This window comes from Botryllus schlosseri, chromosome 14 (assembly GCF_051294905.1).
Source record: "Botryllus schlosseri isolate E-star chromosome 14, Bs_hap1, whole genome shotgun sequence".
In the NCBI taxonomy this organism is placed as follows: Eukaryota; Metazoa; Chordata; class Ascidiacea; order Stolidobranchia; family Styelidae; genus Botryllus; species Botryllus schlosseri.
In genome coordinates, this window is record NC_137249.1 from 12,371,250 (window position 1) to 12,489,628 (window position 118,379).

Consider the following 118,379-nt stretch of genomic DNA (forward strand, 5'->3'; position numbering starts at 1 on the left):
TTATCAAAATACACCAACCAAAACTCTCTCAACAAAAGGAGTTCGTGTACCACCTAAAAATAGTACATTGAACGCTCTCTCATTCGAAATTTCATGCTGGTGACGTAAAATTTTGTGATACGATTGTTGATATACAATGTTCTTTCCAATTCTCTACTAGTTGCTGACGATTACCCCTGACGAGTGTCAGCCGAAAGTATTTGGGTTCATTTCATTATGAATATACTATTTAATTGTACATTCTATGTATGCAGAAATTGGGTTGACTTTTATTATTTCGCAAAGCTAATTATTTAACTGCATTTTTTGAAATACGTAGTCGTATCTTTAAAATCTGCGCCTTCGATTTCATATCAAAGAGTGCTGAAAATCCATTTAGACGAAGAAAGGTGGTGGCGAATGTAATAATAGCGCATAAAGCTTCCGACGACACATTTGGGTATGATCGCAACAATGATGACACCAAAATTGACAAACAATTTTTTTATTGAACATACAAAGTCAAGCCTGTTAATTCATATCTAGCAGCTCACCTTGGAGTTATTAGGGAAAATGGTTATGTAGGCCTATGTCACAGGAGAAAACGGATTTTTGCGAACATTTCGAAGTCTTGGTGGTTGACTTAACTAATCCAACCATTTAGTTTTTACACAAACACAATGCCCATCAAAACACGTCTATACAGCCAAATATTTGTATCAGTGGGCTATTGGCAATTTAGCAACTAAAATGAGTCCACACAGCAGGGTATTCCATCTCAGATGGCCATCCTGTTGATGTGAGTTCTACTGTAATGAAGCAAAACTGCAGCCTCGTGATTTTCCTAATTTGAAAAATATAAATTAGGTTATCAACTATTTTGTAAATTTAGAGGCTTCGCGGACCCCCTAAAAATGCGGACCCCATTGTAGAACCACTGAACCAGAGTTTCTAGAAGTGATTGGTGTTGCTACTCAAGTAGCACAAGTAACGCCCTATATTTTCTACTCAATTAACAGTATAAGTAGTGATTTTTAAGACTATCTCAAGTGGCAGAAATATCTAAGTATATTTGGGCAGGGGGGGGGAGGGTGGTCGCATACTTTCGACAGTTAGTCGGAGGTGGCTACATACGAAATCGCAACATGTATCTTCTCGGCTAACGCAAAATGGTTATAATGACACAATACCATGCATTGGTAGAATATTCGAAAATATATTCAGTTACCGTGCTTTAGGGATGTTAAGGCTACTACATTTAAGAAATCATATGCAGTCAATATCGTCGCGGAGCGGAGCTTTGTTTGGAATACATTCGTGTTAAAATTAATAACTGGGTGCAGTACCAAATTCAATGTGGGCAGATATCCCCATGACATTCCCAGTTGATTTACTATAGTCACACAAAGCACTAAAACAAAACCCAATACATTTAATTTCCCATATTGCCAATCGCAGATGGGAATTCGGATTGCGTACATCTGATTCGAAGCACATGGTATCAGCCCGACCCCGATGGCTGTTATAACAACCTTGATTTGACCCCGAATATACCTCATGCACATAATATATATATATGCGATTGAAGCGTAAAATATTTCTAATAGTAAAATCTCAACCAGAAAACAGCGACCGGACTTTGACCTCTTACCAGGACCGGAACTGCCGCACCCCAAACCGTCCAATTGGGGGTCCCGAGATCGAAGGGGGCCCGAAATTATGTCGGTGAATGAACATGAATTATTTATAGGGCCTACATCACTTATTGGCAATTTATGCAACTCTTTTCAATTTTTTTCGCGCTGGACTCGATTTCATGTTGCCAAATTTTTAATTATTGAGTACCCTTCCCCCACGAAAAAAGAATGATTTATAGAAAATAAAAATACGCATTTCAACGTCGACCATTACCACGCTGCGATGCACGAAAACATACGAAGTATTTGCCAATATAGTAATCCGAAAAGTGTGCCAATAGATTGCCTGCGAGAAAACCTTAGCCGAAAAGGATTGCCCTTATGTTGACCGTGAACTTCGAAATAAATATAAGCCTATCTAATTGTCCATAGCTGCCTAAATGGCTTGTGTCTAATTATTCTATTGTGGCAATCTGAACCCCACAGGTCAAATAACATTTCTCAGAGAAAAATTATTTGCAAGTGAAGAAATACCAATTTTCGATAAATCACCACAAACGTTTCTTGGATCTCGCATGGTTTCCCAATAAATTACGGCATGATATGTGGATGTACGTATTATGGCCATTTTCTTAATTTTTCTGAAACGTTGCGATCAGCGTTTCACAATCCAGTTTCAAAGAATAACTAATTATAGTGTCCTAAGTAGGGTTGCATTTAAAAGAAACTCTGTTTTGAAACAATTTGTTTAAAAAATATTTTGAAACAAAAGCCTTCTTAAAAAACAAAATTGTATTTTTCAAAGTTATAAAATTATGCCATAATTGTGTGAATACTTTCCAAAAACATGTTGTATGAGCACACGGACAATTACCACACAATTTAGCCAACGTATATCGTTATTGGATGGTTGGAAGTTGGAACTCTCAATAGTCGGTTCAACAGTTGTAGTACAGATATTTCGTCAAAGAGGCTATATTTACCCTATATTTTCAATGGTCAATTTCAATCCATGACGTCACAATTGAATATTCGTGACGTCATGGTTTAAAATAAAAAAACATGTTTCAAATTAGGGCCTTGTTTTAAACATGTTTGTTTTTAATTGATTCTTGTTTTAAATGCAACCATAGTCTAAAGGGTGTGTGGTAATATCACTCTCGCAGAAATGAGCTCCAACGTGACACAGTGAATCTCCAGTCCGATAGCATTTTCTACACTTAACACAAATCGCTGTTTCTTTTTGACTAAGCACTATTTAAAAAAACACGCAAGGTAAATGAGATGGACCATAGTAAGTAAACAATAACAGAATGAAGTTATAACGAACAACGGCAGCTCTACTTGCGCCCCCCCACTTCCCCTGTCTTGCTCACTCTTACTCCCTGAAACAGATATATAATTATATTTTTGTTTTCATTTACTCCTTTTGCATCTATATCCTGCTTTTCTGTTGGTAATTCATTAGTTTCTAGCCTTTTTTTTATATTTTTATGTCAATTTTTTCCCTAATTTCAATTTTTACCCCTTGTCACGTTTTTGGTCATAACTTTTTTCCCTCAGGTAAAAAAAGTGACGAAACCTATCGTTGAAAAGCTGGTAAAATTATCTTTCCAACGGTATGTAATACGTCTTTATAAGAATTTTTTCTGGTTGACCCATTGTTAGACCAAATTCTACAGGACTATTACACGAGATCCTCGTCAAAGGGAAATATCTACTTACCCCCACCCAATAGCAACCTAACTAAGAGATCTATCGACTACTTGGGACCTGTCATCTGGAATGCATTACCACCACATATCCGTGAATTGCCTTATAATAGATTCAAAAAAGACCTACTTGATCACCTCCTGTCGTTATACTACTCACATTGTTGCCCTACCACACGCAGACATTGCTTCATTGATCATTTGCTACCATCGTTTAATTTCATTCTATTTTCCTTTTTTACCTAATCATTTTTTACAGCCAGACTGTTCAGAGTCAAGTGTACCTGTTTGATGCTGGTGTGATCAGACTAGATGACCTTCACGGTCTTATCGATCATTCCTATCTAATACCGAATACTGTGCATGCATATTTTCTGTACCACCATCACTGCCGTTTGTTATGTATTTTGGTTGGATGAAAATAATGACTCTCTCTCTCTCTCTCTCTCTCAACGACGATGCCTCGCCTAAAAGTCTTGTTAAGTATTATAAGCTGAACTCAAAATGCGAAAAAACGACCTTTGTGCATTTTTAAGCGTTCTTGGAGGGACCGTTAACTTTTCTTGAGACTAATTCTCCTAAAAGAGTAGCCTAAATATGATAGACCTACTATATGCATCATGCTATATTAAATTTGTACTTTTTACGGCCAATTGAATATATCTGTGGTACATTATTTCAATCTGCATAAGATTCCTACTTTTTTAATCTGCTGTTGTCATTCTTTTGCTTATAGGTTTATGCGGTAAATTATGCGTGTATATGAAGATGAAACTGTACCTGTAGGTTTCCTCCAAAGAATCCGAATTGGTTCACCAATAGGTAAAGGGTCATCCTGTGTGTATTATGGGACATATAACAACATCCGGGTTGCTGTAAAAAGCGTGCTTTGCGATGAGGAACCTACAGAGATTCATATTCTGGAAAAATTGAAGCATCACAATATTGTAGAAATCATTTTTAAGGATTGGAATGAAACAACTTTCTTCATTGCGATGGAGCTTTGTCAGTATAACCTGAGGCAATATGTGGATGAAGCGGATATCTACAGGGAAATAGGTTTGACAAGGGTGCAAGTTCTCGAACAAATAACTGAAGGAATAAATTATCTTCATACCGGTAAAACTTCCTATACCGTTCATCAAGATTTAAAACCTAGTAATGTACTGTTCAAATACGTCAACCGAGATCAAAAATGGATGGTAAAGATATCAAACTTTGGAATTAGCAAAGAGATTAATCATGGAACTACTTACACAAATGTTGGTATGCAGGGGTCACCAGGATTTATAGCCCCCGAATTGATACCACTGGCTGATGGATCACCCAAACCGAGAAAAGTCCGAAAGGAGGCTGACATATTTTCTCTTGGAGTCATTTTCTACATTGTGTTGAGCAACGATGGATCTCACCCGTTTAGTGATGATTCGAGTGAAGTTAACAAAGCAGTGCGTGACTGTGATCCTGACTTATCTGGTCTTCGAGATGAATTTGCCGCAGCTGAGCAGCTCATTTTGTCAATGCTGAAGAAATGCTACGCAGAAAGGGTAAACAGTTATGAAGTGAAAAGACACTTTCTATTCTGGGATGATGAAAAAAAACTCAATTTTTTATGTTATGTGTCTAATTTGTTGGAAGGCAGACAAAAACTTAAATCGCAGTTGAATAAACGGGACGATTACAAGACTGAAGTTTTTTGCAATAATTGGAAGGACGCAATAATAGAAGGTAAACCGGCATTGAAGAATACTCTCGAAAAAAGAGGTGAAATGAATTACGAGTCATTAAAGAATCTGCTATATACAATCAGAAATTGGAAAGAACATTATGAAGGTGGCACACCAAAATTTCGTCTTGAAGTAGGGACCATGCCTTCGCAATTTCTTGCATTTTTCACTGACCGCTTTCCCAAACTTATCTCGTATATGTACGAATTTATGCGAAATGTTGAAGATGAAACTTTGCGAGAGCTATACTATGGATACTGTGGAAATGACGATAGTAAGGAATTACCAGTACCGAAAGGAAATTTTTCTGGCAGAAATGCCATACACAAGATACACTTTCCTATCAATTCGGAAGTCGAGAAAGATCTGGCACAACAAGCAGCCAATGGTAGGAACTCGCTAATTATTACTACCTCAGACTCGGACAAGGCGGATTTGTGTTGGGAGATAATGAAAAGTCATGTACAACAGTCGAAATCCAGATCAATTATATCATTGGTGCTTCATAATGCAACAGCTCGACAGCAATCGCAATATTTGCAGCAAAAGCTGTGTAACTTGAGAAGGCCTATTTATGGTATAATATCATTGACAAATCATTCTGTTCTTCATTTGCCAATCGGTCTTGCCATAAAGAGGACGAAGGTTGTTGTACTAACTCCTGAAATACTTGAACATGCATTGACCAAGGAGAGCTCATATTTGTCTTTCCATGATATATCAATGATGATTTTTGATGAATGCCATAATGCAATGGATGAAATTATTCAGCATTCATATAAATCCATACTGAACGCAATGCTCAGATTTTTTATCACAAATCCGCAATCCCAGTCAACCCAGCTTGTAGGAATTACGAGTTGTTGTGATTTAGGTAGTGGCACGGATACGGATGAGATGGCTAATTTGTTGACTCTCATGGCAACCCTTAATGCCACCTCGGTTTCTACTCATCCAAGCCTGTCATTAACTGATAAAAATTTCAAAGTGACTGTAGTTGACAGTGTCACAGATGAACTAACCACTAAATTACTTGACACCATACATAGGTTGGAGATGAAATTGAAAGGAAGAGATATCTTCGGTCGAAGTAATTCACCGGTTCGAACACCTCCTGATCAGAAGGTGTTGGTAAAATATAAAGGATGGATAGATGACGTAGCCAGGTATGGGGCCACAAGCGGGTCTGTGAGTCATGAGATCACCACAATTGTAGATTTATTGAAAATTTCTTACGACTTGCTCAACTTGAAAAACATAATCCCCATACCATTGGAAGCCTTCAAAAAAATGAATGAATTTGCACCTGATGTGTATGGGGCTTTGAAGCAAATTTCAAGCGCAGAAGTTGCATTGATGAAGAAACTCTATGAAATCTTGGACGCGCAATTCACTAATGATAATTCTAGGCAACGGCGCTGCATTATTATAGTTGAGAATAGTTTGATACTTCAGGCAATGTACGATGAATTACAGAAAAACTGGGCACGATCGGAGTCCAACCGACATGTTGCGAGACTTCAGCGACAGAACACTAATTCATCATATTTTTTAAATGCTGACGATGACGAACACAAGATTAAGTTTTGGATTTGCATTGCGGCCAATCCGGCAGATAACTTTGTGCATCATTGCGATCTTATCATACTGTACGAATTTACCGGGGCAATCGGCGGTGTAACTGGACGACAAATTGAATGTCTTCTTTCAGTTGAACAGAATTTGAAAGCAAGACATACATGTGAATTCTCGGCGAAATTATCAATCCACAACTTGACTTGTCTTTCAACGCAATCACGCATCTCAAGCATAGAATATGTCCGCAACAAACAACGCAATGCAATGATGGATCAAATCAGCAAAGAAATGTCCGACCAAAAGAAGGCATCAGGATGGAAGATTTTGTGTCTCGCATGCAATGGATACCTTACACGAGCATGCAAGATTCAACGTATACGTAATGACGGACATGTGGTCGATGAGAATTTTGAGAACATTGTACTTTGCGTTGAAAGCCCAGCCAATCCTGTTGAAAGAGAACTTATCTGCAATGGTGGCTGTCGTAAGCGCATTGGGTTCAAGAAAACAATCGAAGATAACTTCTACTTCATTCTTGATCTCCATGCAGTCATTTTTCAAAATGATGAAGGCGAAACGCTGAGCTTCCATCAATGGGATGACTGTCCATTTCCTGGAAGTCGCGGAAATATTTCTGATCAAATGCAAATTGATGTTAGCAATGAAGAGCAACTAGATGAACTCTTGACATCATTTAGGCTTTCACAGGAGAAAATGATCGATCCCACCCCGGCGTCAGAGGTTTTATCAGATATTCTCATACAATTAGCCGATCAAGCATCAATGTACCAGAATTATCGACACATCTACAATGCTGTGCTTGCTGGTGTTAGAGCGCTTGCGATACATTTATTTGAATTTCTGTAGCTGGATTAATCCGTTTTTTACTATGCCGGTACCAACACTAAAGTTAATTTGATACTTAAAAGTCGTTCACCATTAGGAAACATCCAAACTGGTGGAGTGCCAAGTCAATTTCTCGTCGCTGGACACCATCCGAAATTTCTCGATACATGTTGCTGTCTATTATATGTGTATCGAAGAATGCGAATTCGATTACAACGACGGAGAGGCATGACTGATTCGTTTGCTCAAAACTACACGCTCTTGTCGAGGATAAAGAATTTTAAACGATGCTAGCTATTTCATGAATGCTCATTGTCCTTCACAGATTGAGCAGTGCCAAATTTCGTAATTTTTGTCTGCTTATGACCGCACTTGATTGTGTTCATTGGACTGTTCAATAAATCTAATGATTCGCAACTCCTGAATCGCGGGTACGTCTTGTATACGTCGGTGAAATTGGTATCTCCCCTGTTATCTGGATGCTGCGGAATGACCACTAAGACAGTTACTTTTCGTTGGCACGAGGTATATGTGCAGAAGAAATTAATGGAACGAGTTCCGGCACCACGAATAAGCCCACTGGGCACTGGGCAGTAGCCTAACAAATACTCTGATTTCGTTTTGGATAAGAACAGTGAACAGCAATGTTGGTTCCGGTGACCAACTAAATGATTTGCTGTGCTTCCATCTTTTTAATTACTCTTTTATATTCGGACGACGAAAACTCGCCCGTTATAGTTAAGACCGAACCATGCTGCAATAAAGTAGATTTGAGGAATTGCCAATTAATACGTCAATTTTACGATTCCTCTAACTTCTTCAGTATCGTACCTGTGTCGCCAGCTGGATTGTGTTTGAATTGTTTTACAGATGTGTTTTTCACCTGGTTTTGCTTATGGGCATACTTTATCAATTTCTCGCGTATTTTTCATTGCTTGCTGTTCCTATTTTTTCATATAACTGAATTGAATAGTAATCACCGAGCATGGGTGGAAGTACTAATCAGTACTATGACAATACAATCATCGACATTGCTTTCCTGTAACTTGATACTTCGGATGTATTAGAAGTATTGTTTTATTTGAATTTAAGCCTTTTTCATATGAACTTTACTATCGTTTGTATTTCCGTTCTATGTACTGCATATCACATTTATTTTCTATCTAAAATTATTGTCGTGTGGTCAATTTCATTCGCACCTTGCTAATTACCACATCTTAGCGTAGTGCTTTTTAACCTTTTTAAGCCGCGGAACATATGAATTGAAATCATTTGCTGAGCTCCAGGCTTTTATAATTTATAATTTTATAATGCCAAAATATATATTTTTCATGCATGCAGGCTCAGTTTTCTCTTAATGCGAGATCTTATCCTATGACGAGATGCACAAATTTGATATTCGGGCTTGTTCCAACGCTATCCAGTAATTTAGGACACGTAAGTTCATCGGCAAGAACATTATTTTGACTCTGACGTTGGGTATGGATAAGAATTCCAGCCTTACTGTTACTGGGATATTGGGGGTTAAGATTAGGCTAACATATATATAATATATATCGACTTTTCAATTGCATAAAAAGGGCAAATGACAACAGGGAGCAGCGTAGGCGGTCGTGGGTGTCTTCAAGCGACAGCCCGCGTTGTGCTAAATCAGTCTCCATTGCCGAGCGCCATGTTCGATTCCAGCCACCTCAGCTCCGTGGGCATGTGGTTGATGATGGCGGCGGCTGGTTGCTCGACTTTGTGTGAATATCTCTTGCTGCTATCACTCTCTCTCTAATAGTTTCCTTAAATGCATGAGCGATCTCGTCTTCTTGTTGTTGTGATTGCGCGACGTGTGTGCAATTGTGCATGTATGTATTAGCACCCACGTCTTGTGAGTTATTGGAGTAATAGGTATTAGGCTAGTCGATGCAACTGTTCTTTTGTATTTCAGTTTGATCATTTATTACGGTATTTAACCTATGAATAAATGCAAAGTTGCACAGACTTGATGCCGCATTAGATGACCGATTAGGCCAGTGGTTCTCAACCTGGGGGGCGCGAAGAAGCAGTCAGCTGAAAAATTTATTCGCGCTCTGCGCGGTTTACCTCCAATTCACGCTTGTTTCTCACTATATAGACCGAATTTCATATTTTTCAATTCTCTCGTCAACAGTCATAACCTTCTACGCCAGTAGTTCTCAACCTTTTTGGCTTCGCGGACCCCTTTTGACCGTCACGGACCCTCGCGGACCCCCTCAAGTTTCAGTTCGATTTTAGCTCTATTACGGTGCAACCTTCATCTGTCTTGTGCAAATATGAACTGTAGGCTTGTGATAAACAGCAAAATCATGATTTTTCTTGAATATAACATCATACTATGTAGAAATTGGTAGACTTATATTATTTCAAAGCTAATTTTGCCGCTGTATTTCTTGAAGTACGTGGTCGTGTCTTGAAAATCTGCATCTTCGTTTTGATATGAACGAGGAGTGCCGAAAACCATTTCCGCAAGATAGATGGAGACTATAATGCAGTATTAACGCATAACGCTTCCGACGATACTTTTGGTGTGATCGCAACATTTATGGCACCAAAATGAAGAAACAGATATTTTATGAACATATTACGTCCAGCATCTAGCGCAGGGACGGGAAACATACGGACCGCGGGCCGTATTCGGCCCGCGACAGCATTTTGATCGGCCCGCAGAGAGTTTCTACCGTCAAAGTGAAATCCTAATATAATAGTATAGACAAATTTTATGCGACAAATAATGGAACTAAGTTTTACAACCTGAGGAAGACTGTCATTAAACGACTTGTTCTGTTCGGGTTTACAGTTACGACCAAACATTTTCGACCATGAACAATTGAACATTAACAAGACAAGGCTGCATATCAATATAACTGGTGATATAAAGTTCAGGGTTGGAGCGTAATGCTTTGATAGCAACGAAACACTCCTTGTTCATCAAAAAATCAGCTTTGTCGATAGGGCATCCACCATTAGAATGCGCCAAATCTGATAGCCGAGCTTTAGAGAGCAGGTATATCATCGTCCGATTTATGACGAGCGTCAGCCGAAAATATTCGGGTTCATTTCAATATGAATATACTATTCAATTGTATATTGAAGTTCTGTACCTCCAAGAAGCTGTTCAAATAGTGGTTATGTATATCACAGGATAAAATGGATTTCGTGGCGAGGTTTCAATCCCTGCATTGCAGAGATGAGCGGATTTGAAATTTCTATGTCCTAATCCAATCCAAATCCGAACCTTCAAATCCATATCCAAATCCTAATCCATAACTTTTTCATAGTCAAGTCCATGTCCAATCCTAATCCGATTCCAACTGGAAATTCAGAAAAAATACTAATTTATGCAATGGAGGGATTCGAAAATTTTCTTTCACAACCAACGATTCACTTGATTCAAGATAACTTAGTAACCATAAGTACATTGATAACTGATCTGAATAAAGTTTGTCGCCATTCGCCACACGACATTTCAATCTCCCAGAAAATAGGTAAATCCAAATCCTAATCCGTTCTGAGAAAAATGTCTAATCCAAATCCGACAAAATTTCACAAATCCTGTTGTTTCAAAACCTAATCCTAATCCATGCTCATCTCTGCTGCATTGGGACAAATTAGGGAAATACTTCGGAAATTTTTATTTCAAACGGCTGTTCACTAATTTGATGAGACTGACAACTTCAAATCGAGAAGACATTACGAAGTCACCGTGATTGACGTTACCATCTCCATATTTTTATTTTGTCAACAAACCCCATCAAAACGTCTCTAAACAGCAATATATTTGTATCAGCAGGTTATTGGAAAATTGGCAATGAAAATGAATTTCCACACTACGATAGTTCATGTCAGACGATTATTGTGATGATATGAGTCATGAGGTTTTAGCAGTTGTGGTGCGAAACTGCCTCATGCTTTCTCAAATTAAAAAATAAAATAAAAATTACGTTATCAACCATTTTAAAAATTTAGAGGTCTCGCGGACCCACTGAAATTGCTTCGCGGACCCCCGGTTGAGAACCGATGTTCTATGCCATCAAAAAATCTGTTAGGTTGCAGGCGTCCAGGTTGGATTTTGTGATATGACGATAGCTGATGGGGTGAGGCATCTGAATGGCTCTGCAGGCTATGGAGCCGTCTTGCCGCGCCTCGCCATGACCTCAGCGCTTTTCCAAAGTCCGCGACGTCAATACCGAGATAGGGTAGAGTGGGGCAGCGCGCCTACCCTAAGCGGGAAACGTCATAATATCCACCAAACTGGTCGAAACGGGTTGAATTTCGGAATTTGCGCGCGAGATATCGTCCCCACTCTGCCACGATCGTATGGAAAGTCCAAGTATCAATCATCATATGCAAAATTATCATTCATCTATGTCCACCAATTTGACGTTTTGTTTCAGGGGTGGGGCAAAACGCCTCCAACGGCTTTTACCCATTTATACCCTATTAAATATAGCATACCACTCGGTAACCGATAAATATTTAATCCCTATACATACTTCTCCGCCTCATCATGGCGTATCGGATATTTTAAAAACAAATTTCACCCAGAAATGCCAACTGATTATGATAGTCAAAAACAAGTCGGAAGTTATTGAGACATATCTTGTTTAGTCGGAGGAATAGCCTATATTCCACAGCTGAATAGCAATTTTGATGGGAGTGACGTTCTCCGAGAAAGCATTCTTGATGAACCCATAAACGACTACTAAGTCCACATTTACTGGACTTGAGGGGTGGGGCGTTTTACCCCACAGATGGGGTAGGCGTTTTAGCCTCAAGGTCGCCATTGTTTGTGGATAAGCTACCAGGTGGTTTTTCTGTAAATTCACCTTCGGACTGGGGCTTAAATCCAACTACACGTAGTGATAGCATAAATTGAACCGGAAAAGTCTCTGTAATATCCGTTAAATATGACATTTCACTTGATTGTAAAAGGCTATCTTTTGGTAAGAATATGTGTAAAAGTCATAAAATCTCATAAAACATTACAAATCTTCATCCAGGTGGGGAAATCAAAGTGACAGTTTCGTCTGACCATTAGGCGATATTTGCGATAATGTGACGCATTCAATGCTTGTTTTGTTCTGTGATATTGATGGTGGGCGTCTTACCTCGCCTGGGCGTTTTACCCCACTCTACCCTATGTAAAACTCGTTACATTGTTGAGCCCGATTTCTCCCAGTTGAATTGGTGTTGCGTTCCCCGGTAGAGCTGGTATGGCCAGAACCTCAGTCTTCTTGGCATTGATCTGGAGGCCAATAAGAGCGGGAGCGGCTTCTATCTGGTTGATGAGGCGTTCCTTGCCGTGGCCACCATTCTGAGAAGTCCGTGTTATCCGTTCGTAGCACGAAATCAAAAAAAAGGTCGATCATTTCTCCGACTTGACTCCAATATAGCCGTTTTAACGCTTCATCGCCCCCCTATCGCCCCCTTCGCTATTTTCGCCCCCCGTCGCCCCTTTGTCCATTTTCGCCCCCCTATCGCCCCCTTCGTCATTTTCGTCCCCATAGACCGCCAAATCGCCCCCTGGGGGGTGATATTATCACCCACGTTGGGAACCACTGATGTAGTACCTGCTGACAATGTTATTTACGGAATGATTTATTCTTATTCATGACTTCATACATTAGGAGCGAAAACGATGTATCTTTTAAAACCTTATAATTTCACCAGATCACTACACCATAAGATTGAGATACAATGGATGAGGAAGATGTCGAAACGACTTGGAGTAGTCTTCAAAATCAGACGTCCAACTTGGGCATGAGGGATATAAATAAAAGGCATATGCTCGGCAAGTCGGTCAAAAATGGCCGTAAAGTTGCCTTTGGTCAAATGGAAAGTATGACGTAATCCAAATGCAGTGAGCCGTTCACTCTCGCTGTGTCCACACCACATATGACACTATGATGATACCAACTACGGCATAACAATCAATATTTTCGTTTCACTGGCGCACAAACCTGTAACAACCTGCTGTGATCCGAATCTCAAACCATCAGTATAATATTTTTTAGAGCCACTAAAGAAACTATGGTACGATAATGAATCCCGTCGCTTAACTGGTATGGATATGTCTAATAACTAGGGTTACCATACGTCCTCCTTTAGGAGAATTTGTCCTCCTTTTTCAGGTTTTTGAAAATGTCCTCCGAGGACGCCTAAATGTCCTCCTTTTTGAGATTTTGTCCTATTTTTTAAAAATTTTGGTCAAATTTATAGCAAAATTCGACTGAGATGCCGTAAATCAGCACCGACGTGACGCTCCGGCGGGTATTTCGGGAGCTGAGCGTGTACGACGTACGTAGTTATCCGATGGAACATCAGTCATCGCTTCATTGCCTTCCCTTAGCTCTGCAAGAAATGTCGCGGCGGTGCGGCAATCAATGAGCCATACGGAATCGAATCCGAGTATTCAAATTATGTTATAGTGGTTGTTGTCTGACCATTTGGACGGAATTACCGAGTGTTTGATTTCAGAGATCTGATGCTCCAGTCCTAATAGCTCGTCATTGTGTAATTAATTTTATGAACAAGAGTAGGCTACCACCCACAAAAATGCGAGCTCTAAAGCCAGTCAGCCATTGAATTTTTTATGTAAAGAAAGGAGGTCAGGGTAGTCTTTTGATCAGACACCCACCTTGGCCTAGAAAAAAACATGCAAAAATTCGTGGCATTTACACTAAATGAAAAATACATGACGAGTAATAGTTATAGCTAATCCTTTCGTTCTGCAAGCCTGCTGCATACACCGTCAGTCCGTCACATTTCTGATCAACATCGTATGTGACATAAGAACTGCCCAGTTGTTATAACCTAGTCCACAAGAAGTACCGACTCTTCAGTAAATCAGGGTCTGCATCACCCAGTTTTCACTGCATTTTCACTCATGAAAGTGATGGAAATATATCGGCATAATTGTTTCTACTTGACAAAATAAGAGACGCAAATTGAATGCAGTTTGGCTGGAAATCTGTTGAAGTCATTTAAAATTGTAACCACTTCAGAAACAGAGAAAATCCTCCCGAGTTCTTCGAAGAAGTAAAAGTACTTCTTGCTTATGTTTCAACCTCGAGATTCTGTAATATTCTTTGGGGAATCAATTCAACCTACTTCCCACGATTAATAGAGCCGGGCACAATGATGCGAGTGTACGCGATGCCGCATTCGAGCCGAACGACGAGTGAGTGACTAGTATAGTACACAGGACCGTAACTGCCGCACCCCAAACCCCCCAATTGGGGAGGGGACGAGCTCGAAGGGGTCCAGAAATTATTTCGTGAATTAGCATAAATTATAGGCCCTAGAGTATTTTTTGAAAATTTATGCGACTTTTTCAACTTTTTTCGCGTTTTGCGGGATTCCAAGTTGCGAAATATCTTGATTTTTGGTTATAATCTTCCCCCAAGAATAAATACGCAAGATTTACAGAATTGGGCATAGGATATCGGCGTTGGCCATTACCGCACCACGACGCACCAAAGACATATAACGAAGTTTTAGGCCATGTAACAAGCGACTCCAAGAAGTGTACCAGAACGATCGGCAGCGAGAAAACCTTTGCCGAAAAGGACTGCCCTTATGCTGACCGAAAACTTCATTATATATACAAAATACTGTCTTAGCAATCTGAACAAATACCATCCCGCAGGTAAAATTATATGCCAGTGAAGAAATACCAATTTTAAAAGGTGTGCGTCATCTTTTAGTTTAGTAGCCTACGTTTGGGCGATTGTATAAGTTTTGATATAGCAGACAGGAGTTCACGAAATAACATCATGTTGCGGAGTCATACCAATGGGCCATACAGTTTACAAGACACCTCACTCAGCTCTACCGGTAATTATCTGATTACGTGAGCAGGGAGGACAAGAAATTGATAGCAATATATATGCAATTCCCGAAGTTGTTGACCGATTTTATCATGAATTATCGAAAATTTTCGCGCTTCACGCTGGCTCGTGAAACAGTTCAGCTAATTTCGTGGCAAAAGGGAACGAGGTGATGGGGGTAGGTTTATCACTCTATAGGAGCCCGCGAGACCCATTTTGTTTGGGGGGGCTGAAGAAGTGCTGTTTTGTTCCTGGGTATACACGCCCGAATATGTTTAATTATGATAGAGGGTCCTACCTTTTCCAACACACCTCACCCAGCTCTACCTGTAAATCTGATTACGTGAGCAGAGAGAGGACAAAAATTGATAGCAATATATATGCAATTCCCGATGATATTGACCTATTCGCGATCGCATCGCAGCATATGAAACAGAGCCACGCAAGTCAGTGGAAATGACATATCCGAGTAGCCATCAACTCACAAAATCGTGAAATGAAATGTATCAGTTCCATTGCGCTCATTGCCCAGAAAATTTCTATAATTTCTTTACCTCGGAATCGAGAGCGTATAAGTAAACCCACGCGTGTCTTCGTCGTCCGGCTATATATGGTCGACAGGAAATATCATCGCTCTTTTTAAAATGCGCCGGGCATGAGTTGTGGAATAGTGTCTCGCCCGCTACACGACAGTCGTTAAGAGTTATAGGCCTATTACGAAAGCAAGCCCTTCGATGTCACCCAACAGTTTCAGAGAAGTGAATCGAACCCGTCTCAATCTCCATAATCTACAGTGAACTCTCGTGACTGGAGTCAAAACTATAAATGTCAAATCGACTGGTAACTTATTGGTTATAACCCTGCAAATCGGTCAGGATTTTTTCCCAGCCATGACCACGATTGAGAGACATTCTTTTTCGCCTGCACCATCGAGATGCTTTGACGACGGAGTTGCGATACAGCCGTGAGGTCATCTAGTCTGCGCCCCTGTTTTTTTCTCCTCCATGCTATCCGTGATTGCTGAGCGCCTAGCAGGATGGCTGGGGATACCGATTTTAGAGTCTTTGGTATGACCCGGCCGATGATCGAACCCACGACCTACCGACCGAGAAGCCGGACGCATAGCCATTACACTATCTCGCTCGCTTCTGGTTAGGTGAGTTTGCTCTAATACCAACACTACTAAAGCTTCACAATACTACCGGTAGTGCCGATTTTACCCAACGATTTCATCGCAAGTGCACCTGGATGAACAACCCTCTGTATTCGCAAGCTAATATCTATCCTAGGATTCCATCAGGACCTGGGTCTGACTCCACTTGATATTCCCCTCCAGACGCGATCGCAGATAACATGCCGAGAAATGGAAAGGTTAAATCACGTGTACTCAGTACTTGGTGAGAAAGGCGAGCATTGCATCACAGAAAGAGGGTAAAGGTTCAATTATACCGACAACACGACTTCCTGAACGTATCACCAATCATTCCGTTCGTAACGCAACCACATGACCAATGATCTCGTCCAAAGTATTAGCTTCAAACTTTTCAGAAATTACACTTATGATTTGATACTTTAACACGGCATAGGAAAGAGGCATCAATTCTTCCGGTACTGTCACTATAGGAAGGATGACTTTTATCGGCTGGAAATTCTGCCACAGCAACCATATCCTACGTTGTTATCCCGAATTCGCGTGTCAAGCCACCCAATATTTCGATGCCCAGATTTTATGACAGCTCACTCTAATTTCATCGGCTATAGCTATACCCCTTCAAAGAACATGTGTCGGTGATCGATAAGAGCAACGCGCACGCCGGCAGTGTAGACAGAGCACAAGCCATGCGTCACTATCAAAATTATTTACAAAAACATCGATCCAGCTCTGCGCGCAACAGCACCCGTTACATGCAAAAATTGCGTGGCATCAGGAAAAACGTATCTGCCGACGTAGCGTCACGTTCACAAATCGCCAGCGTTTGAAATTGGAAAAGTAGCAGGACAAGGCGACTAAATCCGTTCGCGTCACATCGAGATTTCACACGGTATCAGAATCGACATCGTCGGAAAAGCGGTTACCGGACAAACAAGAAAACAATGATACTAGAAAAGCGGGGGGGAAAGAAAGTATCAACCTAATAAAGAATATTATTGGACTGTCTGCGCGGATGGTCCGCCTTTTCAGGCGACGTAGTGGTACACTTTACGGTCGGTTTGCGACCGCGCCAAGTATTCCCGTTCGATCAGACCCTCGATGCGTTTCTTCGTCACAACCGGGCTCGGCATAAAGCGGTGCTTGAGTTGATTGGTCACCTGAATACGGTGAAATAACATGAAGCTAATGAGATATCCCGCACAATTGAATCAGTTCAAGTCCTTTCGGTGCAACTCGCAGAGGTGACCAAAGCAGTCAGCATAGTGATTTCCAAAATATGCCTAATCTGCTAGTAAATAAGGAGTAATCACAAAAGTAGCCTACTCAAGAGAACAGTTTCTAGAAGTGTATCCAGCCGAGGCGACGCATACTTTTAGTAGTCAGAGGTGGCTGTTTTTAATTTGTAAAACCTGGCATCGCGTTTAACGTAAAATGACCGATGGCAATGCTAGGTGCACTTTTCGAAGTTGTTCAGTTCTAATGTTTCAGGAGCTATTTCAGTCGGTGGGGATGACTGATGACTAGGGCGATTATTTTTTGACATGTCAAAATTTGTAAATCTGTATTTCGTTTGTATTCTAGATTTTGCACTGTTGGTGAGCTTATCATTTGATATTTTACAGCTTGTAGCCTACTTTATAGGCCTACCGTTGTAAACGGCCAATTGTCTGTTCATTGTGAATCAGAAACGGTGAAATAAAACAAATAGGTAGACATGGTGTTATGGTCAATGTACCGCAATATTCCCGCTGAAGATAGACTTTTTGGGCATTGCATCATTCTTATATTAAGAAGCGCATGATGAGAAATTGGGATGTACCAGCATTTTCAGAATGAAGCAACACGGTGTGTCGTCAGCAAACAACTGCTGCTGTTGAACGTTCTTTCTCTATTCTTGGTAAGCTTCTTAGTAAGGACATACACTTTCTACCCAAGAATGTAGGAAAGTATCTCTCGTTGTACTACAACAAATTTCAATCATTTCTACCATAATGCGTATTGTAACTACTGGAATTCTTCATAGGGTCAGATTTCGTGAAAACAGTACTTTTTTTCATGTAAAAATCCGTGTTTCACATCCCAAAACGTTTTTTTCAGGCCAAACTACTTCGTTAGGACAGCCACTTTCAACCAGAAATGAAGATAAGTGGTACAATGTCAACATTATGGTGGAAAACACTTAATTTGCATTTATTAGGTCAAAATTTGGTCAAAATTCAGTTTGCGTAGGTCAGAAAAAGTCAAAATTTTCATTTTTAGGTCAAAATTTTCTTTTTTTAGGCAAAAAACATCGTCCTACTGATGACAATTCTGCTCGGAAGAGACACAAACCTACTCAAAATCTACTTTATATCCGCCCAATTCGAGAGGCATTTGACAGATTATTACAATCCCCCAAAACAGCGATTTTCAAAGTGGACGACATCGCCCCCTGGGGATGTTTTGAGAGATAGTGGTGCGATTGGGAGCTAGGGTGCGATTGGGGGCGAACATGAACGAACGGTGGTGATTGGCGGACATAAAACTTTCAGTCACCGATATTCAATCAACTGTTCAATTTACTATCGATGTTGGTAGAAAAGTGTTTCAATGAATAGTGAAAAATATCAAATCTGGAAAATTTTCTTCACACCACATTACATCAAATGAACTTGCTTATGAATTGAAGTGCATCCAAAAACTAATTTTCACTCCACTACATCACATGTGCAGAAAATAGTTCTTCAGCATGAAAATACTGCAGAAGTAGAAGTACTTCGCTACTTTTAGGGGGTGGCGGAGATAAAGGTACGTTGAGCTTGATAACAGGGCATTGAGGTAAAAAAGTTTGCAAGTGCTGCTCTAAGACAAACGCATGCGGGAATTAAGATTTGGCCTCACCTCCGCAACCAACAGATTGTGCTGCATTTCCTTTCTCGACTTCATAATACGAACGATGGCGGCCTCAATTTCGTGCCGTCTGTCTTCGTCCACTTTTGTTCGCGTCTCTCGTCTTTCAGGTTCCGACTCGCCCTGTCTCGCCGCCACTAGAAGCAAAACATTGAGTCAATCGATGGACAGATATCACGCAGTGGCGAAGGGCAGCGATGTTGTAGAAATATTGTGGACAGGTCATACATTTTATCGTTCATGGTATGAACATATTATTAAAATGTATAATAAAATCTAAACGACTAGCTGATATTTACGCCAGCAAGTGTCTTTTATTCTTGGCTCAACCAAGGAGCATTGCATCATGTTGGGTCAATACTATCACCGATTGGCATTCATATTTCATCATGCGCATGCAAGCAGGAAAACAAATCAAAATTCAATTGGCACGTTCAGTATGTACTGCCATGTATCGTAACTACTAGCGATGGTGTGAGCCTCTGAAAGGTTCAGGTTCGTGTGAACGCGAACCTTTTTGAAAGGTTCTGTGTGAACGCGAACGTGAACCTCATAACGTCACGTGACGTCATATTGCCAATTACAACCCTACATTTCAGTGAATTGATAGCATATATTAATGTACACGATACCTATCGACGACTCGGGACACGTAATGCCACAATGCTGAAGTACATACTGACTTTTTAAACGTCGCCAAATGTATCAACTGGAGCAATCAAATGATATAATAATCCTATAAAATCAATATCTTCTGTCGCTTTGTCAACAATTTCGACGATGACTTGCAAGGGAGTATAAGCTTACGCCGCAACGGTCTAGGTCAGGCCGGACAATGTATTCGGTGTCTGGGTATTGCTACGTTGATGTTGAGCAGAGTGTAAGACGTGTTTTACCCCATTAATAAGCTATACAACAGTAGCCAACACCCCAATCGCATTTGGATTTTATGATACAACAAACATATGAAATCGAGATGGTCCCGTAACCCTACGCTTTTCGATATTTTACATCAGACAACGATATCAATTTCATTGATTGGTTGAATAAGCGTCATTCGCTGACTACCTACATCAGGGGTCGGCAACCTTTTGCTGGTCGCGGGCCAAATATCAAATGCACGACTCATAGGCGGGCCGGACTTCTCATACTACAATTCATACTCGCTTCGGTATATTACGCTACATTGCTCAATCTTAATCATACCAATTACAAAAATAGCAAATGTATATTCACACTTCAACAACACAGCATTAATGTGAAACTTGATGCTGCTTGCTTTTTGAAAGTTTTTTAAACATCTGGTACCAAGTCAGATGATGCAAGAACCAAAACATTTTCTAAATGGGCGTTGGAAATGCGTGATCTTAGTTTGCTCTTTCTATTGCATGGCTGGGCAAGCTGGGATAAAGACCACTTTCAAGGAGGTACTTTTTGTAAAAGTCAAGCAGCGATATGCTCTTTGTACGTAGTTTTCCCTTCAATTCGTCACTGAATTGCATTTCAATAAGATCATTTCGAAATTATGTGGGTATGTCATTAACTTTTACAGCAAACGGAATACTGAAAAGCCTGATTTATTTCGTAGAGAACGAATTTCGGAAAGTATTAGAAAAATTCAGTAATTAAATTAGTAGGCCGTGCTACAAGTCGGCATATCTACAAAATCAAAATAAGGAATATCAGCCTGGTGTAAATGACATTGCAGTCGGAGAACACCACAAATACTACAAACAAGTGGAGCCATTAATGACATGCCCAATAGTATGTAATTTACAAGCTGCGTAGTGCGTACACTTGAGAGCATTATACCGTATTCTACATCCAGTCGACCTCTTCTAAAATATCAGCCTGCAGCAAATTCATTGTTGTGATAACTATAGTCATCGGCCGAATGAAATTCGATATCTGGTACAACCCATCAGAGTGCCACATGATACACCCTTTAAAACAGTGGTTCTCAACCTTTTTTTAGACACGCCCCTCTTTTTGATAGTGAAAAATTTCGCGCCCCCCTTATCGTCATATCACAAAATCTATCTGGGATGCCAGCAACCCCAACAGATTGTTTGGTGGTATGGACGGCTATGGATTTTGATGAGAGAATAAAAACATATGAAATTGGGTCTATATAGAGAGAAAAACACGTGCATTGGAGGTAAATCGCGCGTAGCGCGAAAAATTTTTCCAGGTGACCGCTTCTTCGCGGCCCCCTTCAGATGTTTCACGCCCTCCCAAGGTAGGCGCGCCCCCCAGGTTGAGAACCCCTGCTTTAAAATATATGGTACACTATTGGGTGTACGCACTCGGTTGAAGAGCACTGTTCTTGGCAACTATCGTTAACTCTGTAGACAATATTGCACTGCGCTTAGTACGATATAATACCAGTATTCCGCCTACGCATCAGTTTTATGTCGTAACAATAGAGTAGTACAACGTACTTAAATTAGGGCTGGGCACAATGATTCGAGTACTCGATTCTGAATCGAGTAATTATTTTAATGATTCGAGTCGAGTAGCAGAATACGATTTTTTCGAGTACTGAAAGTACATGTTCCTCGCTATACTGAAAGTTGTTTTATCAACAAGAATTATTCTTTCGATACCATTTTCCACTGCGGAAGCCTTGAAACCTCATTGGCCGTATCGCAGCATACGATACACATAGTACTAAGCTACGACCGTAATTGGAAAAACATTTCCCAAGTCATGATCCTCCCACAACATTGTATATAACAAAGTAAAATGAAATCGGTAGGGTCGAAGAAATACCAATGTATCTTTAATGTGATGGATAACAGGCATTATGTATTCTTTATGGTGGCACAAAAGGTAAATATTCAAACTTCGGCACCTTACAATTTATTGTGACGTCATGATGTGTGATACTCGAATACTCGACTCGGAGCATTATACGTGATTCAAAATCGAATCACTCAGGTACTCGATTTCGTCCAGCCCTAGTACTTATATCTTAGCAATGCCACAATTTTTCTAAACAGGACACTATGCTGGCACTGAAGTTTGAAACTCAACAAGAAACGACGGGCCGTATTCTTGTGACAACTAATTATGATGCCGCGGGCCGGACGATTTCGCGTGGCGGGCCGGATCCGGCCCGCGGGCCGTAGGTTGCCGATCCTTGACCTACATGTAGCTATGTAGTATATTTCGCTCTTGATGTTGTGCGATTGCGGGTCAAGCATTTAGTGTTGATTTTTTATGCTGCCGGCGCTATGCATAGAGTGGCCCGCAGTTGAAAATGAAATAAATTTCAACCAAAGATGTTATAATGACGTGAAAATTGTAATATATGGAAAAGATTCACAGTGCAGAACCTACCAAGGTTCGTTTGTGAACGTGAACCTCTAAATTTCCAAGGTTCACACACAGAACGGGAACGTGAACCACACGTTCACACCATCCCTAGTAACCACATCCCAAACTAGTCGTGCAACTTACCCATTTGTATTTTGACTCTGTGCAATTTCGACGAGAACTCGTCGTTAACACTGAACGTATGACTCTTCTCAATGTCTTTGCCTCTCGGCTCCTTGGCCAGGACACGCTGGTTCGGCTTGCCGCAGGCCAGCGACTGTAATGCCCGTGTCAATTCTCGCAATGGTATGTCCGTCTCTTGCTGTAACTCCTGCAAAGCGAGGTGCTGAGAGTGGAGTCATGTCCAATAAAACGGCTCGTTCGGATATATTATTAACGCATACCACTGAGCTTACTTGGCCCGTCAACACGGGCAAGGGAATGTGACTTCACAAGACAGGGGGTTCAAACAAAACAAGGGCATGAGATACAGAGCTGAAAAGGGATCGTCACAAAATATCAATGACGTCGTGTTTCGAATAAACTTGAACGCTTAATTGCTAGGCAGACCTTTTAAAAGTTTGGTGAGCGGTATTTGGAAATGGAGGGGTCAATTGCACCCTCATCTAGTCAAATCCAAACCCGGATTATGCTCAGGCACAACGAGAAAAGCATTTTTTACAATCTTACATCTGGCGCTGGTAATTATTCCAATCGGTGTTGAATGTCATAATTCAAACAAATGTAAGTTGTTAGAATTATGACACGAATTCTGAATGTATGATGGAGTTTGTGCCAGGGCTTTGGAGCCGGAGCCCCGGAGCCGTGCATTTTCACGGGAGCTGGAGCCGGAGCTCTACCTAAAATTCAGCCGGAGCTGGAGCCCGTTATTTGAGGAGTAGCTCCGGCTCCGACCTATTTCATAAGATGCTATTATATATGCGACAACCACATCTGCTGATTTATCATAATTGAACAGCAGGCCTGAATTTTAATGCTGTGCACAGCAATGGCATAGACTGCAGCGGTCGGGAACCTATGGCTCGCGAGCCATATATTGCTCTTTTGGGTATAAGATATGGCTCTTTGCCAAATATTTATTATTGTACTGTATTAATCAATATTGCAGCGACTTGTTGGTAAATTTTCATCGCAGCCAGAATAATTATTCTTGTGGCAGTATAAACATGTATTTGAGAGGTAAAGACAATGTCGTCTTCAGGTTTAGGCTCGGTCCCCTCTTTTCAAAATCATCAAATTTATGTTACTGTCACGCCGGCGGCCAACATCACTCGCGAATTCTATGTACCCGGCTCGAAATCTTCAATTGTGCGATACGTTGATTAATCAAAGAGCATAGCAGACATGGCGACGTCCATGTCTGAACGCAGTTTTCAAATACGCATTGTCTTCCTGATCTACGGCACGAAATGAACTGTTGTGGATGTGAGTATTACAAACTCGAATTATATACAATGTCATAGCTATCCACGTTCTTGATTGGTAAGTATAGCCTGCGATAAAAGGTAGGCGTGTACCGCAACATTATGTTACGGCCGAATACTTTGAGAACTGAGAAGTCGATATATTTAGATTTTCGGAATCAGTGTGACAGTCCCATTCGATTAATATGAGTTATAATAAATTCCAAGCTAGTTACGATAATTGCGTTATCAATGGTGAGGCTTGGCCCGTCTGTGCCTTATCTCTCGTTTCGAGCTTTATTTTCGAACAGTAAATACCAGTTTTTACAGAGAAAATATGGCGCACACGAGGAATCCCATGTAGTGGGTTCGAATTAGTGCTACCATGACGTCACAAATTTTCAATTGTGACTTAACAGTGGATTGGCGTGTATGGCTCTTTGGGAGTTGAGATGGAAAAAATAGGGCCAATATGGCTCTTCGGACAAAAAAGGTTCCCGACCACAGGCATAGAGTAAAGAACGTTCTAGTGCAACTGTGATGTTATCAACGATTGACAAGTATTCATTATGACGTCACAAGCCGGCATGGCGGCCCTATGTCTTCGTTGATACATCGGATGTTACTGACGGCTGACACACTCCGGATTACTATAGACAACTAACCTATGGGTAGATTAGTAATCTATATAGACCAGGAATGGCCAAACTTTGCGGCTAAAGGGGCACATGCAATTGACGAACGAGTGCGCGGTCCACTAGCCGCGTCATGCGGGTAAAATTTTCAAAGTTTATAAATAAACTAGGTCAATAATATTATTACTTGAGTAGGCCTATATTTCGGGTCTACTGTATACCGCCCACTAGGCTCAGTTTGCACGGACAAGGACACGACTATTCGGCGTCTGGCCACATCGATATCGAAGGTCTCCGATAACATGCGACAATCAGTTTGTGCCTACATTTCACCGTCGACGATCTTTATGCGGGGGGTAAATTAGGGTAAATTAGTTTTTTTTTCATTTTCAGTAGGGGGTAGGCGAACAAGCAAGGAATCATGTGACAATTAAACACGCGAGGCGTGAAGAAAAATTTCACTACTATTTTAGTTTATTGTAATGTACGACGATTTACTGAAAATGTGACTGGACCCTGGGTCTGCCAATGCATCGGAACTGATATTTTAGTCATCAACATCCCAAGTGTCGCAGCCAGACTTGTAATTTTTGGTTGGAATTGCAAGTTCACAATCTGAGCAATTCATTTTCGATAATGTAATAGGAAATTACCTCGCGGGCCACGCAAAACTCTCTCCACATTTGGCCCGCGGGTTGGCTACCCCTGATATAGACAGGCCCATTCGATAATTTCAGAGCCGGAGCTGCAGCCGGAGCAGTGGTAATAATGCGGCGCTGGAGCCGGAGCTAATGTATGATAGAAGAAAGCTCCGGAGCCGGAGCTGGAGCAGTTTAAAATTACGGCTGCTCCAAAGCCCTGGTTTGTGCGTACTCGCAAGTCTGATGTGTGCATGATCCGATACTCGATATCAAGTTATAGGCTATATGGCCCTGGAGCATACCTTACATAATTCAAAACCAGAAGAGGTCAGCACCGCTACTAAAGTAGAAGAAATATCGTAAATTTCTACCCTATTACAAATACACGGAGCAATTTTCAATACCCTCACCTACAGCTCGAAGTGAAAGAACACAATGAAAGGAGTGGAAATTACTCATGTAACATCAAGAAGTAGATTCAGTCAAGGTGTCAGAAGTAAAACCTCTACTACACAAAACCCATGATGTAAAAAGCAAGTAATATTGCTTCAACATGGGAAAGAGGTCAAAACCATAGTCCCTTGAGGTGCTACAATTAGCCAAAACCGACTCGAGTCGGCTGCTTTGAAAAGCAGTAATGCTCCGTTGAAAACTATTCACCTACTCGCTGTGCGCAATATTTCCTTGCACCATGCAAAACGTACCTCAAAGTTCCACTTCTCTCGGTTGTTAAAGAGAAGCAAGATGACCATTTGCGACGTAGTCACTTGCAGGATATGTCTGCGCGGCTGCGGGGCACGAGACGTCGTCGGTTCCCCGCCGTTACCGTCCACAGACGAAGTGCTGGCGGACGCCTTCACTTTGGGCGCTGAGTAGAAGGTCGCGTTCAAGTCCGCGTTGCCCATTTGCGGCTGAAGGGTGAGCTGCCGGCCGCTGTGCTTGCCCAGGTAGAACCTGATTGTCAAAAAGGGTAAGCAGGAGTCATCAACTCAAGTGAGAGAATATAGAGGGTTAGATCGCCATAGATCAAAAACAAAAGGACAAAAAGGACATTAGCGTAGTGGTATGTTCCACAGCTGCAACACCAATGGGTTGCGAGTTCGAGTCCGACCGAGGTCGACTTCAGAATTCCTACCTAAGTGTGTGAGGTTTATCTAGGCTCTTCCTCGCCATCTCATCCGTATAAGCGGTGTCTTAAAAAAGCCTAGAAGTGGGCCCTGCTACAAGTCACTAAATACGGAATCGTAATAAAAAACATCAACCTGGCGTAAAATGACCAATGTAGTCGAAGCATCACAAATATCAAAACAGCAATAGCCTAATGATGCCAAAAAATGACCACATTGCCAAAAATAAGGACCGACTTGAGAAATCAGGAGATCGGGACAACGTAGTTTTATCAAACATTGTCCTTCAAAATAAGGACAAATCTGAAAAATAGGGGCGATGTGGCGACCCTGCTATTCTTCAAATAAGGAAAACAAATTCAGGCGCATTTCCAGAACTTCAAAGCAATTATTTGAAGAGCTGGACAAGAAATAACCGATAAAGGATGCATGTGCAGTGCACAACTGTATGCTATGTGAAATATATCGATATTCCAAGTCAAGCGGTCGCAGATTATACTTTTCTGACTCCCGATATTTTTTTTTACCTCTAAAGACCGGTACCAATATTTCATTCAAAGTGTGATGTCGACTCGATATTATCAATAAAGCGATAATCGGTCGGGTTCTAGTCGTAACAGTAACAATGACTATAAAGTTAAAATAAAAATCTTGTTAAGCGTCCACATTCGCATGCTTTTGCAATATGTTTTTCAATGTTGAGATACAACTAGCCGAGGTTTTGATGCTCCAATGGCAGCAAAACTTACTCGAGTACAACGAAAACTGATCAGTAACCACCTCTGTATACAATTCCCTATTTTAGTCAAAACTCAACAGGAATGTTTCCAAATCTAAAATCTCTCACGGACGATAGACATAATACGTATTCACTATCAAGTCCTCAAAAGAGAGCGTATATTTTTTGAGAATACCTTCTGAAAACGTCGAACGCATGCCTGGGGGCAGGCGGTATATTGCAGTTGGGGTTGGAAGTCTGCGTCGGCCAGCAACCTGTCGTGAGCACTCGCACGTTGAGATCGACGCCTTTCAACGAGGTCTGCGCAAAAAGAATGTCTTGTCACCGGGGATTTCATTACCAACCATGAGATGAAGGCATCAACCCAATGAATTTTGTAGCTATCCACACGAAGAAAATGGTGTCTGATAGACTCTTTCGTGCAATTTATGGAAATCAAGTTTCGACATGCGGTCAAACTCTGATCAAATACTGTTCCACCCATTCCAATATTCATTATCGTAAAACGAGCTAAGTCCTGTTTCAAGCAAATGAGACGCGCTTTCCACATATTCTGATCACTCCTTTGAGTTCTGACAGCAAATCATTTTATGATAACCCATAGAGCACACGCGGAAAAGAAATTGCTGCATCATGGTGATAGTTCCATTAATTACAGTGTGACAGTGTGAGATTCGTAGCAACGTAGCTAAGTAGAAGCAGTATCATTGTTTGGCAAAGATTTATGGAAAGCAGAAAAACCACATACCCCAGTGTCTTGGATGTGTTGCTTGAACTCTGTGTTGGTAGAAGTGGAAACCTGCATATCCTTGAACATCCCTTCCAGTTTCGACGTGAATTGGCATCCGCATTCGTTCTAAGATGAGGACGCAAATTTCTCACAAGAATTAGGTTTAAATAGTAGGATTAGTATCCTGTAAAATACATATGTGATGATGCCACCGTTATAACTGTTATTTACAATCAGGTGAATCTGGCACATGGACAATTTCGACATAGCCAGGTTGTATATTTTTGGGAATATTTGAGGCTTTGTGGCTGTATGCAACCCTGTTTCCAAAACCCAGTTCAAAGACAGTGTGCAAATTATATCAAGATTCCGAAATTATCGCTCATTGTTGGAATGTTGGTGCCAGTGAATGGTGCTTCTTTTGCAACACAGCATATAGCCCATGATAGATACCAGCATGTGTGACATGTGCGCTCAGCCAGTTTTACAAGACCGATATGTATTGAATAAATATGCATGCTGACTGTAATGATATTACAATGCCAGCCGAAATCATTATGACGGCAGCCAAGCTGTTGTATTTACGATCTCGCTGCTGCCGGAATTATCACCATAATCATTGAAAACGTAAATGGGTGCCAGCAGACAAAGGGTTGGTGTTGATATTAAATATTCTAATACACAATGTAACAAATTCAATAAATATTAAAATAATATAATAAGAATGATTAAAACAACTGGAAACAAGTGACAGACTAATGTCAATATCAAAAGCGACGTTATGAAATGCAAAATTACAGAAAAGAAAACATGATACACCACTTGTTGGTATTGTAAAGCTTATCAACTCGAATTGCACTCGGAACAAACAGTTGAATAGAAGCTCCCCACCTTGAGTTTGGTTATCATGTTCTTCTCGGAATCGTCGGAGATACTTTTGTTCCCCAGCAACCTCCTCGCCAGATGCTGTTTGTAATACCGTTCGAAAACATCCTTCTCTTGCAGAAACCGGAAGAGGACCATTGTCTTATCCAGAACCACTTCCACCTCCTGCTCTGACATCTATCAAAACACAAGAACACGACATTACACGTCGTCGGTAGCTAGGATTTCACAACGTTTGCGAGTACAGATGTTCAACAGGTGCTTCGGTCCAAAATGACTAAATTTAAGCTCAGGCTGCATCTTATCTCAATTGTTGTACATTGTACATTAGGGCTCTTCAAAAATGACTTTTTTTCTCAAATCGTACTGGCTACTTGATAAAATTGTTAGGTTACATAATTTAAGCCTACACACAAAATTTGGTTCAATTCCAGCCAGTAACCGCTTTGCTACAGGAGAAGAAAGTTTCCATTTTCTAAATAAAAATAAATGATAAAAAAATTTGAAAATTTTCTGTTCACCCCATGAAAGTGTTAAGCTGTCTATAGAAACGATGTACACCAAATTTGATTCAATTCCAACCAGTGGAAGCGGAGTTATTGCCGTCGAAAAATTTTGATTTGAATAAAATAGTATAGTGAGCACAACTATAATAAATAAACAAAGAATCAGTCACCGTAAATACTATTTTATTCAAATCCAAATTTTTCGACGGCAATAACTCTGCTTCCACTGGTTGGAATTGAACCAAATTTTGTGTGTAGGCTTAAATTAGGTAACCTAACAATTTTATCAAGTAGCCCGTAGGATTTGAGAAAAAAAGTCATTTTTGAAGAGCCCTATTGTACATTCACTTTCACTGCCTTGGCTTGTATTCAAAAATTTGATACTTTTGGTCAGCGTATTCGTTGATCGAATGAACACAACTATTAACTTATCAAATATCACTTCAAATAAATCAGAGTTTTAACAAGTGGAAATGTTAGAGGCGTATAGCTGCACAGTAGATCGACTTCCTGCACGGGCAGACCGAAACAAAAAAATTTGTAGCTAACAATCTTGTAATATTTATCGTTGCATGTTACTACTCAGTTACATGTTGATCCAGATAGATGAAGCCAAGACTCGATCTACGGCTTATCATTGTGCCATATGTCCAGTGATAGACAGCAATAGCAGGATAAAAAATTATTGGGTGATAAGTGCGATACAATGGACATCAAACGATAAAGTAATGTCTTATCAAACATTAGCTGAGAATAGTAAACAAACCTTTGCAAATCAATGCTTTATAAAATACGATAGTGTGATTTGTCGTGATTGCATTTGTGTCAAGTCTAGTAATTACCGTCAAGTAATTACCACAAAAATAATTATCATTGAAATGGTTTGTTAAAATTGAGTTTAAGCTTCCACAAGTTATTTATAAACACCAGCGAAAGCAGATGCACACAATAGCAATTGGAAACAACACCAGTCAACATCAGTCATCAAAAATAGTCTCATTATTGTCATCGAATAGCCTATACAGTCGAGCTGTCATGCGTCAGCTCATTGCCTATGGTGGATACATTTCAAAACAACCTAAATCGAAGTTGATAGAAAAGCCCACAGAGACCGAGCCCATACACTTTCGCCTATGTAACATGATAGTTTGATTCAATCATCATATGGTCTTTTGTGTTTATATTATGAGAGCATGGCGTCATATGCCAGATATATGACTCAGTATTTTTATAGGTGAAATGTTGTGGTATCAAATGTAAACAGAATCTTTGTGCATTGGTATCCACATCAAAATCAGTGACCAAGCCCAGCCGAACCCTAGCAACCCTATACGCCAATTCTGGGTTGGCCTAGATATTACCACCGAAATTAGAACATGAACAAACATCAGGGCCAAGAGCAGCATTACCAAATTCAAGCAGCCGTTAAGACATATTCCTGATTGATTTGACCCATATGACTATGTACTGTATGTAGTCATCGTCTGTTCAGAGAAAAGACGGATACATTGGGTTATAGTGATAGCTTTACCTTTCTGTGTTAGGAAGGCACCATCCATAATTTGCCCGAAGCAATTTCTCGACAACTGCATTTCAAGTTTTACCCAAGTCAAGTTACATCGACTACGAATTTTTTATCCCAAAAATTGCCAACGACTTACGATTATTACATCGTAGCCTAATTCTGAATTGTGTTTTGGCACTTTTCATAGCTGATTGCCATGGTGATGAAAAACAGGATCACAAATTTCAAAATTTAACCACTCTGATGACAGCGTCACAACATTCCAGTAACCGAGTAGAAATCGTCAAGCGTCCTACCCCTTTGAGTCCCTTTTTGAGCTTGTCGTCGACGAACAGCGAAAGATATTCGGGAGACTTTGGATTCTGATTGATAAACCATTCGAAATCGGAGCAGATCATTTTCTTGAAAAGTGGCGAAGTCTTGAACGATTCTTGGTGGAACATGTCGAAGCGGTCTTTCAGGTCGAGGAGGTTCTGGAAAATCGTGTGCCGTCAATGTCTGGCGGATTCTCGGGCACAGGATATAAAAATTTTGGGGGTGCAGATGAAAAATGTTTATTGGCACGGAAAACCACTGAAAATAAGAAAAAACTTCCGGACACAGCAAACAATTTTTTTTGTCATAGAAAACCGAATTTTTTGGGAGACACAGGCACAGATAGCATCACATCGCATCACAGAAAACAATGTTCTTCCAGTTACAGAAGCAAATTTATTATGGCATTAGAAAAAATATTTCGAGGGCAGAGAAAACAATTTTTCGCCATAGAACACTGAATTTTTCGGAGGGCACAAAAAACAATTTTTCAACCGATACAGCCCTGACAAGAAATTTACCTGAATAAATTCCACGGCAGACTTTCCCTCTTCGTCGGATATCATGCCTTTACCCTGCTCCCGCAGATACTTGCTGACGCAGTCCCTCAGCGTCTCCGGGCCCATTTTTACGCGCTCAAACAGTTGAAACATGCATTGTAAATCTGCGAACATAACATCGGACGTCAACGAATGCCACATAGCAGACCTCGGTTTGACTTAGTAATGGAAAGCTATTCACCCTCTTTCTTTTCCTGCATGAGCATTTGTACGACGCCGGAATTCTCCATGTCGACGATCGTCTTCATGTGCTTCTCTATGAGTTCGGTTTGGAGCACTGCAAAAGATCACCAACACTGGTAATGCGCAGACAATATCAAAGTAATTAACGTTGCTTCTCAAAGTAGAATCAATGCCGTAAACTTCTCAATAACAAATAGATGTAGCAATTTCAAAGACCACTTCAAACGGGAGTAAAAATAAAATAAGACTAAGGGACTCCTGTTGTTGTGGTATTCATGGTGTTTGTCGAGTACTAAGGTCATTTACACCAAACCAATTTTCTTCATTTTGATTCCATAGCTGGCGACTTGTAGCACGGCCCACTTATAGGCTTTTATAAGACACCGCTCACACAGATGAGATGGAGAGGAGGAGCCTACTACTACTACTTGAGTAGTTTCAAAAAAATTGATTTGGCCGAGAGCAGGGTTGCAACCAAGTCACAAGTCAATCTCTCTTTTATAGTTTTGACTCGAATCAAGTCGAGTCATTTTTAGTTCATCACCAAGTCAAGTCCGAGTCCAAGTCAGTGAGCAGAGGGTCGAGACCGAGTCATGGTATTACGAGTCGAGTCCAAGTCATTGCGTTGACTGCTCAGTTTCGAGTTCAGTCTTGTTAAAAACACCTGTGAACCTTAACATTCTGTTTGGTGATATCGAATGGTTTACATTTAAAATATACTAATTTTCCTCGCTCTCAACAGTTTCTGGTTGAATTTTCAAGTACCAGTACCAATAGGCGAAATACCAACATTGTAGATCCTTTACTATTCTTCGAAATTACAATGAAATGTCGTCTTGGGAGTCTGAACTCGAGTCATGAGACTTCGTCCTCGTAGTCGAGTCTCTATTCTATATTATGATAATCTCACACACAAAATTGATGCAAATTATCCCAAATTGACTTCCAACTTACAAAATCTTAAAGGCAAAAAGTAAGTAGTTTTGACTAGAACTCTGATAAAGTAGTAAAATCAACCAGTTAAGTACTGAAAGTAGGCAAAACCAACTGGAGTACTCCAAAATATCAGTACTTCATTGCTAACCACCTCTGGACTAGTGATAGCATAGATTACAAGCCAAAACGATACAAGCATCGGTAGCTTATGGTAGCTTTTAAAACCCTAATTCAATCAAGACGAAACCCGCATATCTCGAGCACAACCGGCCGGTAACACTAATCCGTCAATTTTCAAATTCCACATCGATAGGAATATTTTTCAAGTTTTGCACCGTCATGCATCACACAATATATTACGGCAGATATTTTATGTCGATTTGAGAATCGCGTTGTCGTAACAGCAAATAAGGAAATTATGGAGCACGTGGTCACGCCTCTGACTTCCAACAAACCGGCATTGATTAACGCCTGGTTTATTACAAATATACAACTGCCGGCTTCGTTTCAGACCTGGTATCCTTTCAAATCATTTCTAAAGTCATAGTCAGTGCAAATTCCAAAAGGAACCTTCGATTATTTAATGGCAAAGTTGCTTAATTCGCACTCATTCATGGCTGCAATCGCCACAATATTGTCATTCAATGGCAGAGCTGCTTAATTTTGACAGAGTTCCAAGCCAGTATCAAAGCTGACTATGATACTTTCAAAATCCCTAAGTAAGCAACTTCTGTACCATACCGGTTGAATGAAATTCAGAGGTGTGGCCATGTGTGCCACGATTACCTTGATTGCATGACCAGATGAATAATAAACAAAATCGATGTTAGAGGGCAAAATCTACACATACAAGGATATGCAACAAAGAAATCATATTTTATGCTTCAGTAAAACATTAAAATCTGTTCAAACACGTAATCATACATAGGGTTAGCGATTTCACGGCCAAATTGTTACTATCTAGCCATATTTTCGGATGGTTGGCTGCGAAAAATGCCAAATTATATTTTGATGTGAAAATGGAGATTTTATGGCAAAATAATATAGAGCTCACACACCGAATGGCACCTAACTACTTTCCAACTGTTACTTCGAATGCAGTCATGATTCATTATAGTCAACGAAGTCTATATGAATGCACCAATGCTTAATTCACCATCCCATGACATTCAAAGTTTAAAATTACTACTTCTAAAAATACCTAAGGTTAATCGAGAGATAAGACAATGAAAGCACAATTTCCCTCGTGATATCACTGAAAGGCTACAATTTGGTTATAGAAATTGGCATGACTGGCCGCCAATTCGCTTCTATACCTTTGACAATTTCCTCCTCGGTCGACGGATCGAAATAATGCCTCGCTCGTTCGCCCTCTTCGTGGATGCGCGCCTCCACTTTTTTTATGTACACCGACGCGCTATTTTCCGCCAGAAAATTTTGGCTCTCCATCTAGGATAGAAGAGACAGCTCACAACCCAAAAGGCAACGGGAAAGAGAGTTTACTACTGAAGAGAGCCAGAGGTGGTGACTGCATGTGTGGCTAGCAACTTCAGTAGAAGTAGAAGTAACATCATGAATTGATACTAAATACAATTAGAAGTGGTGATTTCCAAGAAAGTATAAAAACAAGTATTCTAGGCCTGCGTTTGCCTAAAAAAACTTGAAATTGTCTAGTAGAAGTGAAGTACCGGTAGTCTAAAAACAACCAATAGAGTGAGTAGTAGAAGGCAAAACCTACTCAAATACTCAAAAACGTGGTAGCAGGGTATTGGTTACTGGCCAACTCTTTGAGGCGAGCACCGTCCTCTCATTCAGCAAAATGGAATTGTCACACTGTGTTCAAAAAATCACCTGATAAAATTCCGCCGACTTCTTTAAAAAGTCTTTTTCAAATTCCTCGACGTACACCTCCCTGCCCAAAGTCACCAGCATCATACAGGCGTTCCGAACGGCACCCCTACAATAAAAGGCGTTGCGTTTTCGTTCACACCGACCGATATTCGGCCTCTCAACCACCTACCTATCGACAACTTCGCCTCGTCTTTCGCGCGCGACCTTATCGAGTAAAACTTCCTTCAAGTGTTCGCGAATGGAAGACTCCCGAACCACTTTGTCGCGGAATATGTTCAGACCAAGGGTGTAGACGCTGTCGACGTTGTTTTGCGAGACGTAGACACGGTCCTAGCAACCAGAAAAAAAGATTGACACAAGTACTCAAATGAAAGAAAGAGATTGCCGCTTACCATATACATCAAAATGTCTCTTATCATAACCATGGACGTCTGATGATCGTTCCACGCCGTGTTTAGAGTCGGTAGAAAATAATTATTCAACGAATCCAAGACATCTTGGCGTACCTTGAAGGGGCAGATAAATTATTAAAGGCAGCGCGAAAGCTTCCGAGTCAAGTACCATAATTCGAAAATAACATGTATCAAGCTTGCATATATTTGAAACTGCCCAGCACGACTGCTACAGAGTCTTTTGATTTGAAAAAACAATACATCAGGGACTGTACTATTTTAACCTCCATCTAATTTCGTAACTTGGTTTTACTATACTCCCAAGCGAGCAATGGTTTAATAGTATTGGATTTAAAGAATATTTACAGAGTTGAACAGAGATTGAATGTGTCTTCTCAGTTACAAAAATATTACTCCCCTTAAGAAATGGCAGTAAAGTGATATGGAAGCTATGTCCTGTGGTAGAATGAATTTTACAGTTATATACATCCTGGTGGAGGGGTGGATATCTATCATGTCCCTTCAAACTTTTCGTTACCGCCTGGCAGTTATGCAGCGTGTTATTAAATAATCATATATTCAGTTAGAAGTTGATTTGGGGAGGGAGGCAATTTGGACTGGTTGTGAAGCACTGCATACTAGTCAATCACTCACAGAATTGGTGATATGTGCAGTTCAATCATGGCAGTTGAGGAAATAATAGAATTTATCCTTTGTAACCAGTCCCAAGATGCTATAAAATTGCTGTAAGGTGTCATTCAAAATGATATGTCATATCTCTTTGTTGATGTTCTATTTCGGGAGAATTCAGGGGATTTTTGATAATTTTCCAGTGAAAATTCTGAACCCTTAAAAAACATATATAATAGCTCCGCCGATGGACACAGCTGCATATTTCAGCAACATGAGATGTTAAATCCATTTCATCTGGAAACCACTCTCCACTTGAAAATTTTCGGATAATCAGCACGTGCTAAAACTGATGTAAGCAAAACAGAATCCACGCAAGTACGAACGTGGTAATCTTCTATCTCTCACATCATAGTAATCGATACTCACTTTGTTGACAAGATGCTCCGTAACTACATCTCTAAGTCCGTTGTACAATTTTTCGCCGTGCTTATGCAAGACCATGGTGTAGGCGTTGCGATACAACTCTTCAAAGCTGAGGCCACTGTTGTTCTTCTTCTGGATTTCTTGGATGGCATTCTTCAGAAGATCCCAAATTGTGGTCACGTACTTCTCATCCATTGTCATCTGTCGAAATATTAGACGTTGTATTACAGAATGTATCAAGGTAGGAATCATAAAAACAATCTCACTGCTTCAACCTTAGAATGGCTCGCTGAGTTGCAAATCCATAAAGAAATCATTCTTAATAACAATGATCAGACACAAAAATAAGTGTAACAAGTCACAAATCCTGGTGCTATCGATGTCAATTTTGAAATTCTAGTATGAATTAGGTATCTGGACACAAAATTTCGAATTTGTTTTTCATAGTAGGCTACCGGTATTTGATTGAACTAATTGAGAACGTGGTAATGTTTTGGGAAAAGCAATCATGTAGCACACTGAATTCCATGCATTATGGGTTGTATTTTACAGATGAGCTAGTCGAAAAACATGGGACAATCGCAATAAAATGTAGTCGACCAATTGAAGTCGGTGGCGCCTTGCATTACTGATATGACTGTAAACCGTAGGCCTACTACATGGCGATTTGGACTACATGCAGTATCTGTAATATACAGACCCCACCTTTGGTAAAGTAGTTTTGTTTATATAGCCTACTTATTTTACTCCAAGTTTTGATTTAATTTTTGTTGAGAGGAAAGTAGTTTTGCGATGCATTTCAATCACTTTTACGAGAGCACAAACTAGCTGACGCCAGATGAGCCTATGGATACAGACAGACTAGTTCAAATCTCTCGCTATGAAGAACAAGGTGAATAGTCATTAAAGACAATCGCTCTAGCATCAATGTCCATCGATTAAATATTCAACATTGCAAGGAGTTGAAAATATTAGTTTAATGACTCGACATTATTCATCATCATCATCATCATCATTGGTTTATTTGCAATTTTATCAGTTCAATACACCACAAAAATGCGATACAATGAAAAGACAGGAAGATGTCGAAGCGACAAGGAGTAGTCTATGGAATCTGACACCCACCTTGGCCTAGGCGATGTAAAGAGGAGGCATGCACACTGAATGAAAGTAAGGAAGATAGTATAGAAGAAGAATGCGACAAGAAATAGGGCGGCATGTCATGGGAAGCGAATTTCCCTCATATATTTATTCACAACTTTATTATCATATTATATTATTATTACCTGTTTTAGTGATGAAACAGAGAACCACTGCTCTAGACACAATGTTATATTAAGCCTTACCTGGAAGTTGAAGTTGATAGTGAATGTTGAGGACATTTTGCCTATTGGTATTCAATATCATGTAAAAACTCAAATACTTCAGATTGGGGGTGTTTTTCATAAACTACATCTTGGTGGGAATATGCTATCAACTTGAAAAAAGCTTCAAGAAGTAACCCAATAAATTTAAATTGCGTTCGTCATGATAGTGCAACAGGTAGTGTGACATCACACAGGGTTCAATGGCAACAACAATTCCTCATTGTAGGCAAGCGACATAACTGGAGTAAGAAGTCATAACAGCACTCACGGGGAAAGCACGGATCCTCATCTTGGAATCTTTTTTGGTTTGCAGGCGGGAATTCATAGTGGATGTCCAAAGCAGCAGGCGGCAAACTTTTCAGAGAAATTGGGCGAGGGAACGTGACAAAGGCGAACAGTCGCCTGAAGCGGAAGTTAACAATCCTCGCCGATGACAGCCTACTTCGCCTTTAACACCACGTTTATAATGCGACGTCTTCGAATTCGCAAGCGGTGACACTAGTTCGTTACTGTATGCTGAAATTGTATCAAAAGTCTCTATGACGGCGTAACAATTGATCAAGAACTGGAAAGACAAGCAGCCAGTGTCGTCATCACAGCCTTAGAAAACAGCTTGACAAAAGTGCCAATCCGGAGATGGAGTTATAACATCCGGATATACCGGTAGATTCATAATGCATACTAAGATCACGAAACAGTGCCAAGGACGTGTAACAAGTAACAACTGCCAATAGACAATAACATAAATTCATTCCTTACAGGGCATCAATAGCTACTGACATCGATCATGAATCAAAAATAGAAACGATATGTTCGTGCTGTGATATATTAGGCTTACCATACGTCCTCTTTTTTGAGATTTTGTCCTCTTTTTTTAAAATTTAGGTCAGAGTCAGAGCAAATTGCGAGTGATATGCAGAAGTGAAGCTCCGGCGGGTATTTCGGAGTGAAAAACGGTGATTTTAGCACTGAGCGAAAAGATGATCTTTTTTTTAGTCAACCGATCACTAAGTGGGGAAAATTCACCGGTTTTTGAGAATTCTTCTCCGGTTTTGCAAGTCTGAAATTTCTGGAAAACTTTCCTCTTTTTAGATTTCCAAAATATGGTAAGCCTATGATATATATACCATGACAATATCATTGGCTCGAGGGAGGAGCATGATTTTTGGTCCTACCTAAACAACAAACGTATCCAAAAGTGCATCAGTTGTTTCGTGTCATAGCCATTTTATTCGCTACAATAAACACGAGCGTAGTACCAAAATCAACTCATGATACTTCATGTCGACTACTCGTTTATACCCATGATGAATGGACACTGGACAGCTCTCATATTCCAAAGCAGGAGAGTTCTTTTCAATACTGATGCGGAATAAACTCACTCTCACTCACGCCCTCTCGAACTCTCGCCATTCCACTTCATCAGTTAGGGCGATTTCAGAAGGTCCACAAGCTCAGTCGGTTGGCAGCTTATTTTTAGTTTGTTTGCTATATTGGCAACATTTCGAAGTCTGTGAGCAAATTTTAGGCGATGCTGGCAAGATAAAGGGCATGCTTGATGTTCACTTTACATGCGAACAACAATACTACCATAAATCATTTAGTTATAATGGGTGAATAATCATGTATACTCTCAGTAATTGCAATAACTCCATTTGACTCTATAGCTTTTTGATCATCACAATCGTGTGGTGTTTAGATCTGATAAAAGTTTCAATTGAATGAGCATGAACATGTCGAATCCATTGAACTGTGATCTGTATAAACACTGATATAAACCACTGAACTATACACAGCAATGATGTATATACATTACATTATACATACATTATTGTATACATATCATTGATAAACAGTAAACTCACAAGCACAACACTCATGAGCCATAGCATTATATCTTGCCCGCTAAGAACAGCAGAGAGCCATCCTTTGTAACCTGGGACGCTTGATTCTGCGTTCATGTGAAGGATGCGAATGCGATACGTGCGGTAACCTGCAAAGTGCAAGACAAAGGACGAGTTATAAACCTGATGAAGCGTTGACGTTAGGGAGGTATGGGCAAGAAAGGAAAGGTAAAAGGCAAGAAGAAAAAGTAACTACAATAGTTTGTATTTTTGTGGACGTAAATAAATGATAAAAATTTCATCAGGAAAACAAAAGTTGATACAGCAGTCAGCGATGCTCCTGCAGGAACCGCCGATGAACTGAATATAGATGGAGATGGAGCCCAGCTGGGAATAGGCAAGAAGAAGAAACCAAAGAAGAAAAAATTAACGAAGGAAGAAAAGCAAGCAGTATGTTTACTTTAATTCTTTATCTCAATCACCGTTTGACCTGCAAAATGATTGATTCTACGCTTACGCTTAGGTGGGTGTCTCCACTGGCGTAGCCAGAGAGGGGCGAAAGGGGCGATCGCTCCCCCCAAATTTTTGGAAACTTTTCGTAAAATCAATAAATATAACAGTATTTTGAGGTAGATGAATGCAACCTAATAAATTTCTTCGCGCTTTGCGCGATTTAGTGTCCATACACGTCTTGATTTTGTTATCGGTATCCCGAAAAAAATGTTCCTCAAATACCCATAATTGAATTTAGCTGCATTCTCATGAGACTACGACAGTACCAGTAGATACACGAGAGTAGCCCGAGGTCGTTGGGTTGATTGGGTCTAGGGGTGGTGTCAGTTCAGTAAGGGGGTTGGGGACCGTTAGTTCCGGCAATTTCCGTACCGGGACACATGAAGACATTTACAGTAGGCTACATGAGACTCCGCAAAGTCCGTTCTCAAAATGATTGACAACGATAAAACCGACGCATGTATTCCGAAGCCTTCAATATAGATTTTCGGGTGCTTAAATGGCTGGTGCCTAATGATCCTGCCCCTGCAATCAGACCCCTCCGACATTAATTCGACTGGCACACCTCCCGTTAAAAAGTGCTAATTTGGAATCGCACGAGTCTGATCAAAGGAGTTTTTTTAGTTTGGTCTGTATGTAGGCTATCAGCAATTCCAATCTTTAAAGTATAGCATCTTCACGCCCGAGTTTTCTACAATCATTATATTATCACATCACTTTATGTATGAGTGGAATATTTGCCCCGGATGTTGTGTTAATCATCCAATAAGGGACCAAGACCATCGTTTTAACCTATTTTTTCCTTATCTTTAAGGGGGATGGGCTCATTTACGTCATCGAATTTTTCGCCACCCCCAAATATTTTTTCTGGCTACGCCCTTGGGTGTCTCCCAGGGTTTTAACCAAGTCACAAGGTTCTGAGTCACAAGTCAATCTCAGTTTTATAGTTGAGTAATTTTCAATCCCTCACCGAGTCAAGTCAAAGTCGGCGAGCAGAGGGTCGAGTTATTGTGTGCACTGTTCAGTCTCGAGTTACCGTAAGTCTTGCTAAACCCACTTTTTACAACTCTGCTTTGCGATATTTACTGCTTCGCATTCATATTTAAATTTTTCTCACTTTTTACAGTTTCTGGTCGCATTTTCAAGTACCGGTACCTATTACTATTTGACGAAATACCGATAGTGCGTAACTTTACTACTTTTCGAAATCACAATGAAATATCGGTCTTGGCTGTCCAAGTCTGAAGTCATATGACTTGTTCCTACGCAATGACTCGAGTACAAATTGAGGTTAGTGCACAGATTGATTCAAGTCGAGTCGAGTCATTTATTGTATTTGGAGAAAATGACTCGAGTCATTACAAGCCTGGTGTCTCCTACTCCAACACATGTATATATACTTAGTTCTAGATGTGTAACCTTAACAAGAATGCTATCATGTATATTTTTTCCTGCATTTACTATCATAATTACAGGAGAAACTCGCCAAAAAGTTGTCGAGCTTTCAACAGGATGAGATGAAGTACAACGTATTTTGGCACAAAATGGACAAATGGATGAAAGACAACGCTGAAAGAGTGGAAGAAATATTCAAGCATCAAGAGCACGAAGATGAAGGCTGGGTGCCTCACAATTATTTTAAAGCAGGTCATTTTTTTTCGTCACAGGGATTTGGTGATTGTCATGGGTCGAGATAAGATCTTGCGTATATCAAAGCAATACCATATCATGCGCCAGGGGTATGTAACCTTTTTGGAAAGCAGTCCAGATATAGAAAACGTGGCCAAACTGTGGGTCACACGTAAGCCTTCCAGTTGTGATGTCTAATCTTATCAATTAAATTCGGTATCACACTACAGACACCGATTGTGAAGAGCTGAAGAGAAATCAAGCATATGCATGATTTGTGTTTTTGTTTTGGCCCTCTGGTAGCTCACCTCATCTTAGCTCAAACGCATTGGACCTATCTAGAGTGCCTATAGTCCTCAGAGCATTTCAGTCACTAATGTTCGTGTGCATTGAATTTTACTCCCAAGTCCAATGTCAATGTCATGTAGTATGTTCTAGAATCTAGATGGAGTATACCTACATAAACAACCCATGGCTTGTATCGTCTTGATAAGTTTGAAACGGCATGACACCAAGTCTGACATGGTCCAGCGTTAGCCTATACACATCTGCATCTGCGCATTGACTCAAACAACTTGAACTACATAAATTTGTTGCATTGAAATTGTCAAAACCGGAAAATTATAGATGACTTGATTTCACTCGAGTCAAAATTTGTAATGACTCAAAATAAGGTAGTGACATGATGTAGTGACTTGATCCCAACTCTGCTTAGAATAAGAAAAAATAAATCCACTAATCAGAAATAAGGTCAATGTACTTTTAAGAAGAAAAATGATATAAATAATGTCGGAATGACAAGCCTACCTATAGGTCACACTTGTTAGAAAAGCTTGGAATATGCTTTATAAATATTTAAGGTCGCGTTGCTCTTCCCAATATCGACATTCCAACTCTATTTGTCAGGAATCATAGACTTGGAATGTCCAGTGACTAATTTGGAGCTGTTCTGCCTCACAAAAATATTGGATCCTGAAGATACCGGATTTGTGCGCTACACCAATTTCCGAGGTGGATTCTTTCATTTCTATTGGCTGTCAATAATTCTGCGTACATTTTCGCGAAAATAATTAGTTCAATAGAGTTTATTGTCAATAATTTTATTCTTTCAAATACCCCACAAGATTGCTATACATTAAAAAAATGGGAAGGTGTCGAAACGACTTGGAGCAGTCTTTGAAATCAGACACCCACATTGGCATAGGCGATGTGAAGAGGTATGCACATTGAATGAAGAGTAATAGAAGATAACGGGAAAAGAACAAGCGAGAGAAATGAGTGTCCGTTTAAATAGCTGCATGTCATCTTCATTATCCTAGTTTTATTGGAATTTTCATCAGATCAAAACACCACAAGATTTCGATATATTTAGCATCCGAGATCTCACGTAAAACCACTACAATGATTGGCTTGGCTTGGCATCATTACGGAAATATGTGCGTATAATCAATGGGTGGAGTCGGAGAGTCCCAAAGCTTACATTCTCCAAATTACTATTTCTTGGAAATAGATTCCAAAACGGCAGTGTCCCTTTTCATGTGCTTTGGAAATTGGTTCAAATATAATTCCAGAGGTAGTCAGTAACGCAGTACTTCTAATTTTATAGAGTACTAAAGAACGTTTTGGCTACTTGCATTATTTGCGTAAGTGGTTATGTTCTTACACTATTTCCGCTTCTACTTAACAGTTTTTAAGGCAAAGCCACTTACATTTTACATTTTGGATTTGCCAAACTGGAAAGTGGTCACGTAAATGTACCCTGCATATTCGGAAGTAACCACCGCCAACTAGGTTCTAGAAGTACGCGACTCCTTGGCCAAATCTTCTTTTCGAAACTGCTTGAGTTCTTTTGCGGCCTTTATTTCCAGTTTCACTTGAAATGGTTTTGACAGCTCTTGGAAATCACTATACTTGTACTTGTAATGAGTAGAAATTTTCTTCTACTTCTACCCAAGTAACAACACCGACTACTTTAACCAACTCTGTATAGGTCACCCTACAAGTGACTTCCCGAACGAAAAAATGTTAAATTGTGTATTTAAAACAGCGATCTTGGTAACGTTGTAAATAACACATATTCTGACAATTCTTTATATAGGCAGGCAAATTGAAGCAATACATATTGGGTGATCTAATCGATATGCACGGGATTTGTAATTTGTTTAGCTGGTATGAGGCAGCCCATTCCACCTGATTCTGACGAGGAAGAAGATTTGCGCCCGGACGATCACAAACCCGGTATCATTTCAGGCAGAGAAAAACTGCCTTTCCATTACATAGGAGACCCCTACCTGGCGAAATATCCGAGGTAAATTAAGTAATGTTGCGTTGCGTAATTTGCTTATTTTCGCGATGCTATCAGTTTATGATGTTTCTTTCCAGATTAGTCCACCTATCAACAAAAATTATATCTGATATTCGGTAATAACCGAATGTCATCAGCCGAGGGGAATTTAGTCACGAGTCTCGCAACGCGCGTGACATAGTTTCGACTAAATGCCATCACTCAGTGCTGTAAATCACAAAGTTGTTGATTGTTTTTTTGTATGACGAATGTAGGCTTCAAGATTGCCTGGAAGTGATATTACGTTCCTGGTATAGGCCCATTTTGTTGAGTGTTAGCGACATATTTATACCATACAGCGCAACAAAATGCCGACGCTTTCGTCACAATGACGAGCTATTATCGGCCTACACTGTGTTTACAAATTTTGAAGATGTTTCACAAAATCGAAATCATGCGTACTAACCTTGAACGATTCTAGATATTTGCCCACTTGACAAATGTCGTCACGAAAAGGAACATTCATTCGCTCGTTTCTTTATCAATATTTCAATTGTCATCAATTTAATACGCCGCGATACTACAGTAGAGTAAAAACATTCGAAACGACATGGTTAAGTATATGGGTTATTAACTCATTAATGTCACTTAAGAAACAGAGTTTAGGCTGTATTAGCGCTGTATCGTTATCTGTTTCGAAATTGCATACATATTCTTCATCCGTTGTCAGGTACGTGTCTCTCAACATGATACTAAAAGACTTCAAAGTCCTGCAAAAGCACCCGGGCCATTTTCAGCTGATCGTGCCCAGCCACTTGTCGGTGCGCGGCTTGATCAACAAGATAGGCGAGCTCTCGGAAATCACCAGCGGCCAACTGCGTGTGTACGCCAGTCCAGAGTGCACGCAAGAGAACTGCCTCCATCCGCGGCTGTCGCTGGAAGACTGCGGCTTTGAAGGCGGGCCGCAGTGGGCCCCGCAGCACGGGGAATTGTTTTACGACTACTTCGTGGAATACGACGACTGCCCGCTGCTGAACTGCGATTTCTACTTCGGGCAAAGTAAGAAACCGGCCAATCCGGTGTTGAAAGGCGCTTACCCGGACTATGAACAACGCCTAGCCAAGAACAGACGAAAGTCACGTGACAGCGAGGCGGATTTTTAAAAGGCTGGCCGTAATTGTGACACTTCTGTGTATCCGTGTATATCTCGTAAAGACTTTGTTATTAAACAGCCTAATCTACAGACGCAGTGTTTCCGAGCCAGCCTAGCGCTTCTGTAGAGGTGTGCCGTGAATGATAGCGCTTCTCTGCCTTCATTCCTACCTTGTTTTATTCTTTGTGTAAATTATCGCTCACAGTATTATTATTACAAGGATTTCATCGCGTGGTCTGCTCTTTTCTTTGATACGTGTACTGCACAATTGCGGGAATATAAGGGAATATAAGCTTACGCCATAACGGTCTAGGCCAGGCCGGACAATGTATTCGGCGGCTGAGTGTTGCTACGTTGATATTGAGCAGAGCGTAAAACGGGTTTTACCACATTAACAGGTTATACAGCGGTAGGACTATAGCCCACACTTCAATCGCGCGTATTTGGTTTCTATGGCAATATACATATGAAGTCGAGATCACTGAGCTATATAAACACTGGAGTGCGTTACTCGCGATATTTGCGTGATCGATTGGCCGCCATCTTTGGGTTAAGTTGATAGTTGCGCGTTAAGCTGGTAGTCAAGGCAGAAGTGGTTGGTTGATGTGACTGTTTAGATTACTCTTTGGCCTGGGCATATCGATTTCGATGGTTCGGACAAGATATGGTTATATATGTGTCACCGTATGTATTCATTTGCAAATATCTTCCTGACGTAGATTGCTTAACTCGTTGTATCCAGGTAAATAAACATATGCTTCTACTCAAAAACTCCTGCTGGCCTTGAGTGCTGTTTTCACAATTACTGGGATAAGTCAATTGTCATGGCATTGATAATTCGATTTGAATATGATACCGGTAATCCTAAGGGAGCGTGGTAATGTTGTCTTCTCTATCCCTACAGCTTCAGTTTCAGGTACTGTGTATGGCAATTTGATTTGGATATGATGCCATTAATCCTAAGGGAGCTTGGTAATGCAGTCTTCTCTATACCTACAGCTTCAGTTTCAGGTACTGTGTATGGCAATTTCATTTGGATATGATGCCATTAATCCGGAGGGAGCTTGCTGATGTTGTCTTTTTACTCATTATAGCTTCAGTTTCATGTACTGCGTCCTCGAATTATTGTTGTTGCAAGCACACACTGTAATTTACTATTCTTACAAATCTTGAAAACCAGCGAACAGGCACATCTCAAGTATAAATAATTACCAAGCTATATCAAATGATTGCAATGGATAATGTCAGTTTTGTTGTTATTTCCCAGGTACAGTATCTATAGGTAGTAAAAGCATCTACGGCTATGACCACCAGCTTCAAGTTATTACCGGAGACTGCCTCAGAATCACCCTGGCCTCGACTCGAAATCTTCTCACTACAATGGCGCTGATGTCAATGCTGTCGCTGCCAGCTACGTGGAGGCTATGAATACCACCGGCGGAGGAAAATTCAGCATCATGTGACATGATGAAGGCACAGCTACAATCAAACTTACACCATCTAATTGTTATTCTACTTATTCATTGTGTCAAAGTAGTCGAAATAAATCGTAGAAAGTGAGGATATGTGAGTTATGTGTAGCAATATGGGTTACTGGGTTAGCGATTTCTGCAGAGGTGATCAAATGAGAGAAATAATATATTTATATCATTAAATGAGAGAAACAAGATGAATGTAGGAGTCCTTATTTAGATCGGGGTAAAATTGCCTAGTGCTCACTGAAATTGACGCTATGTTGGTTAGAGCAATCTGCGCTCGGAGTTTATTATCGTTATTGATTTGATTGGATCAATCATCGATGAAAAGATGGCAAGGTAAAGCAACGACCTGAGGAAATCTACACCCACCCACCTTTCCTTGCCTGCTAGATGAAGCATTCCTACTTGGTGCGTTACCAACCATTTTTTCTGGGATCACGCAGTTGCTGCCTACCTTCCTTCCCTACAAGACGATGCATTACAACCTGGCTTTCGATCAACTATTTCTGGGATCACATGAAATACCACGCTGTACTGTCTCGTACCCAAACTTTCGTTTTCAGAAACACTAGCTTCAGTCACGACAAACGCAAGGTTTTGAATGATTTTTCTTTTAAAATAAGTAACATAAAAAAATAAAAACAGAAATTAATTAATTGTTATTGACTTGACGTCACCCTCGACGTAATTGAGGGTGATCTGAAAGTAAAATGTGGGATAAGTAAGGGCTTAATATCTGCAAACGAGGTACAGTAAACGAACCAATTCTGATCGTCATTGCAATTTAATAGACCAAATTTGCTGACCACGCCCATCCAGCAAAGTACCCATTCTGCTAGGCAGTTTCTGATGAGTTTGAGCATTTGACAAGTATCTAAAATTACTTGGATTTGATGATTGGGTAAATATGGACCAGGAAAACTAGACTCAATGTTCCTGGACGATATGTTTGCCCGCAATGAGGAAAGCATAGCGGAGTGGCAGGAAAGCCCGTCGCATGTCAATGAAGCAACAGTTGCACCAGTTTCGCTAACCTTGTTCATCCAAATTTGCTAGTTCCGATCCTGTCAAACCATTAATGAAAAAGTATCCAAGCGGAATCTTCCAGGATGAATTGACGCAAACAGCCATACAAAACTTATACATCTTTTGTCAGTCGGATGGGGAAGAGCGAGTTGAAAATTTTGACGCACAAAATTGTATGCCTTAGCAGAATAATACTGCAGCGCCATTGCAAAAATATTGCAGTTCTTTAGAGTATTTGACTCCTCTTCCACCAACTTGTAGCTTCATGCGCTGTAACAGCTCACTTGGTAGACGTCTGAATTTGTGTGACATCACTTTTCCACACAAATCGCTGATCAAATTATTTTTTTTCAGAGATGCAATGACCTCGTCCAGAGTTTTCACTTTTTTCCTCAGGCGGCATGTCCTCATTTTGGCAGCATGCAGCCCCTTTTTACTTTGTACCACTCTACGGCGTTGCGGTTGAACGAGTTTTTGAGGAGAGGTACGTGCACAGTAACTGTGGTCGTGGAGAACTGCTTCACCGGTTTGTGCTTTACAATAACGTTTCTTATCTTAAAGTGTTGCTGGTCTCGCTGGCCGTTTGTTGGAAGCCTGAAATTCACGAATTTCACATCAACAGAGGCTAGGGTAAGGGTATACTAATATAAACTTAACTTTAGAAGTAAATTTATAAATGTCTACTGTTCCTTTGACCTCATATATTTCGGGAAGTTCAGAAATCTCGTTGGCACCGCATTCTCTCTCAAACGTATCAACTGGCCCACATGGTAAATGGCACTCTCCGGAAAATGATCGGAGCAGATAACTGACGATCTTGATGGAACCCAGTTTTTTCTAACATCTTCCTTTCAGCGATTCATTAGTAGGAAACCTGCATTATACGGAGCATTGTATGAAGCAAATCACACTAAATAGTCAATTTTTTGTTATGAGGTACGATAAAAGCAGAAGGGACATAAAATAACTTGTCTGATAAAAGTATACATCTGCCACTTTTCACTCCATAGGCTATTGTATTCAAGATTGACGCAGCCTTCTAAAGCTAAAGCAGTTCAAAGGTAAACCTTGAAAAATATTTTTGAATAAATAAATTGACAGTTTAGCACAAAGCTATAAGGACTATATTGATGAACTCGACTATGGAATTTGCAAATTCCACAGTATTTGTTTAGCATCTGAAAAAAAAATCCTGTTTTAACTATGCTGATGAAAACCCATAGGCCATAAATTGAATCTTTTCCTTGTATTCCTACTCTTGCCTACATAGCATAAGCAAGAATTGAATACTAAACTGATTATTGGCCGAACTGCTTGTACTCGATCATGGACAAAATACGAACAGTGAGATGGACATTATTACAGATATTGATGATGAACATTACATAGAAGATATGGTGACACGGATTTCTGCTTGTAGTCTGGTCTGGTCATTTCATCCATATAGCTGCAACGAAATGTTCTGCTATCACTTTACCATGACCTGTTCATTACAACTGTGACTGATCTGGGCATGTCTGGCTGCTATGCTTTATTCTGTTATTCACTTACCGGTGAAAATTTCTGGGGTATCGACGCTTTACTATCGACTCTTCAGCACTACTGCCGTTACTATTACTTCTTGCATACGACTCACTGGATATCTTCTTCCGCCTTTTACTACACCCATATATGCACAGCAAAGGCTACCACTACCACCTGATAAACGTACTATCTTCGACATGTCGAATTACACAGAATATCAATATACTGACACGAGATATTGGGCTGAAACAAATCCTGAATGTTGGAATAATTAGTCATTCAAAGCTCTATACGCATACAATACTACAGAACCAACACGAATCAAATATATTCAAACACTGACCGCTTTTCCATAAGCCCCCATACTAAATCGATTAACCGAGTACCCACAATGCATCTGCGCATGGGGATCACGCAAATTTGCTTAGCCGGAGATAGCAGTAGTTCGGGGCTTGGTCGAGATGGACCCCGTACGTATGCTACATTTTTTACATCTAACAAACAACGATATCAATTTTATTGATTGGTTGAATAAGCATCAATCGCTGACTACATGAAGCGTATTTCGCTCTTGATGTGTGATTGCGGGTCAAGCTCACAGCAGCGAGTCACTAAATATTCACAAACAGAGCGCTGGATATTTGGAACAAACTTTTGTAACAAAGCAGGCAAAATGTTCGAGATTGTCAAGGTGCTGCTGGTTTAGTGTTGATTTTTGATATGCTGTCAGCGCCATGCATAGAGTGGCCCGCAGTTAAAATGCAATTAATTTCAACCAAAGATGTTATAATGACGTGAAAATTGTTATATATGAAAAAGGTTCACACTGCAGAACCTACCAAGGTTCGCTTGTGAACGTGAACCTCTAAATTTCCGAGGTTCACACACAGAACGCGAACGTGAACCTCACGTTCACACCATCCCTATCCTGTACCCACTTAAGTTCCGATGTCAGAACATTCAATCCGGTGATACAGTCAATTCATGTGACTCGTACATTGTGTAGAACAATGTGACTCCATACTTGCCACCACGTCTCAGGTCTCATCAGATTCAGACGAAAAGTTTAATGTAGCCTACGTATCGAATATATTCGACAATATGAATATCTTTTCGAGCGTATAACATAGGGTTACCATGCGTCCTCTTTTAAGAGGATTTGTCCTCTTTTTTGACTTTTTTGAAAGTGTCCTCGGAGGACGCCCTTTTGTCCTCATTTTTGAGATTTTGTTCGATTTGGAGGAAATTGCGAGTGATATGCCGTAAATTAGCACAGAAGTGACACTCCGGCGGGTATTTCAGAGTGAAAAACGGTGAATTTAGCTCTGAGCGAAAAGATGACCTTTTTTTTTTTAGTCATCCACCTAGCAATGTGTAGAGAAAATCGATATTTTGAGCTCCGAGCGGACCGGTTTTGCAAGTCTCAAATTTAACCGAACTTCCAATAATTCTGGGGCCCACCTCAAATGCTCCTATGGCCCACTGTTTGAGAGCCCCTGCTCTTAGCTTTACAACTGACTGGCTTCACTGACTCAACAGCCGCTCGGACACTTTACTACAAACACTGGATTCTGTTTCGAATCACTACTGTTTTCGATTTTGTCATTCTCTTTTGAAAACCTCCCAAACCCCCTGCACAAAAGTCAAGACAAGCGATCGACGATTCAAAAAACAACTTTTCGTATTTATTCGCAGTTAATGTTGGGGGAAAGGCACAGTCTTGCAACAATAGCGAGTAACAACAACAAAGAATCACCGGGGCCCCCAGCCGCAGCCCCACCGGACGACAGGCCGGTCTCGCGTCCGTGCGAGTAGCAGAAACGACAAAAGCAAGGTAGCCACAGAAAGAAAAACAAGCGTACGCGAAAGGCGCGTTCAGACCTACGCCAAAGCAAAACTCACATCGCATGATTGCTATAATACACGTCCACACGACGCGACACAACGCAACGAAACGCGAAGCTACACGACGCGATGTCGCAACCCTCTGCTTGTAAAACATCTGGCGGTTTTCCAGAGCCCGATTTCGGAAACAACCGCCCCAATAACCTCGACCAAACTTCCAATTATCCGGCTCGCGGGCGCGGGACCCGCGCGCCGTTTCCTCGCCCCGCGCGGAGACATCTCCAGTTTTGACGCGACTGCCTTTCGTGTCACGTGGCGCGCTTTCCTTCCTCGCACGCGCCGTCGGTGGACAGGCGTGCTTTGGCGGGGTCTTCGCCATCCGCGTTTCGCGCCCCGTGTGGAGAGTCCCGCACGCGCTGGGGCGCAGCTTCGTTAGGAGGGTGCGGGTAAGGGTACTGGTGACCTTGCGGGACAGCGGGAGGGGAGGACGTGGACGGGCTTTTGTTCGCGTTGGACAGCACGCTGTCCGCGCGAGGCGCGCTTTTTCCGCCGTCAGAGTTCGCACGCGCGCTTCCAGCCTCAGGTATAAAAGCAGACTTGGCTTTTACCTTCTGTCTGGGCGGGGCCGGGCCGGCCGGGTAGATTACAGTGGTGCCGGGCGGCGATTTTTCGGGTTTCCTGCTTTGATGCGGCGAGGCCCCTTGCAGATAGTACCGGTCTCGCGCCAGAAACGGCTGCTCGTAAAACCGGGTCGGTGGCTCCTTCGCGTCCGGGTGTGCGGAATAGAGTCTGCCCGCCGATGCCGCGGCTACAGCCACCGAGTACGGCGGCAGCAAGTGGGCCGGGGCTGGGTCGCGGGCCTCGCCTTTGCCGGCGTGCACTTGCTCGTACATGGGACCCAGCGCTTTTTTGAAGTGCTCGTCCACGGAGCCGGAAATGTTGACCTTGTTCGAGGCCTCCTTGTAGTCTTTGCCGAGTGACCGCCGGAAATGCTCCTCCGGATCGTTCTCTGTAGCGGAGACGAATCGTGATTAGCAACGTCGTGAATCTCTACCCAAGGACATGTGGAAAGTATGTATTCTAGGCAACGTGTTGAATAAGAAATGAAAACTATGACACAGAAGCAGAGTTAGTGGTGCGAGCAGGCAAACCCAATTTGAGTACTCCGAAAAATTAAGTACTTCGTTGCTGACCAAGCCTGGTCCTTACCGACATACCGACAATGTTGTTTGTGGTATTCATGGTGTTTGTCGACTACTATGGTCATTTACACCAAGTCGATATTCCATATCTTTGATTACACATCTGCCCATTTCTGGGCTTTTTGTAAGACACCGCTTACGCGGATGAGACGGCAAGGAGGAGCTTAGATAAATCTCCAACACTTAGGTAGGAATTGTGGAGTCGACCTCGGTATGACTCGAACCCACAACGGCCACAACCGATTTGTGTTGTAGCGGTGGATTCTTCCCACTACGTTATCTCGCCACACACACCGACAATAATCGGAATTGAACAACGTTTATTGGACACCGGCGGAGCATGAACTGCCCGCAAATATCCGGCTCTAATTAGGCCTTCATTTATCCTCAAATCCAACACCGCGAGATTAAAAAGCGAGACTCAAAAACGTGTCGAAAACAGGTGCGGACGTACAGCGAGTCAGCGACAGATACCTAATTAGGATTTCTACTTCGCACACCAAAAGAGGGCTGTGATTGTTCAAAACAATATTCCGCTCGTATTGCGTTACACAGGGACAGCATGGACAGGCAGGTTCGAATCACATTCCTACCACAATATCGCTTACGCTAAACACAGAAAAAATATTACATCCGTCAAGACTAAGCAAACTGCCTGTTCCACCACAGACCATCAGCAACCGCAATCATTCAAATTTCGGATAGAGATCGATTCCCGACAACGCGTAATAGCGCCATAATTGACGACAAGGCACTGCGAGTATTTTCCCGCTTCGGGCTAAGAAGCGCTACTTCCTTTAGTAACTTATTCGACTCCGAAGACAGGCGCCGATTCTTCGAAAGACAAGCAACCGCCCTTGTACCGGGCCGAGACGCGCGCCGTACTTGTAAGGAACCCCTTTTAAGTATGCGACCGTACCGACTCCGACAGTCAACAGAGCGAATTTATGACACGGCAACAATTTCGTCATTGTTTAAATCGCGAAAAATCAAAAAGACTTTGGAAATCTGCTCGCCTTTGCCGTGCGCTACGTCACGCGAGAAATAGGTTAGTAACTACCGCGCGAGTCTGCGAGATTACACAGTACGATCTCGGAAAAGGGATAGTTATCGAATCAAGCGCTGGTAATTGTAGCTATTCTTGACCGCGCTTCTAAAAAAAGACCTCATGAAGTCTCTTTTATAAGCTCCATTCCAGTAAGAGTTAAATTATCATCAATGGGAACCACAGTTCTATACAATTTTCCTATTGTGAAAGCCTTCAATCCGCGATTGGTGGTATCACCTCATACGGAAGTGTAGCAGAAACGTGTAGGCACTATAGAGATGTACGGACCATGGTTTTTCAGGATCCGGACCCTGTTTCCGTCTCAAATGTCGAAATCCGGATCCAAAAATACCCTGTACAAGGTTGAGCATCTGTTTGTCCCTATAGTCGAAATCTTTCCAATTACACTTCGGCAATGCATTTGAAGCTTGTAGATGAGGATTTTTTCGAAATAGTGATGCAATGCTGCAGCCGGCCGAGTCCAAGTTGAAAAAAATGGCGCAGTGAACAACAGGAAGTCACTTTCGTGCACTAGAAATTTAGAATCTTTCCCAGGGCTGTCACATAGTGCAATAGCCATTAGGTATGGTCGAAGACATACCAAACTATCTTCAATGTCATGGAAACTGGCATAATTTCCTTTGTGATCGCAGAAAACAGTACACATTTGACCTTTCCACGCTACCCATACTCTCGTAACCTAATAACCGAATGATCGATTCGGAGTCGAAGCACTCAGATAATGCATTTTGACCAGCCCTCTACACGTACTGTCAAGGTCACTGCTCACTGTCACGTGAGCTTCAAGTTACTGATGAAGATTCCCCATCCGCGACAAGTGAACACTATCAACGGTAACAGCAACAAAGCCGGCAGGATGTTCGCCGCGGCTTACACAAAACACCCGCAAAACGTGACGCCGCGTCCGATGTAAGCCGCGTAAACCGCATGCTTTTCGAGAAGGTTTTAACGCTGCGAACGCGGAGGGATGGGCCCGATTTCGAAACGACTTCAAAAGGCAGCGCGATGCCGGCGGAGGGCTCGCGCGTGTTTACGAGAATTACAGGGCTACGTTCGGGCGGCAGGTGACAGGTGTTGGGCGATGCAGACTCGCCTCACGAGTACGAAATACTCTCCTACATGCCACGCGCAACTGACAAAATCGTTTGGGAGTCGCGTAGCTGTGTTTAGATCTCGTTTCGGACGGGGAAAACCTGCGGTTGAGTACGCGCCTCGCCTTAGAAACGAGAAATCAGTTCAGTAAAGGGCATGGATTGGTATCTGGACATGGGTGGGATTCGAAACACGGACGTCGTCAGTACAGAAGTACTTCTACTTCACGGTATACTAAAGCAGGATTTGGCTATTTGCACTGCAGCACATACTCCCAAGTGCTCATGATTTCAGAATATTTATATTTCACAGTTTTCAGTTTGTCTGTCAAAACTAGGCTTCGAAATCATACTTTTTTCAAGTTACTTGAGTAGAAATTTAAGTCCCTTCTACTTGAGCAGCAACGACGGCAACGTTTAGGACCCGCAGACATCCCGTAACGTGCAGTGATTCAGATCTGGACTTCGAAGGTAATTATGCGAAATATAATCTCAGAGATTTCATCGCACTCTCGAGATAACGTGAGAGTTACGACCCGCCGCGGCTTTTCCAGACAACAAATCCACCGCAAAAATCGCCGCAAAAATCGCAAACGCGAGACAGCTTGCACACGCAATCAAACCTTCTATCGACTTGATTTTCCGTGTTAGCCAGCGAAATCACCCATATAATCGCAGCACACACACACCTATACCCTGTGGGTGCATTTTTGCCTACATTTGTATTGAACAGCTTAGACTGGCGATACAAATCAGCACAACGCATTTCGTCACCTACAAATCGCGCAAAGCGCTATACTCGCCCAACAACCTACAACACCATCCCGGCTGGCGTACGACCGATCGCTATCGCCCGCAACAGCAATAATCCCCACTTTGTTCAAATTCACGGTACAGGGCGGCGGCGCAAAAGACCACCCATTCACATTACCAAAAGCTCTCAAAACAATGACACCACGCTTTTCGAGGCGCACAAATTGCGGGGCGTTTTCGGGGCGGAGGGCAAAACGGACCGATTTAGCGAGGGTTCGCCGGGTCTCGCGCCTCACGAACAACGGAAACGACAACCGCGTCATTTTCGCGCAATAAACGCCTTGATAATGACGCGCTGGAATTAGGCTTTATCCGTGCCCTTTTGTAAAGTCTGCGACGGGTCAGGCACAAGTTTACACAGTCGACACGAACGCATCCTGCTCGCGGATTTAGAACCGCTACTCAAACGATGTCGTGACGTCAATGTCAGTACGGATAATCGACACAACAACATCGAACCTAATATTTCCGAAGGCTTATTAATCTAGCAACAGACAATACATTCACATTGTCGAGTATATCCCAGTCGACGCATCTCCACTAACTCTCATCAGGAGCTATATCGCTGAGATATTGAAGTTCTGTCTTAATGAGTTCCTAGAGCGAAATGTCAGTAATCTAATTCTTATCTGATTTTTGGTTTTTATAAAAGGCTACACGAGAACTGCGGTATAGCACGAAAAGATTCTCTGATTTCATATGAACTGTTGTATTTCTATCGAATTAGGAGTGTTATTCAATTCGCAAGTTTGTGTGAATTCGGTTACTCTAATTATAATTTAATTAGGAAAAGCTAATTATTTTGTAGTTGGCATACTCTGCTGGACGGGGCCCTCTTCAGCTTTGACAGTGAAAGCGGTTAAACAGCAGACGTGGAAATGATAGAGTCGCAGGGTTCACCGATTGCTATTTAGTGTTGCCGTGTCAATCGTTTTGTGACACATGAATCAGGGCCAGCGCGCATGCGCGAATAGCAAATTCCCGCCCAGTCACACTGTGAATTGCGGCCACCGCTTGGCATCCGTCAATACGCGACAGACAGCGCCAATCACACAAATCTGCGGACGCGCACCGCCACGCTCTCGTGTTTGCATATCGCTGGATTACAGCCATGACATTCTCCGGGTGTCAGCATCGAAAATCAGCTTTCAAAAGATTACAAGAGATAACAGATATTTGCGCGTTGCGCAACGGACGCGACTGGCATATATACGGATAGGAATGGAATGCGACATCAAATACCGACAATGGAATCCGTCTGTTATGGTTATTCGGATTCGCTCCGGGCATCGATACAAGAGCTCAAGACGGAATGCAAGACAAAGATAACGAATGGAGGCGATCGAAATATCAACTAACACAATTAGTCAACCAGCCCTATAGCTGTGTTGTAAATAATCGGCGACACTAATTCCACAGCCACCAAGCGAAATGTAGGGGCTTTTTCGTGCTGATTTTCAGCTCCACAACCTGTTTTTCACACGTACTACTTCAAGTTGCGAGTGCGGATATCAGGTCAGAAAAACAGAAACGAAAAACCACAAATCAAAGTCGATAAAGGGCGCGATTTCCAGCTGCTTTTCTCGCGTGCGAATCGGAATTTACAATATTGGGCCTGTCCGGCACAGACAGACGCGTGGGCTCAAGTATCGTATCTGTCTCGAACGTCAAGCCTTTCCAAATAGGTGCATTACAAGAATTTCATCGTGATTGATGATATCTCAAGGTGTTCACATAATACTGAGCATTGGACCCCAAAAGCGACTCATCCCAGAGAGTTGATTAGTAACAACGTTTTCAGAGTGATCAAGTGGATTTCAGACAAAACTAGGCATAGAATACTTGATCCTTGGCTTCGGATACTTCTACTAGTAACAGAGTGAAATTTTACGTCCATGCCCAATGACATATGGCACGAAAACTAGCAAAAAACACCTTTCTTTATCCGACCGGGAAGATTTTAGAAAACAGTCACATACTTCTCGCAACATGCCCAGTAATTTAGCTGCTATCAGATTTGGATTACACCCAAACGCGCCGCCTCGACCACATCGTGTAGGCGTTATCGCTGCATCTCAAAATAGCAAAAATACGCCATGACGTAAAGTCGCGTTTCCACTCGTAGCCCGCGGTGTATACGGCGACTTTTCCAGAACGCCTCTATTCCTTTCCGAAAACTGCCGAATCGCAAAGATGCGATCGCGATGTAATGCCGACCGTGACCTAGCCACGACAATTGCTTTGCAAGAATCGCATTGCATTAGTACTTACGAATTTGGGTATTTACGGGCAAAGCCAACAGCATGCGTTGAAATTGCAATTGTACACACTGATGGTCTGAGTTTGTTCGCTGAGTGCCGCTTAACAACTACGACGGGTGTTTTACTTGAAACCGCGTCGAACAGCGAATACAGAATCAAAAGATACTTAGACGGAGTAGTTCGGTTATGTTAGGGCCCCGAAATTCACCAGTCTTCAGAGTTTAGAGGTACTAAACGACAAAATATCAATTTGCCATTAGTGACATCTGACTTGTTCCATTTGAAAGGCGTCCAAGTCGCTACTAACATTTGTCGACCGAAGACCTAGCCAGACTTGGACAACTAGATAATTCTAGTTGTCTAATTTCACTAAATTAGAGCGAAATGCCAGTAATCTAATTCTAATCTAATTTGTGAAATGCTTCCATGCTCTAATTCTAATTCTAATCTAATTTGTGAAATGTTCGTATGCTCTAATTCTAATTCTAATCTAATTTGTGAAATGTCCGTATTCTCTAATTCTATTTCTAATCTAATTATTGTTTTCCTGAAAATGCCTCTTTGTCCGAGGCATATATTGCACTATTGCAGTGAGTTAAAAAGAATATCCCGCTTTCGCAGGGAAATCCAGTGCCAAGCCGCCATCGCATTACTTCTTACACCGTGCAGTCATAGTAGATATTATGACGAATATAGCCTGCTAGAGTAGCTTGTAGTCTGCGAACAGCATTCTAGTTTCTAAAACTTTACGTTAGTACGTTGCCATTCTGACTAACATGGGCGATGCCCATGGATACCATAAAAGAAGTAATATTTTATTAAAGTATAGTAAAAATCGAGCCAAGCTTGGTGTACAGAAGTTAACCATTCTCATGTTTATGGGAATGCACTATTGTTGTTGTTTATTAAACAAAAATATGTGGCACCTATCGCCTCACGGCCTTTTGCACCACGCACTGTGATTTGATGTGAACTGCATTTTGCTGTATTCATTTCCCATATACAATTTCATTCCATTTCCAAGTTTTTGCGAACTAAGTATAGCTCTAATTCTAATTCTAATCTAATCTGGAAAAGGCTTAGTAGCTCTAATTCTAATTCTAATCTAATTTGAAAAAGCTGTGTAGCTCTAATTCTAATTCTAATCTAATTTGGAAAAACTGTGCAGCTCTAATTCTAATTCTAATCTAGTTTGAAAAAAACTGTGGAGCTCTAATTCTAATTCTAATCTAATTCAGAAAAGCTGAAAATTTTCTAGTTGTCCAAGTCTGCACAACACGGCGGCCCTAAACCTCGCGTCCTTACGTCAGCCGCTACTGTAATTACGACGGGAATTTACATTCTCAATAACACTTGAAATCAACACGATGTGTTCCGAGCGCAAGATGCAAAACCCGCGACTAGTCACGGCCGAAAAAAACTCATTCAAAGATGCAAAGGTGTGAAATTCCTAGAATCGTACCGGAACGCAATCCCGTTTGAATGACGCGAACGCATCTCGCATTCCGCGACAAGACACCGCGATACGCACCTACTTGCACTTTATTAATAACAGACGACTGCCATAACAAGGCTAATTATGTCGTCATAACAGCCGACCCGCGGTTTGGTCCGCACAATGGTTTCAAAGCAGCGATTAAACGTGGTAAGCGAAAATAGCGCACGAGACAGTTAGCGGACTTTCAATTCGTGCAGTTAGCGCAACGCCGACGGCCTAATTTTAAACGGTTTGCTCGCGCGCGTAATCGGATTCGCGACAACACTGGTGCAACACGGAATTGTCGCGGATTTATCGATGCCTTGGCGGGCTTACTACGCGACTAAAACGAGCGGGTCAGAGACGGGTTCAACTAATCGCGGCAGCGTGTGGAAAACATTCATCATCATCGACTCGTCGTAACAAAACATCAGAGATTAGCACGTATTTATAAAGTGAAATTGGATATTGAATATCTAACAAATAACAATTTTCATGCGTCTTTTGTATACATTCCAGTTCCAGACATTACCGGATTTTCACTTGGATTTGGACAGTGGACACGACATGAAATCATTCTGAGTTTGATTTAAAAATGGATTGTATGTCAAATCCCATTTAAAAACATGAAATCAGCCAATCATGTTTGCAAAATATCGATTGCCGTAAAAACCAGGGAGGCGTTATCGGGGTGATTCCGCCGACGAGTGCGTAATATCAAGATTATCTTCAACTACACGCTATACTGCGAGATAAAGCATCCGCTAAAGCTAAAAGGCCTTTCAATACCAACTGTCCTACCATTCCATACATTGCCATTAACCTATACACGAAGACCAGCATTTATTCTCGATAAAGGCCACGAAATAAGGACTACCTCCAACCATTAACGACTTGTACGCTTGCATATATCTGTACTGTTTTCAAAGTCTTATCCGAATCACATCCGCTTGATTAAACCCGAACGGAAATCAATTACGCGCTTAGTTAGTTGGCAAACAGGTCATTCTAACAGTCGCAAATGCACATAAACACATATAATTTACTACCGTGTCATGTTAGGAGAAACAAAAGCAAATGGGCCTGTGTAATTAGGGCATTAGGCAGTTCCCGTAAATCAACTCTGCATTGAAACTTCCATGCAGCAACCGCACAGTCGCACACGCATCGATTTGACGCGAAGTCGAAAATTGCGGGCGATACGTAAACGCGCGAAAGATACGCGTGCTCAGAGTGCCTTCGTTGAAAAACTAAGGCGGGCACACATCTGTAATGAAGTGGGGATAGCTTTTCAGCAGATCGAGTGCCATTACATCATCGATTACTCATAGCTAGCCAAACAAAGAGCGGGTTGGAAAATCCGACTGCAAAACGTTATCCTAAATAACGGATCGCGGTAAGCTTTCAATGGTAGGCCGTGTGTGCTTTCAGAAAGCCATGAAACGTGACGTGGAAATCTTCGTTTTACTACACGCAATAATGGCAGAGGCGATACATACAAGACGTGCGAATGAAGAAAAGTGGGGCCGGTCTAGTTGCGACATAAAAGCTCCGTCGAAGCATCAAAGAAGCCCCAACCGATTCGATTCAACTTGTCATGGTATATATGTAATAAAACGGAAGCGGGAACAGTCAAGCTTGGCTCTGATTTTATCAAAGACAAACACCGCAGCGATAAATATGAACGATTGTGAATCTGGACAGCGCATGCGAAAAATAGCCGTTAAACACCAACGCAAATAACCACATCTTGTATGTCCTCATTGGTAATTAGTAGGGCTGGGCAAAATCGAGTACCTGAGTGATTCGATTCTGAATCACGTATTATGCTTCGAGTCGAGTCGAGTATTCGAGTATCACTCATTATGACGTCACAGTAAAATGTAGTATGTCAAAGTTCAAATATGCACCTTTTATGCCACCGCAAAGAATATAATGTAGATTATCCATCACATTGAAGATACTTCGGTATTTCTCCGACCCTATCGCTTTCATTGCACTTTGTGACAATGTCGTGGGAGGATCATGACTTCGGAAATATTTTTTTTTCAGTAACCTTAGTAGCTTTGTACTATATGTTTCGTATGCTGCAATATGGCAAATCAAGGTTTCAAGGCTTCCGCAGTGGAAAATAGTATCAAAACCATAATTCTCGTTGATAGAATAACTTTCAGTAGCGAGGAGCGTATAATTTCAGTACTCGAAAAAATCGTCTTTTGCTACTCGACTCGAATCATGAAAATACTTACTCGATTCAGATTCGAGTACTCGAATCATTGTGCCCAGCCCTAGTAATTAGCTTGATGTTGCGCGGACTGACATGCACAATTGCACACACACACATAGTGACATCTACACCATACTCTAACAGACTAACTCGATTAGGGGCGTGGATACCGCACCCTGATTCGAATCGCATGTATTTCGACTTTGCCCATCCACGGTGACCAGAATAGCAGCTTGGGGGGGGGGTAGAATTGCCCCGCTGATTTCACATATCCATTATTTGCCGTATGGTAACTTTTAATACTATTAATGACTGATCCCCCGTTATCGTCCTATTAACACTGTTGCCTTATTTGGCCAGGGATTACTACCAACTTTTGAAACTATCAAGTAGAATTGAAAAGTGTGATCATACTAAAATAATCCCGAACATTTTAGGCTGACACTCGTCAGGAGTAATCGTCAGCTATAACAGTGAATTTGAAAGAACATTGTGTATATTCTTAAGTAGTCTTAAATTATAATAGAACGTTGTATATTTTTGTCCTTTTTTTTGGCATATACAACACCGACTCGTGATATACAAACACACGATCTGTGTATATGCCTCTGGACAGAGAAAGTGCAGATATAGCCTTGTACGGCTTTTCAAGTCTTGCACCATCCTGCACGCTATCCTGCTAATGCTGAGCGCCAAGAGGGGAACCCATGGATACAAGTGTTACTAATCAGTTTTTGGTGTGACCCGGCCGGGGATTGAACCACGACCTACCGATCAAGAAGCCGGACGCTCCACCATTACGCTATCTTCTCGGTATATCTTGTTTAATAACCGCTTCAGCGAGTGGTGCGATTAAGCATAGTACTTGGGTACTCCATTACTGACCGCCTCTGGTTCGATTGGACGACCCTCTCGCACGCACACAATCCAAACCGCACATCCGTCGCGCAAATCTCATTCCGCACCGCCGCACTTTCAGACGATCATATCACATCCTCCAAGCGTTATGTCTTACACGCCTGGGCCGCACCAAGTTTATTTTGCGGCCGCGAGCTATTTTTCGATCCCGCCAGAGATTACACCGGGCAAGAGACGACACCGTCTAACAAAACTATGCAGCGATCCGAAAGCCGATTACAATCGCGATTCGATTGTGTACCGTACGCGGATTAAAGTCGGCTTGGCATCATGTTTAGACCGGCGCAGCGCTGAAGACTGTAAAAACCGCCTTTCTGCTTAGCGTGGGTCTTCGCGTATACGTGTTGGTCGGGCGAAATAATCCAAGATGTAGCGGAAGACTTTGTTTCAAACAGAAGATCTCCGAGTACGGACACGGACACGTCATCTTCGAGTCGGTATTGAAGGCATGCGTACAATAACATATCGCTAACAACGTGCATCACAGTACGTTTCCCTATTGCTACTAAAACAAGGACTGGCGAAAGCGAACCGCAACATGAAATCCGTACCCGAGTAGAATCGGATCGGGTCACACAAATCAGACATGAAATATTGTGTGTATGTGTATTGTGTATGCTAGCGTGCGTCATCGCTCCAAGTTTCAATGGGCAAGTACCCAAATGTGAAACTAGTAATAATTCTAATGATTAGAGAGATTATTATTTCGAGTAAGCTACTGAAATTACGCGCTCCATACCACTTAGTTGATTTATAAACGAAAATTGTAGTTTCAATACTATTTTCCACTGGGGAAGTCTTGGAAACCTCGATCGGTAGTATCACACCACACGAAACAGGTAGTACAAAGCTAGGCACGTTAGCGGAAATGACATATCCGTGAAGTCGCTGCAATGCCAAAAAGTGCGATGAAATGGTCATGGTCGAACTGGCTCTACATTCTTTCGGGTCACATAAGAGGTACATATATGAACTGTCTCACTACACGATCGCGCCCAGCCCTGCTCGTAACATGGTTTTCGCAGTTGAATCTCTACGAATCGTGTGATTCCAGAAACAGCGATTTGTATCGCCCATCCCTAACGAGGCGCCGTGTAACGACAATAATAATCCAGCGTGATACCGCAAGAGAAATGGCCCGATGATTGTCATCAACACATTCGCACAGCAACAATACACGAACCGCACGCGTGTCACCTATCACTTTTTCGACACGTAAGCAAAAACACCCGGCTTAGAGCTCAATTACGTCACGCGTCGTCAATAGAAGTAACTCTCCCCCAACCACCGAAAACCGGGCGGTTACATTCCCTCACCTCAAATGAATTCGGTCGCTTCAGAAGCACTAATTGCGCGGGAGATTTATTACCGCTATATTCGGCGGGCCTAATTCAATTCGACTCTATGTGCGCTCTAAATCTGATTTCAGGCAGATTTTAAATATCGATTGCGAGTTACCGGCTACCATCAACGGTAGCTCGCAGTTGTTTTCCGAAGAATGATATGTACCGACTAATTACTATTATCACTGATGACGTCATAGCAGTACCCAGTACGGATGATTTGGAAAGTTCATGTATGCGTCTCTTACGCAACCGCAATTAACGCCGGTCACACACCACATTAAAGGTAATTTGGTGTCATTTCGACGATACTAATTTCGTAACGCTTCGAGACAATGCCGCGGGTTGATAGTTAGGCCTACTTCACAGAAATGGCTGTCACTAACCAAGGCTGTCACGGTGCGAAGAAAGTATCGAAACTAGGATTTTCGTAGTCGAAAATTTCGCCTCCGAGGTAACAAAATTGATACTCGATACTGATGGAAATGTCCTGTTATCAAAGGACACGCGTCTACTATTATAACCACTACCGTAGTATGCGATAATCCTATGAGCGGCCTTTAGGTGCTTTTAATTACAGCGTTCCAACGGACGACAATCCCATCGGTTGGAATAAGTAAGCGTTTTCCTCCTAAGTTTACGACCGCAGTGGTGACGAACCTCAAACGCGTCTCACAGCAAAACGAAATTGATAAGGTCGAAAATACCAAATCATATTCAACTAGGTGTATAACTTGCGTTATAATGTGGTCGCACATATGAAACTCACATATTTGTACTTATCAACTGACTACTCGAACCGCGACCAGGGCCTGTTCGATTGTCTGTATCAGTCGCCAAAGCATGATTACGAGTTACAGACCGCGCTTACATCCAACGTCGACAAAGCCAAAACAAGATAATCGCCGAGCACGAGAAGAGGGTTTCTGACTCACGCACTTGGACGCGATCGCGCCGTACGCCGCAAAGCCGCAGCCCGAGTGGATCTCCATTACGTGAAACACGACCGCAGATAAGTCGCGGAAAAACCTCACGCTGCAATACCAGCAACGAGCGGAGGAAAGCCCTTTTCTGTAGCAGCGCACATGAAACGCGGCGTAATTGTTTTCGCGACCCGCAACGTGTAATGAGATGTCGTTACGGCCGCCTTCTCGAAATCGGGACCGGATTAACGCGACCTCGCGGCAATTACGCCTAGACAGTATAATGAATCACATTCCTACATTTGTAAATTCGGAGCTTATATTACCGTACGCGCGTAATAATACAAATAATACATATGCCGTTACTGGGAGCTAGCATTGGATACGCGCGATTCGACAGACAAGCGAAAAGCGAAGTATCGCTACAATGTCAGTGGGACAGGCTCAGATGGTCGAAGTCCTACGTGGCCCAAACATCGTTGGTACTCAAGTATCAATACCCTCGTAAATTTCTACTGAAGTATACAAGTCAGGTCTATAGTTTGACGTGAAAAAACGGATAACTTCAAGGGTAAGTAGTGCAATTGGGCGAAACCTACGAAAAATGAGGTGTAGTTCGTTACTAATCCCTTATATATATAAATCTGGTTCTTCAGGGGCGGTATGGGCACACAACGTACCAAAATCGATAACGACAATTACGTTAGTAATAGAATGACTGCATCTATTGCAGTACCAACAACTTTTAATAGCTCTGCGATGTTCAATTTAACCGTGGCGCTGCGATCGCATATAACACCTCAAATACGCCACACGCCCACTCACCGGAAATAAGCTGCTTCACCCTCTTCGGGTCCTTCCTGTCGTCTTTCGCGTGGTGATAATCTCTCTCGCCCTTGAATTTCTCACGCACAAACGCGCCGCCCTCCTCGCGCATCGCCATCTCTTCCTCCATCAGCTTACGCTTGCGGTTGCGCTCCAGGTCGGGCGCGTGCTGTCGCAGCATTGGGTTGGGCCGGTACGGTTTCGAGGAAGCCTGCTGCTGCTTGGGGGAGGCGTCCCGCGCGGGCCGGTCCGCTGCCGAAGGAGATTGGCGGTAGTGGCGATGATCAGCCGATGGTATGCCACTGCCGCTGGGCGGCGAGTGCGGTTCTGAACATAAAGGGTGGGGCGTGATGCAGGGTTTGAAACGTTTCAGCCGGATCCAAATGGGCTGAGCAGGGGTACGTTAACATAATCCTGATTTGAAGTGTATACCACAAAAAGCAAAATACGGCTACAAATTGTTAATAATCTTCATTTTCCCCCATTGTCACTCAAACTCGTTTCGTTGACGGTGCAAGGTCCGATCTAGGTTTCCCTATTTTAACAATCCAAAATATGGATAGGTTACTATCACCGTTACCTTGCATTTGTGGCGCTAACAATATAAATTCCACCAAAAATAGCCACCCGATGCTGATTAATCCAGCTTCGATAAATTGACTGTTCGCGACGATTCGAATTCGCAATCACAATCGTGGACTCTAGGTAGATCCATCAACGCAGTACGGCGGCTTTAACGAACGACGAAATCATCACTACCTTGCTATTGTGACGTCGAGAAAGAAAATCCCTAATTCCCACTGTTAGTAACGATTAGAAGTTTCAAGTGTTTAATCCAATCGCCGACTCTAATTCCTGCGACGCAGTACGGATTTAAATAACGTTAAAAAAGTAACCAATCCGCCTTCATTTCGAAGACGGTAGCGTCTTTTCAAAACAGCAGGCAAACCGTCAACGGCCCCTCATCTCTCTTAAGAGCATGCGTGCCGAATCTCCAAATTACCGGCTAAATATAGCCAAATCCAACTAGAGCAACCTCAATTCCCCTGCCGCCTTAAAACACACAATCCCAACGCACACCTAACCGCCGCGCATACCTTGTCTCTGATGCTGCTGCTGCTGCGCTGGCTTGCCCATCTGCGGGCTTTCGTTCGCCTTCGCGCCCGATTTCGCCGGGGAATTGCTCTTCGGCCGCGCCTGCGTTTGCATGGGCGGCCTGTCGCGCGCCGCGGCCGGGCTCGACTTGCCGCCGTCCTTGCCTTGCGGCGAGAAATAGGCGGCGTTCTTGAGCGCGGCGGCCGGGTAGTCCTGCGGGACATGTGAAATAGAGGGCGTAAATGAGCGGGAAACGCAGTCACGTGACGGGCGGCGTACCTGAGGAAGGCGCGCGCCGGCCAGTAGCTGCTGCTGCTGTTGGTACTGTAGCTGCAGTTGGAGGTTCACGAATCGGGCATATTCCGAATTTTGTTGCTGAAAGATGCATGTATTTTATAGGCAACACATGTAGGATGGTGCTCAAGCTGAAGTAGCCATGTTCAAGACAGTAAAAAGGCAAGTATTCTATACATTTTTTCCAACTGCGTGGTTTTAGGCTCAAAGCAGGGATATTCATCGAGTATTATTTAGAGAGCGTTCGCAATTCACAACGTCTATCGGTCTTCACACGTTTTCTCAATACCTCTGTCACACCACACCAAATGCGTTTCATTGATATACACAGTATCATGTTATGTTATTATTAGGATTATCATACATCAATTTGATTACAGACCCTCTGCCGAACAAGTTCGAAAAATACAGTAACGTCCAGAACGTTTGGAAAGGCTGGTATTCTTAGTTATCCACTAGGTTACTTGAAACTTCACGTTGAAGTTAGCGTTATTTGGAATTAACAACTGCATCCATTACTTACTAATTAAGATGGACGACATTTAACGTTGTTGTCAGAGTTTGTTTGGTGGCCTATACAGGTATGGGAACAACAACAACTGTTTACTTTAATTTTCAATGACGTAGTAAACGGTTGAGAAAGATAATACGATACACAGTAGACAGTGCACACCTGCATCGTTGCCTTGCAAAAACGAGATACAGAGGTGTACGCAAGTTAACGTAGGGGCCTACTAATTTACAGAACGAAAAGAAGCCAGCCATGCTTGAGTTCTACACATCCAAAAACTATCATCTCACCTCTCCGGCTTTGTAAACGGACGCCAGGTCTCCTCCTTTAGCCGCCATCGCTTGCGCGAGCTGCCCGCTCAGCATATAATGCGCCCCCGGATGGCCGGCCAGCGCCGGCATCAGCTGCGGGTTCAAGAACGGCGGCATCCCCGCAACCAGGTACGGGTTCAGCGGCGGCGTCTCGTTCCTCTGCTCCCGCGCGTCTCCGCCCCCGAAAGCCGCCTGGTTCGGCGAGCGCGAGTGCCCGGCCGCCATCAACAGGTGTTTCGGCAGCTCCGTAGACACCGTCGCCGCTTCCGCGGTACCGTTCGGGATTTTAGCGCGGCTGGTTTGCGCCAGACCGTTTGATAAAGGTGACGCCGGGCGACTGTTATGTCTGTCGTGTGCGATCGGGCTGCCTCTGGCGAGGTGATGATGGTGGTGGTTCTCCAGAGACCTGCGTTTGGCGTCCAGGCCGTTTGGCGAGCGGTCCCGGACGGGCCGATGGTAGGGCCCGCGTTCGTCGCGCGCGCGAGGCGACGGCGAACGATCACGGGGAGCATGGTGTGCCGTTAACCCGCTCGAATGTGGAATGTAAAAGGCCCTGAAAAAATATATACTTCAACATGTCTATTAGAGTATTGGAGAGATAAATGGTACGGGCAGTTGGACGAGACAACGCGAAAGTCAACGCTCTTAAACACAGAGGTAATTGGGAACGAAGTGCTACTGCATCTCCAGAGTACTCCTGTAGGGTGTAGGATTATTACGTACTCACAGCACAAGGCAATGGGGCGTAATCACAAGAAAACAGTTTCGAGTGATGATGGAGGAGACAGACGAGAAACGCTGTACTGCGTTTTGCGTCCATGATAAAACAAGTTCAAGTTCACTTTAAGCGCCAATTAGGACGGGTTGTTTACGGGTTTGTAGCGGGTTGTGCGAGTTTGGTGATTTTCCGGCGGTGTGCCAGCGCGCGTAATTGCTACACGGATAACGGATTCCAGAGAGGCGGTGATTATTTCCGACAACAAGTCACGAATGGGCCAGACCGCATCAAGAACGATTCGCTACCTGGCCGCTTGCGATCACTGTTGATTGTACAGTACATGTACAGTACACTGTATTAGCAACAAGGGGTAAGGTATATTTATTCGTTTGAGAAGGCTGGATGTTCGTATAGCTCTAGCAGTATTGGTCATCAAAGCAGTCAGTCAAGTTACTCTAGCGGACGAAGTGACGCCGTAATGTGCTACTCATTTACAAGTAACGGTACCAATCTCAAACACGTCAAAACTAAGTAGAAGATGTAGGTCTATTCAGCTACCGCGATATCGCCAGTTGCTACGAGTTCTACTAGCATATCCTAAAATTACTTTCTTCTTTACAAAACCAGAAGCATCAAGTATATAGTTTTGTCAAACAAAACTCATGTAGAAGTGAAAGCAGTCTAAAAATAGAACCAAGTAGCACAAGCATGCAAATCCAGCTTTAGTACTCGAAAAACGTAGAGTACTTAGTTACTGACCACCTCTCTAATTTGAGTAAATAAATAGTGTATACAAGCGACAAGTCACTGCAAGCGTGGCCCCGCAAAATTACACTTTCCCTTCAAGACGGTAGGCTGCGCTGAGACTATGCGGCAACATCGATGAGATTATGTCCAACTATAGTTCGTATACGAACCAGCACATATATTAATTGCGGGCTTGCGGCATTGCGCGTAGCGGATTGCGGAAAACGTGACATGTTAAAAGCTGTAATTCGCTCTGGTTTTTCGGATAACGAATCATGAATCGTAAGCGGGCGCGCCTTGTAATTATACTACAATAGAATTTCGATGCGGAATTCGGAATGCGCCGCGTCGTCAAGGGTGCCCGCTGCCAGACTGCGCCGGGAGCGCGAACTCCGGCGCGTGGATAATCTCTTAAACACGGAAGCGCATTGATGGATATCCAAAATTACGCGCGGTCGCCGCAACAGTTCATCGGCTGGTACCAGATACAAAAATCCAAACTATTTGTCAGCGATTCGGTATCTCCGCGACGCATCTACCAAGCGAATCGATCACCGGCGAAGACGCGCAGTCATTCGAAAAATGCGCACACGGTCGCGTTCATAAAAACACCGAATTACAAATTTCATTCGGTGCACAATCGATTATATTTGGCTGGCGTGTGAAATTGATGGCAAATTAAGCACCAGTGAGACAAGATCACCACAATTTTCATTTTACGGTCATTCATTTTGTCAGCTTGACCTGCAATGCACATTTCCGCTGCTGCATCTATTGATATCTATTGATACAGCAAACTAAGCGTAATGGCACTTAATCCAAACACAACCAGGCGCTGCAGCGCTAAGCGATGAAGCGGGTCGATGTGAGCGATTTCAATTCAGTCCTTCCCGACATACAAACTGATCCCCGGCGTATATCCCTCTCCTAAACAAGCGGGGACATTCAAATTCTACATGCTGGCCGTGTTTTCAATCGTGCAACAAACCGGACGCCTACATGATCACAAGCAGTGATGTTGGCTCTGACAAGGCGACTTTCGGTTTATACCAAGCCAGCAACGGATTATGACTGTTGGAGCGGGTGGAGCAACAGTTACAACTAACCAGCGCATGTTTAAGGTACAAATCTGTGTGGTGATAGGATAGCCGTGAATGAGCTTAAAGGTCCCGCAGTGTAAGGCCTGACCCGGACACGGGCATCTAGATAACTCTAATTTGACTAATCCGAGCGAATTAACGGTAATCTGACATCTGGTTTTCCTGAAAATGCCACAGTATAACTGTATGCTGCAAAACGAGACATGCTTGGTGTACTGTACTGTACGTACATATCTTCGTAAGATTCATGATAATGAACTCTGATTCAATATGAGGTGAGCTTGATTTTTGATCTTTCTCATTCATTCATTTGAATGCTTAATATGATTCCCAAAGTGCAGACAAGGGGCCTTCTACAACGGTAGGCCTATAAAGTAGGCTACAAGCTGCAAAACCCAAATGATAAGTTCACCGAAAGTGCAAAATCTACGATACAAACGAAATGCAGGTTGTAAAAAAGTTTCAACTTCGTAAACAATTTTGACATCTTTTGACCTAACGCTACAATTTTGACCTACTTTTGACATGTCAAAAAAAATCGCCCTAGAGATCACAGTTGGCGTTGTTCAAGTTGGGTTAATAATGCGACAGTAACAACATCACTCTATATCCCACAATTACCAACTTTCAATTAGCGCAAATTGCGTGAGGGCCCACTATCCGACAGACGTTCAAGTAGGCACTGCCGACGATGAATAACGCACGCCATTAACCGAGGTCACCGCTTAGCCTTTTCGAGGGCGTATGTCACACAACTGGAGTTGACAGGGGATCGCGTTTCAATGAGCGATACGCGGGCACCGCGCCAGCGCGCTACGCGTCGCTTGCTTTCACACGGCCCGGCCGTACGAGAGCGCCGGGCTAAAAGCGGCTCTCTTCAGACGCTGTGGCCGTTTCGGTCGCAGTGATTTTCAGTAACAACGCGACCGCGACATATCGCACTATTCTCCATAGCGAGCGCGCCTTTGAAGACGGGTAGAATAACTTGTCCCGATAGCGATCGGGTGAATATTTGCGGCGGGCGGAGGTGAAATTGGATGCCGGCTTCACAAAACATGACGTTGAGAGACGGGTCAACGGCGATATGCTGGGTGTCAAAGAACGGGCGAATTACGCCGTTTTGGGATCTAATGCTGCAACCACAGAAATTCTACCCGAGTGCGTTTTGCGAAAAATCAGCAGAGATGGTCCATACCGAAATACTTCTACATCTACTTGAACAGTTTTTTGGCAGAATCGCCCACTTGTTACACTTTGGATTTTATGAAGAAGTAAGTAGTTTAGCGACACGCTTGCTAAACCTTTACGAGTGAAAGCGGCCTGCCAACTGGGAAAATGATCCCCTGTGTCGTGTAAGTAATAGAACACATATCGGAAAATCGCACCTATTTGTAGCGTCACCGGTTATTTTGCGTCAGTCGCGAATACGCACGCTTCAATGTCGAGGTGTCCCCTCCGACTAACTGCTAAAATCGTGCGACCCGTCGATCAAATGTACTTTTTGAAACTACTTGGAGTACTTATCAGCCCCTATTACTTTTACTTGTGCAACATTTGAAAAATCTTTAAATTGCTAGTCCTGCTCGTAATTGACTGGCGATTGACGTCTCTTCTACGGCATAGGAAAAGTAAAGAATTCGAGTTTAGCATCAAAAATCCGAAAGTACGCAGTCAGCATTTTCCAGTAATATCGTGACCTAACGCCAACCCGTCCTAAAGAGACATTTACAGCACCGTAGACTTCATGTAACGAACGCTCGAAGACGGGAGATATATTGCCAATAAACCGCGTAAGCTGCATCGGTATGCGGAATGTGCCTTACTGCGGACGAAACCCGCCTCGTGCAGCGCAAGTCAAATATTTGCCCCGTACATTTCACGCCGCGTCTAGCCAATATTTGCTTTTCGGATCGCGGCCCGCGATATGTGCTAAGGCGCGATTTTGCCGGGCGAGAGGTCACATTTCAAAGAAACAAACGAATGGCGACCTGGCGCGTTATTTGATTTACGCGCAGCGTTTCCGGCTAATATACAACATATCGCGAGTTCACACAGTCGCAAAACGCGATACATTTTGAATAGCACTCAACGCTGGGCGCGCACCATAACATTCAAATCCGACTTCAAAATTTTGAAGCTGTTATTGTGGAAGTACAGTATATACTGCATAGGTCCATTGTTCATTGTCCTATTTTAACCTAAATATGCTTACATATGATTAGCTATCTATGAACTTAATAAAGTTTATATAACTATAGACATCAGCGCATTAGTTTCGCACGTCTGCATTGAAGCGGGTCGGAATCTCAGGAATGCAACGCGTATTTTCCGGACAACCGCCAACCACAATGCACAATCGAGAATAAACAGACTTGTTCTCGCCGAAATTGAAGCGCTCATTCACAAGATCTTCTTTCCGATCGCATCTTATGTCTAAATTTAAAGAATTCCGCAGGAATGCGCTTCTCGGAACTGCGCTACGCGGCCGCGCGTACGCGAGTAAATCCGCGAGTTTAAGCCTCGTCTGTATCGCATTTCAACAGATCACGATCGCGTCTCACACGCGACCCGGTCCGATACCGCATAATCTGCACCGCAAGCACAAAAAACACTAATCGAACACACCCGAGTCAATTAGCCGGGGCGCGCAATCAAAGGCCCCGTTGCCGCTAAAAAAGCGCGGAATCATGGCACGTCTCAAGCTCGCAAACACACCACGCTTACCTGCAAAGCAATGTTTACAGGAGCTGGCAGCACTTGTTGAACACAATTTCAAAGTGAGAACCCTTAACACCAAGGCTAGCACCGCAAATAGCAACATGTTTGCACAAGCGCCAGACATCAAAGTATCCAATCAGAACTACGTGGCCAGCGCGTAAGCTACAAAATCTACAACCTGACAAAAGGCAGACCCGTGACCTCTGACCTGGTTTCAAATTCGAGCAAACGCCAGCATTCCAGAAAGGGTTTCCGGGCTTTATTCCAATTGCGTTGGATCAAGACGAACGGGGAACGCATATTTCCATATTTCCTTCCCGGCAATTGCCAACCGAGTGCGCGATAAGCACGTAATACTGTTTGGTTCGTAAACTAGTAATAACAGTGACCCTGCTTAGATTCCCGACGCTAGGCATTCACGGGAATTTACGCAGTGGACGTTTAGTAGATCGCCTATAAATCAACGCGTTTTATATTATTTGATACTCGGAACGGAGCGGATTTCCTAGTCCCCCGTATCGTTTTACAGCCGGTAAACCCGGCACGAGTTTACATAAATACGGGCCGCTGTATTTGAATGATGAAAATACCGATTCTAGATAACCGATATAAATAAATGGCGAACGCAACCAAAACTACATCACGACAACTAACCGACACCAAGACAACGCAACCGAGACTTATCAAACGTCATCACTAAAAACGAAAATTGGTACAGATAAAATTTGGCCGCGCTAGTTTAAACCAGTGAACGTTGCTATAGTTGCTAATTATGAAGGGCTAATTATGAAGGTTGTAAAGTACAAGAAACATCGCTAATTATTACTCAATGCAAAAATTTCAAAGATACGTCAGTAATCCAAAATCATATCCACTTGATGGGTAAGCATTGAGCAGCGTAATTTAGCAGAGCCTACTCGCCAACTAGAGTTCTTCCAAAAGTAGAATTACTTCGTTGATAAGATGTGTTCAATGTAGCTACTGTTCTTACTCAACTAGAAGTAATGTCGTATATCTTTAAATACAAGCATCGATACGTATATCCCAGCACTAGTTTTGCCGAAAAAACGAAGCTGTCACACAAAATCGAAAGTAGTTAAAAATCATAGCAACTTGAGTAATCAGCTAAAGACGCAAAATCTATTCGAGCACCTGTGGCGTAGGCGTATACACGCCTAAAAGCAATCGGACAAAAACGCGACGCGGATTAATGTGGTCTCGAATCGCCCCGCGCTATCTAGTTCAAGTACTTCACACGCGGAGCCACCAACAAGCAAGCACAAAAGATGCAGGAAATACTCACGGGACTGGAATCTTCCGTCCGTTCTCGTCCGTGACCGAATACGGCGGCACCTGCTCGCCGCTGACGGTCCTACCGCGCGGCTGCTTCGCATCGCGATCCATCTCGCGCGGCCTGTAACCGGACCTATCCGGATCCGGTTTTCGTACACTTTCACCCGCCGGAGACCGCGACCCCTGACCCGCCTGCGAGGAGAACATCGCCGCAGGCGATCGCGACATGATCAAACCCGCGGTCGAACTGTTGATTTGAGACTGTACCAGGGAGGGATGATGGAATGGATAAGAGGGCGCCGTGGATTTACTCCCGTTGGCGAGATTCGGGGATTCGGTCCGGCGCTTCGGCGGAAACGGAGATCCGGATCCGGGCGAAACCCCGGCAGGGGGCCGTAACATCCCCATCGCGGCAGGCCAGTGTTCTGGGTACCGCAGTAATAACTCAGGCTGCCCTGCCAGAGAAAGCCCCGGCTGCAGTCTACCCGCCATGGCGCTAAGCGCCAGCGCGTCTTTCGACATGTCCAGCCCTTGCTGTGTGGCCACCAGCGTTTTCAAATACTGATCGGTAAGCTGCGGGTTGAGTCCGGGGTAAGAAAACTGCATACCTTCCATCATACGCTTGTACTGCTCTAAAGCCACGGCTGGATAAGGGTTAGCCGCTAACATGGGCGATATCTCAGCCCCAGGGGGCCGGGCAGGCATCAACAACGTGGGATGGTTTGGTAAGGGGTACATTAAGCCTGGTATGTGTAACCCAGCGGCCGCGCTTACTGCAGTTAACCCATCATTAGGGGATCTATTCGGAGATGACACCAGCCCTTCTGGTTCTTTGAGAACACCTGGCGCTCTACTCAGCATAGACTCCAGCCCTGGCGCTGACTGGTACAGCAGTGGGTACATGTTCCACGGGTGCTGCATTCCGGGAAGTGGTATCCCGGGGTTGGTGATCCTTGCCGGGTGGGCTGGCCCGGCCGAAGATAGAGTCGTGGCTGCCGGCTGTTGCAGCAGTACCATTGGCTTGGTCGTGGCGTGCTGTTCGCCGCCTCTGTCCGAGGCCGGCGAGGTGTTTCGGCGCGGAATAATAGCTGAGAGTCGTTCCGGAGATTTGCTGCGCGCGGCGTCTTCCGGAGTCTTCGGGTAGACGTGCTCGTGTCTCTGTATATTTCCGTTCCGGCGTTCCGGATATGCGGCGTTCTGTGGGTAGTTGTAATATCTCTGCGGATCTTGGCGTGGACTGTTGTCTACGATTGCCGCCCGTTCTGTGCTATTCCCGCTTAATCGGCGATTGCTATCTCCTGCAAAAGCGAACGCACGATTTAGGGCCGACGCCAGCTTTCGAGAGGCTGAATCATCGTGGCATAGTATCGTATCCAAGACTGTTTGTGACCATAAAAGGGACTTTTGCACGAGTTTGGGAGAATCGCAGTTTGGGAGGGTTATAATCATACAACGAAACACAAATGCGTATCGCCAAACAGTTTCGAATCTCCTGCCTCACTACGTGTACGCCGCTTCATATTTACCAATGATATCTAAAACCCTACATATCGCTGGGTATTTACGCGGAAAGCGTTGTTGGTATTATGGTAAGCACTTATCAGCCATATAGACACCGCTACTTCAACAAGTTACATCCATATCGCACGGTAGTCAGCAGTCAGGAGTCTTTGTTATGTACAAGGAAATTAAAAGAGATGATATTACTAGGATCCTGATCAAAGGGTGTGTCATGAGCTCTTGACTAAACTTGACAAAACGGATCGGAAGATGGAAAATAAGGAATCATGCTGACGCATAGTATATCAAAATTCACACGCTTTCGTTGAATATATGAGTTAAATGAGTTATACTACAGGACAGTGACAAACGCGAGAGTCGAACTAAATGCACATACGATGGGACATAAAATCATTCCGCGGTAAGCAAGTAACAATAGAGCTACGCCTCATAGTAAACATATCGGTCGCCAACGGATAACACACAGTGACAAAGAAGCTGGCAAAAAATTCAACACCTCCACGACAAAGACGCGAATTGTGTGTTTACCGCAGATATTTTTACTAATCCAGTTTCAAGATGGATCCAACCGTGCACGACCGCCGTGGCGTATCGGGTGAACCGGAATTAGATCCGCGATTTCGGCGAAAAGCAATAACAACGCAAAAACCGCGCTCGTATCGCAAAAACTCGAAAATGTAGCGAAAAACCATGACACGCGGCACACAGAAAAAAAACACGAAACAAACTACCCCGGGGGTACGGACGTTACACGCACGATGAGAGGCTTACAATTTCGATCGAGTAGACGCGAAGCCATTGTCCTTTTATGAATGAGCCCGCTGTTTCTACGCTATCAGATGTGGCGTGCGCTGTAAGCCGATAGTCCGCCTCGCGTTTAACCATGCAAGACCGTGTGGGCGGTTAAGGCAATTTTTCCGGATTTTGTTACCGTCGTTAGGCCCGATTTAACCAGGCGACACAAGACGCGTCGCAGATGAGTTCCAGACAAGGAACAGAAATAAGGAAGAAGCTACAAACGAACAACACCGTGAGTCACTGGATGCGGTGTCGCGTGTCTAAATAGTCAAGATTTACAGCCGTACAAGGCAAACTCCAAAACGACACAAATTAGGACCAATCACGGAACCGCGTCATGAACATTGAACAAATGCATTCCGCTGCGAGGCTCGGTGATGCGTACAACTTGTACTGAATCAGCACGCGTATCCTACCGACCGCTAACATAACTTTGTTTTAACAACGTCGTAATTCAATTCCGAATATTCGCAGTACATATACACTTACGACATCGGGCAGAATAAACGCAGGGTCACGATCTTGGATTACGGTCAGCGGACACTGATGAATGCTACCAAAGTGAAAATTTAGTGTTCGCTGCCCGATATCAAATGTCAAAATCACAATACGGGCGCGCGCGTTTCCCACGACTCAAGTCGGATGCGTCATCTTTCCGGATACGTCATCAGAAACCGCTCATTCACCAGGGAGATGGAATTATGATAAGTTTCTGCAACAACCATTATTTATTCCAACTATTTCGTTGAGACAGCGGCGGCAATCGAGTTATTGATACACGCACGGGTGTGCTCAGCAAAATTTATAGTGCGGAAGAGTCTCTCTTTTACGAATAGCGAACCTATACGAGAGCTCAGTTAGATATCTGGTTGCAATAAGGTAGCCAATCCGAATCGCGGTTGTCAATTGTTATGACGTCACAATTAGAATACCGCTTTTTAGCGAGTTCACAGTCAACAGTCCTCCGCTCATTTCAGTTATTGCACTCAATCGACCGGGTCAATCCATTTAAAAGAAATACAGGAAAAGCCATTGACTGCAACAGCCGCGCGCTACTCCGCGTTGCGCAGCTTGCTCGATTCGCAAACTCATTCAATCACGGCAAACCGGATGTTATTTTGTCTGCATGAATCGCGATTGAGCGCAATCCGGCGATCTCTGTGACGGCGTACGCCGAGCATTAGAATCGGAGTGTAAGGTCCACCGGGTTCAAATTTCAAATTTACACAACCACGAACCAACCATAGTTTATCGCTAATCGGAAATAAATTGATAATACCAGCGGGCAAGGCAACCAATATTCATGAATGAACAAGAACAATGAACATCAAGTTCATCGTGTGTACTATCTTCAAATTATTGAACTGCCACACAAATCAAAACAAGTCGGGCTATGACTTCGAAATACCGCGCCGGAAAAAAATCACAGGTAACAGAATAGCATACGCAAGCAAACCGCGATATCCTACTCAATTTCACTTCACCGCAAGCTGGTGGGCGGTTGATATTACGCGCCGTATCTACGCCATCGCAGTCACGAGCTCGAGCATAGTTACCGAAGCCCGCAACGCCGGCAATAGCTTCGCGCAATCGAGTCATCAATTGATCGCAGTACTTAGCACACGAACACACAATAACTCCGGTGTTGAATGGGCCCGCCGATAAAATAACACCGGACTAATTCAGAGCAAGCGCCGTTGATAGAAAGACCGTTTCTCCCAACTCTAGCCTGTCACGATTCAACACAACTGTGTGTCCCTGCGCGTGCGATGGAGATCAATATAGACAAAAAATTCCCGGACTATCGTTACCGCCTCCCATCGAATACCGACATCCAAAAATGAGCCGACACACTACGCTGTTTTAATAAACGAGTTCTTTTTACGGAGCAATTCCGTCACGATTCCTAAAACTGGCAAACCGTCACAAATTCAAAACGATGCTATCACCATTATCGCATACATCATCTCGCGTGAACGCATAGTAATCAAAAAACTGTGCAGAATCGATCCATCACGCCGACGCAACAGCGAAGCATAACTCCCAGACAATTTCTGTAATGCGACCGCGTACCTTATGCGCAAACATGCGGTTTCGTAATTTCCATCGACGCCAGGAAAATCGCTACAAGTTGATACGCGCAGCAATGCGTAGGAACCAAAATCGCCACCAGATAAGGCGGCGCTAAATCGATCATTGAAATGCCACCCACTGTGTAACGAATCTCCGGTCACCGGTAAATCAACGCAGTGGATGTTCGAGATGCCTAGCATTTTGAAAACTTGATATATATATACCGTACACGGCGTTCAGTGTCAATTGTACTGGGCACATTTCAAACACACCTTCTTACTTACCATTTTGATCAAACCGAACTATAAAATATGCACACATTCCCGTGTCGCCGTATGTATCAGAACGGATGCGACTGCGACCACAGCATAATTATAGCAACCCTCAGAAGAATAACATATTGATACACGGATACATCATTTTATCCAGTTAATCTATTCAGTAACGTAGGTTTCTAGTAAGATATTCGATGCCGAAAACACGCATCGACACATAATTGCGGTGTTTACCGAAAATCCGCGCCGAAAATCCGGCAGAAATCCACATTCCTCGCCGATTTGCATCACACGGGACGGCCTAAATCTGCAGAGTGCAGACAGACAATATTCCCGCTTTCCACTAGCACACAAGTCGGTGAAATTACGGTCTTTAATGCCTTAAAGGATATTCAGCAATTTCGCGAGGTCTCGACGGAGATGAATACAAGAAGACTAACGAAAGAAGTAAGAACACACGCAATTGCATGCACCCGTCGAGTTCAACGAAATTACGGCAATAACGACCACGTAGGCACTACCACCGTAAATCGTTTACAACATTACTTCGTTTTAACAGCGTAATCACTATCTAAAGCAGCAAGATCACCAATTATCCGCAAAGTGAACGAATTTTATAAAGCTTTCCAAAATAACTCTTCGAGAATTGCCCAAATATTCAAAGCACTATCACGGGTGCTGCCGAGTTCGCCATTACCTCTACGGCGGATTGTCATACCGGTGGTAAACTACGCACAAGACATATTAGACATGAATTTTCCTCCCTATCATCAGCATGATCTCTCGGGAATATGTTCCAAAAACGCGCGCGGACAGACAAGCAACACTGATTCAAATTGAATCACTGAATTGGAATCTTTGCCCATCGCCAACCCCGGACCGCTTTCTAACCGCAAAAACGTGAGGTTTTACAATAGTACTTGGCCGACATACCAGAGCAAATCTCCGGCAAAAGTGTCAACCAACTATCGATCTCGAATAACACAGCTGCACTCAATTACGTGGTAGGCAGCGATATCGATTCTTATATTATTTATAGCCAAGAGCACAGGCTGCTCGTAGATTAAGCAGGAATGCACATTGGCGCGTCGTCTCCCTAGGGCCTTTTCGACCCTAAAACATAATTTTCGTATTTTACCGCACATTAGTAACTTGAAGCACAGCTGTCTCATTACAAGCTACGCCCGGCGCATTCCACGATCGATAGCTTAATCGGACCGTAGGTGTCAAAATTTCAACAGCGGGACACGTCAGCAAACAACCGCTAAGATTAAAGTTCACTTTTCCGAAAGAAAAATACATTTCGCTAATCTAATATTAAGCTAAGCCACAGAAAACAAACGGCGTGCCCGACCTTGCCTAAGCCACTTCCAAACGAAAACAGAGCAACGCACAGTCTCGCACTACTAGATTAAGAACGATATCGTAACACATATTGACGACGGCCTCTAAAATTTCCAATTTCGCATTCCGCAACCGCGAAATCCTCACTGCATTACCCGAAACCTTATCCAGTAACTCAAACGATCGACCAGACCTATGTAAACAAGATTTAGCCGTACACAAAGATGTCGAGCGACTCAAATTATAGCGATTAGATCTTAATTACTGGAGATAAAAGCTACAATCACGTGGCGACACTCGAACGAGATGCGGGAAACACGTTTTAAAACGCCCGGCGCAAACAGCCTCATATAAAATTTCAACTCTCCGACTGCCGTCAATAACAGAATTCAAACCGCAGACCTAGATATCCAAAGAGTTCAAACGCGTCGGTTACTCAACCTCAACTGCTTGGTACACTGAACGCAACCTAATTTCACTACGCAACGCCGTTGAAGCAGCATCAGTTCGCGCATCGCGTGGCAAAAAACTTAACCTCCGCCGAGCTAGCCTGGCCTCACTCGCAATGTGGAAACGGTACGTTTCTTTTGCGAGCGACTCGTCACGGGCGCGAGTGCGTGTGCGCGCGCGTGAAATACAATTTTTCTCTCGCGAGTGACTTGGCGTAAAAAAGGCGCGCCCTCGTTAAAGGCGTCGGAAGGAACGCAACGATACCGGGCGGAAATTAACGCGGGCTTCGGATTCCAGACGCTGTACCGCGGCTGTCTCTAGTATCCGGCGTGCGCGAGTAAATAACCTAAGCGAGATCGGGGCTGATATGTTTTCCTGATTAAAAACAACTTACTGCTGGTGCTGCTGTCCACGGAATTGGTGAGCAACAGAGTACGAAAAATGGCGGCTGCACTTGAGCGGGATATCTGAGTGCTGTAGCAAAATCGCAGGAATTCTATAGTGTCGTCGATTAGTACATTTTTGGAGGATAATTTCCGAATTTTGACACTCTTTCAAGTTGTTTGGCACTAGGGTTCGGCGCAATTTTTGCTCGTATCACAGCATCCAAAATACGCAGCACAAAGCAGCGCAGTACACACGTTAGTGGAAATAATATTACTGTGAATTTGTGATCAACCCAATGTGATTGAAGTAGTTCCATTTCGGTTGATACCCGTGCAGTGACGGAGAAAGGCGGTCTCTGGCTGCTTCATATCAACTACCCTACGATGAAAAGAGATTGAATTCCCCCCAGACCTCCCGCCAAGATGTTTCTGCCACCGAAAGAACTCATTCTTCACATATAGGGAGATATTGAATGTTAACAGTAATCAGTCGGTCAATTTGGCACTAAACACGAAAGATTCAGAATCTTTCAGTGGTCGGAAATCGCAATCCTGTTCAGACATTCAGAAGCACCGGCAAACCTACTACAGCTATACCCTCGCTGAGAGTCAGATACGTGTGAATAAGACGCTCAGTTATGCATACCGAAACAGCCAAGGAGCGGTATGCAGTCGGCTTTCATTATCGCTCGCCCGGATTAGGAAGTTGCGGAGCAAGATAAGATATGAGGGTTGCACCCGCACATTGCGCACAATCATAGCCTGCAAAATGCAGATAACGCTCGCCGCCGAACACAGTTCAAAGCCAGGCACGCATGCATACCCGAAACTCAGAGTAAACGCTTTCCGTAATTCCATTTCCACCCACTTGAGATACGGAAGGATAAGTAGTCCGAAAATACAGCGCGTAGCTGTGAAGTCGCGCTATTTTAGCGAGCGCAACAGGCGATACCTAACACGCGTTAAGCGAGTACGATACAGCCTCGGTGCGATAACGGATGGCTGCTCAAGTAGACGATAGCTTCGTACATCGACGTGACGTAAGCAACTACTTGAAATGATGGAAATGTGGCAGCTGATACACAAAACGCGTGACTCGAACGGAAAACGCGCCGAAACGCTACGTTGCTCCGGCGACCGGGTGATATACTGCTTTGCTACGTGACGAATAGGGAGGAATTTCCGCGGATGAAATAACTCAACGTGACACTCAACAGTATATATACGGGGCATAGCATTTTGGATGGTCAAAATCGAGTATGAAGAAGCCTCGGGCAGAGTCAAGTATTCGAATATACATCACTGATTATGACGTCAGAACAGCATCGCTTATGAGGGAAGTTCAAATATGTACCTTTCATGCGACCACATTGATAATAATAATAACAGTGCTACATCACATTAAACATTACTTGTTATATTTTGATCAATTGATCATACCCATTTCTTCACACTTTGTGACTACGCTGTTGGTTGATCACAACTCCACAGATATGTCCTATCCACTAACAAGCGTAGGCACTACATATATAATGTGTCTTATGTTGGGTCTATTTCCTTCATGACGCCATCGATATCGTGACGCTAGATTCAATGTGGGTTTTCCAGACCCTGCCGCCAGGCGCCATTGTTTCTGATCGCCCATTCGTGTAAATTGAAAGCGATCCTACGCGTTGAAAAGTTTTCGCTGCCAAAAGAAGTGTATGCGAGTCTCACGTCCGCGCTTGGCAACGTAAAGGTCAGCTAGGTCTTGTCGTATTTTTTCAAGGCGGACACCGCGTAATAACAACGCCTATAACATCAACAATGCAAGGAGTGTTGTTGATGCTGTCCAAGCTCCTCCGTGGTCGTTGGCTATTGCAAATGCAGGGCGCTTAATTTGCGGGAGAGGATAATGTTGTTTGGTGATAAGATCGAAACAATCTAATTTTCCACAAGAGGATGATGCATTTTCACACAACTGATCAAATGCTAAAAGTTTGCGACGCATCAATTAAATCTACTTTCCAGCACTTTTAAGATCTTGCAATTGAGTAGACATTTATACGGCCTCACCTATATATCTATACTTGGGTAGCAACGCGTACTTTGACAACCTATGCTTTCTACTGCCTATGCGCGTCGTTTTTCTACAACGTAGACAGCAGTGACTAGTTTTTCGAAAAAATTCCGGCTATAATATAGAATCCTTGGATTTCCAATCGGAATTAACCTGAGGCAAGCATATCCCCGCTAGACAGAGTACACTTCGTAACTGAAGCGGCGGAAAAATGTCCCTTACATGTTCCGCATGGTTAACCCTTTCGACAGCTACCGAAAACGTGCATCCGCTATCGCCGGTAACGAGAAGCCGAAAAGGCGTTTTCAATTCCCGCGGGTAATCGCGCCGCGAACAACATAATCGATAACAGCCGCGCTGCGCATGCGCGATAAAATTGCCGGCGTTCGAATGCAAGGGCTGCATACTTCCGTCAGCATGGAGTTCACAGAGGTTTCCAATGACGTCAGAAGCTCAGATAAGGTTGCGGTAAACATTTATCATGAATAAAACTCACAGTCAACGCATTGCTTAGGGAAAACCACCAGATAATCAAAAACAATAATAACATCATGGAGCGGTGGTTATTGAAAGGGCGGATGATATTACGGGTTATTAGCGGTCGTTGGACGGTTACTACTGGATTGAACAGCGCAATGCTGACTTTCCGTCCGACGAGCATACGCTAGGACTGATCATATCATGGTATATCTGCTGCCTTTTTTTGATATTAAGCGCGTCAAACGCAGTCCCGTTGTTCGTAGTGTATACATATACATTACATACACGAAGAAGTCCTGTTTCAAAAGCCACCAACTTGATTTCGATTATTCGATTTCTGCTGCCACTATGCTGTTTGTTAGCCTCTAACAGCAATCAATGTTGTTACACCGTACCGCCGGAAAAAATAATTCTATATCACGACAACTTCAAAATTATTTTGAGATTTGACCTTTCACATCACCAATCCATGCAAAAGATTTTAACTTCTTGCGATAAAAATCGCAATATATCTGGCGGACCTGCGGGGAATTTGACGCGAACAACCGCTTTAAAGCGATCGTAATATTCACCGTTTTCTACAGTCAATACCTAATATAACACATGGGTATACATGTCAGTCTCAACACGGTTTAACGCAGCACAGCGATAACTGCGAATCCATCTTTCATGCACTGTCAACATCACATCATCATCCTTATGACGTCGACAAAAGTAACGGAATTTTCACTCGCTACAAAATTTTTGTTCTGGACACGTTGCGATTTACGCGGTCAGCACCTTCCTTACTTCAAACACTGCGAGAACAAACAATGTTATTTTCCTCAATCTCACGCTGCTGACGTAGCGCCTACGATAGGATACGCCACATATTTCCCGCAACGCATCACCGAGACACGTAATCTCCACCTCCGTTGTGCGGCCTTGCGCTGTGAAGCACAAAAAACTAACTAGAGGTGGCCCGGTGGCCAGTAACAAAGTACGGTACTTCGTATTTTCCGTAACTAAATTCACAACAAACTCAAGTGCGTGTGTTTTTTAATACTTCTACTTGAACAATTTTACAGGTAAAACTACTTGCTTTTCATACTTTGGCTTTTGAAATGCAGAAAGCAGGTTTGGGCTAAGTTCGGATCGTTTTTACGTGGGAAATCGTCATCAGAACTAAGTGAAATAGCGACCGCAGTTACAGTCGAATATATATTCGAACAAGATTGCTCATAAAAATTGCGTGAAATGAACCTCTATCAACGTAACTGAATATATATTCGAAGATTGTGCTTATTTGTAGCGTCATCAATTGGCGCTATTCGTGAAGATGCATCTCGCAATTCGAAAGTCGCCGAACAACACCACCACGTCTCGGAATCGCCGTTTCTACTTGGAATTGAGTAGAAGTATACGGAGTTTTCTCTAGTTCTATCGAGTAGCAGCGATGTTTACTTTGACCACTTTTGAAACTAACCAGGTAGGTTAGATATCTATAGTCACAGCGCCAGCAAAGATGCAGTGAGGACGCTTTAACCCCATGTTATGCTTGGCACTGAAGGACACGCCCCCGGGTTGTGGCGCCTAGGAGACTTCCGTTGTCGAGTTTCATCGGGCGGTTTTTGCGTGGAAGTATGTAGCGGGGCGTAATTTCTCTCTTCGGGAATTATCTTGGCGGGCTCAACAGACAAAACAAACTCGACAGGATAAACAATCAGCGCGGCGGTGAGCTACGCGTGACTTGCGGATAATTGCGAGGAATGCGCCATAACACGGCTAGCAACGGAGTATGCGAGTGCGCGATCGAGGAATTTTTGCAACGTTTCATCCTGAAACTTGTCATGACAAGGTTGATATTTCGCACTTTTGACCAAAGGCGGTCAGTAACTACTTCTGCTTCACAGTTTTCAGTAAAAAAGGTGTCCTACAACCAATGCACTGCAACAACCATGGAGTGATACCGTATTAATGCGCAACGCTACTGACAACACAAATAACCCCTCTGAAATGTAACCGGTCGACCAGGGGAAAATACCACAGAAAAGGAACCAATGCGAACACAAGCGGCGATTTAAATGGTGTCCGGTCAATACCGAGAAAACCATTACCGAGAATGGACACCACCGAGAATGGACATTACCGAGAATGGACACCGCAGAGAATGGACATTACCGAGAATGGACACCACCAAGAATGGACATTACCGAGAATGCAATTTATGCAATGCAGGCATGTTATGCATATACACAGGTCGTGTGTGTGCATCACGGCGTCGCCACGTTCGGTATCGATGCTCAGGTATAAATTTCTCGACAACGTAAGTGACAGTAAGCTATATTCTTGACATTGGCCATTCTCGGTAATGTCCATTCTCGGTGGTGTCCATTCTCGGATATGACCAGTCTCGGTAATGTCCATTCTCGGTACTGGCATTCTCGGTAATGGTATAGAACCGATTTAAATGCGACATCACAATGTCTACCAAGTTATAAGTAGGGCTGGGCAAAATCGAGTACCTGAGTGATTCGATTCTGAATCACATATTATGCTTCGAGTCGAGTCGAGTATTCGAGTATCACTCATTATGACGTCACAACAACATGTACTATGTAAAAGTTCAAATATGTACCTTTTATGCCACTACAAAGAACATAACGCATGTTATCCATCACATTAAAGATACTTTGTTATTTTTTCAACCATAACGATTTCATTGCACTTCTGGACAATGTTGCAGGTTGATCATGACTTCGGAAATGTGTTATTTCCAGTAACGTTCGTAGCTTTGTGCTATGTCTCGTATGCTGCGACACGGCCAATCAAGGTTTCTGGCTTCCTCAGTGGAAAATAGTGTCAAAACTATAATTCCCGTTAGTAAATTAACTTTCAGTTTCGAGGAGTGTATAATTTCAGTACTCGAAAAAATCGTGTTTTACTACTCGACTCGAATCATCCAAATTAATACTCGATTCAGATTCGAGTACTCGAATCATTATGCCCAGCCCTAGTTATAAGAAATCAGACCTGGGTGGGCAAAGAAATGCAAATCCACGCGCCACAATTACCCAATCGCCAGGCGTCGCATCACAACACGGGATACGCGTTAGACGAGACGTTGCTCTTCGAAATGCCCCGCAATAAATCAGGCACGCGCAGCCGAACAATATACTCCCAGGAAAGGACACAGCCGGCCTGGAACACGCGCGTCTACCGCAGCACCGCCGGCTTTTCTACCGAAAGCGAAAGGATGCTGGATCCATGTTGACAGTTTGATACTCGGGGCAACAATGGCGCGGCTTTGCGCTAACGGAAATTGCGTCGCAGAAATTCGATATCGGGCGACCTTTCTAAAGTAACCCGGCGAATTTGCGAAGCCTAGGATTGGAGAAAAAATTCGCGGTTTGGCTGAGCATTGTTCGAGCTGTGAAAAACGACCTCTCCCGCCCCGAGTTCGAGAATCATAACTGCGAACGGGAGTCAATAGCGACGTATTGCAACTTTATGTGGGATCGATGCAATTCACTCAATACCCTCACGAAAAATCAGTGGATGTACTTTGCTCAGTTATAACTCTCACTTTAGTCACTTTACATTGGACGAAACCAGGATTAAGTTTAGAGAGTGGAAATGACGTCAAAAATCCACCGCGATCACAGCGTAACAATGACATGACATCAAAATACCCAAATTCGAAATTGGAGGGGCAAGAGAGCTTTCTGCTGTCTCTACTAGTTGCTGACGATTACCCCTGACGAGTGTCAGCCGAACATCTTCGGGTTCATTTCAACATGAATATACTGTTCAATTCCAAAACGTAAGAAGTTGGTTGAGTGGCCATTAATTTAAGCAATAAAACACAAAATTTCAACGTATTTAAAAGTTTGGAACATATTTTATATGGTGTCGCAATTGAGAGTTCACATAGTCTACTTTGTGAGCGTGCGTCACAATGGCAAAAGTGCTAGAAGAAATTGTCTAGAAGTAGCCTGCAAGTCGTTTCGGACAAGTTATATGCGAAAGCTACGTAGACTTTCAAAGAAACTTCGTTAACTTCCGACAGTGCAATTGAACGACACTTGACAGTGTAAGTGTAATAGAGGCTATAGTAAATAGCTAACTCGCGTTTATTTCGAATATGCCGAACAATCACAATCAGGTTAGTGGTCTTTAACATGGCTTCGCGAGGAGAAAATTCAATAGAACCACATCTAAATATCTAGTATCTAAAAGACACCATTAAGGGAAGTTTCCAATATTACATTCAGTTGCGTGCATTTGCCGTGAACAAATTTAGAATGAATTTTGATTTTTAAAAGTTTGCCGGTCCGCAACGTTTGTTTTAAAGTTTTACGGGTCCGCGAGGGTCAAGAACCACTGTTTTGGAATGCTTCCACATCTTATACGTGAACAGTTATTTAGGCATAACTTTGGATATAAAGAAGTAGAAAGCAGTTTTGTGATGACTTAGCATTGCTGTAATATGTGAAATCGTCAAAGGAGCCGCGTGAAGTAACCATCGCCGTGACTGCTGAATATATTTTCGAAGATTGTATCTATTTGTAGCTGCGTCAGTCATTTTGGGTCAGGCGAGAAGATGCATCATTCAATTTAAAAAGTAGCCAACTGCCAAACGCATGCGAACCGTCAACCAAATCTACATCTCGAAAAATCTTACTTTTAGTATTTTCACACCTTCTGTTTTGCACCTCCACTTCAAGCAGTTTGAAAATCCATACATTTACTTGTGATTGAGTACTGAGTAGCAACGATCACAACTTGACCACATCTGTTGAATGCTAGACTTTACAGCTGCCACTCTATCGGCGACGCCGCACTAGATTTTGTCCCGCTTAATACAGTACGTCTATAATTCTCTTGATTGAATGTAAAACATCGATTTACGTTCAAAATACTCGTGACTACGCATACGCATCAAATGGACTGGCAACCGTGCTACAGGTCCGTTGCAGTTACGTTGCGCTGTTAATGAATCAGCGTGTCACAGAAGTCGGTCTTATAAAGGATACCAAAAATACATCAATCTACGTTTGCGTACGCAATTATGATTTCACGCAGTTAATGTCGGTGACAGGACAAAACGTGATTGTGATTTCAAAAAATTCACAAATTCTAGTAACAAGTCACAGCACCTAAATCCCAACGATTATTAACACTCTCTGCTGCCATTACATGGACAACTCCTGGTTGATCGTCTCACTGTCGAGCGGCGCCAGCGAGTAATAACACAGCCGTATAACATGACGTGTGGAATGTATGTAATGAAATGGCAGACATTATTTATTTAAGATAATATAAAGGATTTTTGTGAAACAGCGATTGATTGGTCGCAAAATAACATGAGTTCAATAATCTAGTGACGTGGTTGTCTGTGCCAACCTTTTTCATCTAGCGGAAGGCAAAGTTTCAAAACGAATCCTGTGAATCTGTGTATTTTCATAAATCAAAATCAAACCAGAATGTCATTACGAATAAAAGTATGCATCTGAAAACAGAGAATCGAAACTTTAATTCAATGAGGAATTTGCCGTTGCCTTTTTGATATTACGCCCGCTACGCGTGGTTCTATATAAGTTTCTGCAAGACAACGTCCTGTTGAAACCACCAACTCGATTTTGAGTGGCCGGTTTCTTTTAACAGAGATGAGACTTCACACCTTTGCTAAACTCTATCATACTGTTAAATTCGGTTTAAAAATTATTCCGAGCCCTCACTTATTAATAATAGTCTTACACGAGGTATAAGGAATTTTCAAACAGTTTGGTAAACATCATTGTGACGTAGGATCAGTCGAATCTTGACCTTGATCTCTATATCAAGACAGAAGGCGTTCTGAATTACGTTCTAAATTTCAAATTCGGCGGAAAATATGGTGTATTTTATTTCATTGATTTTATTGGAGAGTTTCCATTTCGCGGTTGAAAACCAGTGATCTATAAAATAGACATCAACATCAACATCAAGGAAATGCCCGAGTGTCAACTCTATTATAGGCTACTAGTTATTCGTAAATCATCCGTTTATTGTCCATCGTGCGAAGTAAGACAATGCTATTCATTTTCCGTAAAAACTATAGGGAAAATGTGTCAATACATACGTGTTGTTCATGATATCATATATTCCACACATCTACAGTGTAAATCCGCTGTACTTTACTCTACGAACACGCGAGATCATAACGGACCTTGTACGTTGCAGCGGGTTAGCAATCCAGCTCAAAACGACAGCACCAGCCTACAATTTCAAGCCAACCGACTACTTATCACGCGTCCAGGATATGATTAATATACAACGCCAGCGCTTCGCCGGCTGTAAGTAGAGCACAGCGGGAGACTGCACGCTTCGGCGCACAAAGTGTTTAAGACCGCAAAGCGATTGAGCAATGTTTGTTTTGGCCATACGAGTTCGAGCCGGGCTGTCACGCTCGCGCTAGACGGGCGAGCCGGACTGGAATTATTATCATCATACGCAAAAGACCGCGTGACTTATGTAAGGCGTAATGAAGATGTCGTAAATCCAACAATGCGAGATGACTAGGCAAACTGCCCCAAATGGTGTTCGCGCGCGTGACAGTGTGCGTAATAGATTCGGTCAGTAGGTTAACCACAGGTACGGTCAGCAACAGATTACTTCTATACTTCTTCGGAGTACTCAAAACAAGTGTTTAGGATTGCATACTACGTCTACTTCTACTTCAGAGTTTTCGTTTTTAGGCACAACTAGGCGCATATACAATACTCGAAATCGCTGCTTCTACTTGGAGTAAAAATTCACGGCGTTACACTTTGGACCAACACTGGTAGAACAGTGGTTGTCAGTCAAGCAAATACGGCTTATCGTGACTATTAACTCACTTAACTGCATCGTCAATGATGTTTGTATAGTCATGCTGTATAGAGCATATATTAGCAAGACGCGGACATTGATATAATATTAGCACCTGTTTTGACCTTTAATTGATTCCTGTATTCATTTTCGACATAACGTGTCCCGTCACTGCTCAATGAACTAATCCTGTACAATTTGAAACGGAAGTTACGAATTTCACGGAAAATTATGCCTCGCAACGATTCCCTTGCAAGGATGCCACTAATCGGACCAGGGTAGTAGTGATTCTAAGCAAATTTAAACAAATTGACACTTTCCTGGGTGGTACATAACGGCGCTAAAGGTTGCCAGGTGGTACGCAATCTATAGGTTGAGAGTCACTGAATTAGAGTAGCACGATAACACGATTGAAATAGTGGCAGGACTGTCCAATGTCGATACTTATGCAGGGCAGGTTCTATTATTTTAGAACGCAATATTTGCAATCATGATAGACGAAAACGTCCTGAATCAAGCAATCTAGTATATTCATATTGAGGAAGCTGTATGGTTGGGCTATCCGTTTATCTATTCTTTAGATAAGATAATGTGACATGATGTTCTCGCTAGTCCGCTGAAGTCATTGCGTACCAACCGCGGGTGAGCAAAGGCCAGTCGAAATGGATCTACTTGGGAGGCAAATACACTGCACTATCGGTACGTTTTCCTATCAACCCGTGACGTGATAAAGCTGAACCCTGTGAAATGATGAAGCTAACGCTGTTCACTAACGTTAGCACAATATTGACATTGGCATGAGGACAGCACACATTTTACACTCTGTTGTATAATCTCATAAAATCCAGCCACAGCTTGAAATCAATTGAACGAAACCCACAGCTCCCACCAAGACAGACTACAATGTCACACTGTTTCGCACACACACAACAAATCATGCAGAATATCCAGGGCAATGCAGTACATGTTGACAGGGGTACCAATTTAGGCCAGTCGAATTTCGCTGAGTCAGCTGCAGCCGATTAGCCGCCCATATACAGTACCAAACCAACCAGAGCAAATAATCAGAATAGTACAATCATAAAACCAAAAAAAGGTTGCTTGTTATGAACATCGCGAGTGCTGCATATCAGACAGGTTCGTGTTACCGAAAAAAAATCACGCCACACCGTCGGACGTCGCCACGATTGGTCAAATATAGGCGGTGTGATGCTTTTCTGCGTATCGTTGTCAACACATTCATAACATTCCCGATGCCGCTGGCGAACGTTATCGGCCGGTGTCAGAGGGATCAAAAGGCCGGTCTCTGTTGCTGAATTTAAGCGTTGCTGCGATTGTTCACGCCGCCGTGAATACTGCAACTGGGGTCATTTCGTGCCAATCAGTGTCTCCGTATATTGCCCGCAATGCATTGTTTGAAGTCAAACCATGATGAATTGTCCAATAATTCAGCGTGTTTCATTTCACTGTTCAAACCCGGTAAACACCAAATCACTTTTACTTAAAATGCAGAGCGATTACAATTCAATCTGGGGATTTTGACTTTGGACCACACTTCTAAAGCTTGTCGTAGTACTAACTTCCACAGGTTAATATCAATCAATTTAATTTGTACGGCTATACATTCATCGCTACCTCAGTAACAGCAGTAAGTAATTTCTGCGCTCTGCCCAGGAGTGGAAATGAATATGGATAGATAAAACCAGCTTCAACGAAAACGCATTCCAATTTTCTCAAGTCTTAGCGTTTCAAACGATAAAACAGCACCGTCTAACAACGGAACCTTGTTTTCTCACGAAACACCGCGACGCGCTCCATTCAACTAATCCAATAACAGTCGCGGGGTAGTAAATTAATCACATTACGGAGCCGCCAATTCCCGCTGAACTCCTCGACCCGTGAGAGCCTTTTGTGAGGAGTCCAAATGGACACAGTCGGGAGATTGCCAGCAGCCGAACAAACGCGCACTCGAGACGACACGACGTGGGTTAGCAACGCTAGAATACAGCCGCGACTGCCGGCCTCCACATTTTATTAGGACGAGGACGAGGCATTACATAAAAACGCGGAATAGGTACTGTACGGTGACTCGATACTGATCACGCCCCACTCATAGAAATCCCTTAGCTGAATATTACTCACAGAAACTATGACTCTGCGTTAGAAAGCGGATAACGGCAGAAAAGAAAATATCTCAGAAACTGGACAAGTGGACAGGCGCCATAACAAGAAGCGGATTGCCGAAATCATCGTAAAGTTAGCACGTAACACGCACACACACCGATACGCAAGACGGTAACAACTCTAATTAGCACCGGAATGTCATTCAATCGCAATCAATTAGTCAGCAGCTGGATTGATTTCGCATACACGCCTCGGTTCACAACCTGTATGACGTCACAATTACATCGCTCAGAACCGGAAATATAATCGTACGAAACCGCTTGCCACGTATTTTCACGGCCGAGCAGAAGTCGAGGCGATTTTATGGGCTTGCCAAGGGCTTGGCGATTCTTCAAGTACCTCGATTTAATGGCTCATGCTGCTCGTGAATCACTGCGCGTCTCGTGCCGAAAACAGGGTTATTCTGATACGAATCAGACCGGAATTTAAACTACCTGTTGACCTTGGCATGGTCGGGTTTATATCTGTGAGCAACTGCAGTTAAAAGCGGATTCGCCTACCTCCTACATCAGAGGTCTCAAACACGCGGCCCGCGAGAACATTTTGTGCGGCCTGCGACGGCATTTTGGATTTTTAAGTATTCGACACTTTATTCAACATCCACACATCTTTGATGGATTTGGGAACTTAGAGTTCACTCTGATACTACTGCAAAAACCGGAAATCTCATCAGACCTCACTGTCACATCACTCTCAAAAGCTATTATCTGGTGGAAGATCTGCTATTAGGTCACATTTTTAGTCCATGACGATAAAACACGACCTGATGATGATTCGTGACTGAAAATTGTGATTGGGACTTGAGGCCAACATTTCGTAAAATGACTCGAGTTCGGACTGACTGGATTTTATAATATAAATGACTCGAGTTTAGTTAAACGTTAAAATCACAGAAGGACTTATGTGACTAATTGGTACGACCAGTTATGCAACAAACTATCAAACTATCATGGGAAATAGTGGACTAATATATCAAAATGTCGTTACTTGCGTTACGTAGCGTGTATAGCTATCTAATCAAGTCAACATGGAATCCATTGGCATTCAGTCACCCCCGTTATGTATAGTTAGTTATACAACCTGGATGATCTTTGGTCTCTGCATCCATATTATTATTGGCGGTGGCGAGTAAGGTAGTGGTACGCTCCAAAGCTGTAACACCAATGGAGCTAATCCCAAATGGTCTAGGGGTCAGGATTCCTGGCTCTCACCCAGGCGGCCCGGGTTCGATTCCCGGTCCGGGAAAAGCCACTTTCCGTTGTCTGGCGAGATAGCGCAGTGGTATAATCCGCAGCTACAACACCAATGGGTGCGGGATCGAGTCCGACCGAGGTCGACTTCGGAATTCCGATACCTAAGTGTTGGAGGTTTACCTAGGCTCCTCCTCGCCATCTCATCCGCGTCAGCGGTGTCTTACAAAAAGCCTAGAGGTGGGCCGTGCTATAAGTCGGCAATTACGGAGAATAAAAAGAATATCGGCCTGGTGTAAATGACCTAGTAGTCGACAAACACCATGAATATCCCAAAACAAACAAACAAACTAAACCAATGGATTATTCGGTGATTGGATGTTTCTATTCTAGGGGTCCTTAATCAAGGGTCTGTGGATCCCTTCGGGGTACGAAGCACCACATCAGGTGATGCGAGAAGCATTATGGAATTAAAGGCCTATGCCATCTAGAACTTGATATATTGTTGCAAACCAACCAAAAGTGGAATCTTTTCTGGGCTAATTTATTCAACTGGTACGTATTCTTTGCACTATCCACAATTTTACGAGAATAGGCTTTTTGATCCCGTCCCGTCAAACAAAGCCTACTTGGTGATTATACATTGAATACCCCTATTATTGAAGGTGCGGCCCGCGGCGTAACCAAAACTAGGAAATTGGCCCGCGAAGACATTTGAGTTTGAGACCTCTGTCCTACATAGTTTGTATTTCTTGCCACGTCGAGTACGAATGCATAGAGACGCACTGCCCAATATTGCGTAGGAGTTGTATAGCATCGTTAGAACAGCGGTTCTTAACCTTACTGATCGCTCAAACCCAAGCTTTGGGCGAACCCTAAATTTTAGTTCAATCACAAAACACAAATCTACCACACAACTAGTATATCACTATAGAATACTTGTGCAGGTGCACAAAATGAACTGTGGAGTGCATCAACAACAGTGTTAAAAGAACAAAACCATTAAAACAGGATTGCCACACAAAACAAATATACATGGTAAAGATTTACTGCAAATTAGTGTTACTTATGGTAATTAATCAATCGGGTGCGAGTCTGGACATCCGCCGAACCCCGGGGACTGGCTCAGCAAACAATCGGGGGCTCGTTTGAACCGTGGTTGATAACCACTTCATTAGAATCCATCAAGGAACACACTGCATCTAACACAAATCAGCATATTTCTTATTCCATCGCAAAAAATACCAGGTCAGGCCTACGTCGTATCAAAATTTGTCGCCATGACAACGAAATCGGGTCGACTCGTACTCAATTTCCAGCGCGCCGCATGCACCCAGACAGCGCACGGAAGGAAAACCGCGCCGCGGCGGTGTTTAAATGGAACGCAGTGGCCATCAAAGAGCCGATTGTGGCAACCGAAACGCACAGGCGATTACTCAACAAATCGCCACACGGAGATAGACGGAGAGGCGGACAGTTAGTTGCAGGTCGACTAAAACTTTCAGGAATTTGACCAACGCGACGCAACCGCGTACCGGGAGAGATTGTGACATCATTTTCGAAATTTCAGTGTATGTTACATCAATCACCGGTTTTAGGTCGAGCGTAATTTAAGCGCGCATATTTGATTGGCAGCAGGGCTGAGCAAAATCGAGTGTCTGTATATCGCTCATTATGATGCTATAAGATAACAGTCCGGATTGCGCGGGAAGTTCAAAATTAAAAAATATGATTAAAAAAATCAATGGTTTCCTATTATCTTTGTCAATCCTTGAAAAAAGTGAGAAACATAATATCCATAGAAAAACCGGTCTGTACACTTGTGCAGTTATAATGGAGTAGATCCGAGATGATATATTTAAAATTTTATGGATTTTTTAATTTTGCACGGCAGCATGGACCCCATGTCGGAAACCCCGACTTTTACGCGACCAAAAAGAAAATAATGCCGGTTAAAAAAAATGAAAGCCAATTTGGCATCTTTCTGAACGCGCCTATTTCCTAGCCCTTTGTGACAACGCTGCTGGTCGATCACGATTTCGCAGAAATGTCATTCCCACTTATTTGAGTAGCTTTGCGCTGTGTTTCAGATGTTGTGATACGACTGACCGGGGCTTCAAGGTTCCCACGGCGGGAAGAAAATATCCAAACAACATACCTGTTATTGGAAACAGACGTATAATTTTAGTACTTGAAAAATCGTCTTCCACTCCTCAACTGGAATCATTACACATTATGCTCAGACGAACTTAACAGCAAAAAGTCGCGCCATGAACATCGACTGTGCTGAAAATCCGCACAAATACCGGCAACATTGGCACACTAGGCAATTCGCCGACGGGCCCTTGAAATATTACAGCAGGCGGCATGCGCAATTGCGCATGCTGCAACGTGGAACATGACGCAGTACGCCACAGACAAAAAGACGGCGATAAAATCCTAATGTCAGCAAAGCCGAGTGACGTTAGCAAAGATATCTCATAATTGTTTCCTCGAGCTATAGGACGTCCTTGTTTTGAATAGCAAGCGAGACGCTAATTGTACCTTCCTAACGCTGGACGCGGTACTCTGTTACTGTTCGGCAAATACCGCGGGCGCTTGTTAAACATGTGACTGTGAAATTACCCGGCGCTGTAACAGAGTTATCTTACGACAAGTAGCCGAACTGTTCTTTGGCCCGGTCTAGTGATTTGGAATTCAAATCATCATGATGCACCCTTTTCAAGCTGCTAATTCATTTTGCTGCGAGTCTGCCACCAAGCGAACTGCTTTCAAACCACTTCACGACTAAAGATAGAACGCAGCAATTCTGACTTTTCCCGTGATCTTATACAACGGTATCAAGTTCTAATGGATATGTTCTGCATGTTTTATCCTCACCTAACACCTTTTACAAAGAATTTATACAGACCAAATAACAGGCCGTACTTCATCACCAATTTGATAGACTAACTTTCGAAAATTTTTGACAAGGTTAATCGCACACGGCTTAATACGTCACGACCCATCCGCACGACATCAAAAATAGGACAAGCTATTCGAGCACTTATCTCGCTGATGCGTATTGACCGTCTAGGTGTGGGTTAAAGTCGATGAAAAGCGCACGTCAAATTACCATGTCAAATTCGTCACAAGGCTTGACGTATCGTGATCGTGTAGAGTTGACTTATTAACCACGTGACGCTGGCCTGGCGTGGATTGATGATGTATAATAATCAGTGACGTTGGTGTGTCGCAAAGCTATTTCTAGTGGGTCGCAGAGTACTTCTTATTGGTACAGTTTTCTTTACAATATCTTTGTCATAGAGGGCTACAATTGGTTGTTTTGTGGAAAACCAGCCATCTTTTAATTTATATGATAGCTACTGTGTAGGTTTAAATAACAAACCTTGGAATACTGAGATCATGCATATGTGAGATGTGACAGTTGGTGGAAAATAGGTGTACCCCAATCTTAGATATTTCTGGATATGTTCCTAGCAGGAAAATGAAGTCAGTAAAGCCTAGACTTGACTTGATTATATCTAATAAATAATATACAAGCTCATTGACGGTGAATTACATGTGTATACACGGTTTCTTTTCTCATTGATTAGTTTTTTATTCGTGCGGTTATACATCATTGCGGGTTGTATGAAAAGTGGAACTTGCATGGAAAGCGGTTCGCGAAGTAAAAAGGTTTAGAAGCACTGGTACGTATGATATATATTGAACGAGATTACAGTGTAATAAATATGCAACGCGCAATAAGGATTTCTTTCTGATAATCAATTTGTTCTCACAGCAGGAGCCACTGGTAAACACGAGAATCGGTACACAACGACACTGTGTAGCAACGCGGATGCCTCAGTGTCGTTTACAACGGATGCGGATATTATAGCTCCGATGATTCTTGTGGCGTGATATAACGACGCGGGAAAAGAATGACCTAATCGCTGCGAGCTCAGGGAATTCTGCTACAGCACGGAGTAAACACGCCGGTTTTTCCCCGTTCGATATATGCCAGCCCGTCGCATAGCTCGCGGGCTATTCTGCTGAACATGCGATGCGTTCCGTTTTTAGCTCTTATAAATACCGGAACGCTATCCTACTCGATACTATACTTTTGTCACATGTGACTGCGACGCTGTGAGACTTCGTAAACACGACCGTCGCCAGCGACATATACGGCTCACAGTGACGACGCAACTATTTCACAGTCAAATTATGATACGTCACCAATCAGTATCACCCATCGAATATTGTGTGTAGGGAAACTTAGACATACTAAACACATAAATAGCGACAAGAGTACCAGTTTTGCTGAGCTAAAACGGGTTCTCTGGGAGTTGAAGTGTATATATATCAGAATCGGGATGCTTTGAAGTGTAACTACTATCTATCCAATAAACAGACTGCATCACACGATTAGTGAAAGCTGACTTACACCCCAACTGCAAATTGCAAACGCAATGCAAACACAGGTACGATCACATGGAGTTTCAGTCGCGGAAAGCGTTGCCACTCTCTTGAAGGCTAAATCAGACCAATGAGGGGGTAGGAAAAGAAATAACTGGGACAACTTAGACCTACACAGCTTCCCAAATTAGATTATAATTAGAATCATAGCTACACAGTTCTTTCCAAATTAGATTAGAATTACTGAATTTGCGAAAACTTGAATATGGTATTGTATTCAGTTCAGTTCATATCAAACCAGAGTTCAGTCTTATAATCATGAGAATAGCAAACGTATGTACAACAAGCTTGGCTCATTTCGCACTATACAGTAGGGCTCTTCAAAAATGACTTTTTTTCTCAAATCGTACTGGCTACTTGATAAAATTGTTAGGTTACCTAATTTAAGCCTACACACAAAATTTGGTTCAATTCTAGCCACTAACCGCTTTGCTACAGGAGATGAAAGTTTCTATTTATTATATAAAAATAAATAATAAAAAATTTGAAAATTTTCTGTTCACCCCATGAAAGTGTTAGGCTGTCTATAGAAACTATGCTCACCAAATTTGGTTCAATTCCAACCAGTGGAAGCGGAGTTATTGCCGTCGAAAAATTTGGATTTGAATAAAATAGTATTTACGGTGAGCAGAACTATAATAAATAAACAAAGAATCGGTCACCGTAAATACTATTTTATTCAGATCCAAATTTTTCGACGGCAATAACTCCGCTTCCACTGGCTAGAATTGAACCAAATATTGTGTGTAGGCTTAAATTAGGTAACCTAACAATTTTATCAAGTAGCCAGTACGATTTGAGAAAAAAAAGTCATTTTTGAAGTGCCCTACAATACAGTTCTCCTGCAGCAATTACAGGAAAACCAGAGATTAGATTAGGACTTAAATTAGAGAATAGAAACATTTAACGAATTGCATTGGAATTAGAGCACCAAACAAGATAATTAGATTACCGGCATTTCGCTATAATTAGTCTATCAACTAGAATTATCTAGGTGTCGACTGTCGAAGTCTGCTAAAATGTCGTGATTAGGCCTTGATTGTTGATCGCGTCTAAACACAATGTCAGCCAGACTTTACAAACTATCAAATAGTTGGCTGACGGTTTTTGAAAAGTGACTAGTACCAGTCGCGCACTTTAAAATGAATTTAGTTGTAAAACAACTAGAACACACGAGTCGTCGTTTGGTTTGAATCGTGATATCAGTGTTTTGTTGTGTGATGTTCTAGCAGCCATTGCTACCTGAGAGTACTCACTACTAACAGTGGCGCAGCAAGGGGCGGCGTTTGGGGATTAGAATCCACCCATTTCAAATTCGAAAATACATCGTTTAGAAACATCGATTCCGTCTCCAACATTTCTTGGATCATTTGCAATGCAGCAATTCGTATCATCCGTTATTGGTTAGTTGTGTTTTAGTTAGTTAGTTCTGGATATTTAAAGGTCATTAGTTGTAATTCTAGTCCTAATGGCGAGATTTGAGAGTGAGTAGTTCTCTTTCTAGTTCTTTTTGCACATAAGTCTAATACCAGCTGTTTTCAACTGTTAACAATTCCTAATTGCAATGACATTGCCCCCTATTGAGAAAGAAACATACGGAAACGCTATTGCCTGCTACAACTATCACTACCGCAAACGTCCGCCCTAGCTGAAGTACGAATATTCAATTCGGGCAAAAAAGTTGCATAACAATTTTAAGAATTCTGCAGACCAACGCCGCAACATACGTCTGCAGCACCACACCAGTGCAATTAACCACGCAATACCTCTGCTTCCTTTGTCGTTGTGGTTGCTGTTTAAGGAAGGCAGCGCGTCTGCGTTCGTCTTGTAGGGGTAAACGTGATTTCCATTCTGCGTCGGGTTGTCACTGGACTCCGAACCTAAACAATAATATAGAGGAACGGTTAAAGCCAATTTAGTTGTTCACGGTCGGTTAATTACAGTTTTTTAGCAGTTCTAGTTCTAGCTGTGTGTACATTTGACAAGTTCGTGTCTGGTTTCCACAAACCCGTAATACCGCGTGGAAGCTGTGACGTCAAAATGTGCTACGCGGCCGCATTAAACACACGTGGCGCAATATTTTCAGCATATTCAAATCTTTGATCCATTACTGTCTTGTGCAAACATGACGGACTATCAAGTCATGCAGTCAAACCAGTGCCGGCTTGTTTACTGAGCTAGCCGCTAGTATAACCAAATGTATCTTACTGCAAATAAGGATCCCACTGAATCCCGGATAGTAAGCAACAGTGTACACTTCACACGTTGCCTACAAAATAGGGCTAAGTATGTGGCGGTTTAAGCAACAAGTGACTGTTAACGGTTAAGTCGGGTCTATCAGGCCATATATCGTTGGTATTGGTGGTTTGGGTACGCAAACAGCTCCATCCTATACTTTAAGCTACAATAGGGCTGTAACTGACATAATGATTGCGACACAAGATCGCAATACTCTTTCCCACAACTGCAAAGGTCTATGCGTTATATGCATCATTGAAACCAGCAATGGCCATCAATCCCCACCTGTGTGTAGCAAAGAAACGCTGGATAGCTATCTTACAAGACTTCGGACTGATCCGACCAACGATTGGAACAAGATCTTGGGGACCTTGAAAACGAACACCGCATACAGCTACTATACGATTGGTTTCGATATCAATGATCGCGTTGGTGGTATTGGGATTCACACGGTTTCCCGTGTTAAAACTGACCGCTGCAAGTATCAGTGTCGGCTTCGATATACGATCGATAAAGTATATTTACAGCGTTGAAATTTAGACAGCGCAAATACCGAACATATTTTACGGCCCTCGTTTGGACTCAGCAAACATCTCGTCTGACCAAGTTGAAAAACATGTCGGCTGGAACCGAATTTCGAACGCCCGCCGCAAGTTCATTTGATTTCTAGGAACAGAATTTCACAAGCAATACATCAGGTTGTAACGCCTGAACTCGTCAATTGCTGCAACATTACGACGCTTTGTTCGTAACAACAGCCGCCAAGAGCAAGCGTAATGACTCGATTTTGCAACGAAATTTAACCTCAAATGTAACCCGCAATGCATGAATACGAAACAATTACGTTCGATAACGACCACATATTGCACTTCTGTATTTCATCACACGCGCTTGCCGTATGACAATTATACGTGCGTCATTGTGTAGAGAAGCGAAGGTTTACAATCCAGTAGCACGTTAGGAGAAAACGTAGAAAAATTGAAGGAACACGGACCTATACCAACAGGTTCTTGATTTATATATATGACCAATATTTATAAGGGTCCTCGACAAATTACATTCGGCACAACGAACGAACTGGGGCAAATTGTAATGTAACGCAATTGAATTCGCAGACACAAGAAAGGTGATGGAGCTGATAAATGGTTGTGAAGGTCCAGAAGCAATGATTTCCCAGAATATGATCGTTACAGCTTACTACCAAATATTTACCGTATAAAAATTGACTACCAGTACAACTGAACATAGCTTGTTACTGCTGATATTCCGAAAAACACAATTAACAACCCGTTGGCAAGCAAAATCGTATCTAATACACTGAGCTGCTTGCTTTGCCTCCGCTTCATAAAACTGTGGTTCCGGGGCCTACGATATTCGAATATCGTACGCCCCGGTGGTTCTTAAAATTTTTAGACCGCACTTTATCCACCCGTATAGTTGGCCAAACTTCATGTCTTCATGTGTCCCGGCGCGTGAAGGGGTTGCTCTCAAAATGCTGGTGTCCCGCACCCGCTAGTAGCACACACCCATCCTAAAGCATCCGACAGTGGGTTCAAGATAAACCGGGGTCGGAAAGATCATATCGTGATAGTGATTTCAAACCAATTGGTGGAATTACTGTAATACAAAGGTCGGCACATTTTCGTGATCAAGCGACATTGTAGTAACGACTCATTTGCGTGTCTCGCTTATTGGCTATACTCCACAAAACAGTGACCTCGGATATGGACGAACTATCCACAGAAAATCGCACAAAGCGCGAATAATTTCAACAAATATTACATATATATTTTACGACAGCTTTGGTGCCGAGGCGACCCAAAATTAGAACCCTCGCGACCCATACTTCAAGAACCCACGTCATAAAATGTCACTATTAGAAAAATGGATGGCTCTCTGATGACCGGTGCATACAGTCGCGCCCCAGCCAACCGAACGAAAACAATCACAGTCATGAATCTAGATTCTCGCTGAATGTACAATAACACTGTACACTGTACAGTGTACAGTGATTTGGTAAATTCAAGTAAATGAAATAGTCACACCAAAGCTTTCGGTATAACAATGCGCAGTGCTCACAACAAATAACTAAAGCTGACGCCGTAATGGGACCGGACACGGAACCGTGTCGAATAGCTGAGACTGAGTCGTAATGTGACGATTGAACACATGGTCCAATTTTGACCGTTTTCCCGACTATCCACGCGCAATATGCTCAAGCGTCAAATGAATATCGAAAAGTCCGACTCAACCATAACCGCCGTTACTACGATCCCAAACCGGGCCAAACGCGACGGGACCTTACAGCGAGATTAAAATCGATCGCGATATTATCATAAAGAAATAAAGCCCAGCCGCTGCAATTGAGAATGCAATAATGTAATACACAGTAGGTATATGGTACGTAAACTTGGCCAGTTCTCATATTATTACCATGCGTCTGCATCACAATATGGAACGTTCGTTTGCTGCCGTGGCCCTTGCGGCCCCATGGGGACAAGAACTCAATAAATCGAATGAGAGTAGAGCTTTATCTATGACGTGACACTGATTTTTACGAGATTGCAGGAATTCCCGACCTCTTTATAAGATTTTCGGAACGATGGCTCTGGCTGTTCACTGGCTGCCGGATATCGGCCAAGCGGTAAGGGTGGCAGTTATCCAGAACGACTAACTAACGCTTCAAGAACGGAGCACAACTGGAAGATTTAACAAGAAGATTGTGCACCAGCAGCTGCTGTATGGTTGTCAATATACTGACACATTCAGAATGCTCAGCGAAGAAGCCGAATGACTTGCCAATTGACTCGAAAAATTGAATCCTAGTTACGAGTCATTTCATTTTCTCATAAGTGGAGTCCGATTAAGTCAGGTCATGATAGGGTATTGACCTGGACCAAGCAAAGTCATGACCCGAGTCACCACGACCCTGCTTACAAGACTGTTTTTAATGCATGTATTCAACGCGTCAGTTATAAATACACTGGGTTTAAATCCTATTACTAAAATACCATTTATTTCCGCCAGCCACAGTAGACAGGGAGTAGGAGAAAATTTCATGGAATCACAAAGGGTACGAGCGCTAAAAAAGTTAAGAAACACTGAGTTATAGACCGTTACCAATACCAAGAACAGGGCCGGCCAACCCGTGGCCCGCGGGCCACATGTGGCCCGCGAGAAGATTTTGAGTGGCCCGCGAGGTAATTTCCGAAATTTCTAATATCATCAAAAATGGATTGCACAGATTGTGAACTTGCAAGGCGAACCAAAAATTTGATTAGTCTGGCCGCAACACTTGAGATGTGATGACTAAAATATCAGTTCCGACGCATTGACAGATTCATCAGCCATTCACATATTGGTATATCTTCGTACACTACAATAAAACAGAATAATTTGCGATAGATTTATCAAAGGTAAAAAATTTCCACAAGCTTGGTGCAACATGTTGTCACTCGATTTCTTGTTTTTGTTATTGTTGGCCTTTTGTGAAAATGGAAGAATACCTAATGTATCAGATTGAGTCTAACTATACTCACGATTACGAGACAAAGTGTCTCGCGACATTGCGTTTGCGCTCGCAGTAAGACCGAAGACCTAGGCACTAAATGATTGACGCATGTTGGTCGCCGCTTTCGATATCGATATGTCCAGGCGCCGAATAGCCCAGTCCTCGCAAACTTAGCCCAGCGATATACAACAGGCCCGCAATATAGTCAAGTGACAATATTATTGACCTATGAACTTCAAAAAATTTTCGCGCTTCGCGCGGCTAGTGGCCCGCGCAATAGTTCGTCAATCGAATGTGGCCCTTTGGCTGAAAAGGTTGGCCAGCCCTGACCAAGAAGATACCGGCGCGAACAACTGAACATTTGGTTGATGGGCGTAGGGCTAAACGGCGTGTCCTTAAATCAACAAATAACATCCACCCGAAGCGTCTACGCAAACAACGTGGCTAAGGACAAGGCCCTGAAGTGAAAGGGATAGCGTGTGACGAAGTCGATAGACAAATAAATGCAGGTCCAACACCGTAATCTAAAAACGACACTCATCAACACATAAGAATATTTTAATATTCATTGAAACGTTCCATGTCGTGATGACGTTCCCAGCACAAGTATTAACTTTGAAATCAAGATCACGGTGACAATTGTCACACAGACGCTTCCTACTTCTAAACAGGCGCTTATCGTCAGACCAGCGAGTTCAATTCGAGACACCGTCGCACTACGGAACAACCACATCCAATGTCACGTCAATTATGTTGACAGCTACAACTTGTACCCAACCTTCGGGCGTTTGCTTTGTTATTTTTCGTGATGTCGGTAGTTAAGCGCACAGCGGCGCGCAGAGCGATTTCCATCGAACACCGTTAATTTGTGTAGCCGCCGCTACACAAATTCAGGAATTTTCCATCGGTAATTCTGTTCGAAACGGGACTACCGTAAATGGTAAATTAGCGCTTACGCTGCGAGAATTTTGAAAATTTCAGAAACGTCAAGCGATAATAAACGCTGCCGGGTATGAAGCTTCGTGCCGGGTTATTTGAATTACATGGAACGCAATATCTGACTATCCAGTTATTTAGCATGTTGGGGATAGAGCGATATAGCTTGGGGAGGCTGTAATTCAAACCACACGAATTGGATGCCGTGTATAAGGAAATACCAATTAAAACACTAATAAATATTTGTCCCGGATAGTCAACCCACATTGGTGCAACACATGTGCTCGGTATAGAGGCCCAGCAAAAAACAAGCCCACCTGAAGTACAAATACTTCTCACGGCGTGTTGCTATCTCTGAACTTTCACCAGAAGCAGTTAATATTTTACTACCAAGTACCAACCCAATCTAAAGTATATCATATGGGAATAGTGGAAGTAACGGCAGACACGAGTCGCAACATAGTAACAGAGTTTATGAGAACGTTAGGGCTTTTTGTGTACAACGTGCTACGTGCATGTACATGTGCACGTTTATTCCTATATATTAGGGATACTCAACAGGCGTAGCCCGGTCGTATTTCGGACCTTTTCAGTGTTGATTCCAGACCTCATCTGTGTCAGTAAACATCATTTTTCACAAATGCAAAATATATTATCGTTATTCTTTATTATTATGATTAATCTTTCTGTTCATCTCTGCTGTACGCGTTTTTAAACATGAACTTTATAAAGAATATATTCTGCATCTGTATGAATAGTGAAAACCTTCACCACTGCGCCTTAAGACTTATTATCGCCAGTTTAGAACCAGGATTTAAAGCAGTGGTTTCAAACTTTTTGTCTTCATTCCACACTAGCGAAAACTTCTATACCGGTATGCCCTTTAAAAATGCCACTCCATAACATATGCACGGACGTTTAGCAGGAACTTGATATTGGAAAATCACACCATTAAGTAAGACAATTGCCCATAACTGCAACATAAAACGTATTGGTAACCGATGCCAGTAACCCTAAAAATTTATCGAAAGCGTTATTTCACGTCATACTGGTCGTGCTGAATACATTTGTGACACCATCATTGGTTATTAAGAGTTGAAAAATGAGTTTTTGTGAACAACATGCAATATACTTTTCCATACATAGTTTCCAGTGCAGTTAACTGGCAAAGGCAATCGCGCATGTGTCTCCATAAATATGTAGACTATCCTGTATAAAATATATCACAAATGCGTCTATTCCCCACCAGAAACCATTGAATTCCCCGCCGGTTGGTAACCACTGATTTAAAGGAACTAACAAGAAATAAAAATAGCCAAGTCTTTCACTAGCTGTGACCGCGCCTGTGACAGAACCATTAATATACTTCGCTTATTGATTTTGCTAATACCGCTTTACCGTATTTGTATAGAGTTATAGCATTTCCATCACTGTAAAATTATCTCATGACAGTTACTACGGATCCAAGCAAATTATAAACCTTTGTAACTGGGCCGTTACATGAAATAGTTGAGTATTTGTTGATGTATATAGGACCGTCTCAGATACTATGGGCACACGATCGATCGATTCTTATCATGCTAGTATTTAGAAACCAGGAATGAGCATCCCAAAATGTCTTTCGAAAAAATCCTACACCTTCGCGAACACGGGAGGCCTGAATAAAAATATGCAATTACAAATTTTCTAGTCCCGGCACTCGGGGCATTGACAAGTCGCTTGATCGCTGTGTGCAAATATACTTTCTGGAACATTATTCTGATGGATTGGCCACTGACGTGACTTTTATATGCATTTCACTAGTAAATTGGTAGCGTTCGTAATACCAATCTTGAATACAATACTGCGCAGTACGCATCAAGAAGGAGCATCAATTTTTCATGAGAAAATGAAGATGCATCAGCCACAGGAAACACTACTACAACAATAGTGTAGCAATAAATCGCAAGTATACCAATAGACAAAGTTGGCCAAGTACACATATAATAATATACCACTGGACATTATGGTATATGCGTTGTTATCAAATAGGATATGGAGTACGAGTATAGGACCTTGGAGTGAAGAGTTGCCAGACCTATACTGTATACTCTGTTACGCAGATTCGTGTGTTTCCAAAGCGGTCAAACAAACGGGCTGGGTGACACGGCTTTGAGGGCATTGATAACGGACAATAATTTCCCCGGGGTCTATATTGGCAAGCTAGAAGACTGGCGGTATAAACGTCACAAAAGTACCGGTTACTGTGACTGTGTTACAGGAAACGAGAATGGCGCTATTTTAACCGGTACACGCGAATGGAGAGCAGAATGAGTGAAACTAAATCACGCATCTTAGCAACGCAAATATGTAGTGCAAGTAGAAGGAATGTACTTATGAGCAACATTCGGTATAGGCATGTAAGCCACCGCGCTATAGTAGTGCTGACCTGCTCGATGTTGATGTTATCTCCGAAATACGAGCCACGTACGAATGCCGCGAATTCAGTACGCGTAATGTGTAACATTAGTCAGATTCAACCGGGTGCAAAATCATTTCGCCGATGACTCATTCAAACTACGATATTAAACGACAAATAGCAGGCCGACAACGTCGCCAATCCGGTACGCAACGAAACACTGATTATACTCCGGCTTACTTTTACGCGTTGCAACTTCCGAGATACCGCTGGGGCCAGACAGACACAAACCTACTTGTACCGTATAAACTACCTCTCTCGTTTGTTGACGGTCAAATAATTACTGATTTGAGTAGTTGTAGTTCTAGTTGCTGATATTGAAAACTGATTCGTTCCAGTTGCAGTTGTGCATTGGTTGTTAAACAACTAGAAAGCACGTGTCGTCGTTTGGCGTGAACCGTGTTCTGTTGTGTGATGTTCTTGCACCCATTGTTAACCCAGAGTCATCACTATTAACAGTGGCGTGGCCATGAGGTGTTTTTGGGGTCGGAACCCGTACCATTTGAAACCCCTTCCCTTTTAAATGCAGATCTTATTGTTAATATTTCTTAGTTCATTTGTAATACAGCAATTCCTAACGAGTTGCTTCAGAATTTAATCTAGTTGGATTTGAAAGGTTGTAAGTTGTAGTTCCAGTTGCTAGTTCAGAAAAGTGGGTAGTTCTAGTTGTAGTTGCACATGTACAAGTCACAAGACATAAGATATAAGACCTTAACGCGCATTGCGTCTCGTGGCAACGAACTTTCGTAGGCATGCAAAACTTTAATTCACGCACCATCGAGCACCTTGGCACGCAAGTCTGCAATGTCGATATTTCGATGTAAGCCCGGCATTCCGGCAAACTCGCAGTCACTTACTCAGTTCACGACAGTGGCGATATTATCTCAACACAAACACAACCAGCACAATAGAGGTATTTGGCGAATGAACTTTGCGATTTGTCGCAATATTTTGCGTGTCTGGATGAAACAGATGGCTGATCGCGAATTCTCGTGCTGTGTGGGTGATAAATTAATCGCCGCACCCGAGTTCTAGAGTTTCGCGAAATAGCGAACCGCTGCTTTGAAATATTCATGTAACAACACGATTACGAATCCCTCTTGCTGACGCTGCCAACATCAGAATAGTATGATCAATCCACAGAAAGAGTTGGCTAAGCAAAATTGAATACTACACACATCCCAGTCAGCACATCGCTGGGAAAGTAGCTGTTGTAATCGGACTGTTACCACCGGCATTGTCCAACGCGAAATTCGAAACTAATATAGTACCCCGAGGAAAGTTATAGCCAGAGTTACCATACCGTCCTTATTTCCAAGATTTGTCCTTATTATGAAGGGACATGTCTTAGAAACCCAACTGTCCTTATTTCCAAGAAATGTCCTTGTTTACGACTTGCGTCCTTTCAACAACTACAGAACTTCCATCATTTCCCTCTGGTATCAGTGTTGCATAATATTATAAATTATGCTTTTGCGCCGAGATTTGATGACATCATAAATGAAAGGAACTCCCGTGGCGTACACACCACAGGATTTGACATCCGACTGGTGGGATAGGTAGAGCAATGAGTGATCGTTGCACGACACATGTCACCTTTTTTGTCACCTGTCCTTTTATATCATCTTCTTTTTATTTTTCACTCAGTGTGCATGTCTCCTATTCTACAACGCCTAGGCCTTGGGGTGTCTGATTTCAAAGACTACTCCAAGTCGTTTCGACACCTTCCTATCGTTCATTCTATCGCAGTCTTGTGGTGTATTGAAATAATGAAATTTTTAGCAATAAATTGAATTGAAATCTCAGCTACAATTAAAGGTAAACCTAAACATGAGCTGTCGTGAGATCCATGACGCACTTTCTAATAACGAGGACTTGCTGGAGCAGATTATTTCTGGCACAAAGTATGAAATGTGATATGGCACGGCTCGTACAAATACAAAGTATGTACAAAAACACATTTTTAAATGCCAATATAATTTTTCGACTGTCCTCATTTTTGGGTCTACGTCGATGACAACCCCCGGTTATAACATTGCCGACAATAGCTTGAGTGCGTACATCTGGTCTAATGCCGAGGGATGAGCAAATGTGAAAGTGAGCTGCAAAATCATATTGCTGATATGAAGTATTTGGCAAAATCATATTGACAATATGAAGAATTTGACAGATCGGGAAAAGTAATCTCAATGTAGAAGGATGCCGCACACATCGCGTATTTTCTAGTAATGAAAAAGAACTTGCAGTGCAGGGAATTCTCTATGAAACGTTCAACAGATAAACCGCACTATTTATATGCAATTCTTTCAATAAGAAACATAAGTTTCGGGTTTGTGATTAGCAGCATTATTTCAAGTTCCTACTGATACACAACTATATTGCTAACTTCTAAGACATTGCTCAGACTTTCAAACCCGTGTGTACATCAGTAGGTCCACTCTCGCAATGACGATAGTCCTTAGCTCACCATTTACTCCGTTCGCATGGTTCGTGCCCTTGCCATTAACTTCGATTTCTTCATATGTTTTCGATTCCACCAGGTCCGCTGCTTCGGTTAACATTACCAGTTTGGACATGCTGGCAAGTGGCGATCTTGCACGAATGAGCGTCTGTTCTCCGACAAGCTATTCCATATGTAAGATGTCCTTTCGCGTAGTCCGATTAGGTTTGTAGTAGCTGATCACTTCAGCTCGTTAAAAATATACCGATACATAGAAAAGGTTCGTGTCGTACGAACTGCAGTAGTTGATAACCTATGTGGAATTTGCAAAATCATGTTACACCTTACTCTGTGCCCTCGCAATGGAAACTAATCACGTGCGAAATGCATTATGACGCCATAGGCTTGATATGAAAAAACGACTGTGTGCACTATGCAAGCATATCGCATTCACGAGACCGGAAATCCGATGCGTTTCTATCTTGTGAATTGAAATTTCATTGATACCGCCTATATTGAACTATGGGCATAAGACTTTGGTGAGTTGACTGGACTACGAACGCCACAGCAATTTTTCGAATGAGCAGTGCCCAGAATTTCATATAAAATCATTCCGGCAAAAAGAAGCTTGTGATCTCGTTTCGAATACTCCAAGTAACACATAAGGTGATTAATGCGCTAATTGTGCATTTGTACAAACAATTACGGTTCAAAACAACACATCGAACATGCAGTAACAAAAGCGTGGCCGTGAACTTTGCCACCCGCTTATAACCCATATTGCTGACATACGCTTGATGTTAGCTCCAATTTGCCATGCGTGGATCGGGAAGATACAGCTTATTTCGTCAATTCACACCTGCACTGCAGCTGCAGCCTAATAATGAAATCCAGATGAACGACGATGTACGTATGTATTTACAAATGTACAATGTACAATGTACATATTGTAAAATACAATCTGCGCATAGGCGCGCAAGATATGGCGTGCAAATGCTACAGGTTTCTCTTTTTCACGTCATGATCACCAGCTATCTGTAGTCACCTTGGATGATCAATAACTCTGGAATCTGACGGACGACTTATAAATTATTGACGCGCTGCTACCAATTACCAGGAGTCACAGGGCGTACCAATTGAACCAGCGAATGTTTGGTTCGGTGTGTGTACTGTGTAGGTAGGACTATAGGCAGATAATGTCTCCAACGAAACGAAGGAATCGGTTTTACATGATAAACACTACAATGGCCTAGTTTTAAATTATATGGCTGATGCTGCTACCAACTGGCTACTATACATCACAGGTTTCTAATCAATACGGCTGCGGTTATAGAGGTAAGGTTGTCACGACACTATGTAGCAGCATATGATGTTAAATACCTATACAACGCCAGACTGCCTCATAACAAAATATCCCTCATAGACATGTCACACAAAGCCGCGCCTAACCATTTCCAATATTATACCTCCAAACTGCCAGTTAAGCAAATAGTACAGGACGACAATATTTACCAGAAGCATGGAGAAATTCTCTGTATTATACATATACACTGCTACTCACTTTATGTGAAGACCGGTAGAACTATTTCATCCTTGACAAAATATGACAAGCCAAGCTGCAGCCGGCATAAATAGACTTGCTATTATTTCCCTCTGCCAAGCTTCAAGATTGCCTGTAATGATATGCTGGTACAACGTATGGTACGCCATAAGCGATGTCTAGAACCGCGTGGAATTTCACGATATGTTGCACCATCATAACAAAGCTACAAAACAACGCGGCACCACTCCAAGAGCAATGACGTAAGGCGATCTGATCCGGCTTACAGATTAAATAACTGCTATCCGCCAACCAGTTTATCAAATACCACTGGTACGCAAGTCAGCTTTGCTTCTTATAGCGTACGGGTATGCGTTTAAATTCGTGTTTGCCAATTAGTAATACAGTCAAACAATGTATATTGGGCTAGATTTATTGATCTTTGTACCATAAACAAGTGTAACGTAAAACCCTGAATCCTTTGTGCATTCAACCAGGATGAAATGTCTCTCAACATCTTGTGATCTTGTGTATGGCTTGGTCATCTCCATTGATTTGCCGTATTTCAAAGTACTGTTGTTGTGCGTATTTCCTTATGCCCTCATTGGCACAGTTGTAACTACAACCTTCTATCGACCATCTTACTAATCGATCTTTAAATTTAAGGGCAACATCTATCTGTCTCTTCTGCACTATGGTACGACCGTACTTTCGAAATTTCTAGCACAGAACCATTCCAAATCCGGCTACTAGATCAATGGACACTCTAAAAGAGCACACCAACACAAAGACGTATTTATAGGCATACAGTTAAACAAGCGCTATGAAATACAATACAGCATTTCGCTACACAGCTCGGTCTTCCTTCCATTGTTTATGAAACGACTAACGACGTGACGTCAGCTGGAGTGGAGGTTATAGTACTGCCCGCTTCATTCTCGCGCTCATTGCTCTCATATTAAATGCGGTAAAGACGGTGGAATGAAAAATTTCCTTCATGATTCATACCACGCGTCAGGCCTTTTACGAGAAGAGAAATTGCTCGGACGGTATAACACAAAAATACCCTCGAAACGATGTGACGAAGAAGTCGCAATCACCGAGGTAGATGTCACAAAAGTCTGGTAAATCAGGATTATTACAGCTATGTACGGCAAAAGTAATGAGCAACTCTACAACTCTGCACGCCTCGTTTAATAAAAGGAATGTTCTATATAGAAATCTTTGTATACAGAGTTATAACCGCGCCCGGCTAGAACTACAGTGACACAGAACACATGGTCTAAATCTAGAAATACCACCGTCTACAAGACACGCCGTTTGGATGGCACTTCCACACACCAGCTGAGCCGACGAAGGCCACTTCAACGGAAAACATACTTTGAAAGTGTTGAGATAGACAGGCGGACTCTGGCGACACAGATGACTGACTAACCGAGTGTATTGGGAGAAAGAGCTACACCAAATAGTTCGAATATCGTAGAGTATGTACAAAACATGTAACTACAGTCCAGCAAAAATAATGGTCAAATTCTACAAAAGGCGCAACATCGCTTGGATTTATGCAGTTCAGTGATCTCACGAATACTGTCCCACTACACCTTGCAATATTAATATCTCAACCGCCAGTACGGCGATACCTGACACTGTATGTTTGTCCTGCACCTAATCTTTGGTAACTTTATCTAGATACAGACAGCGAGAGCAGATGTGATATCTTTGCACAATCTAATTTCGGTTACAACAGCTCCAGAACACACATACCATCCTGAAATGATTGGCTGTCTCAACTTTACCTACCTGAAACCGCCAGCACATCGAAAATTTCCCTAACGGACCGCGCGCGAACAACGGCCTATTCCAGCGGGACCTTGCTAAGCACCAGAGGGAGAGCGACGGTGTGATAGCCTTCTTCTGTTTACTCAATTTCTCGAAAGAAAAGACCCCAAGCAAATATTTCATTGTTAGACAGAGAAGAATCTCCTTTCGTACCCAGCCAGGCGTAAACATGACGTTGGGCAATGTCTGGCATTATATTTCAAGAAACAAAGCAAATTACGCTCGCGATATGTAGTTATATCGGGGCTAAGAACTTTGCAGCACTTGAATATCAGCCTATTCCAGTATGATGTAGGACTGAAATTGGGAAGGACAGCGCTCGACAAGAACAAAATAGCGTAAACCGACCGCAAGCACGCCTCGGGGTAAAAAGCTGCAACCTCAGCGAAATACCACCGTACGAAATGAACCCGTGTAGCATTATCGGTTGTTTAGTGTGCGAAATAGGCTTAAATCAGATACCGAACAATGCACACAAACTGACTTTGCGTTGCGTATAAGACGATTCGGTGGCTCACTTACACAAATAATGGAGTTTGCAGTAAAAACATCGATATTATTGTTTGCGTTGGACGCATAAATCGCATACCTGTCTTTTCATTTTCTGCATCGCGAACCTGAATTATTGCAGAAAATGCTGGGAAATATCTTGGCGTACTATGCTACCGTTACATAGTGTTACCATACGTCCCCTTAAAAAAGAAGGATACGACCTCTTTTTTGACTTTTTTGAAAGTGTCCTCGGAGGACGCCCAACTGTCCTCTTTTTTGAGAATTCGTGCTCTTTGTTGAAACTTTTGATTAAATGCATGTGAAAATTTGACTGACATACATCAAAACAGCACTCAAGTAACGGTCCGGCGGGTCTTTCGGGAGTAGAGCCAGAAAAACGATATTTTTTAGTCAACCAACTGCAAATTCGGAGTAAACTCCATTTTTAGAGGATATTTCTCCAGTATTGTACGTCTGAGAATTGAAAAAGTGTCCTCGTTTCAGATTCCCAAAATATGGTAACTCAACCGCTCGTCACACTATTATTATCGTTAGCTACCATGTAATTTTGTGTAACATTGATATTTGCGTATAGTAGGGAAGTGGATTCCAGCCATAGTTGAAAGGATGTTGATTCCAATCGTAACCCGTCCGTTACTTGAACCTGGCAATATCGACCAACTCGTTACAATCACAGTTACTTCCAACAATTGATAACAGCATTTCCTGCTAACGAGTTCCGCGGTCGAATCGATTTGCAATTGCACGGTCAAGAACGGGGGAAGCTGTCGGTCACCTACTTAGCATACACGGCGTCGATTTATTTAAACAAGTTCCCTGTCGGCACTAGCCTATGTTTTAAATTGTGATTATCCTCGATCGATTTTATTAAGTTAATATTTTTACAGGCAGGAACATGCTCTTACCAATTCGCGGCAATTCCCGGCCAATGACTCACCCGCCATTTACACAGATACGGATATGATACTGTGTCATGCGAATAATCTATATGTTGCAGAATGCAAAGATAAGTAGCAAGCCTGTTTTGCAGCGCGACGCAATAATGCACTAGATTGTACTTGCGTTAGAATTATGATGCATTATACATCGTTTGCTACTGCCGCAATCACAAATTCTATAGAAACATATCAAACAAATAACAATTGACGCTGGCACCGGTACGGTGGCTATCCATGTAGCCACATATAAACAAGTGATGTTGAAAATGCGACAACACTTTTTCGCTACGATACACTTGAATGAAGAGCAAGACTTGAGTGGGGGAAAGCGTATTTTTACGGTGTATTTACCGAATATTGGGGGGACAAAATTGACACGGGTCCGCTCGGTTATATCTACCACAGGTCATCACAGAGCCTACAGAAGTGGTTGCTTCAGAAAATGATTTCATTTTGCCTGCTTGACTGCGGTAATGCCCCAGACCAGTTGGATTTGCAACCCTGTTTTCAGACATTATAATAGGGATCTGTATAATAGAATTCTGCACAAAATAAGAATAAATTTAGAGAAGATCCGACCACAAATACTGTAGCGCACACATCCTGTATACCTCGTGGCTTATACACGCGTGAATCATTTACAGTCATTGGCTACATGTACAGAATACCCTCCGGCAAGTCATTTCGATCTCAAGTTACTGAAAGCCTCTCAACATTAATACGTGGAAACCTGTTCACCCTATAGCACAGCTATGGACTTGCAGCAATAACGCGAAGCCTTGTCAGTTTATCGCTACATAAATGCGCATATTCAACCAGTCCTTGTCGCCAATGCTTGCGCCAAGCCGCGTCACGCGGTTGAAGCTCGTTATGCAAGTCAAGCGGCTACGGTATGATTACTTCCTTTGCCATTACCAGCTGCACCAACCCGCTCCATTATGCTTTAATTCTGTAACACTCAAACACTGTACTGCATAATTAAACAAAATCAGCAAGATGATAGAGAACTTTCACGCTCAGCAATAACCTAACCATACAGTAACACTGCCGTTGAACTGCAGTACTGAAGCAGGTCTGACGAGTACGGGCATATATAACACACGTTACGCTATTCACGGTAAAGCTATTATTATCAATACTCGAATTGACACCGCGCCTGACTACCGCGCACTCACTTTAAAAGTCTACAACGCCGAGTCATCAACATAAGTTGCTGCAACCACAACAGCGCCATGTTATTTGCAGCTGCATTGCCGCCGTCTTGTCGACGGGTAGATTATCTCATAATGACACTACGATTTCATCTAATCGCTGCCACCGTGCGGTAGCGTTGAAACATCGTTTAAAACAGAGGTCTCAAACACGCGGCCCGCCAGAGCATTTTGTGCGGCCCGCGACGACATTTTAGATTTTTAATAATTTGACAACATATAAGTGTCACATATATATTTTCAGGTTATAAAGTGGAAATTCCCTCTAAAATTGCTCCGAAAGCCTTAAACTATTCATCAAACTTCACTATCACATCAATTGCAAACGCTACCATGCAGTGGAACATTCACTATTTCGTCACATTTCCAATTCATGATGACAAAACCGGACCCTTGGACGATTCTAGATTGAAATTTGTGAGTTGGACTTGGACGCGACCTTTCTTAGAATTACTCAGACTCGGGCTAACTCGATGGCAAAATGAAAATGACTTGAGTGGACTTGAAGTGACTCGGAATGCCGTAAATTTGTTAGAACCATGGACGCAACAAACTAATCGCGTATCAGGGGAATAGTAATAGATCAGAAGGTCGCAGCTTGGTATTTCGCTAACTAAGCAAGTATAGTTATGGCAACCATTGGCAATCTGTTAGTTACATCTTTGGTCGCTAAACCATGTTATTAAGGCCACTTAGAGGTACCGAGTCCCGTAGTGGTACGCTCCAACGATGTAACAACAATGGGCCGTTCGACGTTCCGACATTTCAATCACTAGGACACATTCATTAATATATTTATATTTTTTCTGCTCCTATATTTGAAGATATTTGTCCATCAGATTAATAACCTACTTATCAGAAGTATACACGAATCCAGGATTGGAATTACAATGCTCAACTTAAAAATGTTTTGATATCAGATCAGTCTCTATTATCAGTCTGTTGGATTCAAAATATTCATAGTAGCTGAAAATTATAACCTGATAGCTTTTATGATGGCATCATACATTTGTCCGCCCATATGGTGTCTATATCTTATAGTCAATATATATCAAGTACAACAACAATTCTATTCAAATAGTTATAAATGTGATGATTCTTTTCATGCCAGGCCTAAATTGATACAAACGTAAATCACATTTTGCCGATGTGTGTTTTCTGTCAGTCTGCTGGATCGGCTCACTTTCAATGGGAAAATTCATTCCCGCCAAATAAGGCCTACTTGGAAAGACATAGAATACCCATATAAATGCTGCGGCCCGCGGCGTCGTCAAAACTGGAAAAATGGCCCGCGAGCACATTTGAGTTTGAGACCTCTGGTTTAAAACCTATATGTGCTAGACATCCTGGGGTCACCAACCTTTTGAAATCAAGAGCTACTTCTTGTGTACTGATTAATGCGAAGGGATACAAGATACTCCCGTCGTTTACTCGGGGTTGGTTGAATTCCTTCACCGTGGCATTCAAAGCATTGGGCAGGGTTTCCGCTCCTTAAGAAAAGATAACTCTTCCCGGGACTCACGTCAGCATCTCCGAGTTCCGTTGCGTTGTTGCACTGCGCGCCGAAGCGCCAGTCTTCGCGTAGAGGCCTGGGAATAATTACCAGATTCAATTTCGGACCATGCGGGTCGAAGACGGAACACTCCCGCCCCCGAAATGAAAACTGCGTTCGCACTTCACATTTTCCTAAAAACACCAATGGGTGCGGGTTCGAGTCCGACCGAGGTGGACTTCCGAATTCCGATACCTAAGTGTTGGAGGTTTACCTAGGCTCCTCCTCGCCACCTCATGCGCGTCAGCGGTGTCTTACAAAAGTCTAGAGGTGGGCCGTGCTATAAGTCAGCAGTTACGGAAAATAAGAAGAATATCGGCCTGGTGTAAATGACCATAGTAGTGGACAAACACCATGAATACCCCAAACAAACAAACAATGTTCCTAACAGTCCACCGGCCTATGCTCAACTGCTGTTTACATGGAACCGTTCTCCAATTTGACAAGGGTTACCATATTTTGAGATCCTAAAAGGAAGGCACTTTTCAAAAATTGTGAAAGCCCCAGTACCAGACAAAAAACTGGTGATTTTGAAAAAAAAATCGACCAATAGTAGGGGAGACCGTTAACAATTGTAACACTTTTTGTATTTTCTAACATACGTGTTTTTCTCATGGAAATTTCATTACCAAAGTTTTATATAAAGAAGCCGACAACGTGATAGCTGATACACAAACTAAAATGGAACTCAATCAACAATCAATCATGAAAATTTTGAGTCGCGAAAATCGCCCCGTGTCCAGGAGAAATTGTACCGCCCATGCGGGGCAATTATAACAGTGTTATTTATAAATAAAAACAAACGAAATGAACAACGAAAACGGGAGCACAAATTGTATTATTGCACTAAACTAAAGAAAGAAGTTTGAATGCTTCTAGACTACGCCCCATCGCATTTTGGCAGCTGAATTCAGTATCACCCTTCGTGCCTTCTTCGTGAGCTCAAAGTGTACAAGAAACGCATTCATTCCATCATCTACCTAGGCATATTCGGCCTCTTCTACCAAGGTGCTGCTGTTCAGCGTGCTTAATGAGTTGGGTATTCGGTCATCTGCGAAGAATCGAAACCGACCTGGCTAGAATATCTTGGTTGAATGGGCCGATGATAGTGTAGCAAAACGAGGACACAACATTGTAATGGTATTCTTTTGTTCTGTATAAAATTAAAATAAATTTCGCACACCAAATGACCAAATGTAAGTGGGCCACGGTCAAAGTCAGGGATAAGGATTCAGTACTGGGCAAGTTCTTAAGTGATCATTGAAGGTCGACACACCAAAAGTCGATCAACACGAGAACAGGTGGTAGAATCACGGAAATAACCTAATCCTAAGATTCACATCACCATTCCGTAT

General features: G+C 42.7%; 3 protein-coding genes and 1 non-coding gene across 5 annotated transcripts; 2 read left to right on the forward strand and 2 right to left on the reverse strand.

The window, feature by feature from the left end:
• Positions 1-16,699: 16,699 nt before the first annotated feature.
• LOC145455214 (cullin-3-B-like) lies at positions 16,700-38,177 on the reverse strand. 2 transcript variants are annotated; one of them, XM_080333165.1, is made up of 16 exons: positions 37,836-38,177; positions 36,204-36,401; positions 35,145-35,258; positions 34,922-35,082; positions 34,753-34,858; positions 34,218-34,350; positions 31,964-32,059; positions 31,744-31,886; positions 31,204-31,380; positions 28,883-29,053; positions 28,010-28,117; positions 27,437-27,561; positions 26,100-26,349; positions 22,840-23,026; positions 19,369-19,514; positions 16,700-17,645 (listed from the first exon to the last, which is right to left on the reverse strand). In XM_080333165.1, the coding sequence occupies exons 1-16, from the start codon at positions 37,890-37,892 to the stop codon at positions 17,514-17,516; spliced, it is 2,304 nt and encodes a 767-aa protein (XP_080189291.1). In that variant the 5' UTR covers positions 37,893-38,177; the 3' UTR covers positions 16,700-17,513. The 2 variants fall into 2 exon arrangements, with proteins under 2 accessions (XP_080189291.1, XP_080189292.1); XM_080333166.1 differs by lacking the exon at positions 37,836-38,177 and adding an exon at positions 37,547-37,708.
• A 1,264-nt stretch (positions 38,178-39,441) lies between these two features.
• Positions 39,442-45,222, forward strand: LOC145455221 (uncharacterized). Its single transcript, XM_080333173.1, has 6 exons — positions 39,442-39,659; positions 39,717-39,861; positions 41,400-41,571; positions 42,460-42,564; positions 43,720-43,861; positions 44,568-45,222. Exons 1-6 carry the CDS (start codon positions 39,622-39,624, stop codon positions 44,998-45,000), a joined length of 1,035 nt encoding a protein of 344 aa, XP_080189299.1. The 5' UTR covers positions 39,442-39,621; the 3' UTR covers positions 45,001-45,222.
• Positions 45,223-50,681: 5,459 nt separating this feature from the next.
• On the reverse strand, positions 50,682-115,319 carry LOC145455213 (uncharacterized). Its single transcript, XM_080333164.1, has 8 exons — positions 109,459-115,319; positions 99,615-99,728; positions 73,810-75,097; positions 67,203-67,776; positions 66,387-66,482; positions 66,110-66,320; positions 65,013-65,339; positions 50,682-51,872 (listed from the first exon to the last, which is right to left on the reverse strand). The coding sequence occupies exons 1-8, from the start codon at positions 109,565-109,567 to the stop codon at positions 51,172-51,174; spliced, it is 3,420 nt and encodes a 1,139-aa protein (XP_080189290.1). The 5' UTR covers positions 109,568-115,319; the 3' UTR covers positions 50,682-51,171.
• Trnae-cuc (transfer RNA glutamic acid (anticodon CUC)) lies at positions 93,374-93,445 on the forward strand. Its single transcript has one exon. It is a non-coding gene; the product is annotated as a tRNA-Glu (tRNA).
• Positions 115,320-118,379: the final 3,060 nt, after the last annotated feature.

Excerpts from the sequence above, each read along its gene's own strand:
- LOC145455213 (XM_080333164.1), bottom strand. The coding sequence starts at position 109,567 with ATGTCCAAACTGGTAATGTTAACCGAAGCAGCGGACCTGGTGGAATCG. Across the intron at positions 66,321-66,386 it reads CCGGCGCGCGCCTTCCTCAG|GACTACCCGGCCGCCGCGCT; the intron begins GTACGCCGCCCG and ends CATGTCCCGCAG. Across the intron at positions 51,873-65,012 it reads GGTGAAGCAGCTTATTTCCG|AGAACGATCCGGAGGAGCAT; the intron begins GTGAGTGGGCGT and ends TCTCCGCTACAG.
- LOC145455221 (XM_080333173.1), top strand. The coding sequence starts at position 39,622 with ATGGGCAAGAAAGGAAAGGTAAAAGGCAAGAAGAAAAA. Across the intron at positions 41,572-42,459 it reads TCACAATTATTTTAAAGCAG|GAATCATAGACTTGGAATGT; the intron begins GTCATTTTTTTT and ends TCTATTTGTCAG. Across the intron at positions 42,565-43,719 it reads GCGCTACACCAATTTCCGAG|CTGGTATGAGGCAGCCCATT; the intron begins GTGGATTCTTTC and ends TAATTTGTTTAG.
- LOC145455214 (XM_080333165.1), bottom strand. The coding sequence starts at position 37,892 with ATGAATTCCCGCCTGCAAACCAAAAAAGATTCCAAGATGAGGATCCGT. Across the intron at positions 34,859-34,921 it reads CGAGGCGAAGTTGTCGATAG|GGGTGCCGTTCGGAACGCCT; the intron begins GTAGGTGGTTGA and ends CTTTTATTGTAG. Across the intron at positions 17,646-19,368 it reads ACAATCTGTTGGTTGCGGAG|GTGACCAATCAACTCAAGCA; the intron begins GTGAGGCCAAAT and ends CACCGTATTCAG.